This window comes from Nycticebus coucang, chromosome 1, assembly GCF_027406575.1.
Source record: "Nycticebus coucang isolate mNycCou1 chromosome 1, mNycCou1.pri, whole genome shotgun sequence".
Classification (NCBI taxonomy): Eukaryota; Metazoa; Chordata; class Mammalia; order Primates; family Lorisidae; genus Nycticebus; species Nycticebus coucang.
The window spans coordinates 169,632,491-169,776,669 of record NC_069780.1 but is presented as its reverse complement, the minus strand read 5'-3'; the positions used below and the strand labels follow the sequence as shown (position 1 = coordinate 169,776,669).

The window sequence follows — 144,179 nt, the reverse complement described above, 5'->3', positions numbered from 1 at the left end:
AGGATAGAATGCATCAAATGATCTCCCAAGAATTACTGAAGTAACATAAAAACATTTTCTTTTTTTTTTTTTGAGGCAGAGAGTCACTTTGTTCCCCCTTGACAGAGTGCCATGCTATCACAGCTCACAGCGACCTTAATCTCTTGGGGTCAAGCAATCCTTCTGCCTCAGCCTTCTAAGTAGCTGGGTCTACAGGCACCCACCACAATGCCTGGCTAGATTTTCTATTTTTATTTATTCATTTATTTATTTATTTTTATTTTATTTTGGAGACTGAGTCTCACTTTTTCACTCTCAGTAGAATGCCATAGCATCATGGCTCCCAGCAACCTCATACTCTTGGGCCGAAGCGATCCTCTTGCCTTAGCCTCCTGAGTAGCTGGGACTACAGGTGCCCATAATGCCTAGATTTTTTAAGAGACAAAGTCTCACTCTGGCTGAGGCTGGTCCTGAGCTCAAGCAATCTGCCGGCCTCCGCCTCCCAATTGCTGGGATTACAGGTGTGAGCCACCAGGCCCAAGCAGTTTTTCTATTTTTAGTAGAGACGGCATTTTGCTTTTCCTTAGGCTAGCTTCAAACTCCTGGACTTAGGTCATCCACCTGCTTCAGCCTACCAGAGTGCTAGGATAACAGGCACGAGCCACTGTGCCCAGCCTTTTTTTTAACTCTTAAAAGTGATCAAATATTTCCTCTAACCTACTTCAGAGGAAGATAGCTCACTCTTTCTAATGCTTGCAAAGTATTTCACAATACGAACAAAAAAATGTACTCTTTTCACAATAGTATTTAAGTATTTCACAATATGAACAAAAAAATTTTATTCGGTTCTGTAATATTGGACATTTAACTTGTTTCTAAATGTTCACTATACCAACAGTACTGCCATGAACTTCCTTCTGCAAACATCTGTGTGCCGAGTGTTTCTCTGAGATAGAGTCCGTGTCCTAAGTTAAATATGAACTGACGAATAAAGCAGCTCATTTCCTGGTTTCCTCTGACAGCACATGTACTTTCTGACATCCTTTTTTCCTTTAACTGTTAACAAAGACCTAGAATGTGAGAAGAATAATTGGGACATAATTTTATTCTCCCAAGGAGTTTCTTTCTTTCTTTTTTTTTTTTTGAGACAGAGACTCGCTATGTTACTCTCAGTAGAATGCTGTGGCATCATAGCTCACAGCAATCTCAAACTCGTGGGCCTACGCGATTCTTTTGCCTCAGCCTCCCAAGTAGCTGGGACTCCAGGCACCCACTACAACGCCCAGCTATTTTTTTTTTTAGTTGTAGTTGTCATTGTTTGGCAGGCCTGGGTTGGATTCAAACCCACCAGCTTTGGTGTTTGTGGCTGGCGCCCTTAGCCTCTGAGCTACAGGCGCCGAGGCACCCAAGGAGTTTCTTGATAAAGACACCCTTGAAAATAGGTTTGCCTTTCTTGGTAAGCCTACTATTTTTAGTTCTTTGGGCAAAGTTTACACTTTTTTTGAGATGAAATTTCTCATTATGTTGCCCAGGCAGGTCTTGAACTCCTGGTCTCAAGTGACTTTCCTGCTTTAGCCTCCCAAGTCACTGGGATTACAGGCATGAGAGGTTTTGCCTTTTACAAAGGCCAGACCAGTGAGAGGTTACAAAGGCAACATTAAATATAAATAAATTCTTGTTGTCAGATGGGCCTTATGATCTGAATTGTGTTATACCTATTCTGTTCGTAAAACCATGGCAGTTTTTTCAGCCATGTCAAAGACATACCCACAATTCTGAGGTGTGCCTCCATCCTTAACCATAACCCCTAGGGGATGGGGGTGGTGGTGACAATCTCATTCCAATTACTTCTGACATCTCCCCCATGTTCTTCATGACAAGATGGTTTATTTGTTTGTTTATTTATTGATAGGCATCTTTCACATTGTCTAGCTTTTAAAATAAAGGAGAGTTTTCTTCGTTTACAATAGAAAAACAAGCCTATAAAAGCCATTAGAATTTTAACTAAAAGTTGGACCTCTAGGCAGGAGCTCATGATGTGTAATTAAGACCTGGAAACATGAGGTTGAGGAAATCGATTCTTTGTCTGATATGATTTAATGGCTGAAACAAAGAAGATGAAGTATCAGGGGGATCAGCCCCATCATCTCCCCACTGTGCTAAGTATTCCATCAGGAGGAAAGAAAACAGTGACAGGATGATGTGCTGTGACAAGGAGGTCCTGCCATCTTCCCTTTCTGAGCTCATAATCCTCCCCTCCTTCTCTCCTTGTCCTCTTCCAAGGAGCAAGAAAGCTGACACACATGCTCACAGCGCTCCCAGGTTACTCCTTTTATACTTCTCCTCCCCAGATAAATTACTGCCATGGGATATCTCAGTTACATGTGTGTGTCTATGTGGATGTATTTGGAATCAAATAATTCATACCAACCCATGGCTATGACTATGTGCCTTTTTAAACTTTTTACTTTTAATACATAAAAGTTTTAAATGTTTTAAAACATAAAAGAAAGTTGCAAAAATAACAGAAAACTCCCACATGGTCTTTATTCAGAATACCCCATTTTTTTACATTGTGCCACATTTATTTGATTATTCCCGCTTGTTCTCTTCCTCTATAATTGTTTAGTTTTTCTGAACTATTTAAAGTTGCAAAGATTGTCAACAAGTATACTTCCTTTCCTTACATAACCACAACATAGTTATCGAATCAGAAAATTTAACTTTGAGCTATACTTTTATCTACTCTACAATCTATATTATAATTTTATCAGTGATGCCTATCAAGTTCTTTATAACATTTCCCCCGCTATCCAAGCTTCAATCAAGGATCATATCTGCATTAAATTGTAATCTATCCTTAATTTTCTTTAAAACCTGAGCCACCCAGCTATTTTTAGAGATGAGGTCTCACTCTGGCTCAGGCTGGTCTCGAACCTGTGAGCTCAAGCAATCCACCCACTTCTCTCGGCCTCCCAGTGTGCTAGGATCACAGGCATGAGCCACCACGCCCGGCCTAAACTTTTTCCATTTTTAGTTATCTGTCTCTTCTGCTTTTGTAATTGTTTTAACAATCATAGCTAGATTTTATGCTTTATTGTCTGCAGAGAAAATTCTCTTTAGTTTTCTTTCTCCAAATGTTCTTAATACGCTCACATATTTCTTTTCTTCTCTTCTCTTTTTTCTTTTCTTGACAGAGTCTCACTCTGTTGCCCTAGATAGAGTGCTGTGGTGTCATCATAGCTCACAGCAACCTCAAACTCTTGGGCTTGAGCAATCTTCTTGTTTTCAACCTTTGGAGTAGCTGGGATTACAGGGCTAGTTTTTCTATTTTTAGTAGAGATGGGTCTCAAACTCCTGAGCTCAAGCAATCTGCCTCGGGCTCCCAGAGTGCTATGATTACAGACCTGAGCTACAACGCCCAGGCCAATGTATTTCTTTTCTAGTTGAACTCTAGAATTACTTTGTAGAGGCCAAATTTAGAGATTCAATTTTAAGACAAACTTGAGGAAAACTAAGACCTTCTAAGAGCATGTGTATCTCTCCACTTATTCAAGCCTCCCCCTGTATCTGATGGCTTTTATTTTGAGGCTTATTTGACTGTAGAGTTCTTGAAGGTAGACCCCCATCTTTCATTCATTTTTGGATATCCAGTAGGGCATAATACCTAGACATAGCAGGTGCATCAAATGTTGGTTTACTGGCTGAATGAAAGGTTACTTTGAACTCTCAAACTACCCTCCTGTTAAAGATAATCCACCTGCTCTGTCTCCTCTGCTATATTTTAAGATCTATGAGGATGTGGGAAGTGAGAGTGAAGATAAAAATTTTTCCTTGTTAAAAATATGTAAAATAATTCTGCTACTAGGAGTAAAAATGAAATAATTGTCACCCTTATATAAAATTTGAAGAATTAATTTTCACTTGCACACAACTACTGGATTTTGCCCTCCAAGGAACAGCTACATTTATGACTAACATTTTCTATTTATGAATACCAATGTTAGTTTACTCATTCCAGTAAATGAGATCAGTTGTTGGGTGAAAATGTGTGTTTAGAAATGTTGATGATACTTCAGGGAAATATCCACTGACCCAGCCTTGCACCAAATTCACACAAAATGAAAATAGAACTAGTGAAGAAATGTTAATTCGAATTCTTTTAGCCTCTTATAGAATGAAAATGTCATGGTTTTTCAAGCCACATTTCAGCTTTGAATGACTAAGTAAAGGCTGTTGGTTTATTATACAGAATATAAACCTAGGTGTGCAAAAACATGATCTTGATTGTTTATAATGAGATTTAATTTCTATCTAAAGCCTTCATTCTGTCTTTGTCTGAAAAGTTAATCTTAGTCAATTTGAGTGTCACCATCAATTTAATGATTTCAGTTGCTTGGGGTTTTCCCACTTCTCAGAGCTGTACCCAGGCTCCAGAGGGAGATGGTCTTACGATACTAAGATGTGGCCATGGGATGGAAGGTTAAGTAGTGAATTCCTGTCATCTTCTGTTGTCTGAGAATTCATTTTGAATAGAAGTTGGACTTTGCATACCAGAAGCAAGGCTTAATTACCCTCAGCACAGATTCCAGTTCTCTGCCTCCTTCCACTTTTGCCTAATAAACCACTTCCCGGTATGGTGACCACCCTCTCATGGGACAGCTAGATAAACCTACTTGATCTCCCCGCTGACCCCTGCACTCTGCATGTACTGTGTCCTCTCAGTCACAGCGTGACTGCTGCATGCTGTGCACCCACCAACTAGAACCCCTGGCAGGAAACACACCTAGGTAAGACCCTGGACCCACATGTTCCTCTCCCTCACTATTGCTCCCCTCTTGCGGGCCTTCCACCATCTACCCTACCAGCCCTTTCCAGGCACCTGGGGAATTCTATGAAATGTTATTTTCCCTGGGCTACAGATGGGGAGTGAGACACAGGTCCCCTCTACTCACAGATTCCCCAAATCAATGTCATGGGTTGAATGTCCTAACATTCGTCTGGGCATATTCAGGACACATTGTACAGGGCAGGGTGCTATGGCCCTGCACTTGCTCTCTCAGACTCATCTCCCCAGATCCTCTTTAGTCAAGACAGGTGGGGGAAGAGGACACTGAGTCCTTCAGAGGAATAAAAGTGTTAGACACAAAAGAAAACATATCTGTTAACTGTTTAAAGTACTTGCCACCACTTTTTCTCCAATGGTTTGAATCAGATGAAGCTTAGTTTACATCCTGTGTAAACTATTAGGTCTTAGTCTGCCCAGCATTTGGAGGGGAAGCATTAGCTACACCAACTTTCACAGCATGGTGCAGTGTTCCTAGGGTATATACTCCAAACCCCTTCACTCAGTGCCCTCTCTGACCCCCTCCTGGCACGCAAATACGCATAGAACATCACTGTATGTTTCACACTATTCTAATCTCTCTATGCTTATTAATTCATGGCATTCTCATAAAATCCCGATGAGGTACATAACAGTATTATCCCCATTTTATCCCCATTCTCCAAATGGAGAAACTGAGGTAAAGAGAGAATAATTAATTTCCCAAAGTTACAGAGTTAGTAAGTCACAAAGTCAAGATTGGAATCTATATAGTCTAGGTTCAGAGTTTATGCTATTGATCACTATACTGTGCTACAATGGATTAAAAACAAGTGTTAGCAAAAAATGAAGGAATTCCAATTTTTTCTAAACATTTAGTTTAGAAAAATTGGAAGATTTTATGATAACATATTTTTCATAAATATTTTATCTAACAGTTCTGTTGACCAAAAAAAAAATCTGATTTGTTCAATGCATAGTCACTTCTTTAAAAAGAGCCGTGTTTCCAAAACAATCATGTAAAAAAATTAAAATATGTAATATTTTCAGACCAGGCATAGCAGCTCATGTTATAATGCTAGCACTCTGGGAGGCCAAGGTGGGTGAATTGCTTGAGCTCAGGAGTTCGAGACCAGCCTGAACAAGAGCAAGACCCCCATCTCCAAAAATAGCTAGGGTTGTGGCAATCCCCTATAGTCCCATCTACTTGGGAGGCTAAGGCAAGAGAATCACTTGAGCCTAAGAGTTTGAGGTTAGGCACCACAGCACTCAACCCCAGGGCAACTGAGTGAGACTCTGTTTCAAAAAAAAAAAAATAAATAAGTAAACATAAAAATAGAAACATCATCTGGGTGTTGTGGCAGGTGCCTATAATCCTAGCTACTCCAGAGGCTGAGGCAGGAGGAACATTTGAGCCCAGGAGTTTGAGGTTACTGTAAGCTAGGCTGATGCCATGGTATTCTAACATGGGGCAACAGAGTGAGATTGTCTCAAAAAATTTTATGCATACACACACACACACAGCGTGTCTATAAAGTTCATGCGCGGTGCCTGTGGCCCAAAGGAGTAGGGTGCTGGCCCCATATGTTGGAGGTAGTGGGTTCAAATCCAGCTCTGGCCAAAAACTGCAAAAAAAATAAAATAAAATAAAATAAAAGTTATCTATTATAGCTCTATTAAAAAGAACTGCCAGGCTTGGTGCCTGTGGCTCAAGCAGCTAAAGCGCCAGCCATATACACCTGAGCTGGTGGGTTCAAATCCAGCCTGAGCCCACCAAACAACAATGATGGCTGCAACCAAAAAATAGCCAGGTGTTGTGGCAGGCGCCTATAATCCCAGTTACTTGGGAGGCGGAGGCAGAGGCAGGAGAATCACTTGAGCCAGGAGTTGGAGGCTGCTGTAAGCTGTGATGCCACAGCACTCTACCCAGGGTGACAGCTTGAGGTTCTATCTCCAAAAAAAGAAAAAAAGAACTGCCAGCTCTTGCAATATTTTCCCACTTTAAATTTCTCTTTTAGCTTGTCTCTGGTACAACAATAAGTAGCTTTATTTCATGAAATTTATGATTTATCCTCAACATAAGGTACTATATTAGCCAGCTCTTGCTGTGTAACAAATTACCCCCAAATTTCCATTTTTTTCTTTTTTGAGACAGAGTCTCAAGCTGTCGCCCTGGTTAGAGTGCTATGGCATCACAGCTCACAGCAACCTCAAACTCTTGGGCTTAAGTAATTCTCTTGCCTCAGCCTCCCAAGTAGCTGGGACTATAGGCACCTGTCACAATGCCTGGATATTTTTTGGTTGTAGTTGTCATTACTGTTTGGCAGGCCCAGGCTGGATTCGAACCTGCCAGCTGTGGTTTATGTGGCTGGCACCCTAGCTGCTGAGCTGTAGGCACTGGGCCCAAATTTCCTATTTTAATACAGCCAAATGATCTTTATTCTCTCACAGTTTCTGTGTGTCAGGATCTGAGTTTGGTTTAACCAGTTGAGTCTCTTATAAAACTGCAGTCAAGGTTTGGGATGAGCTGTAGACATAGTTTCTGGTGAAACTGCAGTCATCTCACCATTCAGCTAGGGGAGGATCCACTTTTTTCCCCCCGGGGTGGTGGGGGGATCCATTTCTGAGCTCCGTCATGTGGCCTTGGCAGGCCTTAGGTCCTCAGTGGCTTTTAGCTAGAGACATCAGTTTCCTGCCATGTGGATCTCTCCATAAGGCCACTCACAAAATGGTAGCTTGCCTCCCCCAAACCAAGGGCGCCAAACAAGAGAGGGGGTAGTGGAGAGAGAAAGAGAAAGTCACATTCTTACGTAATTTAATCACTTTGCCATGTCCTATTTGTTAGAAGCAAGTCCCTAGGTCTAGCCTATACTTAAGGAGAGAAGATTACCCATGGACATGACCACTAGAAGCCATTCTGAGGCCCCTGCTCTACTGAGTAATTTTCTTCTTCCTGTTTATTACTGTTGTTACTATCCTGTCCTTATAAGAAGGTCCAGCTAATCAACCCAGTCCTGACGGTTCATGCTTTAAGTGCATCCTGTATTATTCCACTAGTATAATGATGTGCTTCTTAAAAATAAATACACAAGGCCGTGTTGGGGGAGGGAGTTTATAGCAGTCTTAACGTTTGGATGTGTTCAGGTGTTCAGGTGTTTGGACTCCCAGACCAACAATCTGTAACAATTGGAGGCATGAAGTTTCCCTGCCTTGGCTCATGCCTACCTCCTGCAGTACATACTTGAGAGCTCTTTGCCCAACCCAAGCTCTATTGAACACCAGTGAGTTAGACCTAACTATGCAGGAAAAATGACTTAAGGTTTCCCATTGAGGGTCCAGGCTAGGAAATGTGGCTCAGCAGAATAGCAATGCCGTGGGAGTGCCGGGTCTGCTGTGCCTCCAAGATTTTATTTTTAATTGCCTTGGGTACTCAAGCTCGGGTGTGAAAAGGGTGTGTGAGGGACGGGAGCTTTGCGTGTGGAAGAAGAAACGCAATTGTGGTCATGATCACAGAACAGCTGCCTGAGATAATGCTGTGCTAACCACTCCCCACCCCCCAGCTTGGCAAGTCACTTCGCCCCACCAGGCTTGAGTTTATCCTCTGTAAAACGACAGGTGTGAAGCAAATATTCTACATCAGGGGTCCTCAAACTACAGCCCCGTGGGCCACATGAGGTGTTGTGATTGTATTTGTTCCCGTTTTGTTTTTTGACTTCAAAATAAGATATGTGCAGTGTGCATAGGAATTTGTTCATAGTTTTTTGTTTTTTTTTAACTGTAGTCTGGCCCTCCAACGGTCTGAGGGACAGTGAATTGGCCCCCTGTTTTAAAAATTTGGAGGACGCCTGCCTACATTTTATGGGTTAATGACCGGTAGGAAGAATTTACGAGATAGCTAATAAAGAATGAATGGGTTTAAGTGTTCAAAATGAGAGGAAGAAATCAGTGCCAATTTATGATGTTACTGCAAACAATTTATGAGATTTTAAAAATAGCATACTTCTTTCTAGTTTCAATAAAGTTGCATGTTGTTGTGAAGATTATTGTTTTACAAATACAGAGTTCCCATCCTTCTGGTTACAACCCCCTGTACTATTCCTCTCTTCAATCCCTCTCCCTCACTTGCATGTACCCCTACATGCTCGTTCATACACGAGCGATCGCCATGCTAGTGTATGGTGATTCTGCCCATCTGCAGCTATCCAGGACGGGATAGTGTACTTGCCCCAGACTCTGGAGATTTGGATCTGAAAACAGAACAAAGTTCAGTCTTTCTTAGAGTCCCAGGACTATAAACTGGGAAGTCAGGGGCTTCCAGGGGCTACATTATCCCTCTAAGAAGAGAGGAAATGAAGTAGACAAACTGAGAGAAGCCACTAAGATGGAGAAAGAAGGCAAGCCCCATTTGCATTTCTGGTTCCAGTAATTGCCAAGGCCTCATTTTCTTGTCGATGAGTCTCTGAGCTAGAACAGGATCTGTATGATAACTTCTCCTCTTTGGTTAAAGCATAACTGATTTGGGTTTCTGTCTTTTGCAACCAAAGGCGGGGCTGGGGAGGTGGGAATAAACAGTAAGTAATGGATAAGTTCCAAGAAAAAAGGACCAATGAAAAAAATATAAAGAACCTCTGGCTGGATGCAGTGGCTCACACCTCTAATCCCAGCTCTCTGGGAGGCCAAGGCGGGTGAATTTCCTGAGCTCAGGAGTCGAAACTGGCCTGAGCAACAGTGAGACCCCGTCTGTAAAACTAGCTGGGTGTTGTAGTGGGCGTCTATAGTCCCAGCTACTTGGGAGGCTGAAGCAAGAGAATCGCTTAAGTGCAAGAGTTTGAGGTTGCTGTGAGCTACAATGCCACGGGCACTGTACCAAGAGTGACAAAGAGAGACTGTGTCTCAAAAAAAAAAAAAACAAAACCCCTAAAATAGGTACTTCTAATATATATTGATAAGACTAAAACATAAAGAAGAAAACCATGGCTCAGCGTCCATAACTCGGTGGTTATGGCACCCACCACATACACTGGGGCTGGCGGTTTCAAACCTGGCCCAGGCCTGCTAAACAACCCTGACAATTCCAACAAAAAAATAGCCAGGCATTGTGGCAGGTGTCTGTAGTTCCAGCTACTTGGGAGGCTGAAGCAAGAGAATCGCTTAAGCACAAGAGTTTGAGATTGCAGTGAGCTGTGATGCTATGGCACTCTAGCAAGGTATAGTAAGACTGTGTCTCAAAAAAAAAAAAAAAGAACAAAACCACAGAAATAACCAATAATTCTACCACTTTAAGATAACTTCTCTTAACATTTTGGAATATTTTTTTCCTGCTACTTTCTATGCATTTACATAAAATAAATTAGAATTTTGACTTTTTTTTTTTTTTTTTGAGACAGTTGCGCCCTCGGGAAAGTGCCATGGCATCACAGCTAACAGCAACCTCAAACTCCTAGGCTCAAGCGATTCTCCTGCCTCAGCCTCCCAAGTAGCTGGGACCACAGGCACCTGCCACAACGCCTAGCTATTTTTTTGTTGCAGTTGTTCAGCTGGCCCGGGCCGGGTTCAAACACGCCACCCTCAGTGTATGTGGTTGGCACCCTAACCACTGTACTACGGGCACCGAGCCATTGACATGATTTTTTAATTTGTGTTTTTTTTTTTTTTTTTTTGTAGAGACAGAGTCTCACTTTCTGGCCCTCGGTAGAGTGCCGTGGCCTCACACAGCTCACAGCAACCTCCAACTCCTGGGCTTAAGCGATTCTCTTGCCTCAGCCTCCCGAGTAGCTGGGACTACAGGCGCCTGCCACAACGCCCGGCTATTTTTTGGTTGCAGTTTGCCCGGGGCCAGGTTTGAACCCGCCACCCTCGGTATATGGGGCCGGCACCTTACCGACTGAGCCACAGGCACTGCCCTTAATTTGTGTTTTTTAATTTAAAGATTATATTGTGAGCATTTTCTTGTATCAATACACATTCTTTTTTTTTTTTTTTTTTTTTTTTTGTAGAGACAGAGTCTCACTTTCTGGCCCTCGGTAGAGTGCCGTGGCCTCACACAGCTCACAGCAACCTCCAACTCCTGGGCTTAAGCCATTCTCTTGCCTCAGCCTCCCGAGTAGCTGGGACTACAGGCGGCCGCCACAACGCCCGGCTATTTTTTGGTTGCAGTTTGGCCGGGGCCGGGTTTGAACCCGCCACCCTCGGTATATGGGGCCGGCGCCCTACCGACTGAGCCACAGGCGCCGCCCAATACACATTCTTCACAACTACAACTTTTATGGGTGGTGCCTGTGGCTCAGAGGAGTAGGGTGCCAGCTCCATATGCCGGAGGTGGCAGGTTCAAACCCAGCCCCTGCCAAAAACTGCTAAAAGTAAAAAAAAAAAAAAAAAATACAACTTTTATGTCTCTGACAATTCATATTTATGAGATTTTATAAATGTACCCATGTAGTGTGAGCGCAAGAAATAATTCAATTTGGGCGGCACCTGTGGCTCAGTGGATAGGGTGCCGGTCCCATATACCGAGGGTGGCGGGTTCAAACCCGGCCCCGGCCAAACTGCAACAAAAAAATAGCCAGGCGTTGTAGCGGGCGCCTGTAGTCCCAGCTACTCAGGAGGCTGAGGCAAGAGAATCGCTTAAGCCCAGGAGTTGGAGGTTGGCTGTGAGCTGTGTGACGCCACGGCACTCTACCAAGGGTGATAAAGTGAGACTCTGTCTCTACAAAAAAAAAAAAAAAAAAGAGTAATTCAATTGGCTTTGATCTATTTCTGAGGACAAGATCTGTGATGTAATTAGCAGGAAAGAAGAAAACTGGTTAATGTGGGTGGGCATGGTGGCGCACATCTGTAGTCCTAGCACTCTGGGAGGCCAAGGCAGGAGAATCCCTTGAGCTCAGGAATTTCAAGATCAGCTTGAGCAAGAGGGAAATCCAGTCTTCACTAAAATAGAAAAAGTAGCCTGGCATTGTGGTAGGCTCCTATAGTCCCAGCTACTTGGAGGTTGAGGCAGGGCGATGGGTTGAACCCGGAAGTTTGAGGCTGCTATGAGCTAGGCTGAAGGCATGACACTCGAGCCTGGGCAACAGAGTGAGACTGTGGAAGGAAGGAAGGAAGGAAGGAAAGGAGGGAGGGAGGGAGGAAAATAATGGTTAATGCAAAGGAGTGGGGAGGCCTTGATTTCTGCTAAATGGGAGAAAGAATAACGCCTTTGCGTAGTGTACTTTCCATGGAAAACTGATCATTGGTAAAAACCACTGTTTTTCCTTCACTGTTTGCCCAAAATAGTACTAGGTAAAAAAAAAATAGTTTCAAGAAAATAATAGTCAACATTTACTGTGCACTCTGTGTAGCAAGCACTGTGCTATGCACCTCAAAGGGATCATGTTTTAAAACATTCAACTATTTATACATAATACCTAGTTAATAGATAGATATTTCAGATTCCCCTGTTGATACTCACTGTAAAAAGACAGATACTAACATAATCCTAGATAGAGTTTTACAATGAATAAAAAGTTTATAATAAAACTAGCACTATCTTAATACAAAAGTTAAGATGAAGTATCAAAGTCAAAGGCAAGACCTGATTAAATTCCCATAGCATGAGGCCAATTTCACACACCTGAAAACAGATTGGTGAATAATGTGCCATAGCTTCTCTCCTCAGGGTCTTTTCTCAAGTTTTCTCATCCTTGTTTTAATCCTGTGAGGCAGGCAGGGGTCAGGTGACAAGGGCTCCTGAAAAGGGGGTTAAGGATTCATACCTTTATCCTCAGTGGCAATTAGAGTGGCATGATCCGCCTGGCGTTTTAGAAAGATGTTGGCTTCAGAGTAGGAATCAGATGGAGAGAAACAGGTGGAGAGAAGCTGATGGAAGAGTCCAGGCTGGCTGGGGCCAGGGGTGACAGTGGGATGGAGAGATGTGGAAGAACTCCAAAGATGAGGGCAGGGGGCTTGATGGGGCTTGGGGTGAATTAGAGCTGAGGGGAGGGAAGCAGCACATCTGGAACAAGCCCCAGACTCCCAGCTTGGACAGCTGAGTTGGTACAGCTTTTTGGTATAGAAAGCTCCGACCAAGAAGCCAGTCTGGAGGGAATAAAATGAGTTTCAACCTGGACCTGTAGTATCTTGGGTGCTTTGTAGGACCATTTACATATATAAGGCAAGGAAAGCCCCAGGAATGGATAGCATCACCCAGGAAGAGGGTTAAGAATGAGCAGGGGCCCGCAGAGGGCAGAGGAAAGAAATCTCCCCAAGAAGCTGAGAAAGCACAGCCAGAGGGATGGAAAGGAAAGCAGGAGGGTGCAATGTGTCCAGGGGGAGAGGGTCTCCCGAGAAGGAGGACGCGGGCCCAGGGCTTGACAGCTGAGGGGGTCACCCAGGCCTGACAGATGCTGACAGAGGCCTGCTGATGTCCACTCTCTCCTCCTTGGCTTGTCATACCCAGGTCTAACTAAAAGGCAAGATGAGAACTGAAAGGCGTCCTTTGGGTTTGGTGACCTGGAGTGGACAGAGAAGTGAGTGTGAAGTGGGATGGTGAAAACCCACGTGAAGGTGTGACTCTTTAAGAAGTTAGGCTGGGGCCAGGCACAGTGGCTCACATCTGTAATCCTAGCACTCTGGGAGGCCGAGGTGGGTGGATTGCCTGAGCTCAGGAGTTCAAGACCAGCCCAAGCAAGAGTGAGACCCCATTTCTACTAAAAATAGAAAACTAGGCTCAGCACTCATATCACAGTGGTTACAGTGTCAGCCACAGACACTAGGGTTGGCAGGTTTGATCCTGGCCCAAGGCCTGCCAAACAACAATGACATCTACAACAAAAAAATAACTGGGCGTTTGGCGGGTGCCCATAGTCCCAGCTACTTGGGAGGCTGAGGCAAGAGAATCACTTAAGTCCAAGAGTTTGAGGTTTCTGTGAGCTGTGACACCATGGCACTCTTCCTAGGGTGACATAGTGAGATTCTGTCTCAAAAAAAATAAATAAATAAAAATAGAAAAGTAGGCTCGGTGCCCATAGCTCAGTGGTTAGGGCACCAGCCACGTACACTGGGGCTGGCAGGTTCAAACCTGGCCTGGGCCTGGTAAACAACAATAACAACTACAACAAAAAAATAGCCGGGCATTGTAGTGGGCGCCTGGAGTCCTAGCTGCTTGGGAGACTGAGGCAAGAGAATCACTTAAGCCTAAGAGTTTGAGGTTGCTGTGAGCTACAATGCCACGGCGGTACTGAGGCAACAAAGTGAAACTCTGTCTAAAAAAAATAAATAAAATATAAAAATAAAAATTCGGAGGGAGGGGGTGGGGCCTTGGTGTGTGTCACACTTCATGGGGGTAAGACATGATTGCAAGAGGGACTTTACCTAACAATTGCAATCAGTGTAACCCGGCTTATTGTACCCTCAATGAATCCCCAACAATAAAAAAAAAAATAAAAAACTGAAAACTAGCCGGGCACAGTGGTGAGTGCTTATAGTTCTTGTTACCCGGGAGGCCGAGGTGAAAGGATTGCTTGAGCCCAAGAGCTGGAAGTTGATGGCTCGGCGCCTGTAGCTCAGGTGGCTAAGGCTCCAGCCACATACCCCAGAGCTGGCAGGTACGAATCCAGCCCAGGCCTGCCAAACAACAATGACAACTACAACCAAAAAATAGCCAGGCGTTGTGACGGGTGCCTGTAGTCCCAGCTACTTGGGAGGCTGAGGCAAGAGAATTGCTTAAGCCCAGAGGTTGCTATGAGCTATGATGCCATAGCACTCCACCCAGGGTGACTGCTTGAGGCTCTGTCTCAAATAAAAAAAAAAAGAAGTTTGGCTGGCCAGGGGGAAGGGGATGCAGGGTGGGGGTGAGGGTAGGCAGCATAGCCTGAGGAGGAAGATAGGATCAAGGCACCTGTCTTGTGTCTTGTTTTACCACAGGCTAGACCAGGTCAGGGTCCTGTAGGACCAGAGACAGAAGGTAAGGGAGCAAATGTTTTTGAGTGGATAACAGGGGAGCAATAGCCAGACACAGGTACAAGGCCTGGGTCTGGATGCAAGGAGGCCAAGTGTTCCACTGAGACCAGAGGATGGCGGCATATGGTGGGATAAGGGCAATGGGAAGTCAGTGCTGACCCAGAGAGTGGACCAGGGGCCACAGCCTCCCAAATAAATCGGCTCAGGCTGATCAGCAGAGCCAGGGAGCGTTTCCCTTCCTATTTTTGTTATTAATAAAATGCCCCCTTTAATCTCTGATGATGCTCTATTCCCAAATATCAAAGGTGCTCTTTTTATAATAATGTAATTAATCTGAGACCTAATGGTTTAAATTCATCTCCTCCAGAATGAGCTTCTTTGACACGTATTTACTGAGTCACAATTAGATAGTGGGGTTCCCAGGCAGGAATTCACCCTTTCTATGCACCACAGGAGGCGTCTAATTAAAATGAAGCTCAATGGCCAGTAGCCGACATGGAAAGACAGGCCCCCAAAAGAAACTCACAGCTGTGGGCAGCTTCCCTCTCCCAGCCCATTCTCTCTGAGACTCAAGAATACTTTCAACCACCTGGTTTAAGCAGAGGGGTACCCCCAAAAATGGGTTGCTGGGGTACAACGACAGAACTGTATCTGTGAACTAAGCAGCTGAAGGGGTCATGCTGGAATTCATGTCTCTGAGTTCTCTTTGTCTTGACAACTTGGCTCCTTTCAACCTGAGTCAGTCCAGAATAAGTTCTCCTTGTGACTAGAACACACTGAGCCCTTATTCCCTGGCGTGTGCTATGTTATTACGAAGAAAACCGGCAAGGTTTGAATCTGCTCACACAGTAGAGCTATACACCAAACTGGTTATGCAAAAGGCAGGAAATGGTATGTGTCATGTTACATTTTTCTTACCACCTACTATAAACAGAGGCTAATTTCTTGGCTTTTAACGCAATTAAAAAAATTACGAAACATTTCTTTCTTGAATAGCGTTCTGTAGCTTGAAGGATTTTGGGGGTGGTGCCACATGTTTGAGATTGTTATTGTGCTTCAAAGGGCTGGCAGGGCTTCTTGAAATCAGATGATGAACACAGAGATACTCTGTATATTAAAAGCATTGTGCAATTTTTTATTTTATTTAATAAAAATTCCAGTTTCACATTAAGGATGGAGTCACATAATTATCTAATTATCTAATTAGTCTGATCATTTCTAGTGAGGTAAGGGAGAGTGCAAGTCAAATCTTCAAGAATTCTGGGAAATCAGCCGGATAAACAGAAACCCTGGGCCAGCATGAAACTCGACGCCCTGGATGAAGTGGGAAAGGCATTTAGAAAAGGCCACCAGGCTCTGGGGATATGTTAATAGAAATAGTACCCCTGTATACACGTAAAGAGGGGAGGCATAGGCAGCCCCACAGCGGGGTTGTGGAGAAATGGGGAGTTTATCCTGAGGTAGGAGAGGGGTGAAAGCATTAGTGAAGCATGGGCTTGTGAAGGGGCTGTTGGGGGCATTGAAATGCCCTTTACAATGCCCTCTGCGTGGCCCTGAAAAGATGCACTAGACCTTTCCCGTCTTAGAGCAATTTCCACATGACACCACTACCCCTCCATCCCCAGATGCAATATGTTTAACTTAATCACAGGAAATTGACATTTTTATTGTAAAGAGTAGTCATACATTGCATGACTGGTTCAAAATGGGAATTGCATATTGGTTCAAAGTGGTTAAATATTGACAACCCTCTATCTTAGTATATTACTGTGGCAGTCTATATGTTTATCTATATGAGTGTGGAGCAAATTATGAAAGGATACAAGGTGAACGTGTGGCAGAGAGGAGAAGGAAAGGGGAAGGCAAGGAACAACAACAACAAAATGGAGACTATACCGGGTGGCGCCTGTGGCTCAGCGAGTAGGGCGCCGGCCCCGGCAAAACTGCAACAAAAAATAGCCGGGCACTGTGGTGGGCGCCTGTAGTCCCAGCTACTCAGGAGGCTGAGGCAAGAGAATCACCTACGCCCAGGAGGTGGAGGTTGCTGTGAGCTGTGATGTCACAGTACTCTATGGAGGGCAACAAAGTGAGACTCTATCTCTAAAAAAAAAAAAAAAAATGAAGACTATACCAAGAAAGAAATATGTATGTGTGTGTATATACTATATATTTAGAGAGAGGAAGAAAGAAAAAGAAACCCAACGTGTATAACATGGTCCTATTATGAAAAATTGTTTGCACACATATATATAAATACACTGTCAAACAATGCTCCAGAGTTGGGGTGTGACCATCACAATAAGCACCTGCCATAACACTTGGCTTTTTTTTTTTTTTGTGGTTTTTGGCCGGGGCTGGGTTTGAACCCACCACCTCCGGCATATGGGACCGGCGCCCTACTCCTTGAGCCACAGGCGCCGCCCCCACTTGGCTATTTTTTAGAAATGGGGTCTTGCTCTTGCTCAGGCTGGTTTCGAACATGTGGGCTCAGGCAATCCACCTGCCTCAGCCTCCCAGAGTGCTAGGATTACAGGCGTGAGCCACCATGCCCACCAGGACGGTGCCTTTTCATACTTTTGTGCCTTGTTCCTGAGGTTCTTCCACGGAACGAACCCTGGACAGTCATTTCCGACATTTTCCCTCTTGCAGGAGATGCTAAAAAGGAGAGCCAGGACATTGTTCCTCCTCCCAGTCCTCACCTTCCTGGTCAGCTAAATCCCTGTGTCCTAAACTTCAAGAGTTAATAGGGTCTTTTTGTTCAGGGCTACCCTACCTAAGCCTAGGATTGGAAACTGTAACTGTGCCAGACTCGGAAACTGTGGAAACAGAAAAGTATAAGTCCCATGCTTTATTTATATTTTATCTTATTTATATTTTATTTATTTTATTATTATTTTTTTTGAGATAGTCTTACTCTGTTACCCTGGCTGGAATGTTTTGGTTTTTATAGCTCACAACAAGCTCAAATTCTTGGGCTCAAAAGTAGGTGGGACTACATGCACCTGCCATGACACCCACTTTTTCTATTTCTAGTAGCGATGGAATCCCACTCTTGCTCAGGCTGATCTTGAACGTGAGCTCAGGTGATCCACTTGCCTTGGTCCTGCAGAGTGTTAGGAATACAGGCATGAGCCACTGTGCCCAGCACAAGTCCCATATTTTAAAATTCTGCCTTGGGGGCGCCACGTGTGGCTCAGTGGGTAGGGCACCCCCAAGGCAGAATTTTAAAACATGGGACTTGTGCTGAGGGACATATACCGAGGATGGCGGGTTCAAACCCGGCCCCAGCCAAACTGCAACAAAAAAACAGACAGGCGTTGTGGCAGGCGCCTGTAGTCCCAGCTTCTCGGGAGGCTGAGGCAAGAGAATTGCCTGAGCCCAAGAGTTGAAGGTTGCTGTTAGCTGTGTGATGCCACAGCACTCTACTGAGGGCAATAAAGTGAGACTCTGTCTCTATGAAAAAAAAAAAATTAAAATTCTGCCTTGGCTAGAGATCACTGTTGAAGGCAGAGGCTATAAGCCTCTGTTAGAATTTGAATTAAGAACCTTAAAAATATGTGAGATTATTGACAGTTGCTATGAAAAGACAAAGCCCTGGGCGACACCTGTGGCTCAGTGGGTAGGGCACCGGCCCCATATACTGAGGGCGGAGGGTTCAAACCTGGCCCCGGACAAACTGCAACAAAAAAATAGCCAGGCATTGTAGCAAGGTGCCTATGGTCCCAACTACTCGGGAGGCTGAAGCAAGAGTATCGCCTAAGCCCAAGAGCTGGAGGTTGCTGTGAGCTGTGACGCCACAGCACTCTACCGAGGGCAATAAAGTGAGACTCTGTCTCTACAAAAAAAAGAAAGAAAAGACAAAGCCCTGAACCAGCCATTATACTTTTTATTTTATTATTTTTTTTGAGACAGAGTCTCACTATGTTGCCCTTGGTAGAGTGCCATTGCATCATAGCTCACAGCAACCTCAAACTCTTGGGCTTAAATGATTCTCTTGCCTCAACCTCCCAAGTAGCTGGGAGGTGTCTGCCACACACCCGTCTATTTTTGTTGTTGTTGTTGTTACAGTTGTCATTGTTGTTTAACTGGCCCGGGCTGGGTTCGAACCTGCCACCCTTGGTGTATGTGGCTGGCAGCATAACCACTGTGGTACGGACACTGAGCCCAGCTATTATACTTTTTAAATAAATGGGTAAGACAAACATTAGTATTTGCATGCCAGTTATCATAAAATCCAGACTAAATCTGTACTTATTTCATATGTTATCGCAGCTGAGTTTCAGTCTAAGTCCACTTACTAAAAAGGGAAAAGCACTTGCCTATAATTCTGAAAGTTCCAGGGAGGGTGTGACTGACCTGTATCCCAGAGATCAAACATGTAGGAATAAATGTAGCAGGGTGTCTCGGCCTCAGCACTGTGGGCATTTGGGGTCAGATCCGTCTTTGTTGTGGGGGGCTGTCCTGTGAACTGTGGGCTTTCGCAGTGCCCCGCCCCCACCCATTAGATGCAGTAGCACTCCTGCCACAAGTTGTGGCAACCAGAAATTTGCCTCCAGATGTTGCCAAAAGTCCCCTGTGGGATGGAGGAGAGAACAAAACCGCCTCTCATAGAGACTGACTGGATTTGTTAGCTTCCTTTGTTAAAATGTTTATTGTAGAGCAGTGCCTGTGGCTCAGTGACTAGGGCGCTGGCCCCATATACTGAGGGTGGCAGGTTCAAACCCGGCCCCAGCCAAACTGTAACAAAAAAATAGCCGGGCTAGGTGGCACCAGTGGCTCAGGGAGTAGGGCACTGGCCCCATATACCGAGGGTGGCGGGTTCAAACCTGGCCCTGGCCAAACTGCAACAAAAAAATAGCCGTGCATTGTGGCAGGTGCCTGTAGTCCCAGCTACTCGGGAGGCTGAGGCAAGAGAATCGCTTAAGCCCAGGAGTTGGAGGTTGCTGTGAGCAGTGTGACACCACAGCACTCTACCAAGGGTGATAAAGTGAAACTCTGTCTCTACAAACAAACAAAAAATGTTTATTGTAGAATGGTTTATTTAAAGTTATAAATTATGTTTGTCATAGTGGTTGATTTTATCCAACAACCTTTTTTTTTTTTTTTTTGTAGAGATAGAGTCTCACTTTATGGCCCTTGGTAGAGTGCCGTGGCATCATACAGCTCACAGCAACCTCCAACTCCTGGGCTTAAGCGATTCTCTTGCCTCAGCCTCCCGAGCAGCTGGAACTACAGGCGCCTGCCACAATGCCCGGCTATTGTTCGGTTGCAGTTCAGCCGGGGCCGGGTTTGAACCCGCCACCCTCGGTATATGGGGCCAGCGCCTTACCGACTGAGCCACAGGTGCCGCCCAACCTTTTTTTTTTTTTTTTAAGACAGAGTCTCAAGCTGTTACCCTGGATAGAGTGCTGTAGTATCACAGCTTACAGCAATCTCCAACTCTTGGGCTCAAGTGATTTTCTTGCTTCGGTTTTTTTTTTCTTCTATTTTTAGTAGAGATGGGGTCTTGCTTTTGCTCAGGCTGGTCTCTAACTCGTGAGCTCAATCTACCTTTCTCAGCCTCCCAGAGCGCTAGGATTACAGCCGGATTACAGCCGTGAGCCACTGCACCAAACCTACCCATCAACTTTTTAATAATTAACTTACTATCTATGACTTGACTATTTTGTAACTTAACTAGCCGATAAATGGCTAACCTTCCTTGTTAGCATCAAGACTTGTGGTCTTAACTTTTTTCTAAGTGTGTTTCTGATGTCAAAAGACAAAACTCAATAAATTTGAGCTTGGGTTTTACTAGCAATTCATGAATCAGGCAGCACACAATCTACAAAATACAGGTGCTCTGTTGGGCACAATAGGACAGTTGGTTTTTCTAAGGTAGATTGAGCAGGAACAAGGGATTAGAATAATACAAGAAGTCGACTGGTTAACATCAGGTTACCTTTCTTATAAGGGTTAAAGCAGAGAGAACACTTCCTTATAATGCCAGATCAGGTGGACTGGGCTGTTTCAGACTGTATGCTATGAATCTCCTGTCTTTAAGAAAAAAAATGGTCTAGGGATTTTCCTACTCTCTTAACATTTCAGTTTAATTACATGGCACTGAGCACGAGTGATTCCATTTTGGTTTGCTCTAGTTAGGGCTTAGAGCAGCTCAGTCCAAATCAGAGCAACTGGGGCTCCTATGAAAGACCTGCTCCCATAAATTTTAACCCCGATAAATCTTATAACTCTAATTATTAAAAAAGAAAAAAATAGAAATGATAGTTTTTCTCCATTGACAGGGAGAGAGGATGTTCCTAACCCACAAGACTCCAGCTGGATTCCTTGGGACTAGAAAAGAGTAGCTAAATATTCTGGCATCACCTCACATTAAGAAGCCTGGCCCCTGGGTGGGGGTGGCTAGACCAAGCCAGCCAGGGGCCCCAGCTCTAAGCTTTAGCAGCTTCTCCTGGAGGGAATGATGTCCATTTTCCAGTGGGCCCTATGGACTGCAGCACTGTGCCCCTCCCATGTTTCTGAAGTCCCTGCATATACCACATATAATCCCAGGAGCAACCTCAATCTGTGGGGAGAGGAGTGGGTATATAGGAACCTCATTCCTCATAGTTCTGAGCAAAGCTCCCATAGGAGCCCCAGTGGCTCACAATAATCACTTGCTCCCTTAATACACTGGTGTTTTTCCTTTCCCATCTCTGCTGTTTCTCCCTTCAGATCAGTTTGGGGATAAGCTGTTCTCAGTCTTCTCCTTGAGGCTACTGCAGCAGCATTCCAAGCAATGGCCTTGGCCCCCAGGGTCAGTTCAGGCATAAAATGTGGTCCATCTGCATTCTTTCCCTACCCAAGAATGGCATGCACTTATGCCCTCTCGGTGCTGGGGTGAATAAGCAAGACATTCACCAGGCCCCTACCAGGCCCCAAACTTCTGAGAAGACAGTTTGAAAAGTACTCCATTTAGAATTTCGTAAAAAGATTCAGGGTCATACAGCCTTTTATAAAACTGGCTAGCAAAACTGGCACACTTTAAAAAAATAAGGCCAAAAAGCTTACTGTGTATACATCCATATGATGATACACGTCAGATCCTTTAATTGCCATTAGTAGACAGTGTAATAGGAGGATTCAGAAAGAACAGAGCCTGGGTCTGAGCAACAAAACCATCTGAGATCTCTGTCTTTAAATAGACAAAACCACCACTCAACAAATTACTTTTCTCTTCAATATATAAATGACATTTAAAACATTTATTTTGGATTACCCATAGCCATAGCTAGTCTGCTTATCAACATACTCAATGTGTAGGTATTTAGACACATTCCTTACCCCGGAACCCTTGGCACAAACCAGTAGAGTGGGTTCCCCATCCTAATATTTTTCAGGGTGATATACGCGTGTGTGTGTGTGTGTGTGTGTGTGTGTGTGTTAGGAAGGTGTATGTGGAAGGTGGGCACAAAAGCCAGGCATCCGGTTCCTGGGCGGGGGATCCAATCTGTCCTACCTCAGTGATGGCTTTATAAATACCCCAGGGCCACAGTGGGACAGGAGCACAACAAGGACTTTTCTTCTGGTGAGCAATTTTGACACTAAGCGCAGGAGGGGCTCAGAACACAGGCTTCAGTCAGGCCCTCTGTACCTCCAATTCCCTCTTAAAGACAGAAAGATGTGACAAAAAGGCACAGGGGCCAGCTCTTAATTGGAGCTAACCCCTGTCCTGTTTCACATGGAATGGAGGAAGTTCCACTACTTACTCTCCCTATGAGTTCCCTATGTCTTCACCTGGATGTCAAGGAACAAGCAAAATTAAGAGGAAGAGACAGTTGAGTCCACCAAAGTCCAAGAGCAAAAGAAACGTGGAGAGGAAAACTAGAAGATGCTGAACTCTAGGCCGGGTCATAACTACTACTTGGGAATTTAATACAAATACCACCAAAAAAAACCCATCTGAAATAAATGTAGGAATGAGAGCTTATTAAATTCAAGGAATATCTCACAGCCAGCTTTCTGGACATAGAAGAGCAGGCCTGGTCAGACAGGAAAGGGTGGCGGGGACAAACAGCAAAGCGGGGGCGCCTTCCCTGCAGTGGGAAAGGCCAAGAAATGGGACTTCTCAGAACACACAGGAGTGAGGTGTCTCGAGCTAATAAGAATTAAACCAAACTAATTAGAAACGAATCCTACTCTCATAAGCCATCTCCCTCTGTGCTAGCTTGCTTATCCTCTCTGGAAGGAAAAACAAATCCTTTTCCTAACTTTCATGGTTTGAATGAACTAAGATCTCTTCTAGCAATCCTTATTCCAGAATAATGGAATTCTTTCTAATCTTGCAGATCCCCATTAAAAGCAGTGAGATAGCAGGGGCTTTAAAAACTCTTTTCTTTTAATAACCCCGTAGGGCCTCTATTTTAAATTTCTTTAGCATTTCACCACCAGCTGAAATTTTAAATATCTAGTTATTGGTTCCCCACCACCAACCAGCCAACACACACACGCGCGCGCACACATTCAAACTCCACTGCTCACTGCTCTGTCTCCTGCGCCCTGTCTGGTAACCAGTACATGCTTAACATTTCTTAAATTCATCTGCTTTACCAATCACACCAAACTCAGTACTGCTTGTAAATTGTGCTTTAATGTCTGCAATCAGATATGACGCAGTGAGATACAAGTATAAACTTTCATTGTGCATCCAGAAAATAAAAGGCATATTTATACAGATTTAGCCCAACAGCTTATTCCCTTATAAAGAAAAAATGGAATTTAATTAAAGCTAGTTTATCTTCAGTGTAAAAACTTGGAGGTATAAACAAACTCAAGGTATTATATACAGTAAATTAATGTACATTTCCAAACTTGCACATTACAGCATTTTAAACAAATTAAATGGTCTCATTTTAGCTTTTACTAATTAAGCATAAGATCCACATCTCAATCTTGGATAAAAATTTCACAATATATAAACTCACTGAGAATTCTGTACACAAATACAAGTTATAGAAATCTGATTTCAAATATAAATACAAAAACTGTCATGACCTTACCATGTTACAACAGCTTACTTATTTTTCTATTTAAAAAAAATCATAGAAAAATATTTCACTGCACATTCAACTGCTATGACAAGGGCCATGACCTTGTGCCTTTAAACCATACTTGTGAGTATAAAGCATCACACCAGGCATTTTTGGAATGAAAATTACTAAGACTGAAGAGGCTACCATATAAATAGGTTATAATATAGTAAAAATATTTAGCTCCATAGTGTACTTGGGAGACAATGGGGCAGAAAAGTGAGTGGAGGTTAGTGCTAACTTAAAAAGGGCCATCGAAGGTACGTGAAGGTAGCTAAGGAACTAGTTAGTGTACTTCAAAAGATCCCTACCGCAAGCCTAACACTGACCTTGCTGTAACTCTTAAGGCAATGAAGACTGAACATGTGTTTGGCCCCACATGCATGAATCCTGCCCTCCCCTCGGCCTTTGTCATCCTAACAGACCACTCTGGCTCTCGAGTTAAAATGGAGTGGGGAGCACAGCAGAACAACCTAGCCTACATACAAAAGACGATTCAGTGCAAACCTAGAAACTCCTCTTCGTCAATAGTAATTTTTTTTTTTTTTTTTTTGTAGAGACAGAGTCTCACTGTACCACCCTCGGGTAGAGTGCCATAACGTCACAGCTCACTGCAACCTCTAACTCTTGGGCTTACATGATTCTCTTGCCTCAGCCTCCCGAGCAACTGGGACTACAGGCGCCCACCACAACGCCTGGCTATTTTTTTGTTGCAGTTTGGCTGGGGCCGAGTTTGAACCCATCACCCTCGGTATATAGGGCTGGCGCCCTACTCACTGAGCCACAGGCGCCGCCCGTCAATAGTAATTTCTTATTGCCATTGAGCAATTGAAAGTTTTGCTAAACAAACAATATTCAAACTGGACATCAAACTGTATGAAAGGCAAACATTCAATCTAAAACATTCTAACATGAGTGTCTTTCCCCTTTCCTTTGTGGGATTTGACAGGGTTCCACTGAGAATGAAAAAACTAATCCTTACAAAATATGCTTTCCTACATTTTAAAAAAGAAAAAAAATATATATATATATATTTCATTTAGACAGTAGATCCAAGAAGGTGACCAGGCATAGTCAAGTTTCTTCTATGGCTTTTTAAATCACTGAGGTATTTATTACATGATAATCACCACTTTTGATATTTATGTTTACCTACTTTCCTATGAAAACCACATTCAAAAGTGACCCCACCAGTCTATAAGGGTTACAGAACGCGAGGAAGCTGGCTGAGGGGCTGCAGAGAAGCACATCACCAAAAAAGGCAAAGCAATTCATTCTAAACAGTGAGAGATTCAGAGGGATGGAAGCTCCTCTGGTCAAAGAGATTCCCCCCAGTTTAACCATCTGGTTTAGCAGCAGGACACTAAGACCATGTGCCCCAAGGTGGCAGTGCGAGGGACAAGAGTGAGTGGTGCAGAGCAGGTGGAGGAAAGACCTGGAGCTATCAGCAGAGGAGAGAAGGTAAGGTGTTGGCTGGCCCACCGCCAGCATGAAAATCGACACAGCTTATGAAGGAGGGAGGATGAAGTGTCAAGATGAGTGACAGTGCTGGAATTTCCCAGTTTTTCTACAGGCAAGAGGACACAGAAAGGAAAAATGCTATGGTTTAAGTAAATGCCATGTATCTTAATACCTCTATTTGAATCATTCAATTTGCCATATAAATATCACATAAAGCTAAATTTGCTCCTAACTGAAGATTACAGAGAAACTTACTATTTCCAAAGACTGGATAAATTTATCTTGGCACAGAAAGGATCTGAAGATGCATCAAGTCCAAGAAAATCTTAGTGAAGCCCTTCCCATTTGTAAACCAGCCAGTGTGGGTTCTAATACTCAGGCATCAGAAAACCGCCACAGTCCTGCTGCTATGGGTCAAGTAATTTAATAACACTTTTAATTGCATAGTCTTTCAGAACCATAAAAAATAACAAGAAACAGCACTTTTCCTGAATGCCCAGATTTACCCCCAACAGAGCGCTGGGCTAATGACTGTCCTACAGCTACTAACTGTAGCGTGACTCCAATCCAGGGATCAGTTGTCCCAATCTCCCATACTCCTCTTTCACAATTACGACAGGTCACACGTCCCCTAGGTCCACAAACTCATCTTCTCGTTTGGCCAAGTCTTCTTCATCTCCCAAAGCTTTCCAGCCGCTGGTAGGTAAAACAGGCTTAGAGGAGTGTCGCTGCAGCAAAGCAAAAGGAAATGAAGAGGACAGGCGGGCAGAGTTCCTCGACAGGCAGGGGGCCTCTGCCTGGGGCACCTCCTGGCTGTGGTGTCTTTCCTCAATTTTCTCTTGTAAGCTCTGCACTTCTTCCATCATTTCCAAGAGTTTGCTCATAGTGGCCACTCTGCCACCACCTAGAATCTGGGCTTCTGGAATCCATCGCATGTAGCGCTGGGCCCACACTCTGATTTCTGGGCCCTCTATGTGGGGCAGCAACAAGCCGTGGTAATCAGTGGGCTTACTGTGCCAGCTGTCATAGAACTCTCGGAAGTTGTCTTGCAGGTCGTCAGAAGAATTAATAAGTTTGCTAATTCTCTTGCCCAGAAGGTTTTTAATTAAATGATCTGTTTCTTCCCTGAAAAATCCTCGTTTGGGAGATGACTTAGATTGGGTGAGTGGCAAAGAAAGCTGTCGTTGATGCTTTGAGAAAAAACACACATAAAAATCTCTGGTTAACATAAGATCCACAGTGAAAGTTGTTACCGTCCAGCATAATCCTGCTTTAACAAGTTTGGAGACATCAGAATGATGTGAATTACTCATTAAAATGAGTAATTGACAGAATGACTCATTAAAATGCTGCCAGGTAAAGACGACCATAGACGTGGCGTCAGAAACAAACGGGGAGACCAGGTGTGTGTGGCAACTGTGTATAGAGGCACACTGGGACACACAAGAGGGTAGCTGTCACATCATACGGATACCAAAGGACACAAGTACTTCTGAAGAGCCACTTAAGATAGGTGAATGATTTAGGGACATTTAGAACATGTCTATTCATCTTTTGAATAAAGCAAAATGTTTCCTCTTTGAGAACTTTAGGGCTGTTAATCACTATAAAATTGTTTTTTTTTTCTGAGATAGAGTCTTACTATGTCACCCTGGGTAAAATACTGTGGTGTCACAGCTCACAGCAACCTCAAAGGGAAACATTGGTGTATGTGTGGCTGGTGCTCTACTCACTGGGCTACAGGCATTGAGCCAATCACTACAAAATTCTCAACACCTGCAAGGAAGCAGGGCTAAACCACCTGAAGATCCTGAAATACTCAGCAGCACATCAAGCATCCAGTAGGAGTTTAAGCCTAAGGCATAAAGATTGTTTGGGGAAAGAAAACAGAGGGACGGCTTGGTACCTGTAGCTCAGCAGCTAGGGCACCAGCCACATACACTGGAGCTGGTGGGTTCAAATCCAGCCCGGGCCTGTCAAACAACAATGACAACCCAAAAATAGCTAGGCATTGTGGCAGGAGCCTCTAGTCCCAGCTACTTGGAAGGCTGAAGCAAGAGAATCGCTTAAGCCCAAGAGTTTGAGGTTGCTATGAGCTAAGACGCTACAGTACTCTAAAGAGGATGAAAAAGTTGAGACTGTCTCAAAAAAAAGAAAAGAAAATGGAGGGAGGCAGGTGGGAACAAAGGAATTTGAGGAACCAGCTTAGCTGGAACCTGCCCAGAATAGAAAGTTTGAGAGCATTTAGGTATTTTTCCTCCTTGGTAATTCTCTCTGAGGCCAAAACAGAGTGTTATTTTGGGTACACTGTGAAACGGTTGTGGAGATGGGTAAAGTGGTCAGAGGATCACAATGTTGCCCAGTGCTCAAAGAAGAAGGTGTAAAAAAAAAAAGTAGGTAGAAACTGTTTCTCTTCAAATCTTTTGCTCCTGAGATGTTGAAAGAATGAACAGATAAAAGATTTACTCTCGGGTGGCGCCTGTGGCTCGGTCGGTAAGGCGCCGGCCCCATATACCGAGGGTGGCGGGTTTAAACCGGCCCTGGCTGAACTGCAACCAAAAAATAGCTGGGCATTGTGGCGGGCGTCTGTAGTCCCAGCTGCTCGGGAGGCTGAGGCAAGAGAATCGCTTAAGCCCAGGAGTTGGAGGTTGCTGTGAGCTGTGTGATGCCATGGCACTCTACCAAGGGCCATAAAGTGAGACTCTGTCTCTACAAAAAAAAAAAAAAAAAAAGATTTACTCTCAGGCTAGCCCTATAACTCTCTAATATGTTTTCTGCAGTAGTTCTTCCTTCTAAAAAATTTTCCTATTATAAATGAAATATTTTCTTGTGGAATATGACATAACAATAAAATTTTAGAAAGGCAAAGCCATTCACAAGAGCACAACTCAGAGATGAGCAAGATTTCTGAGTGCCCACAGGAGAGATGAAGTCCAGGAGTCGGGGGGCCTCTCTTCACAATGGACAAAGTGTGTCAGGCAGAGCAGGTCACTGGAGAGGACAGACAAAGCCTGTCACTGAGTGCTTCGTGCCTACCAGGCTCTGTGCTCAGTGTCTTATGTACGTCGATGGCCCTAATCCTCAAAGTCATTATTACTGCCTCATTTAACAAATGGAGAAACTGAGGCACGGGGAATAAGTAATCTGCCAAAGACACCAGCTACCAAATGCCAAGGCTGTTTTCAAAGACAGTGTGGCTCCAGAGCCTGGGCTTTTCACTGAACTGTACTTGGTCTTGGAAGCCCCTTTCTCAAGCTCCTAAGTGAAAGGTACAGGCCAAGGCGGAGCAGCACAGGCTCAAGACCTGTGGCTGAAGCTGAGAGTGCACAGCTGAGTGGACTCCTGTCTCTGACGTGGCCATTCACGGAGCAGCCCTGCATGTTCGCTGGTAAGCTGCAGCTCCCTTAGGGCCTCTACAGCACTTCCTCAAGGCCACCAGTCCATTCAGCTCAGTGACCCAAACCCTTCAAAGCTCCCTGTTGCCCCAGTGCAGCTCTGCTCTAGTGCAACTGAAATCCTCCACCTGCCAGCTATAACCTCTCCGAGCAGCCTGCTCCTGGGGTCCAGCCTGCCCGCTCCTATCTACCAGGAACTGGGACAATTAGGAAAACTGAGTCTGAGGAAAGAAATGAAGTCCATTCTTAGAAAGGAAAGGCTTCATTTTCTCTCTTGTAAAATAAGAAGTGGGCCTTGCTGTCTCTGAGATCCCTTGTCATCTGGCATGGGGCAGTTCTGTGACCCTGATTGGCTCCCCTGAGATTGTGTGCGCAACCACCAGGGGGCACAACACACTGAAGAAAAGCTGGTCTCTGGCCAAGTCGCTCAGGGCTCAGGGCAGTGCTGGTCAAATCGGTGGCAGAATCGGCTGAACCAGAAAGAGGAAATGCACCTCCGGACCTGAGCAGAGTGCTGAGCATTCAGCAGCTAACACTGTGTCTGACCTCTGGCTTTGGCTCACCGCTAACACTGTGTCTGACCTCTGGCTTTGGCTCACCGAGGTCCCCAATCCCCTTTAGAATGCAATCTACTCCCACACCCGAACTAGCCAGGCTCCTGCAGCCCCCAGACCAGGTGGGATCGGGAAGGCAGTAGAGAGAGCAGGACACACCCTGACTTGCCCTTACTATCACTGCTCTCCATTTTGTGGGGTTCATTGGGGAGAAATTCTGGACCTGGAGACAAAGCTAGGAGATACTGTTTAAATAAAATTACCAAGAACTTTGGGGTTTAGCAATTAGTAAAATCAAGAACAACTATCTGAAAAATAAATCCTTAACATTTGTGGTCCGTAGCATGGGTTAGCAAAGTGGCAGCCTTTGGCTAAATCTGGCCCAGTACTGAATTTTCATGAATACTGGAACACACACCCATGCCCACCTATTTACCTATTGTCTAGGGCCACTTTTGCACTACAACAGCAGAATGGGAAGGTTGCCAGAAACTGATGGCCCTTGATAGAAAAGTTTCCCACCCCCTGGTATATAAGGTACAGCCCATGAAGAAAAGTCTCACTATTAGTACACAAATGGGTATCTGCTGAGTATGATCAATGTTCCTTTCACTCCACTAACCACACACACGGGGGTAAGAGACAGGATCCCATACGCCCAACTACAGCAGCAGCACCTTCGTGACATTCGCAAATGGCCATGTCTCATTAGGGCAAAGGATGATTTGCTAAATGCAAAGGATTGATTCAAAAGGGCACTGACAAATTGCCTAACAACAGAGCTCAAGGCTGCAGGCTGTCTCAGCGGGTGAAACACACGCTGGCAGACAAACACCCTACATCACATTTATCCTCACTCACACGGGTCCTGCAGCAGACATAGGGGTTAGACATTTTGTGCATCTTACTTTGAAACGTGTTCCTTTCCGTTGGCCTTTGTCCAGTTTTGGCTTTTCCACATAGAGAGGGTTTTTGAGTAACATCTGGGCTTTGGGTTCAAACTGTACAGACCAGTCCCAAACGGTGAGCAGACTCAAAGGCTTGCTTTGTGTGTCCTGGCTTTCCCTACCCTGCCAAAACAAGCACAGGTCGCCATGGCATCCAGGAGAGCAGAGGAGGGCAGACACAGAATTCTGAGAACAAACATGGGGAAGGGTACTCCTGCTCTGTCCAGACAATGAATACTCACGGGCATTTCATTCTCAGAGGCTGAGGCTAGCAGTGGTTATTCACTCAAAGCTTGCAGATGGGAAGAGGGTAAGAAGGATGCCAGCCACTGCGATGGGCACTTTTATCCCTCATTAGCTAACTACTATTTTTCCAATTTTATATTTGAGGAAACTGAGACTCAGAAAACTGAAGTGAACTGCCCACAAAGCTGGGCTCTGAAACCAGACCTGTCTGACTCAGAGGCCCAGGTTCTGCTGTTCCCACCCTGCTATGGAATTTGGTAAGCTCCTAGCTCAAGCAAGCCCCAGGCCAACAGAAGGCTGGTCAGCAGCACTGAGATTAGCTGAGAATGTGACACCCTTGGGGCATAACCTCAAGAGGGTCTAAAGGAGTTTAAGCTGGAGAGTAAAAGCCCAGCTTCCCTTTACAGAGCAACTCCAGTCATCAGGCCAATGGAAGAGATGGCCTTTGGTCTGTTTTACAAAGGACAGCTTTTAATTTTGCTTAATCCCCCAGCTCCAACATCACTTCCAGCTCCAATATTTACCATGACCAAGGGTCAGCTACTCATTCATCCTTTCCTCAGCTTCCTCAGGGATAATAATGACATGAGGATCAAATACTAACACCCAGAGAGCACTTACAACAATGCCTGGCACATAGTCAGTGGTAAACAATATCATTTTTAGCATCAATTGTTATTGCACTCTACTTGTGGGACAGAGCTTCTTTAATACACAGGTTCTTAAGAGGGACTCTTACCACATTAGTATCTTTTTGATGAGGTGAATTAAAGAAGAAGGTGCTAAAAATTGGTATGTACAAGCTATCTGACAAAACAGTCAGGTAAGTCTCTGTGAATTCAAACGCTGGGGGATGCTGGTGCACCAGCTGCCAGACACAATCTAGGAAAAGCAGGAACACAGGAACCTATGTGAAAACAAGATACACGTTACTTAGCAGGCACAGAACCCAAGGCATGCTGTCCTGAGCTCAAGGGGTAACAGTCTCAATAGCTGTGGCATAACCACTTCTGAACACTATGTTCTCGGGGAAACACAGTATATATCCATCCCATTCCATGTGTTAATATGCTCAATTGAAATCACATACTTAGGGATTAATGTCAGCATTTGGCAAAACCTTTCAAAGATGAAATATGGATTAGCATTAACAGAGGAGCATTTGCAATAAATTTTGATAATACAGAACACTAACTTAGAACCCGATTAAGCTAAATGTTATCTCCCCCCACTCCCTAAGAATTCTAGTCTTCTCATTAATAATGCTGTATTATAAAAATTGTACTCAGTATGATTAATTTTGTCAATAAATTATGAGGGAAAAAAGTTCCATCTCCCTGCTTGCCCACACAACTATGGTCATAAATTTGTTCTGGAGACCGAAATGAAATGAGAAGCCTCCCTGTACCTCCACAGTGAGTCCCCCAGGGTCGGGAGGGAAGGCAGAGCAGTAAAAATGTATCTTTTAAAATACACAAATGTAAATGAGTGTATTTTAAAAGTCTCCATGAGTCTCCTTTATTAGCTACCCAGAAGTGAGCTCTTGATTAGTGAAGAGAGTAATTTCTAGGGTGCATAATCATTTACAAAGTGCTTATCCTTCTTGATTCACCAGTGATCCTGCCAGGTAGGTCAGAGAAGCTGTTATAGTCTTTCCCTTACAAAGGAGGAAACAGAAAACTAGACATCATCAGAGGCTGGCCCGAAAGTCTTGCCCACAGCTCATAAGAGAAAGGTGAATGAGAATCCAGCTGTTTGCTGTTGTTGTTTTTTTTTTTTTTTTTGCCACAGTTTCACTCTCTTGCACAGGCTATGCCATGACATCAGCCTAGCTCATGGCAACCTCAAATTCCTATATTCAGGCTTGGCGCCCCTAACTCAGTGGTTAGGGCGCTGGCCACATGCACCAGGGCTGGTAGGTTTGAACCTGGCCTGGGCCTGCTACACAACAATGACAATATCAACAAAAAAAGTAGCCGGGAGTTGTGGCGAGTTCCTGTAGTCCCAGCTACTTGGGAGGCTGAGGCAAGAGAATTGCTTAAGCCCAAGAGTTTGAAGTTGCTGTGAGCTGTGATGCGACAGCACTCTACTGAGGGTGACACAGTGAGACTGTGTCCCCCCCAAAATTTTTTTTTCCCAATGTTCAAGGAATCCTCCTGCCTCAGCCTCTGGAGTAGCGGAGATTACGTGCCTGCCACAACACCTGGCTAATTTTTCTATTTTTAGTAGATGGGATCTTGCTCTTGCTCAAGCTGGTCTTGATCTCCTGAGCTCACCCTTGAGCCTTGGCCTCCCAAAGTGCTAGGATTATAGGTGTGAGCCACCACAAATGGCTAGGAATCTACCTCTTGAATTAACATCCACACTGCTGCAGTTATATTACAAATTACCTAGCTAGTTTTCCTTCAAAACTCCAATATGTTGATAATGACATGCTAATAAACATTCATATAGCAACTTTATATCAGACCTCATTTTATGTGCAATATCATTAAATAGAGTGGAAAATATTTAGACCTTGTTGTCAGTATGGGAAATGAGCTTGGACTCTCTTCCCATTACACCTGGTGACTCTATCAGTCTCCTTTTTCTCAAAATAAACACACTCCTCTCCAGAAAGTGTTAGCTCTGCATACCATGTTGTGTGACTCCCATCAACCTTTCAAATTAGTTCCTTCCAAGACTGAAAGATGGTGATTTCTATCCAGCTCAATGGGACACAGATGAGTATAGCTCAGGCCTGAGAGAAGCTACCTGGCTGAGAGAGAGAAGCCTGGGTTACCCCAGGAACCTGCCATGCCCCTAAGGGCAAGAGCCAAGGCTCTCACTGCTGCAACTTGCTGTGTAAGTTGTTCTGAACCACAGACAGACGTGAAGATTATCTAGAGCCACTGGTTCTTAACCATCCTAATGCCGCGACCCTTTAATACAGTTCCTGTGGGTTACTACCCACAGGTTGAGAACTGCTGATCTAGAGAAAGAAAAATCATGAGTCACTCTACTAGCATATGTCAACTCTGCAGTTGATTTGATTAAAGAACGTTTGTTTTCATTTGTTCTTCCACCAATCATCAGTAAGGCAGCCAAGGAGTTTAGATAGCTGCTGCCTAGACAAGCACACCACAATGTGGGGGGCTCATTTTCTGTAGGTGCTAGCTTTCCTGTGCCTGAATTCAGAGGCTAAGACCTGAAGTGATTCACCCAGGAAGAAGCAGCAGAGGCTGGGGGCACAGAGCTGCATATGTTACTGGCAAGGACTCGGTGAGGATGGCTTTAATATAACCCTACGCTCTATTTTGAAAAGGTTGATGTGAAGGAAAATTTATTTCATGTTATCATATACACATTGAGTATCCCTAATCCAAAAATCCAAAATCTGAAACTTCTGACAGCTGACATAACACTCAAAGGAAATTCTGGAATCAAAAAAATCCAAAATCCAAAATACTACTGGTCTGAAGCATTTTGGATAAGGGACACTCAGTCTATATTTTCTGTAAGACACCTGCATCCTCAAGATCCTTTTATTGCGGGCGGCGCCTGTGGCTCAGCGGGTAGGGCGCCGGTCCCATATGCCAGAGGTGGCGGGTTCAAACCCAGCCCCGGCCAAAAAAAAGATCCTTTTATTGCAAAGACTTTGTAGAAACTGTAGGAGTCTGAGTTACTTTATATTTAAGTTTTGCAAATCACTATTACTTCCATCATGACACACACACGCACTCACGCACATACCCTGTACACAGTTTAGAGGAGAAGACTCTGAACACACTTGTTAATATCCTTTTCCTCCAGGAAGAGTTTCATTATTATTTTGTCTAAAGGATCCAAAGTCATCACACAATAAACTGACCCTGGTTTTCCTAACAAACCTGCACTGCGTGTACTTTGCAAGCAGCAGCACTCCATCTGAAGGCGTGTAGCTGAGTAAACCAGAGGCTGAGTAGCTCTCCCTGTGATGGAAGTCCGGCTGCAGGAACTCACCTCTTCTTTGTCACTCTGGCGGAGGTGGTTGCAGCGATCCAAGAAACAGTGACCACCCATGACCCACTCCTTCTGGACAAGGCTCTGGAAACCAATCCTGGTTCTGTAGTGGGGGTCCATCATCACTTGCACCAGAGAGGAAATGAGGCAGCAGAGGTCAGATGCATTCTCCTCTAGGAGGGGCCAGCAGCAGAGCAAAGAGGAAGGAGGGCATAATGTGTTAAAAAGCTGCAGAGTGCTCTCATTTGCATAGTTAAAGAAGTAGCATTCACAGTACTGAGGTCTGCTGTTAAAGGTCACACTCTTAATTCTCCAAAGGCAAGAGTCAACAAAAAACAGGGCAATATTTTCAAAATGAAAGACAAATTGCTTCTAGCCTGTCTAGTATAGGCTCCAACATACGCTGGTACTAAATACGGATTTGCTTACCAAATGAATAAACTTCGCACTACAAACCCACTTTTCAGCACATGCGTGTCTAGTGTGCCACACAGTGGGAGCTGAATCACTCACATGATGACCTGCTGGGCTCTGCAGACCAAGTCTAAAGCCCTTTCCTCCTGGGGCATAGAAGCCTCTGCCCTTGAACTTACTGTTTACAGCTTGGCTGCATCTCAGGCTTATCTCAGAGATCCTCTCCTCCACTCCTAAATCCTTACTAGCTCTGCTTTGGAGAAAGTTTAATATTTCTAGACTGTACTATAATGACTTATTATTGGCTCCAAGGAGCTTTCCTTTTACATTTAAAGGAGCAAAGAGGGGCCTGGTTCTCCTTGCCTAGCCTGGGGGCAAGCCTCAACTGTGGAAGACCTGGGTTTAAAAGAAATAGATTTTTTTTTTTTTTTTTTGAGACAGACTCTCAATCTGTTGCCCTAGTTAGAGTACGATGGCATCACAGCTCACAGCAACCTCAGACTCTTGGGCTTAAGCGATTCTCTTTCCTCAGCCTCCCAAGTAGCTGGGGCTACAGGCATCTGCCACACACCTGGCTATGTTTTGTTGTTGTTGCAGTTGTCATTGTTGTTTTAGCAGGCCCGGGCTGGGTTTGAACCCGCCAGCCCTGATGTGGCTGGCGCCCTACCCACTGAGCTATGGGTGCTGCCCAAAGGAACAGATTTTTAATTTTATCTTCTAGCTATCAGTTTTCAAAACAAGTTTCATTTGTAAGGGAATCTTCCTTCTTTTATCTGAAGGGTCTTGATAACATACCTATAGGTGATGAGAAGAGGGGCTAAAGGATGAGATTCGGAGGAGAAACAACTCAGTAATCCATCCAGGAGTGAGGGACACCACAGTTCCATCAGTCAAAGACTCAGATTTCACTGTATACAATCTGTGCTCAGGGTGGTTTGGCCCTGGTCACTCCCTCTCTGACCTCCAATGATCTCTATCCCTCCACCTTCCTACTAGTCACTCAGTACTTAGACAACGCTCTGTCATTGTTGATTAGTGTCATTTCAATAACACACTAAAGGCAACTCTCCCATTTGGCTGTAAACTTCTAGAAGGCACAAGAGAGCTGTGCACAAGGCAGGTATTCAAACAATGTATTCAAATCTAAGCATCAGCATCAGATGGGCAAAGCCAAAGGAAGACACACTTTCCACTCTGCCCTAGGACCTAAGGCCTGCCAGTTATGAAGAACATCAGAGAAATGAAAAAAGCTTAGGGGTACAAGGCATGAAACAATCTACTTAACATGTAGTGTGAGGTTATATGAACAGTAGGTGATTTTTTAACTCATATCTACCCAGGCACAGCAACAATCGTTTTTGTATGGTGGTTTACACTTGCTTTTGCACATTCTGAATGTGTCATGTACAGCAAGTTAAGCCTACCAAGGAAAAGGAAATCATGGCCCAAGTTTCTATGGTAACCGTAGAAAAGTTGGCAAACAAAAAGACATAAAAATAACAATCAAATCATCTATGAGTCTCTGTATGTAAAAAGGATTACCAAACAATTTCAACTTTAACCAAGCTGAGTTAACATAAAAGAAAATCCAATGCATTAAGAAATGTGAGCTTTGGCTCGGCGCCTGTAGCCCCATACACCAGAGCTGGTGGGTTCAAATCCAGCCAGGGCCTGCCAAACAACAATGACAATTATAACCAAAAAATATCTGGGCGTTATGGAGGGTGCCTATAGTCCCAGCTACTTGGGACGCTGAGGCAAGAGAATCACTTAAGCCCAGGAGTTTGAGGTTGCTGTGAGCTATGACGCTACAGCACGCTACCCAGGGCAACAGCTTGAGGCTCTGTCTAAAAAAAAAAAAAAAAAAAAGGTGAGCTTTGGTAAAGATACCAAACGATTCCTTCTTAGGCTGTGAATAGTTCTGCCAAGTTCCAAGTGAAAGAATTTTATTTTAAACTGCAATGCTGAAATCTAAACCAAAGGAGTCCAAGGATAGAGAGAGAGGAATGGAAAAGATTTTTACACTAGCTTGCTCCATTTATAATATAATTTCACACACATAAAGCTACATATATAAAAACTGAATCTCAAGTGAAGAAAAACAGAAATAATCCTTTGTGCTTTAAATATGTTACCTAAAAGAAGAATGTTCATGTTTTGTGCTTCCACGCATTCTGTAATCTCTATTGCTTTTTTCAGGCAACGTCTAAATAGGAAAGAGACAAGAAAAAGGGGCGTTAGTTCTTGAGCTTGGTAACATAAACAAGTAGTTTAGAATTAGTCTGCATTAATCTTTAGTTTTTCCCTCTCATTTATTTTTTTATGCCAGAAAAGAAACTAATTACTATTTACACTATTCAGACAGTGGGAGATACTCATCTGCCTAAAAACTGAAAATTTTCAGAAGGGAAACCCACAATTGATGTTAAAATGCTCCTAGGTAATTTCTAAACTAGACATTCTCATTGAAAACTCACACCCAAGTCTGCTGGAGGGCCCTAGTAAGACAGATACCCACACCTGGAGAATGAGAGGCACGTACACAATGCTTTGCTCAAGGTGACCGGCTGGATGTCTCAGTGTGGCTAAAAAAACCTAATACGCTCAGAAATCCCTCTGTCTCCCTCTCTCTACACGTGTTATTCCCTTTGAGCCTACTGCCACCATGTGCAGCTTCTCCATGTCCCCATCTTATACCTTATGTCCTTCACACGTGCTACCCCTGCTTGCAGTGGTGCCCTCTCCTGTCCCCAGCAGCCCTCCCTCCCCACACCTGATACTTCATCTGGCTATGGATGTTCACCCTTCCTGGCGCCCCCACCCTGTGATGTTTTTTATTTACAATATTAACCACCGTTTGCCATTTTATATTCAAATTATGGAATACGTAGCAGGATATTCAAAGCAAAGTTAAGTGTCTGGAGGGCTGAGACTCCTTTCCACAGTACTCACAGCAAAACAAAGACAGCGTGTGTGCAAGCAGGAAGAAAGCCTTCCACCCCTTCCGCAAATGTAGCCTTAGGTAGGGCTATTCTTCCTCACCATCATTTGGTTTGGTACCTTACTTTGCCATATTTCATGGCAACATACAGGAGCCAGTCAATACATGTATATGAAGCAGGAAAGGCAATCTAACACTCTTCTCTGGGACTCTCAACCTAACCAAACCAATCATGACTAACTGACATTAACTATAATGTTTTAAAAAAAGAAAAACATTTAAATACGTAATAGATGTATAAGACACAATAAGACACAAAATTCAAAGAGGATTGAGTAAAGGGCCAGTATCTCTCCCATTCTCACCCCAGCTTCCTCCCTAGAGACCAGCACTATAGCCTCGATTATAATTCTGGGTTGCCAAGCCCTCTTCTGTAGTCTTTCAAAGCCTGTCTACACAGTGTATCTCCTTATAAGCAGGTAGCAGGTTTGTAAATTCCCATTAAATGTGCATAGAAGTAAAGAATAAATATAAAATCCTACTGAACCCTGAATAGAACATGTGATCTAAGAAAATTTAACGGTAAAATATCAAACCATTAAATTATATGGCAATTTGCTCTACTACTTTGAATTAGACAGTTATAAAATTCATGAGCAAAATAATGGCTTGAAATACCTGATTATGTCAAGCCAGGTACTGCTTTCCAACAGAGAAAACCATTTTATATCTGTGTCCCAAAATTCAGCACTGTTATCTGAAAAAAGGAAAAGGGAATTAAGATGTCAGGTCATCGTTTGCTCATGTGCCTGTCACAAAAATACCTATGTGACTCGGCTGTACTGTTTGGATTAACAGTTCCAGACTCAAACTGCAGAAGCCAGGCACAAGACTCCGTTTTTTTTTTTGTTGTTGTTGTTGTTTTTTTTTTTTTTGTAGAGACAGAGTCTCACTTTATGGCCCTCGGTAGAGTGCCGTGGCCTCACACAGCTCACAGCAACCTCCAACTCCTGGGCTTAAGCGATTCTCTTGCCTCAGCCTCCCGAGTAGCCGGGACTACAGGCGCCCGCCACAACACCTGGCTATTTTTTTTGGTTGCAGTTTGGCCGGGGCCGGGTTTGAACCCGTCACCCTCGGTATATGGGGCCGGCACCTTACCGACTGAGCCACAGGCGCCGCCCGTTGTTGTTGTTGTTTTTGAGTCAGACTCTCTTTGTCAACCTTGGGGAGGACTGCCATGACGTCATAGCTCACAGCAACCTCAAACTCTTGGGCTCAAGCAATTGTCTTGCCTCAGCCTCCCAAGTAACTGGGACTACAGGTGCCTGCCACTACACCTGGCTATTTTTTTAGAGACAGGGTCTTGCTCTTGCTCAGAATGGTCTCAAACCTGTGAGCTCAAGCAATCCACTCACCTTGGCCTCTCAGTGCTAGGATTAGAGACTGCATTTTAAGAAAAGGGCATTTCAGAACTTTAACTGAGGTTCAGTGCCCATAGCACAGTGGTTACAGCGCCAGCCACATACACTGAGGGTGTCAGGTTCGAGCCAAGCCCAGCCCAGGCCAGCAACAATGACAACTGCAAGAACAACAACAACAACAAATAGCTGGGCGTTGTGGCAGGCACCAGTAGTCTCAGCTAATTGGAAGGCTGAGGCACGAGAATCATTTGTGCCCAAGAGTTTGAAGTTGCTGTGAACTGTGATGCCACAGCACTCTACAAAGGGCAACGTAGTGAGACTGTCTCAAAAAAAAAAAAGAACTTCAACTGAAATGGTTTTTTAACTACAGAACCCCCTAGAAGAGTATAGTAGTCGATGAGATATCTTCATTGCTGAAGTAAGAAGTGCTTACAACATGTGTGCAAAGCCATGGTTCCCTATAATTCAACAAAGAGAGTGCCTTAGGCAGGAATAGTTGATATCCAGGCTGCTATTCCTAGAAGTTCAAGTCAGAAAGTTACCTGTGAGTGTGACAAATCTCATAGAGTGAAGACTCATTCAGGAGTGGAGAGAATCAATAAGTGACTGAGTACGATTGGGCCTGAGTCAAGTTCTAGATTGTTAAGGGTAGGTAGCCTAGGCAAAGAAATAGGAATAGCTGGGATGGGCACATTTCATTTTCTAGTTTGTATATTTCTGATTAATTGAAGTTTTTTATATTGTTAGAAACTGAATATGTCAGCTCAGCGCCTGTAGCTCAGTGGCTAGGGCATCAGCCACATACATGGGAGCCGACAGGTTTGAACCCAGCCCAGGCTTGCCAAACAACAATGACAACTACAACAAAAAAATAGCCGGGTGTTGTATGGGCGCCTGTAGTCCCAGATACCTGGGAGGCTGAGGCAAGAGAATCTCTTAAGCCCAAAAGTTGGAGGTTGCTGTGAGCTATGACACCACAGAACTCTACCAATGGTGACATAGTGAGACTCTGTCTCAAAAAATAAAATTAAATTAAATTAAATTTTAAAAAATAAAAATAAACTGAATATTTCTAATCAGGAAAAAAACAATTAAGGTGTTTCCACTTTGGGAAAAAAAGTCCACTAAAGAAAACACACAGATCATTCACTTTATAAATCACCATAAGTGAGTAAATACAGGTTCAAAAACTTTTAGAGCAGCAGTTCTCAACCTGTGGACAGTGGTTCTCAACCTTCCTAATGCCTCCTAATGCTGCAACCCTTTAATACAGTTCCTCATGTTGTGGTGACCCCCCAACCATAAAATTATTTTCATTGCTACTTCATAACTATAATTTTGCTACTGTTATGAATTATAATGTAAATATCTGATATGCAGGATGTATTTTCATTGTTACAAAGGGGTCCAAACCCACACATTGAGAACCATTGCCTTTGGGGGCCAAACAACCTTTTCTTTTTTTTTTTTTTTGTTTTGTTTTGTTTTTTTTGTAGAGACAGAGTCTCACTTTATGGCCCTCGGTAGAGTGCCGTGGCCTCACACAGCTCACAGCAACCTCCAACTCCTGGGCCCAAGCAATTCTCTTGCCTCAGCCTCCCGAGTAGCTGGGACTACAGGCACCCGCCACAATGCCCGGCTATTTTTTTTTTTTTTTTGGTTGCAATTTGGCCGGGGCCGGGTTTGAACCCGCCACCCTCGGTATATGGGGCTTGCGCCTTACCGACTGAGCCACAGGCACTGCCCCAAACAACCTTTTCATAGGGGTCGCCTAAATACATCCTGTATATCAGATATTTACAATACAATTCATAACAGTAGCAAAATTACAGTTATGAAGTAGTAACAAAAATAATTTTACGGTTGGGAGTCACCACAACATGAGGAATTGTATTAAAGGGCTGCGGCATTAGGAAGGTTGAGAAACACTGTTTTAGAGGCAGAAGTCAAAAATGCTCAACACTGGGCAACTGGTACGGCGGGGAAAGGGGAGAAGAGGAGAGTGGCTGTGTGATCACTGGCAGGACATGGAAGCAGGAGGGAAAACCTGGAGAGAGATGGAGAGGGGGCACGACATGGCCCCTCGGCTCTAGACACTGAGGCTCGGAGCCTCTGCATACTACCATAAGGAATCCAGGAAAAAGGCGCCAAGTTTCACCTGATCCACCTGGCATATCTTTCCCCATTTGACAGAAAGGTTTGGCTCAGTACTCTTTTTTTTTTTTTTTTAAGAGACACAGTCTTACTTTGTCACCCTCGGTAGAGTGCCATGGTGTCTGTCACAGCTCACAGCAACCTCCAACTCTTGGGCTTAAGCAATTCTCTTGCCTCAGCCTCCAGAGTAGCTGGGACTTACAGGCACCCACCACAATGCCCAGCTATTTTTTGTTGCAGTTTGGCTGGAGCAGCCCTACTCACTGAACCACAGGCGCCGCCCAGCATTCTTCTTACCTATGAGAAACAGCTGTTTGAATTTAGAGTATGCAGCCTGGATTTCTTGTAGCGATAAGAAGTTGCTTGACAGGTCTTCAGTTTTAACAATCTCATAGGGTGGCCTGTGGATGGTCTTGTAAATGCTAGATATCAAAAATGAATACAGTATTAGAAAAGCAAATGCAAATTTAAAATAGTTTATTTTTCCTGAGCACTCACTATGTGCCGGTCTGCTAAGGGCTGTATATGTGTCCTCCCATCTAACCCTCATGTAGGAGGTAACTACTGCAGGCCTGCTGTTCCTAGTCAAAGGATGTGGAAACAGAGGTGCCCAGAATAAAGCCACCTGGCTTTTGATGATCAAGTTCATACACTGATAGAACCATAATTTGGAATCTATTCCTTTTCTTGTTTTTAATTCATCTACTTTGGGGTTTTTAAATTTTTATTTTAAAAAAAATCTAGGTGGGCTTGGCGCCCGCAGCTCAGTGAGTAGGACACCAGCCAAATACATGGAGGCTGGTAGGTTTGAGCCTAACCTGGACCTGCTAAACAATGACAACTCCAACCAAAAAAATAGCCCAGCGCTGTGGCAGTGCCTATAGTTCCAGCTACGCGGGAGGCTAAGGCAAGAGAATCGCTTAAGACCAAAGAGTTTGAGGTTGCTGTGAGCTGTGACGCCATGGCACTCTACGAAGGGTGACATAGTGAGACTCTGTCTCGAAAAAAAGAAATAAATAAATAATAAATCTGGGTGGCAAGAAGTATGCCTCTTAGATTTGACTACTGTTAACATTACAGACATCATGCCAATTCCTCCCTAAAAAACTTCAGCGTGCATCTCTAAAAACAATGCAGTTGACATTCTTTTTTTTTTTTGCAGTTTTTGGCCGGGGCTGGGCTTGAACCCACCACCTCTGGCATATGGGACCGGTGCCCCACTTCTTTGAGCCACAGGTGCCAGTTGACATTCTTTTTTTTTGAGACAGAGTCTTAAGCTGGCCCTGGGTAGAGTGCTGTGGCATCACAACTCACAGCAACCTCCAACTCCTGGGCTCAAGCGATTTTCCTGCCTCTGCCTCCCAAGTAGCTGGAACCACAGGCGCCCGCTACAATGCCCTGCTATTTTTTGATTGCAGCCGTCACTGTTGTTTGGCGGGCCCAGGCTAGATTTGAGCCTGCCAGCTGAGGTGTACATGGGTGGCGCCTTAGCCACTTCAGCCACAGGTGCTGAGCCTGCAGTTGACATTCTTAAAGATTATGTTATACCAGCTTCTTTCAAAGTAATTAAAAACAGGCAGGTGGTGCCTGTGGCTCAGTGAGCAGGGCGCCGGCCCCATATGCCGAGGGTGGCGGGTTCAAACCCAGCCCCGGCCAAACTGCAACAAAAAAATAGCCGGGCGTTGTGGCGGGCGCCTGTAGTCCCAGCTGCTCGGGAGGCTGAGGCAAGAGAATCGCGGAAGTCCAAGAGTTAGAGGTTGCTGTGAGCCGTGTGACGCCACGGCACTCTACCTGAGGGCGGTACAGTGAGACTCTGTCTCTACAAAAAAAAATAATAAAAAAAAAAGAACAAAAACAGGCTCAGCACCTGTAGCTGGCGGGTTTGAATCCAGCCTGGGCCTGCCAAACCACAATGACAAATACAACAAAAAAATAGCCAGGCGTTGTGGCTGGTGCCTGTAGTCCCAGCTGCTTGGGAGGCTGATGCAGGAGAATTACTTCAGCCCAAGAGTTGGAGGTTACTGTGAGCTGTAACGCCATGGCACTCTACCCAGGGCAACATAAGACTCTGTCTCAAAAAAAAAAAAAAAACCCAGTAATTAAAAAACAACTGCTATATGCTGTATTTCCCTAGTACTAAGGTACTAGCAGGCAAACAGAAATGGACATACTACTAAGAACTATCCCCTGCTTCTTGGAATAAAAAGGACTGAACTAAACAAGAACAAAACATAAAACTAGTACTGACCCATCCAAGAAGCTCTTCTGGATTTGTAAAATGCCATCATCTTGTTCTCTGGGCAGTGCTGACATTTTCAAAAGGGCACTTCCATTGTGGCAGGACCAACACCATATCTGCAGAGGGGAGTAAAGATGTTCCAGACATAATATATACCCAACCAGGGTCAGGTAAGCTTAGCATTTAAATCCATACAGAGAAATTTCTAACTTCAATATGTAATGGTTGGATAGATTCAACTGTATTAAGCCAGAGAATATTTACTCACAACGAAAAAGACCAAGTCTTAAAAAAACAGGTCTAGGTAGTTGAACTCAGACTATGTTATGGTCTAACATACCTGGCTTCCATGCTGGTAACCTAGATGATAACAACAACATAATTAGAGGATAGTAGCTATCACTGGAGTGCAGCTTACTATAAGTTGGGCATTTTGTGTGAATTAATTAATTTAATTATCATGGTCATTCCCTGTAACAGAGATGATTATTATCCCCATTAGCAGCAAGAAACTGAGGCTCAAAAAAATGGAAGAACTTCCCCCAGTCGTACAGAAAGGAGCAGCAGTCTGACTCCAAAGGCCACGCTCTACCTGAATGGCAAAAAGGAGGCAGCACCATCATTAGAGAAAATTCACAGGAAGAATGGAAAGCTGGTTACTTGACATACAGTAAACACAGACTCATATATTCAAGGCACTGCGCTGGGTTGTGAGAAGGCAAAAAGAGGACTAAAACACTGTTCAGAGATAAAACTCTTTTTTTTTTTTCTTTGAGACAGAGTCTTGCTTTCTTGCCCTCGGTAGAGTGCCGTGGCATCACAGCTCACAGCAACCTCCAAATCTTGTGCTTAAATGATTCTCTTGCCTCAGCCTCCCAAGTATCTGGGACTACAGGTGTCTGCCACAACACCCTGCTATTTTTTATTACAGTTGTCACTGTTGTTTTAGCTGGCCTGGGCTGGGATTCAAACCCACCAACTTCGGTGTATATGGCTGGTGTCTTAACCACTGTGCTACGGGTGCCCAAGCAGAGAGAGATTAAACTCTTAAAAGGGAAATAAGCTTAAAAATATCCTAGAAAGTAGGATGTGGTATACAAAAAGAGGACAAGGAGAAAGAAACCACGTGAGTGACAGGCTAAGTGGGCATTTGGGCTTTTTTCTGCCTAGGTGACAGGTTAAGATGTTTAGACATTTTTCTGGACACAGTGGGAGTTTACATTTGTTCATTTTGCAAGAATGAAAGTAGACTGGAATTGATCTTGTGGCAAATTAATCTGCCAGCAGAGCCTAGACTGGAGGGCAGGAAGGGCTGGGTGGGTACGTGAGTACAGCTATGGACTTTAGGCCCTGCATGAAGGCCAGGCTAAGCATCCCAGAGTGGCTAAGGTCCACCCTTTGCTTTGCTGACCAAGCTATCAGCCTAGGTTCAAAGGTAAATAAACCTGGAAAGAAAAAACACCTTTTGTATGGGTCAGAGCCTGCGGCTCAAACGGCAAAGGCATCGGCCACATACATCTGAGCTGGCGGGTTTGAATCCAGCCCGGGCCCACCAAACAATGACAGCTGCAACCAAAAAATAGCTGGGCGTTGTGGCCGGCGCCTGTAGTCCCAGCTACTTGGGAGGCAGAGGCAGGAGAATAGCTTGAGCCCAGTAGTTGGAAGTTGTGAGCTGTGATGCCACAGCACTCTACCCAGGGCAACAGCTTGAGGCTCTATCTCAAAAAAAAAAAAAAAACAGGGCGGTGCCTGTGGCTCAGTGGGTAGGGTGCCGGCCCCATATACTGAGAGTGGTGGGTTCAAACCCGGCCCAGGCCAATCTGCAACAAAAAATAGCTGGGCGTTGTAGCGGGCACCTGTAGTCCCAGCTACTTGGGAGGCTGAGGCAAGAGAACTGCCTAAGCCCAGGAGTTGGAGGTTGCCATGAGCTGTGATGGCATTGCACTCTACCGAGGGTGACATAATAAGACTTTGTCTCGGGCGGCGCCTGTGGCTCAGTCGGTAGGGCGCCGGCCCCATATGCCGAGGTTGGCAGGTTCAAACCCGGCCCCGGCCAAACTGCAACCAAAAAAATAGCCGGATGTTGTGGCGGGCGCCTGTAGTCCCAGCTGCTCGGGAGGCTGAGGCAAGAGAATCGCTTCAGCCCAGGAGTTGGAGGTTGCTGTGAGTTGTGTGAGGCCACAGCACTCTACCGAGGGCCCTAAAGTGAGACTCTAGTCTCTACAAAAAAAAAAAATAATAAGACTTTGTCTCAAAACAAACAAAAAAAAAACACCTTTTGTAATTCAGCTGCCCAGAGAGGGAAACTTTTTTGTCATTCATTTGCCACATACAAATCACACGCTGCATGAACAAGCAGCAGCCTGAGCCAAGAGTTAGAGATCAAACTAGCCCACACAATGGTCTGCGCTACACTTAGAAAGTCACAAAGAAGAACCGTTTGGGGTTCCTGGGGAAGATGATGGAATTGCATTGGGTATATTGAGTTATGGGACATCCATGTGGAGATATTCAGGAGGCCCTTGAAAATGAGGATCATGACCTTAGGAGAGGAAGGCAGGCCTGGAGCTCTGAACATGGGAGGTAATGACACAAAACTGCTTTAGGAACTCCCTTCTTGGGGTCAAGCTGGACTTTAGGATACATAATGAGGCAGAAGTATTAGAATGCAGACAAATCAAAAGGTCCTCTGCACCCCTTTCTAATGTCAGACTAAGCAATGTGCAAAAACCCCTTTCCCTTACACACCTTTCTAATGTCAGACTAAACAATGTACAAAAACTACCACAGTTGTTAACCCACTCCAAGGGTGGCAGTATTTTGAATGCCCAAGCAGTTGTGCCTCTCACTCAAAGGGTTAGATGCTCCAGCCATGGCTGGATGCATGGCTGGATGATGGATTCTAAGAAAATTAAGAACTCTTGTTTTTTTTTTTTTGTAGAGATAGAGTCTCACTTTATGGCCCTCGGTAGAGTGCCGTGGCCTCACACAGCTCACAGCAACCTCCAACTCCTGGGCTGAAGCGATTCTCTTGCCTCAGCCTCCCGAGTAGCTGGGACTACAGGCGCCCGCCACAACGCCCGGCTATTTTTTGGTTGCAGTTCAGCCGGGGCTGGGTTTGAACCCGCCACCCTCGGTATATGGGGCTGGCGCCCTACCGACTGAGCCACAGGCATCTCCTGAAAATTAAGAATTCTTAACACTTTCTAACTCTTCTCCTGGGGCACGTGTAACTTCCAATCACAACTGTCTCATCTTACTATTCTTTGTCTGAAATAATAAATAGAAACAAACATAATTCTTGCTCAGAGAGAGAATTCTCATACAAATTTAGCAAAAAGTCTTCCATTCTTGCAATAGATTTCTCTCTGGAAAGGACCACAGAGATATCAGTACGAATTACTTAACAATATACAAGAATCACAGTTTGTTGATTCCATTTATTTTAGAAGGGGGGATTACTCACTATTTGGTGCATTTTAAGGTCTCTCTCTTAATAGAGTCAAAAACAGCTTTAGAAGAATATCTATAGTCAGAGGCTGGAAAGTAGTGTAAGTGAGAAAGACAGGATATAAGTCAGTTGAGAGTAAAAGACAAATGCAAAGAGATAATAATCAGTGTCAAAAACTGTAGAGATCTGAGGCTCAATGATTTCTGGGAAGAAAATATCAGACAGTGAGGGGAATACAAGTTTTGTTGGAAAAAAAAAAAATGAGTAAAGACTGGGCCATGGCTTATGCCTATAATCCCAACACGCTGGGAGGTCAAGGCAGGAGGATTGCTTAATGTGAGAAGTTTGAGGTTGAGTTACGATGAGGCCACTGCACGCTAGTCCAGGTGACAGAGCAAGACCCTGCCTTAAAAAAAACAAAAAAAAAAAAGAAAGAAAGAAAAAATGAGTAGGCTGGAACAGTGGCTCACACCTGTAATCCTAGCACTTTGGGAGGCTGAGGCAAGTTGATTGCTTGAGCTCAGGAGTTTTGAGACCAGCCTGATCTGAGACCAGCCAGAGTGAGACCCTGTCTCTACTAGAGATAGAAAAACTAACTGAGCTTGGTAGCGGTGCCTATCGTTCCACCTACTTGGGAGGCTGAGGGAAAAGGATCTCTTGAGCCCAAGAGTTGGAGGTTGCTGTGAGCTAAGATACCAGAGCACTCTACCCAGGGTGACAGAGTGAGACTCTGTCTCAAAACAAAAACGAAACAAGTAGAGAGAATAAATACATACTCTATAAATATGTTTGACAGTACAGAGCAGGAGAACAAGATAATAGCTGGAAACCTAAGGAAGTGTTCAAGAAGAACAGAATATACTGCAGAAAGGTAACCATGAAAGAGGGAAGGCCGACAGAACTGGGATCTAAAGTAATCAGAACCCAGACAGAGGGTCAGATGCCACATGAAGACAACAGGGGCACAGAGAGGAACAACAGGAGGCCAAGAAGATGGAAGCAGAGGGAGCTCTTATCCCTGTCCTGGTTCCCACTGAGGTGGGGGAAGGTCACCACTGAGAGTCAAGAATGATATTCCAAACTTGAAGAGCACAGGATGATACAGGAAGCAAAAGGAGTTAGACGAAAAACTGCTCAGTGGTCTGCAGTTTCGCTTGAATAATCTAAAGCAATGTTCATTAGCCCCAGAGCAAAAAAAGATAAATGCTCAGGGTTGGAGAAGAACAGCCAGTCAAAGAGCACAGAGTTCTCGAGAATGGCAGCAAGGACATGACTGAACTGACAAATTATGTAGTTCTTAGCTGAAAAGGAGTAAGTGAAGGCAGGGAAGAACAGACTGGGTGGAAAGCCAGGGTAAGAAACCGTGGAGATGTGGAAATGTTCTGAGGATATCACAGTAACAGCTGCACAATGTTGTAAATATACTAAATGTCATTAAGGGGAAATTTTATGTTATGTGTATTTTACCACAATCTTTAAAAAGTCTAAGACGCTCCCTAATCTAGCTCTAAGCCACCTCTTCAGTGTCAGCTCCTGCTGCATAGGAACTGTGACTGCTGATCTGAGCTTACACACCAGGTGCCCACACAGGTTAATGGTTCCCAAACCACTTGATGTTCTTAGACTCCTGAAAAATTACTGAGAACCCTGAAGAGCTTGTGTTATGTGAGTTATAGCTATTGGTATTTATTACATTAAAACTGAGAAACTTTAAAAATAATTTATTTTAAAATAATAACCAATTATACATTAATACAAATAACATTCTCTACACACAAAAATATTAGTAAGATAAAAGGCATTGTTTTATTTATTTATTTATTTATTTTTGAGGCATAGTCCCCACTCTGTCATCCTGGATAAAGTATAGTGATGTCGGGGCACTGCCTATGGCTCAAAGAAGTAGGGCGCCGGCCCCATATGCTGGAGGTGGCGGGTTCAAACCCAGCCCCAGCCAAAAACCGCATAAAAAAAAAAAAGTATAGTGATGTCATCAGAGTTCATCGAAACCTCAAACTCCTGGGTTCAAACCAGGACAACAGGCATTTGGTGCAATATCTAATTTTTTTATTTTTAGTAGAGATGGGGTTTCACTCTTGTTCAGGCTGGTCTTGAATTCCTGAACTCAAGTGATCCTCATACCTAGGCCTCCCAGAGTGCTAGGATTACAGATAGGCATGAACCAACTCACCTGGCCTCAACTTGAAATTTTAATAAGGCAAATATCAGTAGATACAACCCACATAAACAAAACCCCTCTGAGATCCTAAATAAGAGTATAAAGAGTCCTGAGACCAAAAAGTTTGAGAATTGCTACTCTATTTTTTATATATACATATATCATTCTCAGGAGCACAGACTCAAGTTGCCCTTGAATATACACTATTGAGAACTGCTACTCTAAATCAAAGGTTGCAAAGTGATGGAATAGTCAATTCCAGCCCAAAGGTATGTTTTTTAAACATCTGAATCAGCTGCATATATTTAAAAATCAGAAAAAAACACATAAAAAAATCTGTATCACTGGCTTCTCCTGAAAAATCAGGACACTTGGCAACACCCAGTCCATGTGGCACACAATGGCTAGTGCTGAAAACTGTTCCTAGACCAGGCAGAGTGCCTCTGGTTCACAACAAGGGTCACACTTATTACCTACCCTGTCTGGACATGTGACCCTTGCTTAACCATCCCTCCACCCACATAGGTGTGACCCTTTTGGTGAACCAGCCATGTGTACAGCACAGCATTTATCAGTAATTCTCATTTGTTACCAAATACCCTGTGGGTTTGCCAATTTCCAACCACCAATTAGAAGCTAGAGCAACTGCCAGAGTCTTGCTTTCTTTGATTAGTGACATGTTAACTATAGATCCCACCCCATTCTATTCTTGAGAACAAAGAAGCACTCCATGTTGTCGCTGGGAGAAAACACAACCATGCTTGCACATTAATAGTGTAGTCCAAAAAGAATCTTGAAGCCTACTACTCTTAGAGTGGTTCAGCTCTGGTTTAAAATGATTTAGGTGTCAAAGAAGGCTTCCTTTCAACACCAGACAGATCTGTGATCCTCTTAAAGCTTTTTAAACATTAAGCAGGCATTGTGGCTCATGCACAATGGGAGTGTAATTCTAGCACTCTGGGAGGCCAAAGTGGGAGGACTGCTTGAGGTCGGGAATTGGAGACCAGCCTGAGTGACAGTTAAGACCCCATCACTACTGAAAATAGAAAAAATTATGTGGGCATGGTAGAGCTGCTGGAAGGCCCAACTACTCAGGAGGCTGAAGCAGGAGGAGCTCTTGAGCCCAGAAGTTTGAGGCTGCTCTAAGCTATGATAATGCCACTGTACTTGAGCCACGTGACAAAGTGAGACTCTGCCTCAAAAGAAAAAACAAAGGCATGCTTTTTAACTGTATCTGCTTAGAACTCAAGAACATTTGAAAACCTTTAGAACTCTGTCCCAGTCATGTTTAAGAGACTCCTCTAGGGAATCCCTAAGATATTTTTGGATCTGTCTTGGACCGAGGACAAACTTTTCAGTGCCGAAGCCAAGAGCATCAAGCAGAACCACTTTGTCAGAATAGGCCACTGAGCAACCCAGACCTCTTAGGGTTTCCAGATGCACTTACTGGTATTCCACGACCCTGAAAGTGTTGCACATCCTCTTCAGAAAGAGGGGTGGGGACAACAAAGTATGCTGGCAACCTAGAAGAAAGAAATGTCATCAAGTTTTAATATTACACTTAATTCACAAAATATAAAGGCTCAACTTCAATGAAAAGAAGCTAAGCAGAGTGTTGCAACAAGAACCATATTCCCTGCTAAGAAGAACCAGCTCAGATGACCTGTTACTCTCAGTTCGGTGCAAATTACTCTGGACAAGTCAATGGGAATCTGAGTTCAAAACCAGACTCTGTCCCCGATTTTGCACAATCCTAGGTAAGTTTTTCTTCCTTTCCAGGTTTTTTTTCTCTTCTATAAAATGAGGGGATTAGAAAAATACAATACCTGGCTCAGCACCCGTAGCACAGTGGTTATGGCACCAGCTGCATACACCAAAGGTGGCAGGTTCAACTGTAACAAAAAAATGGCTGGGCGTTGTGGCAGACACCTGTAGTCCCAGCTACTTGGGAGGCTTAGGCAAGAGAATTGCTGTAGCCCAGGAGTTTCAGGTTGCTGTGAGCTGTGACGCCACAGCACCCTACCAAGGGCAACATGGTAAGACTCTGTCTCAAAAAAAAAGGTGGGGGGGGGCACCTGTGGCTCAAAGGCATAGGGCGCTGGCTTTATATACCAGAGGTGGTGGGTTCAAACCCGGACCTGGCCCAAAACTGCAAAAAAAAAAGACTATGATACCTAAAAGCATATGAATTCCACATTGGGAATGATTATTCCTATCATAGTAAGCATATAAACATCTATATAAAAAAATCAGTAATTATGATGATTGCTGCCTAAACATTTCTTTTTGTTTGTTTGTTTGTAGAGACAGAGTCTCACTTTATTACCCTCTGTAGAGTGCTGTGGTGTCACACAGCTCACGGCAACCTCCATCGCCTGGACTTAGGCGATTCTCTTACCTCAGCCTCCCAAGTAGCTGGGACTACAGGCACCTGCCACAAAGCCTGGCTATTTTTTTGTTGCAGTCTGGCTGCGGCCGAGTTTGAAACCACCACCCTCAGTATATGGGGCTGGTGCCCTGCCCACTGAGCCACAGGCGCATCCCGCTGCCTAAACATTTTATCAAGTGCTCTGAAAACAACATTTAAGTGCGCCTATGTGCCAGACATTGTTCTAATTATTTAACACAAATTATTCATCTTATCCTAACAATCTTATAAGGTATGTACTATTATTAAAGGAATTGAGACATGACACTGCTAAGACCCTTGCTGGTTTAGACAATTAGTAAATGTATGGTGGGGTTGGGACCTGAACTCAAGCAGCATGACCTCAATTTCTACAGGAGAAAATTTAGTCTGTAAAAAGAACAAATCTGTTAAGTAGCAGGACATGGTAGACTTAGGCTTTTTGAGTTGCAAGAATAAAGATACATGGGAACACCACTCTTCTTTTAGTCAGCAGATGTAGATTTCTACTAAAAAGAACCTGTCTAAATTCGGTCACTGTGAATCTATAAACATCTTTCCTCTAAAGAGCTACAGTGGGGTCAGAGACAAGATGGCTGACTGAAGCCAGCTTTCCACAGAGGCTCCTGTCCAGAAGGAGAGTTAAAGGACAGAAATTTAGCAAGTAACCTGGTGGATTAGAGAGAAGGTTGAAGAATGCACATCAACCCCAAGGATACAAATAAAAGGTACAAAATCCATCACCAAGCGGACAGGAGTCCCCTCCCCCATGAGAACGGCTCAGAGTGCCCCACAAACAAACAAGCGGAGTTCAAAGGTCTCCCACTACACTCCACGGGAGAGACCCTCTAAAAACTGGACCTACCTCCCCTACTAGGGTGCCATGGCGTTCTCCTGCCAGGCATAAAACTGTATAGAACTGTATATATTCTCTACCTGCAATTCTGAGCTCCCAGCACTCCCCTCCACTCTCACTCTGAGGTCTGGAGGCCTGTCCCCCAGGAGTCCAGATTCTTGGGTGATTTCTCAAGGGGTGTGGACAGGGCCTAGACTGCAGCTAGTCAGTGCTGATTCTGCGGCATGGCAGTGAGGATAGGACGCTAGGATGAGAGGAAACCACACCAGAGCGGCGGTGCCCTGAGGTGGAGAGCAGCAGCCAATTTTGGAAACAATAGGGCTCACTCCCGGATATTCCGAAGCCACACCCCCTGTCTCCCTGGGCAACCAGAGAATGCCGGGCATCTTCTCAGGTGGCAACCACTGTGGAACAGATCTGGGATGGAAACGCAGGCCCCGAGAGTAAAGGGTTTGCCTGAGGTGGTACCAGCCTGGGTGGAGCGTGGGGACTAGAAAACACGCACAGAGCTGGGAAATTCCCAGGGCAGGGCTGACCCAGAGGACTGCTTTACTGAGCCTAAGACATACCTTGTCCTCAGGGGATCGTCAGCCTATAGATAAAGGAAGGCAGGAGACTAGAACTGACAGCTAACTGAATACAAACCTGCAGGAGCAAAGACAGGGCTGGAGGCGCAGGCTCTGGAAACTCAAAACACCTTCTCTTCTGCAGGGGAATTTAGCAGGGACAGAAACAAATTCCCGCAAAGTTGTTCTGTTCTGTTCTGTCAGTAACATCAATCAGGGGCAGGGCTGGAACTGCGTGAACACCACCCAGCGTCCATCAAGCGCCTGAAGTTGTCAGGCCTCACCACCCCCTGCTGGATAGAGGCAGAGAGAAGTGGCCTGGCTGAGCAGATACAGATTTCCTTATAATTCAGGCAGGTGCAAACCCCTGGAGTATCTGCTCACGGGAGGCAACGGAGTAATAGCCCTGCAGGGCTATCAGTGACTGGGTGTGACAGAGGTGCAAGGTGGGGAAGGAGGCATTAACCTTCCCAGACAACTCTATTTACTGGGTGGGTCCTCCTGACTTCACGGAGCACCGGAGCAAGTCATATTTGAGTTGTCACCAGACCCCTGCGATTCAGTTCCCAGAGACATTTGAAACTCTCACACCTGAGACAGGTGCTGACTGAGACAATTGATTTGGACCTTTTGAACTGAGCCAATCGCCTGAGGACTATTCAAGTGGTGCCCTGGCTGTGTCGTTGTAGGAAGGTTTGATTTTCCTTTTCCAATTGTTGCCTGTGGGCTGTGGGGTGACTTAATTGCTGGTATTTCTTCACAGCTGAGACTTCAACACAGAGTAACTGTTTCACTAGGGTTGAACAGAGACCAGCTGAAAAGAAGACAGAACCACTTAGCCCCACCACACCAAATAGGTCCCCAGTTTCTCAGGCAGTAGCACTGTACTGGTCCTCAACAAAGCTCCAGAGGAAAAGTCAAACGGTGCAAAATAATCATGGGGCGAAATCAGTGGAAAAACTCTGGTAACATGAATAACCAGAATAGATCAACGCCCCCTGCCAAGGAAAGATATGGCAGATGAAACTGAAGATCCCATTCATAAACAGCTGGCCGAGATGTCAGAAATTGACTTCAGAATTTGGATTGCAAACAACACTAATAGAATGGAGAAAAATTTGGAAGTAGAAATTCGAAGAGCAATTTGAAAGTCAAAATTAGAAATTCGAGGAAAAATTCAAAAGTTGTCTCAAGAATATAATGAATTTAAAGACAAAACCACCAAAGATTTTCATGCACTGAAGCAAGAATTTGTAGCCCTCAAAGATCTGAAAAATACAGTAGAATCTCTCAGTAACAGAGTGGAGCAAGCAGAAGAAAGGATTTCTGACATTGAAGACAAAGCCTTTGAAAGCTCCCAAACTCTCAAAGAGGAAGAGAAATGGAGAGCAAAAATGGATCATTCTCTCAGATAGCTGTGGGATAATTCGAAGGCTAATATGGCCTCATTGGAATCCCTGAAAGTGATGAAGTGGCCTTGCAAGGCATAGAGGGCCTTCTTCATGAAATTATGAAAGAGAATTTTGCAGACATGCCAAGAGGTTCTGAAATTCAGATAGCAGACAGTTTCAGAACCCCAGGATGACTCAATCCAAATAGGACATCCCCCAGGCATATCATAATTAACTTCACTAGTGTTAATATGAAAGAGAAAATTCTGAAAGCAGCCAGATGTAAGAAATTCATTACCTACGAAGGGAAGAATATTAGAATGACTGCAGATCTCTCTGCTGAAACTTTTCAAGCTAGAAGAGGATGGTCATTGACTTTTAATCTTCTAAAACAGAATAACTTTCAACCCGGATCCTGTATCCAGCTAAACTGAGTTTCATTTATGATGGAGAAATTAAATACTTTAATGACATTTATATGTTGAAGAAATTTGCCATAACCAAACCAGCTCTTCAGGATATTCTCAGACCTATCCTCCATAATAACCAGCCCAATCCTCTACCACAAAAGTAAACTCACTCAGAAACTTTTGATCAAACTCCAACTTCCACAGTGGCGAAAGGATTAAAAATGTCCACTGGACTTTTGAAAAACTCGATACCCAAAATTTCACCAGATTTATCAATATTCTCCATTAATGTGAACAGCTTAAACTGTCCTCTACAGAGGCATAGCTTAGCTGACTGGATACAAAAACTCAGGCCAGATATTTGTGGCATACAAGAGTCACATCTTAACTTAAAAGACAAATACAGACTCAGGGTGAAAGGATGGTCATCCATATTTCAGGCAAATGGTAATCAGAAAAAAGCAGGTGTTGCGATTTTATTTGCAGATACAATCGGCTTTAAACCAACAAAAGTAAGGAAGAATAAGAATGGTCACTTCATATTTGTTAAGGGTAATACTCAATATGATGAGATTTCAATTATTAATATCTATGCACCCAACCAGAATGCACCTCAATTTATAAAGAGAAACTCTAACACTTATGAGCAACTTGATTTCCTCCAGCTCCATAATAAGTCGGAGATTTCCACACTCCTTTGGCAGTGTTGGATAGATCCTCCAATAAGAAGCTGAGCAAAGAAATTTTAGATTTAAACCTAACCATCCAACATTTGGATTTAGTAGACATCTACAGAACATTTTATCCCAACAAAACTGAATACACATACTTCTCATCAGCCCACAGAACATTCTCCAAAATCGATCACATCTTAGGTCACGAGTCTAACCTCAGTAAATTTAAAGGAATAGAAATTATTCCTTGTATCTTCTCGGACCACCATGGAATAAAAGTTGAACTCAGTAACAACAGGAATCTGCATACTCATATAAAAACGGAAGTTGAATAACTTTATGCTAAATGATAGCCGGGTCAGAGATGAGATTAAGAAGGAAATTGCCAAATTTTTGGAACAAAACGACAATGAAGACACGAATTATCAGAACCTCTGGGATACCGCAAACGCAGTCCTAAAAAGGAAATTTATAGCACTGCAAGCCTTACTCAAGAGAATGGAAAGAGAGGAAGTTAACAACTTAATGGGACCTCTCAAGCACTGGAAAAGGAAGAACATTCCAACCCCAAACCCAGTAGAAGAAAACAAATAACCAAAATTAGAGCAGAATTAAATGAAATTGAAAAAAAAAGAATTATACAACAGATCAATAAATCAAAAAGTTGGTTTTCTGAAAAGGTCGATAAAATAGATAAACCCTTGGCTAACCTAACCAGGAAAAAAAAGAGTAAAATCTCTAATCTCATCAATCAGAAAAACAAAGACGAAATAACAACAGACTCCTTAGAAATTCAAAAAATCCTTAATGAATATTACAAGAAACTTTATTCTCAGAAATATGAAAATTTGAAGGAAATTGACCAATACTTGGAAGCACGTCACCTTCCAAGACTTAGTCAGAATCAAGTGGAAATGTTGAACAGGACAATATCAAGTTCTGAAATAGCATCAACCATTCAAAATCTCCTTAAAAAGAAAAGCCCGGGACCAGATGGCTTCACATCAGAATTCTACCAAACCTTTTAAGAGGAACTAGTACCTGTATTACCCAACCTGTTCCAAAATGTAGAAAAAGAAGGAAGACTACCCAACACGTTCTATGAAGCAAACATCACCCTGATCACCAAACCAGGAAAAGACCCAACAAGAAAAGAAAATTATAGACCAATATCATTAATGAATATTGATGCAAAAATATTCAACAAGATCCTAACAAACAGAATCCAGCAACACATCAAACAAATTATACATCATGACCAAGTCAGTTTTATCCCAGGGTCTCAAGGCTGGTTCAATATACGTAAATCTATAAGTATAATTCAGCACATACACAAATTAAAAAACAAAGACCATATGATTCTCTCAATTGATGCAAAAAAAGCTTTTTATAATATCCAGCATCCCTTCATGATCATAACACTTAAGAAAACTGGCATAGAAGGGACATTTCTTAAACTGATAGAGGCCATCTACAGCAAACTCACAGCCAATATCGTATTAAATGGAGTTAAATTGAAATCATTTCCACTCAGATCAGGAACCGGACAAGGCTGCCCATTGTCTCCACTGCTCTTTAACATTGTAATGGAAGTTTTAGCTATTGCAATTAGGGAAGAAAAGTCAATCAAGGGTATCCATATAGGTTCAGAAGAGATCAAACTTTCACTCTTTGCAGATGATATGATTGTATACCTGGAAAACACTAGGGACTCTACTACAAAACTCTTAGAAGTGATCAAGGAATACAGCAGCATCTCAGGTTACAAAATCAACATTCATAAATTGGTAGCCTTTATATATACCAACAATAGGCAAGCTGAAAAAACAGTTAAAGACTCTATTCCACTCACAGTAGTGCCAAAGAAGATGAAATATTTGGGAGTTTATCTAACAAAGGACGTGAAAGATCTCTATAAAGAGAACTATGAAACTCTAAGAAAAGAAACAGCTGAAAATGTTAACAAATGGAAAAACATACCATGCTCATGGCTGGGAAGAATCGACATTGTTAAAATGTCCATACTATCCAAAGCAATATACAATTTTAATGCAATCCCTATTAAAGCTCCACTGTCATACTTTAAAGATTCTGAAAAAATAATACTTCGTTTTATATGGAATCAGAGAAAAACCTCAAATAGCCAAGATATTACTCAGAAATAAAAATGAAGCAGGAGGAAACACACTACCAGACCTCAGACTATACTATAAATCAATAGTGATCAAAACAGCATGGTACTGGCACAAAATCAGAGAGGTAGATGTATGGAACAGAATAGAGAACCAAGAGATGAACCCAGCTTCTTACCGTTATTTGATCTTTGACAAGCCAATTAAAAACATTCAGTGGGGAAAAGGTTCCCTGTTTAACAAACGGTGCTGGGTGAACTGGCTGGCAACCTGTAGAAGACTGAAACTGGACCCACACCTTTCACCATTAACTAAGATAGACTCTCACCGGATTAAATATTTAAACTTAAGAAATGAAACTATAAAAATACTAGAATAGAGTGCAGGGAAAACCCTTGAAGAAATCAGTCTCAGTGAGTATTTTATGAGTAGGACACCCCCACCCCCCACCCCGGCAATTGAAGCAGCTTCAAAAATACACTACTGGGGCCTGATCAAACTAAAAAGCTTCTGCACAGCCAAGAACACAGTAAGTAAAGCAAGCAAACAGCCCTCAGAATGGGAGAAGATATTTGCAGGTTATGTCTCCAACAAAGGTTTAATAACCAGAATGCACAGAGAACTCAAATGCATAAGCAAGAAAGGAACAAGTGATCCCATCGCAGTCTGGGCAAGGGACTTGAAGAGAAACTTCTCTGAAGAAGACAGGTGCATGACCTACAGACATGAAAAAATGCTCAACATCTTTAATCATTAGAGAAATACAAATCAAAACTACTTTGAGATATTATCTAACTCCAGTAAGATTAGCCCATATCACAAAATCCCAAGAACAGAGATGTTGGCGTGGATGTGGAGAAAAGGGAACACTTCTACACTGCTGGTGGGAATGAAAATTAATACATTCCTTTTGGAAAATGTTTGGAGAACACATAAGAGATCTAAAAGTAGACTGCCATTCAATCCTATAATTCCTCTATTAGGTGTATACCAGAAGACCAAAAATCACATTATGACAAAGATATTTGTACCAGAATGTTTATTGCAGCCCAATTCATAATTGCTAAGTCATGGAAAAAGACCAAGTCCCCATCGATCCATGAATGGATTAATTGTGGTATATGTACACCATGGAATATTATGCAGCCTTAAAGAAAGATGGAGACTTTAACTCTTTCATGTTTACATGGATGGACCTGGAACATATTCTTCTTAGTAAAGTATCTCAAGAATGGAAGAAAAAGTATCCAATCTACTCAGCCCTAGTATGAAACTAATTTATGGCTTTCACATGAAAGCTATAACCCAGTTATTATGTAAGAATAGGAGGAAGGGGAAGAGAGAGGGGAGGGAGGGGGAGGATGGGCGGAGGGAGGGTGATTGGTAGGATTACACCTGCGGTGCATCTTACAAGGGTACATGTGACACTTAGTAAATGTAGAATATAAATGTCTTAACACAATAACTAAGAAATGCCAGGAAGGCTATGTTAACCAGCGTGATGAAAATGTGTCAAATGGTCTATAAAACCACTATATGGTATATGGTGACCCACGATAGCATTAATGTACACAGCTATGATTTAATAATAAAAAAAATAAAGAGCTACAAATAAATCTCATGAGAAAAAAGGTGCTTATTGTGTTAAATAACAACAGAAAATAACTGTATGGTTTTGTAAAAGTGCTGCACATTTGACAGAGATCTGTTAAGTATCGAGTCATGGAAAAGATGGATATTCACAGTTAAACGATCAGAAGTCAAATGTGATCAACCCATGAGACCTAATCAAGTCATTGAAGGTGGAGCAACATGTTAAATATAACCACAGGGCTGTGGCCAACAAAATTCAGACTGTGGGCCCAGGCAAGGTGGCTCATGCGTGTAATTCTGTCACTTTGGGAGGCGGAGGCAGGAGGATGGCTTGAGCTCAGGAGTTTGAGATAAGCCTGGGCAACATAGCAAAACTAACATTTCTAACAAATAAATGTCATATATTATGCTGGATGTAGTGGCACGTGCCTGTATTCCTAGCTACTTGGGAAGCTAAAGTGAGAGGATCCTGTGAGCCTGGGAGTTTGAGGTTGCTATGAGCTGGGATTACACCATTGCTCTCTAGCCTGGGCAACAGAGTAAGATCCTGTCTCAAAAAAAAAAAAGGATCCAGGCTGTGGGAAACTACTAGATAAATGGCCTGGCTTCTTTAACTAATTTTAAGGAAAAAATATGATGGCATAAGAATCTACAAGTTAGGCTCAGCGCCCATAGCTTACTGGTTAGGGTGTTGACCACATACACCAGAGTTGGCAGGTTCAAACCCAGCCCAGGCCTGTTAAACAACAATGACAATTACAACAAAAACTAGCTGGGCATTGTGGTGGGCGACTGTAGCCCAGATACTTGGGAGGCTGAGGCCCAAGAGTTTGAGGTTGCTGTGAGCTGTGACACAACGGCAACATAATGAGACTCAGTCTCAAAAACAAACAAACAAAATAAAAACCTATAGGGCGGCGCCTGTGGCTCAGCGGGTAGGGCACCGGTCCCATATGCTGGAGGTGGCGGGTTCAAACCCAGCCCCAGCCAAAAAAAATAAAATAAAATAAAATAAAAATAAAAAATAAAAACCTATAAGTTACACAATTTAAGAAACTTATCAACTGTCTCCAAAATATCAATCTCATTAAATCTTTATTAATGATAAAACAGAAAACAAAAGAAAGGTATGTACTATTATTTATTCTTGAAATAAAGAAAGAGAAACTGCTGGCTCAGCACCTGTGGCTCAAGTGGCTAAGGCGCCAGTCACATACACCTGAGCTGGCAGTTCAAATCCAGCCCTGGCCCGCCAAACAACGACGGCTGCAACCAAAAAATGGCAGGGCATTGTGGCAGGTGCCTACAGTCCCAGCTACTTGGGAGGTGGAGGCAGGAGAATCGCTTAAACCCAGGAGTTGGAGGTTGCTGTGAGCTGTAATGCCATGGCACTCTACCCAGGGCAACAACTTGAGGCTCTGTCTCAAAAAAAAAAAGAAAAGAAAGAGAAATTGCTATAACAATTCATAAAACACTAGAGAAGATTTGAATCCTAACTGGATATTAAAGAATTAATGTGAAATTCGAAAAGTATGGTAATGGTTTTATGGTTATATATGTTTACTTAATAATAATTAGTCTTTAATTAGACATATATGAAAATATTTATGAATAAAACGTCATGAGCTCTGGGATTTATTTCAAAATAATACAAGGGAGGGGGTAGTCGGCGGTGGTATGAAGCAGGATTACCGACAAGTTAGTAATTGCTGAGTCTGGGTAAAATGTAAAGGGGAATTCATCAAATCCTCTTTTCTTTTACACTACTTGAAATTTTTATAAAAAATCCTTAAAGGTAGTTAAGAAAAAAAAAAAAACTTTCCGGGCGGTGCCTGTGGCTCAGTAGGTAAGGCGCCGGCCCCATATACCGGGGGTGGCGGGTTCAAACCCGGCCCCGGCTGAACTGCAACCAAAAAATAGCTGGGCGTTGTGGCGGGCGCCTGTAGTCCCAGCTGCTCGGGAGGCTGAGGCAAGAGAATCGCTTAAGCCCAGGAGTTGGAGGTTGCTGTGAGCTGTGTGAGGCCACGACACTCTACCGAGGGCCATAAAGTGAGATTCTGTCTCTACAAAAAAAAAAAAAAAAAAAAAACTTTCCACATGACTGTGATGTAAACCCAGTCTGAGAACCACTGGTCAAGGCTAAGATACCTTAATCCATCAAACAGTGAAGAATATTTGGCTCCTAAAGAGCCTGAAGTATCTTCTCACACAACTGCAGGAATGGGGGAGTGCTACGGCACCCCTTCTGCAGGTGTAGTCAGTAAGTAAAACCTCTTCACAGGTCAATGGCTCTAAAATTCAGTCTACTCACTAAAATCAATGAGACCATTAACAAACCACCAATGCCCAGGCGCCAGAACTATTAAATCAAAAGCATAAAAGCGCTTGAATTATTCACCCAGGATGAAAACTGTTGTTCTAGAGCAGCGGTTCCCAACCTTTTTGGTACCAGGGACCAGTGTGTCTTATGGAAGACAATATTTCCATGGATTAGGGGTGAGGAAGGATGGTTTGGGGATGATTCAAGCACATTACATCTCCACCTCAGATCATGAGAGAGCTGGTGTGTGCACTTCTCATGAGGAGTGTGCAAGCTATATCCCTCATATGCACAGATTATAGCAGGGTTCACGTTCCTATAAGAATTTAATGTCAAAGCTGATGTGACAGGAGGCGGAGCTCAGGCGGTGATGTGAGCAGTTGTGGGAGCAGCTATAAATACAGACGCTTTGCCACCTTGCTTGCCCGCTGCTTACTTGTTGCTGTGCAGCCATAGACTGGTACCAGCCCATGACAGCCCTAAGTGTTGGGGACTGTAGTTCTAGAAGACCCTGATACTCAAACTACACCATGGCATGAACTGGAAGCTTATAAGGAGACCAGATTCTTAGCGATTTTCTTGCCTCATCCTCCCAAGTAGCTGGGACTACAGGTGCCTGCCACAATGCCTGGCTATTTTTTGGTTGTATTTGTCATTGTTGTTTTGCAGGTACAGGCTGGATTTGAACCCACCAGCTCCTGTGTATGTGGCTGGCACCCTAGCCGCGGAGCTACAGGTGACGAGCCTCTCCAGTTAATTTTCTATTAGAGTTTTTCACTCAAAAAAGTCAGAAACAGGCTCTGCGCCCGTAGCTCAGTGAGTAGGGTGCCAGCTACATACATCAAGGCTGGCAGGTTCAAACCCGGCCGGGGCCTACTAACGAACAATGCCAACTGCAACCAAAAAATAGCCAGGCGTTTTGGCAGGTGCCTGTAGTCCCAGCTATTTGGGAGATTAAGGCAAGAGAATTACTTAAGCCCTAGAGTTTGAGGTTGCTGTGAGCTGTGACGCCATAGCACTCTACCAAGGGTGACATTATGATACTCTGTCTCAAAAAAAAAAAAAAAAAACCCAAAATGTCAGAAACAGCCAGGATCCATGGCTTATGGCAATAATCCTAGGACTTTGGAAGGTTGATGTAGAAGATCACTTGAGGTCAGGAGTTTGAGACCAGCCTAAGCAGAAGTAAGATACTCGTCTCTGCAAAAATAGAAAAATTAGCCAGCCACAATGGCAGAAACCTATAGAGTCCCAGCTACTCGGGAGGCTGAGGAAGAAACATCACTCAAGCCCAGGAGTTGGAGGGTGCAGTGACCTATGATGATGGCACTTTACTCCAGTCTGTGCAACAGAGCAAGACTCTGTCTGGAGATTGAAAAAAGAAAAGACAGTAAAAAGTTAGAACCCAGTGTATTAGGAAGTGCAGCTTTCCTCACCCAGCAGAAGCAGCTGTACACAGAGGAAGAGCACTGCCTCTGAGGATGTCCTTTCCTACCCACACAGTTCTGTGGAGTTTTTGCTGGGAGACTCCCTGTGGATACAAGCAATTAATCCTCTCTCCTTGCAAAGCCATCATTCTAGTCATTAGGATGAGTTTAGAATACAAAGTAAACAGCCCTCCAAATACAGCATTTTTTTTTTTTTGAGACAGAGTCTCTCTTTGTTGCCCTCGGTAGAGTGCCATGGTTTCATAGCTCACAGCAACCCCAAACCCTTAGATTCAAGCAATTCTTTTGCCTCAGCCTCCCGAGTAGTTGGGACTACAGGTACCTGCTACAACACTGGGCTATTTCTTTTTCTTTTCTTGAGCGATGAGGTCTCGCTCTGGCTCAGACTGGTCTCGAACATGTGAGCTCAGGCAATCCACCCACCTTGGCCTCCCAGAGTGCTAGGATTACAGGCATGAGTCACTGCACCCGGCCACAGCGTGATTTTAATTCATGCAAAATTGTATGATCCACTCAGGCACAAGCCTGGAGCAGCAATGTCTCCCTGTGCCAGCACCATTTCAGAGGTCAACCTCTGTGTTGTACAGACCCTACAGGGATGCATACCTTCCTATGTCTTTACAGGGAGGTGGGATGAGAAAAAGGTGTTTGGGGAGGAGAATAAAAAAAGAAAAGAAATAGGGGCAGCGCCTGTGGCTCAAAGGAGTAGAGCACCGGCCCCATATACCAGAGGTGGGGGGTTCAAACCCAGCCCCAGCCAGAAACTGCAAAAAAAAAGGAAAAACACACACTCAGTTTCTTTTCTTTCTTTTTGAGGCAGAGTCTCAAGCTGTCACCCTGGGTAGAGTGTAATGGTGTCACAGCTCACAGCAACCTCAAACTCTTGGGCTTAAGTGATTCTCTTGTCTCAGCCTCCCAAGTAGCTGGGACTACAGGTGCCCACCATAACGCCTAGCTGTTTTTTGGTTGTAGTTGTCATTGTTGTTTGGCAGGCCTGGGCTGGATTTGAACCAGCGAGCTCTGGTGTTATGTGGCTGGTGCCCTAGCTGCTGAGCTACAGGCGCAGAGCCTTTTTTTTTTTTTTTGTAGAGACAGAGTCTCACTTTATGGCCCTCGGTAGAGTGCCGTGGCCTCACACAGCTCACAGCAACCTCCAACTCCTGGGCTTAAGCGATTCTCTTGCCTCAGCCTCCCGAGTAGCTGGGACTACAGGCGCCCACCACAACGCCCGGCTATTTTTTGGTTGCAGTTTGGCCGGGGCTGGGTTTGAACCCGCCACCCTCGGCATATGGGGCCGGCGCCTTACTGACTGAGCCACAGGCGCCGCCCTGTTTTTTTCTTTTGAGACAGCGTCTTACTCGGTCACCCTGGGAAGAGTGCCGTGGAATCATATAGCTCACAGCAAACCTCAAACTCTTGGGCTCAAGTGATTCTCTTGCCTCAGCCTCCCAAGTAGCTGGAACTACAGGTGCCTGCCAAAACGCCCAGCTATTTTTAGAAATGGCATCTCACTCTCGTTCAGCCTGGTCTCAAGCTTGTGAACTTAAGCGATCCACCCACCTTGGCCTCCCAAAGTGCTGGGATTATAGACGTGTGCCATCGTGCCTGGCCCCAGACACTCAGCTTCTTATTCTTATCCAAACTGATTGCAGCCCCCATCTAACTAATGATGAGACTCTCATTAATTTATTCATTCTTTCTCCTGTTTAGGGAGCACCTCTTAGAAGCCAGGCAATGTGCTTTGTAGTGAGGATAAACAAGGAACAAAAACAGACTTTGTCCTTGATTTCACAGAGCTGGACGTTGCAGAAACATTAACCAAATAATGATACAGATAAAAATAAACTCTTGATTGCAGGAAGTGCTATGAAGAGGGGCATACAGTGCAGTTACAGTACTCACAGGAGACCTGACCTAGTCCTGAGACATCTAAGAGCTGACCAGTGAAATGGAGTTAATTACATTCATGTAGCTAGAAGCAAAAGGCACTTCCAGACAGGAGACTGCTAGGCAAGGCCTGTGGCAGAGAGGTCGGTGTGGCCAGAGGGGTGTGATACAAAGTTGGAGTCATACTGTGAAGCACCTTGGAGTACAAAGGTGTACTTCCTGCTGTGCCAAGAACAGCAGGAAGCCATTGAGGCAGGAGTGAGTATGACAGGATGCATGTGGAGAGGCCCCCCCCAGGGCCTCCTATGTGGAGAACAGAGGTTGGGGGATGGGAGTGCATGGGAGAAGACCATACGGCCAATTATGACAGTGGTCTAAGCCTATCCAGTTGTCACCCCATAGAACAGAAAAGCGTTTTAAGTGGGAAGGAGGAAAGAACCAGGTAGGACTGAGAGTGACAGTGGGGGTGGAAGGTTGGCGTAGGGCTCTGCAGGCCCCTCCCACTGTCACGACAGCTTATGCTATGATGGGGGGAACTAACCCTGTAAATATTTGAGATTGATCAAAATCAAAACTGATCTTAAGAGGCCTCAGAACTGTGAATACAAAGACCTTTGAAAACATATTTTATAACACTGTTAGCAGGGTGCTAGGGAATATGGTCCAAAATGGTAAGATTCAAGTTTCTAAAAATACATAATGTAGGTCAGATCACATCCTGTGCAGGCTCAAGCTCCCCTTGGTTAAAGCCTCTGGGCATCACCAGCCAGTGGCCTCTTCCTCTCCCCACCCTCATCACCTGTTGTTCTTTCTCCAGCTCCCTCCTCCCTGTTCTGGGCCTCTCACCAGCCCATACACAAGCCTCTGCCGGCATGCTCTTTCCTGCAACTCATCCTTCACTGCCTTCAAGACTGTGCTCAAAGGCCACTTAGGCCTTCCTGACCAGCTCTCCCTCCATCTCCTTAGCACTCCCTAACCCCTTGCCTGAGCTGTTTTTCTACACAGCGCTTGCCTTTTAATATATCATAATCTATTTATTCTATTAACGATCTTCCTCCCACTGGAATGAAATCCAGGACAGAGCTTTTTAGGTGCTCTGTTGATAGCTAAGCTATATCTCTAGTAGCTAGGACATTGCCTGGCACATAGCAGGCACTCAAAACTTTTGTTGAATGTCTGGGAGGTCAAGGTAGGTGGATTGCTTGAGCTTGTGAGTTTAAGACTATCCTGAGCAAGAGATCCTGTCTCCAATAAAAAAATGAAATCAACTGAGGCAGAGGGATCTCTGAGCCCCAGAGTTTAAGGTTGCTATGAGCTATGACACCACGGCACTCTACCAAGGGCGACAAAGTGAGGCTCTGTCTCAAAAAAAAATTTTTTTTTGTTGTTGAATGATTAAAGAAATATATAGGATAAAATTCAGAAATGCCTCTATAAGTTTTATATTTAGATTCTATATACAATAATGGTAACAATAACAAAAAAGACACTTTTGAGTATTTTTTTTTTTTTTTGTAGAGACAGAGTCTCACTTTATGGCCCTCGGTAGAGTGCCGTGGCCTCACACAGCTCACAGCAACCTCCAACTCCTGGGCTTAAGCGATTCTCTTGCCTCAGCCTCCCGAGTAGCTGGGACTACAAGCGCCCACAACGCCTGGCTATTTTTTGGTTGCAGTTTGGCGGGGGCCGGGTTTGAACCCGTCACCCTTGGTATATGGGGCCGGCGCCTTATGGACTGAGCCACAGGCGCCGCCCGAGTATTTTTTTTTTTTTTTTGAGACAGATTCTTACTAGGTTGCCCTCAGTGGAGTGCCGAGGAGTCACAGCAACCTCAAAGTCTTGGGCTTGAGCGATTCTCTTGCCTCAGCCTCCCAAGTAACTGGGACTACAGGCACCTGCTACATCGTCTGCCTATTTTCTAGTTGCAGTTGTCATTGTTGTTTAGCAGGCCAAGGCTGGACTTGAACCCACCAGTTTTGGTGCATGTGGCTGGAGCCCTACTCACTGAGCTACAGGCACTGAGCCACACTTTTGAGTATTTAAGAGACACTAAGAATTTTTTTTCTAATATCAGTATTGATATGGAGAATGAAACTCTCACACGCTGCTGGTAGGAATGTAAAATGCTGTAGTCTCTGAGGAAAACAGTCTGGCAGTTCCTCAAAAAGTTAAACACAGAATTAACATACGATTTGGCAATTCTATCCTTACTTTATATACCCAAGAGAAATAGAAACATATTCACACAAGAATTTATATACGAATGTTTGTATTAGTACATTCAAAAGAGCCAAAAAGTGAAAACAGTCCAATTGCCCATCAACTAATGAATGGATAAATAAAATATTATACCATGAAATATAATTTGTCAATAAAAATGAAATTCTGATACATGCTAAAACATGAATTAATTTTGAAAATATTATGCTAAGTGAACAAAGTCAGTCATAAAAGGCCACATATTATATGACTCCATTTATATGAAACGTCTAGAACAGGCAATTCTAGAGACAGAAAGTAGATTAACGGTTGCCAGAGCTTGGGAGGAGGACAAGAGAGGTTTTTGAGGGGGAAATGGGAAGTGATTACTAGTGGGTAGGAAAGGCTTTTTGTTGGGGGGGAATGCTGAAGATATTCTAAAATTGGCTGTGATAGTGACTACACAAGCCTGTGAATACACTAGAAAAGATCATACACTTAAAAGGGTGAACCGTGTGGCACATGCCCCGCATTAAAAGCTTACCTCTCACAGACTTTATAGCCTTCATTGACACTCACTGCTTTGTACTTCATGTTGCCTTTGGTCCGCTCCAGTTCCCAACACCAGTCCTTCAGCGTGTCAAACATTACTGTATGGTTCTTGGGATTAGCAGCTAACAAAACAAAATTTAAAAGATAATCAAATCTTTTCAGGAAGGCTGGAATTTTCATTATGTGAAAGTCCCTCCTAAGGTCCTACTTTCCTCCACTAAGTCTAATTTTTATCTAAGCAAAATAAAGGCTTAAGCCTAACTTTGTTTCATTTCTTGGTTAGTAATCCAAAATTATGACTAAGAGTGTCTTTTTATTCTGTAGGAAATGGATTGTTCTTGTTCCATTCCTTGCAAGAGTAATTTATAGCTCCATTTTCAGTCATCTGACCATGAGATAATTTATATAACACAAAAAGATTGTGTGAAGCATTAAAAGACAGACTTGGCACAAATGCTAAAATGCTGAAATATTTTTAGCCCTACCAATATGTGCATAAGATGACAAACTGATGTCAATAGCATCTCAGATTCTTGAATGTAAATCCTCCTTCAGTTTGATCATGCATTGCCTATAAGAGGATTGGCCAGTGTGACAGCTGGTTACTAAAGGCCACAAACTGATCAGACAGTCATGGTAAAGGTCAGGGCCTGCTAGCCAAGGGCTGCATCAGGGTGATGGGTACTTTTGCCCCTAACCCAGCCCTGCAACTACCCACTAGGATTTGGCCTAGGTTATAGCAGACATGTCCTTGGTCCTCTCCCAAGTCACAACACTGCTTGTGGAGGATAGGGGTGGTGGTGGCATGCACCAAAATAGTCTTGGGTATTTACACAAATTTTCTACCAAAGTATGTTTAAACCTTTGTACATCTAAAAAACTCAAACCTGGCTAGGGCTCCTATAGCTTAGCAGCTAGGGTGCCAGCCACATACGCAGAAGCTGGTGGGTTCGAATCCGGCCCGTGCCTGCCCAACAATGATAATAACTACAACAACAAAATAGCCAGGCGTTGTGGTAGGCACCTATAGTCCCAGCTACTTGGGAGGCTGAGGCAAGAAAACTGCTTAAGCCCAAGAGTTTGGGGTTGCTGTGAGCATGTGATGCCATGGCACTCTACCCAGGGTAACAGCTTGAGACTGTCTCAAAAAACAAACAAAAAAAATCTACACCTTCTGGGAAAAATAGTGATAAAACTAGCCTACCTGCTCCTTTTAATAAAACCAGATCATAGCAAAAATAATAATGATGGTAATAGTTAATGTTTATACAGCACAGTGTACCAGGTAATATTCTGAGCATACTACATATTTTTTTTTTTGAGACAGAGTCTCACTATGTTGTCCTGGTAGAGTGCTGTGGCATCACAGCTCACAGCAACCTCAAACTCTTGGGCTTAAGTGCTTCTCTTGCCTCAGCATCCCAAGTAGCTGGGACTACAGGTGCCTGCCACAATGCCCAGCTATTTTTTTTGTTGTAGTTATTTAGCTTAGTGGGTTCCAACCCACCACCCTCGGTGCATGTGGCTGGCGCTGTAACCACTGTGCTATGGGTGCCGAGCCGCATATTACGTTTTATGAACATAATCCTATAGGGTAGATGATACAATAGGTAATATTATTTCCTTCATTTTATAGATGAGGCACATAAAGGTCAAGTAACTTAGCCAGGTCACAGGGGTAGGCAATCGTGGAACTAGAATTCAAACACAAGCAGATATAAAGGAAATTTCCGTAAAGTGCTAATGCAAAAAATAAAATTTCCCCTTGGACATAAGTAATAACATACTACCATTCAGCACAGTAGGCCATTTTCTTTCTTTCTTTCTTTTTTTTTTTTTGAGACAGAGTCTCACCATGTTGCTCTCGGTAGAGTACCATGGCGTCACAGCTCACAGAAACCTCAAACTCTTGGGCTTAAGCAATTCTCTTTGCCTCAGCCTCCCAGTAGCTGGGACTATAGGTGCCCACCACAATGCCCAGCTATTTTTATTTTTATTTTATTTTTGAGACAGCGTCTCACTATTTTGCCCTTGGTAGAGTGCCATGACATCACAGCTCACAGCAACCTCAAACCCTTGGGCTTAAGCAATTCTCTTGCCTCAGCATCCCAAGTATCTGGGACTACAGGCACCCACCACAATGCCTGGCTATTTTTGTTGTTGTTGTCATTGTTGTTTAGCAGGCCTGGGCTGGGTTTGAACCCACCAGCCCTGGTGTATGTGGCTGGCACCCTGACCACTGCGCTACAGGCGCCCAGTCAGTATGCCATTCTCTTAGCAATAAAGGCAAGTATTTCCCAAAAATGCCATGTAATAAATAAGCATTCAGGACCTCTCAGCTGAAATTTATTTGTGAATTAAGGCAGGGAATAATTAAAGGTATTCGGATTGCAAACCACCCACTTTTACAAACTCCTATTCAATGAAAAGCTAATTCATCAATTACCATCTGTCAGTCATAACCCTTACTTCTCAAAAAAAAAAAACTATATACATATAGATAGATAGATATAGGGGTTGGAAGGAAGAGAGAGTAATGAGGATGGAATTAAAATCGAATAAAAGATGCTACATATATCCTGGGCCTCTGGCACAAAAAGCCACCAGAAGGTAATAAAACTGCCAGGGTCAATCAAGGTAAGAATCTTGGCATGCTGACCAACATGCTGGCAACCTGAGAAAGTGCCCTATGTTAGGTACAGAACAAGAATCAGAATATAAGGAAGAGACAGAATTCCTAAAAATAGATGATGATTTTTCAAATGTGCACTCAGTAAATGTTTATATAAATTATAGTAATCAAAAGAATCATATTTGTGTATCTCATGTTGCCACAGATATAAGTTAGCGCCTAGTTAATCAGCACTTGGATATATAGCTACAGGAAAAAGATCTGTCATTCACAAAGACAAATTTAAGGAACAAATTTTATGTTCAGCCTTTTATGAATACAAGGTATATTTTATGTCAGTGTAATTTTTTGAACATACTCTTCCTGAAAAAAATTCAGTATTACTCTCAAGTAAGTCTCATTTAATGACTGTCCCCCTTATGTCATACATTTAACAATTTATAATCTTCACAGACTCAAGGTCTTGAAGACTTCAAGGTCAGGAGGTACTGGTGTCTTCTAAAATAAGAAAATAGGCTCAGCGCTTGTAGCTCATGCGGCTAAGGCACCAGCCACAGACACTATAGCTAGCAAGTTTGAATCTAGCCTGGGCCTGCCAAACAACAACAATGACAACTACAACCAAAAAAAAAATAGCCAGCATTGTGGTGGGCACCTGTAGTCCCAGCTACTTGGGAGGCTGAGGCAAGAGAATCGCTTAAGCCCAGGAGGTAGAGGTTGCTGTGAGCTGTGACACCACAGCACTCTACCCAGGGTGACAGCTTGAGGCTCTGTCTCACAAAAAAAAAAATAAATAAAATAAAACAAGAAGACAGAGGCACCAAGAATTAAGTGTCATCCCTTGGATCACAAGTGAGAAAGCAGCTGGGCCAAGACTTGAACTCAGATGGGATAGACACCTTTTCTACCGATCTTTTCTACTAATTACTGCAATTCCCCAAATGCAACATGTTCTCTGAGATATCCATTTCCGAACATGCCAATCCTTTTGTCTCAAATACTGCTCTAAGCCTATTGGATACTCTTACTTCCTCCACTACCAGCCAAGGCACAGCCTTCTCCCACTGATAGTCTGCCATTACCCAGAGAGGATGGGCACTTCCATCAGAAGACACATCACTCTGGTGCCTCTCCCATTTGACTTTAAATTCCTTGAGGGCAGGGATTTAGTCCTGTTTGCCTCCATATAAACACAAGGCCTGGCCTACAGCAAGCATTCAATAAATGTTCAGTAAGTGAGCAGATAGCAACAAAACAACCCTGCATGCCAAAAACATTTATTACAAAATTTTGTGCCTTTTAAAAGAAACTGCCACAACTGTCCTGACAAAGAGCATATAAGACTCAGGATCACTAAACATCAACTTCACCTTAAAAGTAATAGGCAGAGCAAGTGAACAGACAGAGAGAGAGAACTAGAGAAAGATGAAACAGCCACCTGTGAAAACATGTCCCATGCTAAGCATGGTTAATGGCTAATTCATATGGCCAGAGTTTCTTACTTAAAAGACTGCTTTCTTTTTCAGCAAAGTGAAGAAAAAAAGATTTGGAACCTTAGGTTTTCTTTTACCAAACTAGTTTTCTGATGTTCTTTTCTTATGTACAACTGCTCCCTTTCCCCCTAAATATTTGCTATAAAGCATGTTCTGGATATTTTAAAGCCTTCTAGAATGCAAGACATTCTCTAGAGTCAAACAAAACAAAATCAAGTATAATTAAGTGGAAAAAGAACACAAGCACAGGCCAGTTATTTTAAACTGGTTTCAGTTTCGTGTCTTTCTAGCAGTGGTTCTCAACCTGTGGGTTGCAATCCCTTTGTAACAACGAAAATACATCACGGCATTAGGAAGGTTGAGAATCACTGCCTACAACAGTCTTACATTCCCAGTTATAATATATTGATTTTATCTTTCATAAGAAGCACCTGAACAAATCCTAACAATAAATTAAAACAAAGATCATAGGGGAAAAAAAAGTAGAAACCTTCTGCATGAATAACTCAAACAAAAGTGATGTAGACCACCAACGGCTAGAGAAAAGAGGCAAAAATCCCAAAACAACCCATGGATGGCTCCCCACACTGGTTTCAGGTGAGAATTGGAAGGGTCTGGCCTACTGTCAAGTTGAAACCCAGAAAAGACTTACCTGTATTGTTTTGTGCAGCAGTTGCATAGGAAAACAGAAACAATCGTTTAAGCAGTTTAGGAGCCTGAGTATGATGAATTATGCCACTGACAATCTAGAAAAGAACCAACCAATGGCTGTAGTTATTCTTTTGACAGATGAACTCTTAAGAGAGGTAAGAGTCAGGTGTCTAGGGCTCTAATGAACAACATGTTAACTCTTACAGAGGTCTGTATCAATAATGTTAGCTCTTGAATAATGCCAAAGCAAGAGAATGCTAGCTGTTTTGTTAGGTTTCTTAAAAACTCTGAATTTCTATGGAAATTTTAAAAACCTAATCTAATTTCTCAAAAGCAAAGTGTTGGCCGGGCACCGTGGCTCACACCTGTAATCCTGGGACACTAGGAGGCTAAGGCTGGTGGATTGCTTGAGCTCAGGAGTTTGAGACCAGCCTGAGCAAGAGTGAGACCCTCTCTCTATTAAAAATAGAAAAAATAGCTGAGTATACAGTTGTAGTCCCAGCTACTGGGACTGAGGCAAAAGGACTCCTCAAGCCCAAGAGTTTGAGGTTGCTTTAAGCTATGAAGCCACAACACTCTACCTAGGGCAACAGAGTGAGACTCTGTCTTAAAAAAAAAAAAAAAGACCAAGTGCTAAAACCCTTAAGCACCATATGAAGTCAGGTACTTGGAAAATTTGGCTTATCAAACACTTGCAGCTGATAATGAGCTTGAGCAACATAATGAATCCTGTCTCTACAAAAAATATAAAAGTTAGCCAGGTGTGGTGGTGCATGCATTTAGTCCAGCGGTTCTTAACCTTTAATACAGACCCACAGGAACTGTATTAAAGGATCGCAGCATTAGGAAGGTTGAGAACCACTGGGAGTCCCAACTACCTGGGAGGCTGAGACAGGAGGATTGCTTGAGGCTAGGAGTTTGAGGTTGCAGCAAGCTATGATGACACCACTGCACTCGAGCCCATGAGACAGAGCAAGATCCTGTCCTCCCATCCCCCGCAAAAAAAAACTTAAAGCTGATCAGCTGATAAGAGATAATAACAAGACACTTAGCAGTTCTGATTGACTTGTGGCTTTTAAGAACTTCTATAAAATGAGGGAAAGAAATCAATCTGTCATACTGTTCATCCATTATCCCCCCAAAAAAATATATTTGGACAGATGACTAAAACCATCATTCAAACTGAAGTTTTTGGCTTTTCAGAGAAATTTCCATATCTACCCTACTCCTGCCCCCTCAGAATAGATACCTGAGTCTTGTTTATTATTCTAACTTAATGATTATACTAAGTAAGCAGTTATCTATAAGTGTCCATAACTCACTGTAGCCAAGACAATATACACGAAATGGCCTTTGACTAGGTTCCCCCTGAAACATTTGCTATGAGAGTAGCCAATTTGAGACCTTCAATATCTTAAGAGAAACCTTGGAAGTTATAACAAATATCAAATAGAATCAGTCACTTTCTGAGTTCACCCAGTTATGTATCTCAACTTGCTGTGGCAACCAGGAGATTAAGTTTACTTAATCCAAGAGCATCTCCAAGAGTGTATCTGATGACTTAGCCTTTTTTGACTGCCTGGTATACCTCCTCTTTCCACGCACAACCACTACCTCCCAGAGGTAAACTCGTTTCTTTAAAGGAGTTGGAAATCACCACTACTACCTTTTGGAAAGGCTGTCAGAGGTGGAGGAAGAGGGATAAACTTTTAGCTGTCCATTATTCCCTTTCCCCAACTGCCTGCTGACCTGGTTTACCCACTCCCACCATTTAGTGACTGTGGGAATAAAAACATCATGAATGGAAAGATTAAATGTACTGTGTGCCAAGATGATATACAGGCATGCTTTCTCAAATTACCCCTCATATTCTAATCAAAGAATATAGGATTCTAACCAATTTCGTCTTCACACAGTGAAAGGTCTCCCTCAACTTTCATGCAATGTAAGCAAACACTGCAACTCATGGGAAAACCTGATGGGAAATACAACCTAGGCAAGTAGTTACCCTTTTGACTTCTTCTTCCTTTGTGTACCTCAGACAGAAATGAAACACTCGCAGGTCTTTGCAGTGGATGATGAGTCTCTCAGGGTACTTCTTCAATTGTCCAAACAGAGTTTTTTTTTTCTCATCAAACACTACGGATCAATGATGAAATCAGGAAGGGAAATTGTTATATGGCAATAAATTAATGCTGAAGAAATAAGGCAGACTATTTTTTTCCCCCTTGGGTTTTTTGTTGTTGTTGTTGTTGTTGTTGTTGTTGAGACAGAGTCCCACCCTATGCCCTTAGCAGAGTACAATGGCATCTTAGCTCACTGCAACCTCAAACTCGAGCTCTGGATATCCTGCTGCCTCAGCCTCAGGAAGCTGCTGGGATTACAGGCACTCACCCCAGCGCCCGGCGGGGGTTTTCCTTTTTTTATGAGTCTCCCTCAGATAAGTCTTGAACTCCTGAGCACAAGCAATTGACCTCAGCTTCCCACAGGGCTGGGATTACACGTGTGAGCCACTGAGGCCAGCATAAGGTAGACTATTAACTTCCAAGGATACAAAAGTAAGAGGAAAGGTACTGTCTGCCTACTGGGCGACTGTCTTCAGCAGGGGCCCTGGCTTCTGAGAGCAGTAAGGGTTATTCATTCCTCTGGAGTAAACACATGGCCAAAGCAAAATGGCCATTGTCAACAGAACTGACTCCACTGACCCTAAAGAAAACTCAGCTCTGAAAACTGAGATTATAAAAGACGGAGGGGATGGGAGGCTGAGGTAGGTGGATTGCCCTGAGCTCAGAGGTTCCAGACCAACCAGACAGAATGAGACCCCGTCTCTTAAAAAAAAAAAGATGGAGGGCAGATTGCTAGGGATCTGCTGTGGTGATAACCTCTGGCTTTATGGCTCCTTTGACACCTCCCTCCCTGTCTCAGAATTTGGACCACTCACTGCCTCCTGGTGTTGAGATCATAAATGGTTACTGAAGGACATGTGAAGATGCCCTGAATACAAAAATAGAGCAGTGGAACAGAGAGAGGCTTGGCAGGAGATGCTTGTTTAGTCAGCAGGAAAGATATCCTAATGCAACACAATAAACCTTTATCAGATCAGCTAAAACTTATACAGCTACCATCGATAGCAACAAGTACAATCAACATCATAATGGCTTTGTGTGGAGTTCCAAGTTCAAGTTCCTCCAACTAAGTGACCCCAAACATGCCACTTCACATCTCAATTTTATCATCCATAAAACTAATTTAAATAAGATAACGTATGTGAAAAAAAATTAGTAAATCACAAAGGGGCCTAAAATTATTATCATCATTATCAGCTATACTTTCAAAGGCTGGTAACACTCCAAGGGAAAACTTACCTCCATAAATTTGATCAACACAGTGAAGTGTAATGTCATTTTCTCCTATAAGCTTATTCTTAAATTGAGTTTCCTAAAAAATTCAAAAGAAAACAACTGTGACTCCTCTCTGTGCACTGTTTTACTTTTACAGGCAGAGCAAATCATTGTTCTCCACTCATGTGTTAAGAAAAGTGAGGGAATGCAGCCATATCCCTAAGGAAAGGGAGCAGTGAGGTGTGTGAGCATTTGCTTTTTAAACTTGACCAAAACATGCTATTTCTGGGCTGCTCCCAGACAAACCCAACATGCCACACACGATCACTTTGAGAAGTGTGGAGAAGGGATGAGCACTTCTCCACACTGTGAAAAGGCAGCTACCTGAAGCCAGCTTTACGACGAAAACCTGGGGAGAAGCACACTTCTGGTAAATGCTGTCTTTGTACAGGACTACGAACCAAGACCAGACAGAGAGGCAGCACCAAGGCTGCTGTTTAAAGAGGAAGGGTGCTAACAGATTTTTGAGAATGGATAAAAAAATTAAAAATAAATAATTAAACGGCAAGGGTGGTCTGGGAAGGCTGGCACACTGGAGCCAGAGAAAAGCCTTAGCAGGGCTTCCACCAACACATGGAGTCTCCTAGGGGTGTGGGTAATTCCCTTACTCGACTGCTCCTTCCTCCTAAGGAGGGGCCAGTCTTACAAGGACACTGCTACTACTTCGTAGGTTAAGATTAAACATACAGTGAACCCAAATTCAATGGCTGCATTCACCATCATTTTAATCATTGAACTCAGTTGCTGAATTTGAGGAAAAGTTCAGTTTAAAAAAGTATATATATAGGGAAATAGTATATTTGGTTCCAATGAGTGATATATACCACACTGAAATACAGTAGAAAATTAAGAAAAAGTTGACAACGTCAATCTGTGAGGTCGAAGCAAGCCAGCACGACATGAAGCACAGATGGGAAATCTCTAAATGGTCCTACCACTTAAGATACTGCAGGACAGACAGCAGGCCAGTGATGAGAGGACTTCTGTCTTTTGTTCGTGTTTATGGTGTGCCCTTCAAAATTATAAAGCTGGGGAAAAGACAAATTCACAACGGCAGCATTGCTCCCAAACTCAGCCAATGCACACAGGACTTCTGTCCTTTGTATTTCTGTGCCAGGGGTAGAGTAATTGAGAAGCTGAGGAAAAGACTAACAGAGCCACAACTGCACTGCTGCCCCCAAGGCAGCCAAACGCATACATACATCATTGTCCAATGTAGATTCATCAGCCCCCAAGAAAGCAATCTTGAAGTCTGTGCAGACCAGTCTCCCGTAGACCCCATGCTGACAGGAATCTTCCTGGACATATTTCAGAACTGTGCTGGCCTCGCAAAGCAGTTGCTCACCTGGGAGAAATCAAAACAAGTCCTCCTTAAAGACCTCAAGAAAGATACAGCACGCAAACACTGAAAGCTCTCCAGCCCCATTTACAAAGGACAGACACAGTACAGCGCAGCACTGCAGAACTTCACCATCTTCAGCCCAGCAGGGGCTACAGAGGTAGGGGAGACTGGGAAGCAGAATAGTTGCTGTCAGCAGGTGAAGTCAAGATGGATGAGGCGCCTCCCTGTGGGGCATTTCCCTGCCTTCTCACTAGGAATAACGGAAGCTTCCAAATAGGTGGTAATAATCTCAGCTGCACTTTCAAGCATAGATGTTATTGTTTGTATTATTCTGACCCACGAAGACATTCCACAGAAGTGATACCATAATAAGCCCTCAGCATGCCCCAGATCAGACCCCGAACCCACCTTCCTATGAGGGGCCGTTTCTAACAAAGTTACTGCTAAGAGACAGCAGGGTGTCTCCCTGGCCCAGGGGCTTCCAGGCCGCTTCCTCAAACACGAGAGGTGCTGTCACCTCCCCAAGTGTGACCACTCTCATTCTGGTTCCATGATGAGAGGAAAAAGGAGGTCAGAGGTTTCTGGGGGAAAAAAATGCTTCCTCTCTTTCTTAGTTGAGAGTATTTCCTCTCAATGTGTCACCTGTCCTGTTCCCTCTGGGCATCCAGCCCACGTGAGAAGCTGTAGTGCCTGGAGACAGAGAACTTGTCTTTAAAGTCAAAAAGATTTAGGATTGGGAGATAGGTAAGTATTCATCTCTTTGTACAGGACTAAGACCAGACAGAGAGGCAGCACCAAGGCTGCTGTTTAAAGAGGAAGGGCACTAACAGATTTTTTTAGAATGGATAAAAAAATTAAAAATAAATAAACAGCAAGGGTGGTCTGGGAAGGCTGGCACACTGGAGCCAGAGAAAAGCCTTGGCTGGGCTTCCACCAAAACACAGGGTCTCCTAGGGGTGTGGGCAAATCTCCTGCTCAACTGCTCCTTTCTGTCTAGGGAGCAGAGAAGCTTGAGGACAAGAAAAAAAGACTACGGGGGAAATGAAAAACTAAGTATAAACACTCTGCAACAACAACAACAAAAAAAATGGCATATTCTTCTCATCCAACAGGTAACCATCTCTGCCCTCAGAATCTCCCTCTGGGTATCTCCTACGAGGTCTTTAAGTTTACTTTTGGTTCAAAATTAATTTACTCTAGCTTTCAATATAAAAATAAGAGTTTTACATACTCAAAAGAAACATGTATTATGGTGCTGGGATTTTTTGTTTGTTTTGCTTTTTTTAATCGTTCAAGGGATTAATTATCTCCAGCTGAAACACTAAGGAAATACAGGAAGATGGCTCAGTCACCAGGTCAACCTCGAGAGAGACCACAGAGTATGAAGAAAACAATGAGGTCAGGGCCTCATCAGAGCTTAAAATAGATCCACCAAAAGTGCCTCAGCCAAGTCGAAGGTGGAAGACACGTGAGCAAGGCTTCCTGTGCTTTCAGCTCTCGACGTCAAACAGCTTTTAATGATGAGGCTCTTCACAAGACCAGGCCGGCCCTCCCATGGTCATGCACCGAGATCCAATACCGTATCAGCATGCACTAGCTAACACAACATTCCTTGTGAAACCCTCTGCAAACACGGCATACTGGGCCATAGTAATCAATGTGTATGTACCAGGTACAGAGTCTGGAATCATGAGAATTGGGAATCGCAAATTATCTTAGTCTAGTTTAGGGAACTGAGGTTCAGAGAAGTTAACTGCAAAACTCACCACTGCACACCCAGAAGAGACCATCAAGTAATCCCGGAGAGAGGAGAATAGACATAACACTAAACTAAAAATGAAAGTTAATTCCAGAATCTATGAGCCAGGCACAGTGGCTTGCGCCTGTAATCCTTGCACTTGGGAAGCTGAGGCAGGCAGATCAACTGAGCCCATGGGTTGGAGACCAGCCTGAGCAAGAGCGAGACCCAGGCGTTGTAACAGGTGCCTGTAGTCCCAGCTACTTCGGAGGCTGAGGCAAGAGCATCAACTGAGCTAAACAGTTTGAGGTTGCTGTGAGCTATGATACCATGGCACTCTACCAAGGATGACAAAGTGAGACTACGTATCCAAAAAAGAGGGCGGTGCCTGTGGCTCAGTGGGTAAGGCGTCAGCCCCCTATACCCAGGGTGGCGGGTTCAAACCTGACCCCAGCCAAACTGCAACAAAAAAATAGCCAGACGTTGTGGTGGGTGCCTGTAGTCCCAGCTAGTTGGGAGGCTGAGGCAAGGTAATCGCCTAAGCCTAGGAGTTGGAGGTTGCTGTGAGCTGTGTGATGCCATGGCACTCTACCATGGGCAATAAAGTGAAACTTTGTCGCTAAAAAAAAAAAAAAAAAGTTGATTCCAGAATCTAGAACCCCAAGAAAAGGGAAAACAACAGATGATGTGAGTTAAGGCTTAGGTCATCATTACAGAAAAAAAAGGCTTTGACTCAAAGAACTCAAATTAGATCTCCCATTTGACCCCTACAATTCCCAAAGTAGGCATCTACCCAGAAAAACGATAGCTCAATTTACAATTGCCAAAATGTGGAAACCACCTAGATCAACCCAGGAATGGATTAACAAACTGTGGTATATGTATACCATAGAATACTATGTTCCCTAAACTAGACTATTCAGCCATAAAAAAAAAAAAAAAATGGTGAATTTAAATCTTTTGTTTTAACCTGTATGAAGTTGAAACCCATTCTTTTTTTTTTTTTTTTTTTTGAGACAGAGTCTCATTATGTCGCCTTCAGTAGAGTGCTGTAGCATCACAGCTCACAGCAACCTCTAATTCTTGGGCTTAAGAGATTCTCTTGCTTCGGTTTCCCAAGAAGCTGGGACTACATGTGCTTGTCACAATGCCCAGCTATTTTTTTGTTGCAGTTTTCATTGTTGTTTAGCAGGCCCGGGCCAGGTTCAATCTGCCTGTCTTGGTGTATGTGGCTGGCACCCTAACTGCTGAGCTACGGTCACCGAGCCATTGAAACCCATTCTTTTTAGTAAAATATCACAGGAATGGAAAAGCAAATATCCAATGTACTAAATATTAATATGAAGCCAGTAGATGATCTAATACACACCCACATAAGAGAAGAACTTAGGAGAACATTAGAGAAAAACTCAGTTCAAGTTGGGGGGAGGGGGTTTGGTGTGCTGTGTGTTTCTACTTAATGAGCACAATGTAAGGGTACATGGCACACCTTTTAGGTGCAGAACACAACTATAAGAGGGATTCTACCTAACAAATGCAAATATTGTAACCTAGTTGTGCCTTCACATTAACCTGAAATAAAAGAAAAAAAAAACTTTCGAAATTTAAAAATATCAAAAAGGTCACAGGAGTCCAATATACTTTACCAGATAAGGTGTATCCGTCAGAAACTTACACAGATTGATATCCCCTCAATAAACTGGAAGAAAATAAAGAATTCCAGAAAGAAGCCTCTATTGTTTTGGGAAAATGTACCTAAAAATCTTACCAAAAAAAAAGTTATTTCAGACTGGGAAAAAAGAAAGAAAAAATTAAATACACAGATCACAGAATATTCCATATGGAAAGGGGATAACATCAAGTTGCTTCTGTTCCTGAACTCAGAAATGGTTAAAACTTAAGCTAAAACTTCCCTCCATCTCAAAAATATTCAGCCAATCCAGGTTACTTCATAATGACTGAAGCTCTAGGTTGGTAAACCCCAATGTCCCTGTACGTGTGCTTAAATGCACAAGCAGAGGTGAGGCCACCCACCAAAGACAGAGCTCAAGACAGAGTCAGAAAGAGAACAGAAGACCTGGGAGGCCAACTCAAGGACAGGAGGAGAGTTTATGGTGCAGGCTCTAGAGGGAACTGACATTTTCCTGACCAACACACTGAATGGGCCCAACTGGGATGATCTAAAAAAGGCTTCATTTGCTTGTGAAAGAGATGAGAATTTCCCAGGCTTATTTTCTTTAGCTTGGGGGAGGAGGAAATTCTTTGCAGATGTTGTAATACTCAGGGCCCAGGTGCGTAGTTACTGAACTAAAGACCTTCATATTTTTGTCCAACTCATTACTGTCACATGCAAGAGAATTAAAACAAAGGAGTTCATATATAGCAAGACTGGGGATGATGTAATTCATCACTGACTTTGAGTCTCATATGGGCTATGATGCTAACATGACAGTTACCTGGCAACAAGTGAAGTGTTACTTCCTTCTCCGTTATTTCCTTTTCATTTGTGTGAATTTCCTAAAAGAGAAAAGCAAAGGGTAATAATTTTCTTTGTTTAAGGGTTCAAAATGAGCAATGTACAGCCATGTTTTCAATATCTACATTAAAGTATCATATATCCTCAGGAGACTTTAATTTGGCAAGCTACTTTTTAAAAAGGTATTTTTAACCTTTTAGCAATTTCAGTAAGTTAGGGCAATTCCATGTATTAAACTAACTATTTAGGATTGACAACAAAGGGATGGGGTGGGCATCCTTTTCAAGGAGTGTCACACATCAAAGCAAGGCAGCTCAAGACAGAGTCAGAAAGAGAACAGAAGACCTGCCATGGTGTGATTCCCCTTCTCCCTCCAGTGAGCATCCAAAAGCAAGAGAAGACTGTGCGTTCCTGAGGAAAGGGACTTTGCGTCAGCACTGAAGGTTAGAGTAGGAAAATGTGAGTGTATCGAGTCAGCACTGATCCCTTTGCTCTACAGCACACCAAGGATTGGTGAAGACAGCTGCCAACATTCTTTGCCCATTCTAAGACAGTGCCAAAGGGGTGCAATTACTTCTAATGGGAAATCCAGGCCAGGTTCTGTGTCACTCTTTATCAATAAAAATATATTCAAGTGTCTCTATTTTGGGTTCAGAATTTATTGGCTATTCAGAGATAATTAACAAACCTTTCAACTCAGCCTTGATAGCATAAAAAAAAACCTTAATGAATTAACAAACCAACATGATGATAAATGGCTATTAACATAAAAAAATGGCAGATGGGCCTCTTAATGATGTCTACCACAACATCTATGAAGTGTTCTTGCCAATTATCTGACCTCAGTCTGCTTGAACTTTCATGCCAATCTACCACTTTATTTGTTTTTAATTAAGACAGAGTCTTTAAGGCGGTGCCTGTGGCTCAAAGGAGTAGAGCGCTTTGAGGTCCCATATGTCAGAGGTAAAGGGTTCAAGCCCAGCTGCAAAAAACAAACAAAAAAAAAGGACAAGAGTCTCACTTTGTCACCCACAGTAGAGTGTTGTAACGTCATAGCTCACAGCAACCTCAAACTCTTGGGCATAAGTGATTCTCTTGCCTCAACCTCCATAGTAGCTGGGACTAAGGCAACCACCACAACACCCAACTATTTTTTTTTTTGTTTTGTTTTGTTTAGCAGGCCTGGGCTGGGTTCGAACCCACCAGCCCTGAAGCATGTGGTCGGCACCTTCACCACTGTGCTACAGGTGCCCCCAATCAACCACTTTAAAAGAAACACTAGAGGCTGGGCTCAGTTGTTCGCGTGTGTAATCCCAGCATTTTGGGGAGGCCAAAGTGGAAAGATTGCTTAAGGCCAGAAGTTTGAGATAAGCCTGGGTAACATAGTTAGATCCTGCCTCTAGAAAAAGTTGTAAAACTTAGCTGGGCATGGTGGCAAATGCCTATAGTCCCAGCTACCCAAGAGGCTGAGGCAAGAGGATCACTTGAGCCAGGAATTCAAGGTTATAACAATGGGCTACGGATGACCATTACCATTGCACTCCAGCCTAGATGATAAAGGTGCAGTGGCTCACACCTGTAATCCCAGCACTTCGGAGGCTGAGGCAGGTGGATTGCCTGAGCTCTCAGGTTCATGACCTGAACCAGAGTGAGACCCTGTCTCTAAAAAATAGCTGGGCATTGTGGCAGGCACCTGTAGTCCCAGCTACTTGGGAGGCTGAGGCAAGAGAATCACTTGAGCCCAAGAGTTTGAGGTTGCTGTGAGCTAAGACGCCACAGCACTCTACCGAGGGTGACCAAGGGAGACAGTCTCAAACAATAATAACAATAATAATAAAGGATATACAGTTTCCATTGTTTTTTTTCTTTTTCTTTTTTGAGATAGAGTCTCACTCTGTTGCCCTGGGTAGAGTGCACAGTTCACAGCAACTTCAAATTGCTGGGTAGCTGGGACTACAGGCAACAACCATAATGCCTGGCTAGTTTTTCTTTTCTTTCTATCTTTAGTAGAGATGGGGTCTCACTCTCGCTCAGGCTATCCATCCGCCTCAGTCTCCCAAAGTGTTAGGATTATAGGTATGAGCCACTGTGCCCAGCCAAGATATTGTTTCAAAAAAAAAGAAAAAGAAAGAAAGAAATACTATATCTGACTATGGAAAATTCTACAAGACACAAACCTTGTTAACAAATAAAACTAGATTTCATTTTTCTATTAAAAAAAGTCTTCTGAATTTGTTAATTCAGACAGAAATATGGCATTAGAAGAAACTTGGGTACAGCTGAGGCAGACAGGGAGACCGGACAGCCCATTGTGAGGCTGAGGGAGAATGGCATGGCTTTTTCAGAGAGCCCATTTTGAGATAGTCTATTTAGAAGGTGATTGCAATTTCCACCCAGGAGAACAAATCAAGTCCCTCTGGGGCAGTGCTTCTCAAAGTTGGGGCACGTCAGATCATCTGGGAAACCTGTTAACTATACACTCTGAGGCTCCCATAAACCTCCTATGGACTCAGAGTGATGGGATACAGGCTAGCCCTTTGGTTTTATAAAATGTTTCCATGATGTTTTGCTCTAGGATTTAGGCAAGAGTGACTCTTCTTGCACAGGTAAATGCTAGCAGTGTTTTTGTGGTTTAGAAATTCTCACTGAGGCTCAGCCCCTGTGGCTCAAGCGGCTAAGGCACCAGCCACATACACCTGAGCTGGCGGGTTCAAATCCAGCCCGGGCCTGCCAAAGAACAATGATGGCAGCAACCAAAAATAGCCAGGTGTTGTGGTGGGTGCCTGTAGTCCCACCTACTTGGGAGGCAGAGGCAGGAGAATCGCTTGAGCCCAGGAGTTGGAGGTTGCTGTGAGCTGTGATGCTACAGCACTCTACCCAGGGCGAAGGCTTGAGGTTCTGTCTCAAAAAAAAAAAAAAGAAAGAAAAGAAAAGAAAAAAGAAATTCTCATTGAGCACCATGATCTGTCATTGGCGAAAAACTAAATTAAAGCACATTTTTTTCTTTTTTTAATTGTTGAGGATTCATTGAGGGTACAAGAAACCAGGTTACACTGATTGCATTTGTTAGGTAAAGTCCCTCTTACAATCGTGTCTTGCCCCAAAAGGTGTGGCACACACCAAGGCTCTACCCTCCCTTCCTTCCCTCTCTATGCTCTTCCTTTCCCCTCCCTCCCTCCTTTCTCTCTCTGCTCTCCCCTTCCCCCACCCCCACCGTGTCCTTAATTGTCCTCGTATCAAAATTGAGTACATAGGATTCATGCTTCTCCATTCTTGTAAAGCACAATTATTTTTGACAGGTTCTATCATTCTTTCTGAGAAGAGAGCAAAGTTATTCAATAAATTTAATCAGTTGTTAGAAAACTATAGCGATCATCTTGACTGGTGCTTGGAATTCAGTCTAAACACAGAGCAAGCCTGGTGAAGACTAGCCCCTTTTTTATGTTAGCAAAATGAAGTTATCCAATCCAAAACTACCTACATTCATTCTTGAAATGGTTAGTGAAATTCTTTCTTTACATTTCTGAAACAAAACAATCAGGAGACATCTTTTAGGATTCCCCCAAACCCCCTTCCCCAGGCTACCTACTGTTCCCTGCTTTCACAATCTCCTGGAGTGAACCTCTTCCTACCCAGTCAACTATATGGGGAAAACTTAACAAGAACAGTGGTGCCACAAACATCCAACTAATCATTTTCTCTCTCCTGTTAATCTGGCTAAAGGCTAGGAGATGCTAATCAAGCTGGCTGCTTAAACTAGAGACTTGCAAATTTGGCCACAAAATACTGGGAAGCAGAGAGAGCTGCTATACAGAGAAAAGACACATGACAAGGATCTGAGAGAACCTTGACTTGGACACACTTAATAATAGCCTGGACTCTCATGACTTTCCAAGCTTTTGTCAGGTCCAACACACCTCTGACCCACAGTTCCATGAGTCATATCTGTATCTATAAAATAGATAGGGTGGGTTTCTATTAATTGTCACCAAAGATATGAACCTAGGTCAAATGCATTAACACAGCACCTGTAGCTCAAGCAGCTAGGGCACCAGCCACATACACCAGAGGTGGCGGGTTCAAATCCAACCCGGGCCTGCCCAACAACAACTGACAACTGCAACAAAACAATGGCCATGCATTGTGGTGGGCACCTGTAGTCCCAGCTACTTGGGAGGCTGAGGCAAGAGAATTGCTTAGGCCCAGGAGGTTGCTGTGAGCTGTGGTGCCACTGCACTCTATCCAGAGTGACAGCTTGAGGCTCTGTCTCAAAAAAACAAACAAAAAAACAGAAACCATAAACGTCACCCAACATGTCAACGTACAATTTACCTAAGGCCACAGGATTAGGAACTAAATCTCAGCCACCACCTAACAAGAAATAGTGGCAGAGAAGAGTCAAATGCCAGAAGGTAGCATCTACTCCCTCAAGTATATGCGTTTTAGGTGGGGTGAGGATATATGAAGCCTTCAAACAGTAAGACCCTCAGAGGATTTGGCCCTTATCCAGTTGATGAAAATGCCTCTGAATGACTTTCCTTGGCTGCTACCACTACATTCCCTGTATAATCTCTCTGAGTGTAAAGGTACATCCCCTACCCCGCCCCTACCAAACACATACAAGGTAAAGAAAAAAGTGACTTAAAAAACTTAAAGCAACAACAATAACAAAAACTCCACAACATTCTTAGCCTTGTCATTTCCAAACTAAGTTATATATGTATATGTTCATAGATACATACACTTTTTAAAAATGTCTTTTAAAGCAGAAGATACTATGCTTCTAAAGACAGCTGAAGTTTACACATGAACAAGGAGAAGCTCATTTACGAGACAAAGATAACTCAAATGAATCCTTACCAAGTGCTAGGTACTGGGCACTAAAGGATAAACAGGAGCCTGCAGTCCAGGAAGGAGGAGAGAGAACGCCAGCACACTTTTAGTCACAATGGAAGCTTAGTAAAGGTAGTGACATGGAGCTACGGGAGCACCTCACTGTAGGGAGACCAACAGAGGGGGAGGAGAAGGGGAACTGTCCAAGCTCCTACAGAATGTGCTTGAGCTAGTGACAAGCAGAGAGAGGAAGAAAAGAGAAGGTGCAAAGTAACAGAGAGGTGAGAATTATGGCTGGGGCTGGGGCACAGCCTATAGGAATGTGTATGCCATTTTGAGGAGTTTGAATTTTATCCGGTGGGGAGCAACTGAGTACTTTAAGGGGAGTGAATTAAGCACATATTATTTCCTATGTTCAGTAAACGTCTTTCAGAATAAAAAAGCACAGGATGAACCTAGCATCCTGGCAAAAACATCAGGAGGATCTTGGGCTGGCCTGGCCTCAATATCCTCATCTGGAAGAAAGGAATTAAGAGATACATTGCCCATCCCATGAGACAATGCATAAGACAATTCTGTGCAAGGTTGAAATTATATGGAAGTGGGTGGCCCCTGTGGCTCAGTGGGTAGGGCACTGGCCCCATAAACCGAGGGTGGTGGGTTCAAACCCAGCCCCGGCCAAACTGCAACAAAAAAATAGCTGGGCATTGTGGCGCGCGCCTGTAGTCCCAGCTGCTCGGGAGGCTGAGGCAGGAGAATCACCCAAGCCCAAGAGCTGGAGGTTGCTGTGAGCTGTGATGCCACGGCACTCTACAGAGGGTGACAAAATAAGACTCTGTCTCTAAAAAAAATAAATAATAAAGAAAGAAATTATATGAAAGTGAGTCTGTGTTCAGAAAGGAGGCAAAGTCCTTGGTGGTTTCCCCTGACTAAAAACTGAAAGGAAGGCTCTAGTAGACCGACCCTCTCTGTTCCAAATTGCTCAGTCAGACCATGTCATCACATATTCAGGGATACATATTAATCCACCAGAGCATTCCCTACAAGAAAAAAGGCTGGGGAGCTTTTCCTGCCCATCTTCATCTTATTCAAACGCCCCAGAAGCTTAGCACACCTTTTTCATCGTCAAAGTACTAATCTCTCTTCCTCCCTGGAATAATGCTAAATATATTTTAGTGTTGGCACCATGCTGATGACCAAAAGTTGATCTGACAGAGAAAAGAGAAAAAAGCAACTAAGTCATCCAGCAGTGGATTCCAAGATTCCTAACAGTGCTCAACTCCCTACTAAAATTGCAGCTATTCATTAGACTTCTTTCAGCGCTGCAGACAAGGAGAGGTCAGAACAACACAGTAAGAGGTAGCACCTAGCCAGGCACGGTGGCTCACACATGTAATCCTAGCACTCTAGGAGGCTGAGGCGGGTACATTGCTTGAGCTCAGGAGTCCAGACAAGCCTGAGCAAGACCAAGACCCCATCTCTACTAAAAATGAAAAATTGAGGCAAGAGGATCACTTGAGCCCAAGAGTTTGAGGTTGCTGTGAGCTATGATGCCATAGCACTTTGTTACCACTCTGTCTCCAGCACCTACAAAAAAGTAATGTAATCATCAACACTATGTGAGCCCCTGCCTCAAATACCATGAAATAAATTATAACAAAACTTACTCAGTCAAAACCTAGATCACACAGCAAACTTTTCTTCTGAACAGTAATAACAGTTGCATCTAAGTTTGTACTTAGGTCAAAGCCCTCCACAGTTTGCTTGACAATTTCACCTTTCACATCGACTATGTGCTTTTAACAAGTTCTCCCCAAAAGTAGCCCCTGAAGTTAACACACATAGGAAAAATGGGAAATTACAGCTAATGTACCTTTATTTATAAAATACTCATTACAAAATGTTATAAAAATATTTACAAAAGATGCTCTACATGTTAGCTACCGCTCTGCAAAGTTTTGTAATGAATAATTGGTAAATAAAGGTATATTTCGGTACAATTTCACATTTTCCCTATCTCTGGCAACTTCAGGGACACCTATGTAATGGTAACAGACAACATTTAGTAAGCTTCCATTATGTACCAGGTAAGTACACTTCATCAGAATCTCGTTAATCCCCACACCTACTTTAGGACAGGCACACCATGTTTTATTGCATTTGCTTTGTTGTGTTTTCCAGGTAGTGTGCTTTTTATAAATGAAGGTTTGTGGCAACAATATCATTTTCCACAGCACGTGCTCATTTTGTGTGTATCTGTGTCATGTTTTGGTAATTTTTGTAGTATTTCAAAATTTTTCGTTATATCTGTTATTGTGATGTAATTTTGTTCCTTTTTTTTGTTTGTTTGTTTTGTTTTTTAGAGACAGGGTCTCACTCTGTCACTCAGGCTGGAGTGTGGTGGTACAATCATAGCTCACTGCAACCGGTAACTCCTGGATTCAAGCCATCCACTCACTTCAGCCTGAGTACTAGGACTACAGGCATGAGCCTACCATGCCAGCTAAATTTTTCTATTTTTAGTAGAAACGGGGTATTGTTCCTGACCTCATACAATCCTCTCACCTCAGCCTCCCAAAGGATTACAGGTGTGAGCTACTATGCCCAGCTGTCACTCCAATTTTGAAAGAAGTTCTACTGGGTAAACACATACTTACTACATTATAATATAGTGTAAATTTAAGTTTAATATGCACTTGGAAAAAATGAGTGTGACTTGCTTTATTATGATACTTTATTGTGGTGGTCTGGAACTGAACCCACAATATCCCCTAGGTATGCTTGTACTAGTACATATTATCCCCATTTCACAGATAAGGAAAACTAAGGCTTAAATAGGTTAAGTAATTTATCTGAGGTGTTATAGGAAACACAAGCTACTAACCAAGGATCAGCCCACTCCTATTTAACTCAGCTCAGAGCCCACACTTTTCACTGCTGTGTATCAGTTCTAACAAACATAGTTTTCACTTTTCCTATTGAAGAAGAGACATTCATTGTAGCATCCACTGTTTCTAAAAGGAAACTCTTACCACAAGCCTTATTAGAACAAATAAGAAAAATTCCCTTAAGACAGCTGTATTTCACGTTCAAGTATCTGCCATACAGTAGAAAAGCATGTGGAAGTTAAAATCAGCTACGGTTCCTGAGGATCTGTTGAGAGGCAGACTGGTCATTTTCACTGACTTGTTCTCAAAAAGTCAATGCTCTAGATTCTTATCAAGTTCACATTCAGAGCACACATCTTTAAAGTGTGATGATGCTGGGTTAACTTAGAAAAGGCAGAAAATGAGAAGGGCCCTGCCAGAAAGAACGTGAAAAGAATGAGGCAGGGGAAGGGGTGTAATGAAGCTCTGCTAGATAAAATGCTTATAAATACTCATATCAACAGCTTTGAGTCAAAACCCGGAACTGTTCTTGGATTAACTTTACTGAGCCAGAAGGGCAAATTCCAAGAAGCAACATCTCTAAAGGTTCCAAAACACAATTTCTTTCCATTGTATTTGGCAACAAAGTGCTAAAAGGACACAACACAGACATTTCCTTTCCTCAAAGTTGCCCTACTTTTTTAGAATGAACATTTAATACTCTTTGTTTGTTCCACTAAATAGAAAATCTGAGGGAGAAAAATGTGTTCCCATACTAGGGGGAATCCATGTGCATCTTAAATTTTTTTTTTCTTTTTCTGAGACAGAGTCTTATAATGTCACCCTCGGTAGAGTGCCATAGCATCACAGCTCACGGCAACCTCAAACTCTTGGGCTTAAGCAATTCTCTTGCCTCAGCCTCCTGAGTAGCTGGGAGCCTGTTGCAGTTGTCACTGTTGTTTAGCAGGCCTGTGCCAGGCTCGAACCCGCCTGCCTCAGTATAGGTGGCTGGCGCCCTACTCACAGAGCTACAGGTGCCAGGCCTTAAAATCTATCTTTTTTTAAAGTAGGAAGTTGGGGCAGCGCCTGTGGCTCAGTGAGCAGGGCACCGGCCCCATATACCGAGGGTGGTGGTTTCAAACCCAACCCCGGCCAAACTGCATCAAAAAAATAGCCGGGTGTTGTGGCGGGCACAGGTAGTCACAGCTGCTCGGAGGCTGAGGCAAGAGCAACCCAAGAGCTGGAGGTTGCTGTGAGCCATGTGATGCCCCGGCACTCTACCACTCTACCAAGGGCAGTAAAGTGAGACTCTGTCTCAAAAAAAAAAGTAGGCAGTTATATTTCATTTTTTTTTTTTTTGAGACAGTCTCATTATGTTGTCCTCAGTAGAGTGCCGTAGCATCAAAGCTCAAGCAACCTCAAACTCTTGGGCTTAAGCGATTTTCTTGCCTCAGCCGCCCACGTAGCTGGGATACAGATACCCACCACAAAGTCCTACTATTTTTTGGTTACAATTATCATTGTAGTTTTAGCTGGCCGGGGCTGCGTTCGAACCCGCCAGCCTGGGTTTATGTGGCCAGCACCCTACCTACTGGGCTATGGGCGCCTCTGACCAGCTAGTTTTTTTTTTGGAACAGAACCTCAAGCTATCACCCTGGGTAGAATGCTGTGACATCACAGCTCACAGCAACCTCCAATTCCTGGACTCAAGCAATTCTCCCGCCTCCACCTTCCAAGTAGCTGTGATTACAGGCGCCTGCCGAAACGCCTGGCTATTTTTTGGTTGCAGCCATCACTATTGTTGGGCGGGTCTGGGCTGGATTAGAACCCGCCAGCTCAGGGTATGTGGCTGGGGCCTTAGCCTCTTGAGCCACAGGCACCGAACCAGGAAGTTGTATTTTTAATATAGCACTGTACTAATAATTTAAGTTTTTGTCTTCCCCCATGTCTCTCCAATTTTCTCTCTGTGCATATACTAAAAACAGAAATAAATCAAGTTTGGAGACCATAGTCCAAATCTGGCACTGGTACCTATAGGCATAACCTAGAGGCATGTTATTTAACATGAATGAGCTTCAGTTTCTTCCTTTTTAGTTTCTTTTTTTTTTTTGTAGAGACAGAGTTTCAATCTATCACCCTTGGTAGAGTGCCGTAGCATCACAGCCCACAGCAACCTCCAGCCCTTGGGCTTAGGCGATTCTCTTGCAACCTCCAGCAACCTCCAGCCCTTGGGCTTAGGCGATTCTCTTGCCTCAGCCTCCCAAGCAGCTGGAACTACAGGCACCCACCACAACACCCAGCTATTTTTTTGTTGCAATTTGGCCCGAGCTGGGCCTGAACCCTCCACCCTCGGTATATGGGGCCAGCATCCTACCCGTTGAGCCACAGGCGCCACCCAGTTTCTTCCTATATAAAATAGAAATAATACTACATAATATGAAGGCTTTAAGAGATATGTATGTAAACACCTGATAAATGTACGCAGTAATAGGACTTGTTATAATTGATGGACATAGCAGTGTCTGTGCTTCTTACTGATTTCCTTTCTTTCACATTCTCCTTCCTTTTCATGAGTAAAAAGAGTTACAATTATTCAAGATTCTGTCGTGTAAGTACAACAAAGTCTACTTCTCTCCCAGTCCTGTTTCCCACATTAAATTTGATTCTACTCAGAAGGCACCTCAATTCTTTTTTCTGTGGATCAGAAACTACTGAAATTAGCAACACTCAAGTTGGCTCCAATGCCATCTAACTTTGATTACACAGGAATATTGGAAGCCATGGAAAAAGAAATGACATTTTTCTATTATTTGTTCTCTAGCAGCCCACTGTGATTTAGGTCATTATGCATCTTACCTTCTGCAATTCAAAGTACTCTGAACCCACTACAAGAAGCAGACAGTAGGCTTGGCGCCTGTGACTCAAATGGCTAAGGCGCCAGCCACATACACCTGAGTTGGTGGGTTGGAATCCAGCCCGGGCCTACCAAACAACAACGACAGCTGCAACCAAAAAATAGCCGGGCATTGTGGTGGGCACCTGTAGTCCCAGGTACTTGGGAGGCGGAGGCAGGAGACTTGCTTGAGCCTAGGAGCTGGAGGTTGCTGTGAGCTGTGATGCTATGGCACTGTACCTAGGGTGACAGCTTGAGACTCTGCCTCAAAAAAAAAAAAAGCAGACAGTAAGGTCAGGTGCAGTGGCTCATGCCTGTAACCCCAGCACTCTGGGAGACCGAGGCAGGTGGATAACCTGAGTTCAGGAGTTCCAGACCAGCCTGAGTAAGAGCAAGACCGTCTCTAAAAATAGCCAAGCATTATGGCAGGCACCTGTAGTCCCAGCTACTTAAAAGCCTGAGGCAAGAAGATCACTTGAGACCAAAAGTTTGAGGTTGCTGTGAGCTATGATGCCATGGCATTCTTCCAAGGGCAACAAAGTGAAACTCTATCTCAAAAAAAAAAAAAAGAACCAAAGAGTAGACTAATGGCTTTTTTTTTTTTTTTTTTGTAGTGTGAGCGCTGGAATTAAGATACTGTTACCCTCGATATCTAATCTATCACCTATCACCAAATTTTATCCATAATACCTGTTAAAGAGATCTAGAACCTATCCATGGTCCTCTCTTCTGCCCCAAAGCTCCACCCAATTATCATTTCTCACCTGGATCACTGCAATAGTTTTCCAACTGGTTACCCTGCATCTTTTTTGTTGTTGTTGTTGTTGCTCTTCGTAGAGTACCATGGCATCGCAGCTCACAGCAACCTCTAGCTCCTGGGCTTAGGCGATTCTCTTGCCTCAGAATCCCGAGTAGCTGGGATTACAGGTGCCTGCCACAACACCCGGCTATTTTGTTGTTGTTGTTACAGTTTGGCTGGGGCTGGGTTTGAACCTGTCAACCTCAGTATATGGGGCCGGTGCCCTATTCACTGAGCCACAGGCGCTGCCCTCCCTGCATCTTTCTAATCCATTCTAGTATCTAATCTTTCTCCAGTCAAGACTTCAAAAAAATTACATATGTACACTATGAAATTCTTATTCAAGTTAAGAATCAACTCAAAAAAATAAGTACAATCATCACCACCATCAACTGCATGAAAACATCCAAAATTGGAATATATACCAGCCAGGCGTGGTGGCTCATGCCTGTAATCCCAGTACTGTGGGAAGCTAAGAAGAGAGAATTGCTTGAGCCAGAGTTCAAGACTTGCCTGACCGAGAGTGAGACCCCCGACTCATAAAAAAATGATAAACCAGCTCACACCTGTAATCCCAGGACTAGAGGAGGCTGAAGTAGGAGAATTGCTTGAGCTCAGGAGTTTGAGACTTGCCTGAGCAAGAGTAAGACCCCAACTCATGAAAAGAATTGAAAAACCCAGCCGGACACAGTGGAAAGCACCTGTAATCCCAGTGGCTTCGGAAGCTGAGGCAGTGGGTGCCCACAGCCTGAGTCTGGGGATGAAGTGAGCTATGACACCATTGCACTCTGTTCAGGGCATAGGATGGAACTTTGTCTCAAAAAAAAAAAAAAGCAAGGTTGGGGCCTTGGTGTGTGTCACACTTTATGGGGGCAAGACATGATTGCAAGAGGAACTTTACCTAACAATTGCAATCAGTGTAACCTGGCTTATTGTACCCTCAATGAATCCCCAACAATAAAAAAAAAAAAAAAAAAAGCAAGGAAATAAAAAGAAAACATTAAAAAGAAATTAAACACAAGGTGAAATATACACCAGTCCCAAGAAGAGAAATAATTTAAAGAATCCAACAAATCAGAGTGTACAAATAGGAACTTCCTTGACCTAATCAAATCAAAAAGTTTCTGCTCAGCCAAGGACACAATCAATAGAGTAAATAGCCCACAGAATGGGAGAAAATATTTGCCTGCAATACATCTGATAGAAGGCTGATAACCAGAATCTACAAAGAACTTGGGCAAATCAGTAAGAAAAAAAATCGGGAGCCATCGGTAGCTGGCCAGACACTGAGGCTGGCAGGTTCAAACCTGGCACAGGCCAGTTAAAATGACGACAACTGCAACAAAAAATTAGCCGGGTGTTGTGGTGGGCACCTGTAGTCCCAGCTACTTGGGAGGCTGAGGCAAGAGAATCACTTAAGCCTAAGAGTTTGGGGTTGCTGTGAGCTGTGATGCAACAGCACTCTACCCAGGGTGATAGTTTAAGACTTTGTCTCAAAAAATAAACAAACCAATAAAACAAATTTAAAAAAATCAAACAACCCTATTAAAAAGAGAGCAAAAGACATGAACAGAAACTTTTCAAAGGAAGACCCAGTCTAACATCCAAAAAAAAAACACATGAAAAAAATGCTTAACATCTCTAATCATTAGAGAAGTGCAAATCAAAACCACAATGAGGTAGCACCTAACTACAGTGAGAATGATTCTCAAAAGAATAAGAGCTGGTATGAAGGCAAAGAGAAAGGAACACTTACACACTGTTGGTGGGATGGCAAACTAGTATAACCTCTGTGGGAAGTTGCATGGAGATACTTCAAAGAACTTAAAGTGGAACTAACCATTTGATTCCGCAATCCCACTGCGGGGTATATACCCAAAGCCAAAGAGGACACCTGACCTCCAATATTTACAGCAGCACAATTCACAATTACAATGATGTAGGAACAACTCAAGTGTCCATCAGTTCATGGATGAATTAATAAAATGTGATATATGCATAACATGGAGTACTACTCAGTCATAAAAACAAATGGTAATAGGAACTGGAAACCATTCTTTTAAATGAACCATCACAAGAACGGAGAAACAAACACATGTGCTCAATACCAAATTAGAACCAACTCATCAATACTTAAATGCACAATAGAAGTAAATCTCAATGAAAATCAAGCTGGGGGGAGGGAGAAGAAGGGAATGGATAATTCACATCTATTGGGTACCGTGCACACTATCTGAGTGAAGGGCACACTTAGAACTTTGACTTAATCTATAAAAAACAATGTAGGCTCATGTCTGTAACCCTAAACACTGGGAGGCTGAGGAGAGTGGATCACCTGAGCTCAGGAGTTGAGACCAGCCTGAGCAAGAGCGAGACCCTGTCTCTACTAAAAACAGAAAAACTAGCCAGGTTTGTGGGAGGCACCTGTAATCCCAGCTACTCAGGAGGCTGAGAAAAAAGGATTGCTTGAGCCCAAGAATTTGAAGTTGCTGGGAGCTATTATGCCACGGCACTCAACCTGAGAGGGTGACTGAGCAAGACTCTGTCTCAAAACAAACAAACAAAAAAGTATATAAACAAAACATTTGTACCCCTAATACTCTAGAAAAAGCAAAAAAGAAATCCTCTCCTCATAAAAATGTTTAATTGATTATTTTCCTTAAGGTGGTTTTCAGAAGTTACCTGTTTGGGTAGTGGAGGGGACAGAAAGAACAGAATGGAGTGTATTCATTGGTAATGTCTGTAGTCTCTTCATCCCTGTATTTCACAATCACTTTTAAACTTTGCCAGAAAAACAAAGAAAGAACTAACAAATACAGAGATATTTCAATGTTTTAAAGAGAAGACAGCTATACCACCATCCTTTGCTTGGTGATCCCAGGAGAATGAACATGGCTGAATGTAGAGGGAAGGTGAATACCAATAAAGGTACAGGAGCACCCACATCTGCATCTCAGAGTGGGTTCCAGGACAAGATGAAATTCCCAAAAGTGCATCCTACTCTGATCTTGCTGTGCTCTGAATGCAGATAAGCTGTTGTCTTCATCAGCAAATTTGGAAACAAGTGATTCAAGACTGTCCAACTTGACCTTTACAAATGAGTAAGTAAATTTACTCTCTTCCTTAGAAATCACAAATGTCCAATCTGAGAATGCCAAAGTCTACTTCCCCTCTTTCCAAAGGGGGTATAGGGGCATACCTTACTGAGGTTGAGAAGTAAATAATGATAAACATTTCTTGAGCCATGCCACCTAGTATTTAAAGAGCTTTAGATTTAATAACTCATTTAATCCTCACAGCAAGCCTTTGCAATAATTATACCCACGATTATCTCCACTTTATAGATGAAGACACCCAGCCAGTACATGGCAGAGATAGAAGTCAAACTCAGGTAAGCTAGCACAGCCTGTCCCATACAGTCTCTTCAGTAGAAAGAAGGAATGAAGGTAAAAAGGAAAAACAAGACAGAACAATCAATGAATTAACTGCCAGACCTACCTGAAACCAGGTCAAAGTAATCATCACAGAAGTACAAAAGAAAGCCTCACAGGGTACTGCAGAGAGACCAAAGGAGGCTAAAAAGAAAAACAACAACACCTATTCCCTATGAGTAGTGGATCTAAATAACATTGGCGAGCTGCATGGGGAAGAACCTTGGTGCTTCTCAACACCAGCTATGTTTCCCTAAGGGATAAGTCTCTGGTTGCCACCCTAACCAATCCTTGAGAGTTCAATGGGAATCTGATTCACCATGTTCCAGGAAAAGCTCTAATCATAACACTACCCTGTACTGCCTGGCCAACTGTGTGTTTCCTGTCAAAAGAATATAGTCTTGAGGTCATCCTAAGAGTCCCACTTTACCCTCAATATCCAATCTGTTGCCAAATTCTATCCATATTACCTATTTAAGAGATCTAGAACCCATCCATGGTCCTCTCTTTTGCACACTAGCTCCACCCTACTATCATCTCTCATCTGGACCATTGCAATAGCTGTCCAGCTGGTTTCCCTGCGTCTTTCTAATCTATTCTCCACCCTAGAGTAGAAGTAATCCTTTCAAAACACAGCCTGCTTTGGCTCAGTTGTGGAATGAAGACAATGCTTTGACAAGGCCTACACAGCCTGGCCTACACCTACCCATCAAATCTGATCTCCCTACCATCCTCTTCATTCTTCTGTGTATTGGCCATATGGGCCTTCTTTCAGCCTCCCATACCTGCCTCACTTCCCTCCCATTGTGGGTTTCTGTCATAGAGAGATCCTCCTCCTTGGAATGTCTTTTCTTCCCCTCTTTGCCCTGTGAATTTTGTGTATCCATTAGATGTCAGGCCAAGGGTTATTTCCTTAGGGAAGCCTTCTGTTACCAGGTTCTTTTTTTTTTTAATGTTTTTTTTTGTTTGTTTGTTTGTTTTTGTAGAGACAGAGTTTCACTTTATGGCCCTCGGTAGAGTGCCGTGGCATCACACAGCTCACAGCAACTTCCAACTCCTGGGCCTAGGCGATTCTCCTGCCTCAGCCTCCCGAGCAGCTGGGACTACAGGCGCTCGCCACAACGCCCGGCTATTTTTTTGTTGCAAGTTGGCCGGGGCCGGGTTTGAACCCACCACCTCGGTATATGGGGCCGGCACCCTGCTCACTGAGCCACAGGCGCCGCCCTGTTACCAGGTTCTTACAGCTCCATGTATCTCTCCCTGCTAATACTTGTTACAACTGCAACCTCATATTTGTTTATCTAATTATTTAAGTTGATCTCTCCATCAATCTATACTATAAACCTTTTGCAGACAGGTCTTTGTCTGGGTTTTTGTCCACCATACGTCCCCAGATTCTAATACAAGCTTTGCACATGGGAAGTACTCAAAAAATTTGTTAAGGGTGGCACCTGGGCTCAACGGAGTAGGGTGCCAGCCCCATATGCCAGAGATGGCGGGTTCAAACCCAGTCCCAACCAAAAACTGCAAAAAAAAAAAAAAAAGATTTGTTAATAATTTAGTAATGTCTTTAAGTAGTAAGAGGTTTTAAAAACACTTAACACTTTTACATCATTTTAAATTTCCTAATCAGCTGATTCTAAAATAAACAGGGAGAAATACAGGGCAGATGAAGACACAGTAATTATGCTTGGGCACTAATATGGATGGCTTTACCAAATGCTCTAATCATATCATAAAGTACTGGAGACAAAAAGCATTTCCCCTGCTCGGTGCCCATAGCTAAGTGGTTAGGGCACCGGCCACAAACACTGGGGCTGGAGGATTTGAACCCAGCCCAGGCCTGCTAACCAACAATGACAACTACAACAAAAAAATAGCCAGGCGTTTGGTGGGTGCCTATAGTCCCTGCTAGTTGGGAGGCTGAGGCAAGAGAATCACTTAAGTTTGAGGTTGCTGTGAGCCACATGTGACGCCACAGCACTCTACCAATGGCGACATATTGAGACTCTGTCTAAAAAAAAAAAGCATTCCCCTAAATCAGTGTTTTTGAACCTTTTTTTTATCTCACAGCACAATTGAACATATAGTTAAACTTCCACAGAACACTTATGTTGATAAAAAAAAAAAGAATATACTTAATGTGCTTCAAACTTTTCAAAAACAATGATCTTTAAAAATTTTCAAGCACACTAGTTGAAAATCACTGCCTTCAAGCCTGCCATGAATGTGGTATTAATAGAAAGACTACTACTCATGAAGCCTGTCTGGAAAGAACTACAGCAAGGCCAGAGTAGTGCAAAGGCCTGGATCTCACAGCCAACTCAACCAGCATCTGAAGACAGCTGCCTTTTTGCTGTCCCTGTTCTTTGGGATGGTGGGAGCATCTTAAACCATCAGCTGGTTTCAGAGAAGGGCCCAGAGGCCCCCCATAAGCCTCTCTTCCTTCAACTCTGACACTTGCTGCCAACTGCCTATCAGCAGATGGCGACAATTCGACTTCTGCAGCTGTGAAATGTGAGAGAAAATTCCTTACTGACTCCATGAACTATCATGTTCAATGTGCAGGGGGAAAAAAGTAGGAACGGTATGATTCTTTAATAATCAGGCAAAACTAGTTTTACTGGTTATGCTGACAAACTTTTCTTGAAAATGAACTCATATGAAAGTTATACAAATTTTCAACAAATGTGTCAGTTAAAACTGGCCTACCTGCTTGGTACAGCCCCTCTTACTACTACATGTGAGTTTGGACAAAGCTTGCTACTATGGCACAAAAGAAAGGTGAATATTGCAGGCACTGGGTGGGATCACAGCATGACCAGGCTTTCAAAACGGGGATATCTCTGTGGTCGGAATGTAATTAGAGTAGAGCCATCACACAAACAGATCAGGGCTGGACTTTGTTTGTTAATTCCTTGTTTCAATGTTTATGCCAATGTTATGGCTACTCTTTTTGTTTGTTTTAATTTTAAAAAAGGATAAAGACATGAAAAGTCTTCCAGTTTTCTCAAGTTTTACCCCACAGATCAAAAGGCGCTCATGACATCTGTTCAGGGTCCCACTGTATCAATAGTTCCCAGAGCCAGCAATTGCCACCACCCCCATATCATTGAGAACTTCTAAAAACCTCACCCATGCTGAGCCAGAAGCACTCCTATTTTGGCAATGTCTAGGCCAGACAAGATATGAGAATTTAAGCATTGCCACTCATTCTTTAGCAGGCTTATGACCCAAAGGAGACACACCTACTGGGACCCACATCATACAGCTGGCTCAGCACTGGAAAAACTGTCAATCTGTTCTCTTCTCAGAACAATGTCTCTGAGAAGGAGTGGCCCCAAATCACAGAGCTCCAATGAGCCTGAGTCAACATTCAAGTTGTGTGTCTGATTACTCAGAGCTGCAAAATGACCCATCTCCAATATGTTTATTTCAATAAACAGCTCCTGAATATTCTAAATTACCAAATACTGGGGATAAAAAAAATACAAACTGACTTTAGCCCCCATGAAATTCAGACAAAAAGTAATTGGAAGGGCAGCGCCTGTGGCTCAAAAGGATGGGGCGCCAGCCCCATATGCCAGAGGTGACGGGTTCAAACCCAGCACTGGCCAAAAACCACCAAAATAATAATAATAATAATAATAACAATAATAATGATAATAATAATTGGAATACTGAGTAATCAGTGCCATAGTACTAAAAGCCTATAAAAGACTCTATCTCTACACATTATCTCATTTAATCCTCACAGCTGTTAACTACCAGTATATTGTTCTCATTTTAAATATGAAGAAAACAAGACTGAGCCAGATTGAGAGAACCAAGACCTCAAGCCTTGATTTACTTAACTAGAGCCATATTTTCAACCCCAATCCAACTTGCCTCTCCCTGCTGACTATGTCCTCCTCCAGGACACAGTCCCCTCCCCTTGAGTTCCCGCACATTCTCATTTACTAAATTGCTCTATTCCAGGTGCACCAAACACACAGCTCCTACCTTCCCAGAGTACATGGGAGTCTGACAAAACTACCAGCATTAATAAAGATGTGTGCTACGTTAGAGGGTGTACGGGCTATAACTCGAACACAGCTGAAACACCTGGCTGCATTTAGAAAGAGTTAAAGAAGACTACTACCCTCAGGAAGTATCATTTATACTAAGATTTGAAAATAAACAGAAATTAGTTCTAGGCAGAATGGCCAACACTCTCTCAGGCTGTTGTTGCTCAAGTTTCCTTCCTGGACCGGGTTCTCTTACCTCCCAAATGTTCTGTATTCCCTGAATAAGTTCTTCCACTAAAGAGATTCAACAGTTTAGGCTAATAACACCCAAATAGCTCTTAATCCCAGATGTGTCTTCAGAGGTCTAGTCCTGGACACCTCAATGGGGTCTTAGCCACCTACACTGGAATGTCCCTCAGATCCTCCAAATTTAGACTTCAGAATCGGCTCATCAACACCCCTTCCTTCCCAAACCCACTCCTCTGGGCTCTGGCTCAGGTCCAACCCTCCAGAAAGCTAGGAGTTATTCTTAACTACTCCCTGCCGTTCACACCCTGTGCTCTTCTTTCTTAGCAGCACCAAATCCCCATCCACATCTGTCCACCCCTGTTGTCCCTCTCTCAGACTTCAGGCCACCATCATCTCCCACCTTGTGTGCTCCTGATTACCAGGTGCACTGCCTCAGTCTGGCCCCCAGTGCATCCACTAGGCATCCCCCGCCCACTGTCTCTGGTCCTTCCATTTAACTCACTGTCCATAAATTCAGATCCTCTGTGAGGCTTTCTCTGATCCAACCCCCCTCTGCTATAACAGTGAGGTGCCCCTTTTCTAGACAGATGCCCAAACCAGTCTGCATATGCCTCCATTACAGCACTCTCCATGCTGTGCTGCAAGTCTCTTACTTTGACTATCTCTCCAACAAATAACACAAACTAAGGGCTGAGGCTATACCGTTACAGATTTTTAGTTTCAGCTCTTAGCATATAATTCCTGACAGATAGTAAATTGTCAATAAGTCTACTGAAAGAATGGATACGTGAAAACCATACAAAGAAACAAATAATTCTTGATGCTGGTCATATTCTTCAATCCTAGGAATAGTTCTTGAGAGATTCAAAGAAATCACTCTGTTGGCTGGGCATGGTGGCTCATGTCTGTGATCCTAGGACTCTGGCAGACTGAGGCAGGAGGATCCCTTGAGCTCAGGATGCCACAGTGCTCTAGCCTAGACAACAGAGTGAGACACTATCTCAAAAAAAAAAAAAAATTAGTCACTCTATTAAAAATTCTTACCTAAGTATATGATTAGTGCCAGGTATTACCGAATTATTGTCACACTCCTTCCTCAGCTGGCTTCCTGAGATACATTCCAGTCTCATCAACAGGGTAGGGGCATATTCAAGCCAGACTTTACATCTGAAGCCTTCTTACTGAGCATACAGACAGAGACTGAATGAATACATCTACTATCCAGTTCTAGTAATCAAAATGGAAGCTAGAAATCAAAATGGCATTTGTTTCCTGAAGCTGATTCCCAGGGGCTGCTGGTTCTCCGCATCTAGCCTGAGGGGCTTGGCTCCTTGAGAGCTGGCCGGACAAGCAGGCTCATTCTGCAATCTCAAAACATGACAAGATGGCAGCTCTGCTGCTGAATTAGCTCTATTCCACTAATTACACACTACCTTTGGCAGTTACAGGCAACAATTACACTGACAATAAACCAAGAGAACAGCATGCAAAGTCAGGGAGGCAGACATGCAGTAAGAGGCTAACCAACAACCTCTGTCTAGTGTCAAGGTAACAGACCATGTACACAGAGGCAGCCAGGCACTTGGGTTTTAAGCGCTCTATTGTTCACTCATTAAGGAAATCAACTCTCAGCCTTAAGAAGTACAGGTCAAGTTTCCTTAACCTGAAACTTGAAAATCCAAACTCCAAAATGCTTCAAAATCCAAAACTTTCTGAGTGCTGATGTGTTGCTCACAGGAAATGTCATTAGAACATTTCAGATTTCAGATTTAGGGATTAGGGTTACATGTACTTGACCTGTATGCATTTCATAGAGCTAGCTGAAATAGCATTTCAGAGTAAGCATCTAATATTCACAAAGATATAGGTCTAACTTAAAAACACAAAAATATAATGTGCTGGAGTTCTTCCTATGTCCACTTTCATAAGTCACATGTCATTTATCTTGACAGCGACTGTAAAGGTGTTTTCTTTTTTTTTTTCCCCCCCCCCCGCAGTTTCTGGCCGGGGCTAGGTTTGAACCCGCCACCTCCAGCATATGGGGCTGGCACCCTACTTCTTTGAGACACAGGCACCGCCCTTTTTTTTTTTTAGAGACAGAGTCTCACTTTATTGCCCTTGGTAGAGTGCTGTGGCATCACAGCTCACAGCAACCTCCAACTCCTGGGCTTAGGCGATTCTCCTGCCTCAGCCTCATGAGTAGCTAGGACTACAGGAGCCCTCCACAATCCCTGGCTATTTTTTGCTGTTGCAGTTTGACTGGGGCCAGGTTTGAACCCGCTACCCTTGGTATATGAGGCCAGCACCCTACCCATTGAGCCATAGGTGCCACCCTGTAAAGGTGTTTTCATCCCCACTTTACAGGTAAGGCCAACGAAGCTCTAAGGGTGCTCAGGTTCACAGAGCTAAATATATGGTGAAGCAGAGCTCATTATCAGGCATTCTGATACCAAGTTCTGATACTTTTAATGATCCTTGAACTTTGTTTAAGTAAAAGCTTTATTAAGATATCATTCAGCTGGTATAGTGGTTCACATCTGTAATCCTAGCACTTTGGGAGGCCAAGGTAGGTGGACTGCTTGAGCTCAAGAATTCGAGACCAGCCTGAGCAAGGATGAAACCCCAGTCTCTATCAAAAATAGAAAAAATTAGCCAGGCATTGTGGTGGGTGCCTGTAGCCCCAACTACTCAGGAGGCTAAAGGAAGATGATCATTTGAGCTCAAGAGTTTGAGGTTCCTATGAGCTATGATGTCACAGTACTCTACCTAGGTGACAGAGTGAGATTCTGTCTCTGAAAAAAGACAAGCCAGGTACAGTGGCTAACGCCTGTAATCCTAGCACTCTGAGAGGCTGAGACAGGTGGATCGTCTGAGCTCAGGAGTTTGAGACCCGCCTGAGCAAGAGCAAGACTCCCATCTCTAAAGTTAGCCAGGCATTATAGCAGCACTTATAGTCCCAGCTACTTGGGAGGCTGAGTCAAGAGGAACTCTTGAGCCCAAGATTTTGAGGTTGCTATGAACTATGATGCCACGGCACTCTACCAGGGTGACAAAGTGAGACTCTGTTTAAAAAAAAAAAAAAAAAGACATCATTCACATGCCATACAATTCACCCAATTAAAGCACTTAATACATATAATGTTCAATAATATAAAGTGATGAAAGGATGTTCAGTATTTCAGAGTTATACAACAATTTTAGAACATTTCCATCACCCCCAAAGGAAAGATTTTAAGGCAGAGTACCTCATGCCAAAGCTGACTTATTAGTCCCTTCTCACTGACCCTTATCCATGCCCACACTGTCCCCAATCCTAGGCACCCACCAGTCTTAAACTTTTTTCCTGTTACAAAGTAATTACCATCAAGTGTTCTGTCAACTATAACAAGTCTCCGGGACAGCCAAACAGGGCAGTGACCTTTGACAGTGCACAGCTCTAACAGCCAAGCAATACTCATTGGTCATTCTAAATCCTTTCACATTTACATTCACTGCTTTTTTCTGGGACTCAGATCCCATCCCACCCCACTCCCCACCCCCAGGAAGGGAGTAACTGCTCTTTAAGAGGCAAGTTAAATTCCTAACTCTGTTTTGACAGTTCATCATTTACTGAAGAGTAGTGAAAGCGTTACTCATTCATGATTCTTCCCTAGGATCACTGTCAACAGGCATTCACCAGGCCTTCAAACAATCCAAACACTGGATTGAATGCTCCCTAATAAAAAAAAAAAAAATTCATGTTAGAGAAGAAATGTGAAGACCCAAATAGCAGAGTAAGCCTCAGACCCCACAGGTCTGACCTCACCAAACAATTAATTGGCTTGGTTGGGCGGCACCTGTGGCTCAGTGAGTAGGGCACTGGCCCCATATACCAAAGGTGGCAGCTTCCAACACAGCCCCCGCCAAACTGCAACAAAAAATAGTTGGGTGTTGTGGTGGGCGCCTGTAGTCCCAGCTACTCAGGAGGCTGAGGCAAGAGAATCACTTGCGCTCAAGAGTTTGAAGTTGCTTGTGAGCTGTGATGCCACAGCACTCTACTGATGGTGACAAAAGTAAAACTCTGTCTCAATAAATAAATAAATAAGACTGAGGGTAAAGTTAGCAATCACACTAAAGGCCTATCATAATTCTCAACCTAAAATATAAATCACACTCACCAAGAGAAATAAAAAAGAGCCTATAAACGACATTCCCACCAGTCACCTTCTAAGGTCCTCTCCTGGAATGGATCTCATGTGTCACCAACTCCAAGGCCATAGTCTATGAAGCACTTACTGAGGCCACACTGACCTCAGAGTTGGCACTACAGCCCTGACCTCAGGGAGCTTACAGTTTTGCTTTTTTTTTTTTTTTGAGACAGAGTCTCTCACTTGTCAGCCCTGGTAGAGTGCCATGGCGTCATAATTCACAACAACCTCAAACTCCTGGGCTCAAGGGATCCTCTTGTCTCAGCCTCCTGAGTGGTTGGGACTATAGGCACACACCACAACACCCAGCTATTTTTTAGAGACAGGGTCTCACTCTCGTTTAGGCTGGTCTCCAACTTCTGAGCTCAAGCAATCCGCCTATCTTGGCCTCCCAGAATGCTAGGATTATAGGCATGAGCCACTGTGCCCAGCCTGGAGCTTATGGTTCTATTGGAAAAACAGGCCCCACAGACATATAGCAATTACACAGAAGGAATAAAGAACAAATACTCAACTGCATCACCAAGAACCCAGAGCTATAGATAATGTACACCATGGACAAAAAAAAGGTGAATGTCAGTTCTGGGGAAGACTTAAGAATACAAAGAACCTAAAAGGGCAAGGGCCCTAGACGTCACCAGGTGTTTTCTTTTATCTCTTTTCCTTTTTTTTTTTTTTGAGAGTCCCACACATAGAGTCCCACTATGTTGCCCTGGGTGGTGTGCTGTGGCGTCATAGCTCACAGCAACCTCAAACTCTTGGGCTCAAGTGATCCTCTTGCCTCAGCCTCCCTAATAGCTGTGACTACAGCCACCCACCACAATGCCCAGCTAGTTTTTCTATTTTTGGTAAGATGGGGTCTCACTCTTGGTCAGGCTGGTCTCAAACTCCTGAACTCAAGCAAGCCAACAGCCTCAGCCTCCCAGAGTGCTGGGATTACAGGCATGAGCCACTGAGCCTAGCCTTCACTGTATGTTTTCAAACTCCACTCCTCACAACCCTTCTTTTCCTTCCTTATTCTAGGGTTTCATATAAAATCTCACTTGAAAGAACAGTTCTCAGCCGGGCGTTGTGGCGGGCGCCTGTAATCCCAGCTGCTTGGGAGGCTGAGGCAGGAGAATCGCGGAAGCCCAAGAGCTAGAGGTTGCTGTGAGTCCTGTGTACATCATGGCACTCTACTGAAGGCGGTAAGGTGAGACTCTGTCTCTACAAAAAATAAAAAAATAAAAAAAAAAAAAAAGAAAGAACAGTTCTCAGCAGGGGATAAGGGGAAGATCACAATTAGCTGAAGATATGAAAGAATGCAGATTCCTACTATAGATGCCCCCCCCAGGACATATCCTAATCTCTAACCAGTTATTTGAATAAAATATGCTTAAAAACACTTACCTAGTCCATTGAAGCTCCTGTAGCTCAGCGGTTAAGGTGCCAGCCACATACACCAGGGCTGGGGGGTTTGAACCCAGCCCAGGCCTGCTAAGCAACAATAACAACAACGACAACTATATATATAGGGCACTGGCCCCATATACCAAAGGTGGCAGCTTCCAACACAGCCCCCGCCAAACTGCAACAAAAAAATAGTTGGGTGTTGTGCCTGTAGTCCCAGCTAACTTGGGAGGCTGAGGCAAGAGAATCACTTAAACCCAAGAGTCTGAGGTTGCTATGAGCTGTGACACCACAACAGTCTACAAAGAGTGACATAGTGAGACTCTGTCTCAAAACAAAACAAAACAAAAGGCTTGGCGCCTATAGCACAGTGGTTACGGTGCCAGCCACATACACCCAGGCTGGCGGGTTCGAACCCAGCTGAGCCAGCTAACCAATGACAATTACAACAAAAAATAACCAGGCGTTGTGGCAGGTGCCTGTAGTCCCCGCTACTTGGGAGCATGAGGCAAGAGAAACGCTTAAGCCCAAGAGTTTGAGGTTGCTGTGAACTGTGATGCCACGGCACTTTACTAAGGGTGACACAGTGAGACTTTGTCTCAAAAACAAACAAAAAAAAAACACCACTTACTTACACTTACCTAGTCCAACCCTTTATCAATTAGGAAATGAGGCCTATCAAGGTAAAGAGGCTCCCTCAAGGGCCCACAGCAAAGAAATGGCCAGACCCCAAGGCCTCCCAAATCCAAGCTAATGCTCTCTTTCAACAAAACAAGAAGAAGGTAAGATCTTGGCTGAGGCTTGAAAGTTCCTTAGGATTTGGATAGGTGGAAGGGGCAGGGGAGTGGAGAGCACTTACGTGGAAGAATACCATCACAAAGCAACAGCAGCAGGAGTTGGCCATGGTACAGATGGGGAGGTGTGGCCATGGAAATGAAGGAGGTGGCCACGGAAAAGAAGACAGATTACCACAGAGGCTCCCACAAAGGGTGCCCTGGGGACTGTGAATGGTTTGGAGCATAGATGACTAGGGTAAGAGGGTGGGACTAACAGAAACTGGAAAGGCTGACTTAAAAGGAAAAGAAAGCCAAGCTGAATTGGAGGTCTCAGTTCTAGACTTAACATGCTGCCCAAATTCTACATCTTCCTAGAAGCCCTTGAGACACAAGAGAAGATACTGGGAGAACAGAAAGGAAATCCATGAGTCGATTCACTGAAAAAGAAAATTGTGCAGGAAGGGAGGCCTTCTGGGTAAATCATGAGGGTACCCATGATGGGTATGGATAGTTCTATGAGAAGGATAGCATCCCTGGCTCCAGACACATGCCTCCAAAAGTACCAAGGAAGAAGGCCAGGTGTGCTAGCTCATGCCTGTACTCCTAGCACTCCGGGAGGCCAAGGCAGATTGACTGCATGAGTTAAAGACCAGCCTGAGCAAAAGTGAGACCCTGTCTCTAAAAAATACCTAGGCATTGTGGTCAGTGCCTACAGTCCCAGCCACTCAGGAGGCTGAAGCAAGAGGATTGCTTGAGCCCAAGAGTTTGAAGTTGCTGTGAGCTATGATAACACAGCACTCTACCCAAGGCAACAGAGTTGAGATTGAGATTCTGTTTTTAAAAAAAAAAAAGAGTACCAAGGAAGAAAATGCTGAAGAGAAGGTCAAATCAAGTGTTGTCACCATCAGGACCTATACTGATGGCCCAAAAAACAAACACACGAGAAAACATATACATACACAGCTACAGCTTCTGGGGTGGTAAGGAATAATAGAAACTACAATAATTAGCTTTAATAAACATTTACTACAGGCCAAGTACTGTCTTAACAGCTTTCCATGGATTGCCTCACTTAAGACTAAGAGCAACCTGTGAGCCAAATATTATTATTATTATTTATTTTTTTATTTTTTTGGAGACAGAGTCTCACTATGTTGCCCTGGGTAGAGTGCCGTAGCGTCACAGCTCACAGCAACCTCAAACTCTTGGGCTTAAGCAATTCTCTTGCCTCAACCTCCCAAGTAGCTGGGACTATAGGTGCCCGCCACAACACTCAGCTATTTTTTGGTTGTAGTTGTCATCAGATACTATTATTATTATCCACATTTCACTTTTTTTTTTTTTTTTTAGAGACAGAGTCTCACTTTATGGCCCTCGGTAGAGTGCCGTGGCCTCACACAGCTCACAGCAACCTCCAACTCCTGGGCTTAAGCGATTCTCTTGCCTCAGCCTCCCGAGTAGCTGGGACTACAGGCGCCTGCCACAACGCCCGGCTATTTTTTGGTTGCCGTTTGGCCGGGGCCGGGTTTGAACCCACCACCCTTGGCATATGGGGCCGGCGCCCTACCAACTGAGCCACAGGCGCCGCCCTATTACCCACATTTCACACATCAGGAAACAGAGGTTCAGAGAAGTTAAATGCCAAGGTCAAATTCACAGTTAGCAAGTAGCAGAGCTCTGCTTAATTCTAAAGCCATGGTCTTAACTACCACATTATATTGAAAGTAAAGATGGTTGTGCTGGGATTCATATAAGTGCCAGTAGAAAGGTGTCAGGTGGCAGTTATGGGGTTGTCATTGTCTTATAATTTAAGCTAACGGATGTGACTAAGAGCAGCTGCAGAGACACATGGCATTGCCATCTGTGTCTCCCCCTCCACCACCTCCTCCAGAACTGTGCTATAAACACTGGGTTAGTTGAAGAGCTGGGAAAGCCCTGGAGCAAGAAGATGACAAAAGGAGCTAGGGGACAAATGAGGAGTTCATGGGCTCACAAAGGGCCAGACTGACATAATGGCAAAGCAGCATGTCACAGAAAGAAAGAATCCTTAAAGGATCCTGGAAATACTCCTGCATGTCTAGCAGTACGGCTTGGATGCCATTCCTCAGGACTACTAGGTCACACACCTGTCCACACACCTTGTATTAGGGATGAGGACAGATGCTTCAACCCCCAGTCCCAACACACCTATGAGCCTTTCAAGTTGTACCTCTTGCCTCCCCCTACATTCTCTCTCCTCCCACACCAAATCCCACATTAATGCCAACATTTCCAAGTATTACACAGCCTTTGCATGAGACCAGATGCTGCCGTGGGTTCTGCAGCGGGCATTCTGGTAATCTGCCATCTCCCCAACAGAATGTGAAACTCCTGAGTACAGACCATTTCTTTGGATTCCTGATTTTAACACTGTGTTTAGCAAATGGTAGATACACAAAAATGTTGCTCAAAGAATCTTCTAGTTCAAGTTATTATTAATAACATGAGTACCTGGCAGATGCTAAGTATCACCACATGTCAGGTCCTGAGCTGGATATACATGGCTATGTCTTCTCAGCCTCAAGCCTACAGGGAAGATGCCTATTTACATGTTACAGATGAGAAGAAGCAATCTCAGAAAGGTAGGGTCACATGTCTAAGCTCATTGTCAAAGGGCTGAGCCAAGATCAGAAACTTCTAGAATCAAAGTCTCTTCCACAAGGTCAGGACACCTTGTTTGCGTTCCCAGACTCCTACTGTGATTAATTTATTTCTCAGCTGTCCCTTTGTTATACCACCAGCAACAGTGACAGCCACACCTACACTACACCAAGGACCTCTCTTCACATACCCCAAAGGGCCCCTAGCCCTTCTCTGTCTGCCACCTGGATTGTATCTGCTTACTTACTGAGCTAATTCAAGTACAACTTATGGGTACAGCAGGGATCCTCCTTGTCATCCTTTTAACACAGATCACCTTTATTTTATTTATTTATTTTTTAGAGACAGAGTCTCACCTGATCGCCCTCAGTATAGTACCATGGAGTCACAGCTCACAGCAACCTCCAACTCCTGGGCTTAGGCAATTCTCCTGCCTCAGCCTCCCGAGTAGCTAGGACTGTAGGCACCCGCCACAACGCCCAGCTATTTTTTGTTGCAGTTTGGCCGGGTTTGAACCTGCCACCCTCAGTATATGGGGCTGGTGCCCTACCCACTGAACCACAGGTGCTACTCACAGATCACCTTCCCTCAGCAAATAGCAGGCAGCAATCATTAAAACAAAAAGGAAAACACTGGCTACTCCTCTTCTCCAGAAAGTAAAGCAACATAAAGGGATTAGTTGGGCAATTGAACATGAAGCTAAACTAAGCAAGATGGGGTGGGGCTGGGCTGGGCTGGGTGGTACAGACAGAAGACAGGTAGGTAGGTATGGGGTGAGAAAAAGAGGGGCTAACAGACCATATTTGGAGCAAAGCAGAAGGCACCAAGCATAAACACAGAGCCCCCAGCCCAGGAGTCCCCAGAAGATAAAAAAAGAGGTATTTGTGATGCCAAACAACTCATCTCCAGGACCAGAGACCCCGACTTTCTTCCTTAACTAACAAGATGTCCTGACTGGCCCACTGAGGAAAGAGCCATTCCTAGTGGTTTGCATAGATAGAGGGCACATATTCATGGGGAGACAGAAGTAAGGGGAATCATTATTTCTCCCAAATACAGAGAACCATTGGGGAGTTGATCTTAAGGGATTTGATTTTACATGTGGAGAAAAGGTAGGAGCAGAGGAAAATTTTGATTTGAAAAACTGGGCTTGGCTGGACACGGTAGCTCATTCCTGGAATAGTTAGCACTGACAGGCCAAGGCAAGTGGATTGCCTGAGCTCAGGAGTTTGAGACCAGTCTGAGTAAGAGCAAGACCCATCTCTAAAAAAATAGCCAGGCATTGTGGTGAGCACGTGTAGTCCCAGCTACTCAGGAGGCTGAAGAAAGAGACTCGCTTGTGCCTAAGAGTTTGAGGTATGACACCACAGCACTCTACCAAGGGTGACAAAGTGAAACTCTGTCTCAAAAAAAAAAAAAAGGAAAGGAAAAACTGGGCTCACCTCTGTAATCCTAGCATTCTGGGAGGCCGAGTTGGGTGGACTGCTTGAGTTCAGGAGTTCAAGACCAGCCTGAGGAAGAGTGGGAGCCCATCTCTACTAAAAATAGAAAAACTAGCTGGGTGTTGTGGTGGGTGCCCATAGTCCCAACTACTCAGGAGGCTAAGGGAAGAGAATCACTTAAGTGTTTGAAGTTGCTGTGAGCTATGGCACTCTACCCAGGGAGACTTAGTGGGACTCTGTCTCAAAAAAAGAAAAAAGAAAAACTGGGCTCATTCACTTCAAGATGTTCTCTGGTATTTTTTTTTTTTTTTTTTTTGTTCGTTTGTTTGTTTTTGTAGAGACAGAGTCTCACTTTATAGCCCTCGGTAGAGTGCCGTGGCATCACACAGCTCACAGCAACCTCCAACTCCTGGGCTTCAGCGATTCTCTTGCCTCAGCCTCCCGAGTAGCTGGGACTACAGGCGCCCACCACAACGCCCGGCTATTTTTTGGTTGCAGTTCAGCAGGGGCCGGGTTTGAACCCGCCACCCTCGGTATATGGGGCCGGCGCCTTACCGACTGAGCCACAGGCGCCGCCCTGTTCTCTGGTATTTTAAAACTGTTAATAAAAACAAAAACATTGTATGAAACAGGTTGACAATCACAACCTTCCCCTTGGTAGTCTTTTTTTTTTTTTTTGAGATAGAGTCTCACTATGTCACCCCAGGTAGAGTGCCATGGCATCACAGCTCATAGCAACCTCAAACTCTTGGGCTCAAGCGATTCTCTTGCCTCAGCCTCCCTTATAGCTGGAACTACAGGCACCTGCCACAATGCCCGGATATTTTTTGTTTGTTTGTTTAGCAGGCTGGGGCCGGGTTCAAATCCACCAGCCCCGTGCATGTGGCCGGCACGCTAACTACTGAGCTACGGGCACCAAGCCTCCCTTGTTAGTCTTAAACATATTTCATCATTTTGGCCAGGCCTTCCCTTGCCCCCACCCATACATAAGCCCTTCCTTTCTTAGGGCTGAAACACCTTCCTTCTCAAAAAGCAAATAAGTGAAAGCTTGGGATGCCACCTCTGAAAGGCTGCCCACCAGAGGGGTCTATAGGAAATGACGAAGGACAGGGCACAAGAGAGAAAAGCAATGACTATTATTGTAGGAAAAACATTTAAATATGAAACCAAAACAGCATGGTCTTACAACTGCCTTTGATATAGATAAACAGAGTTACTACTCCAGAGACAATTCAATTTTACTTTTCCTAGTTACAATTTTACTTGTCTTAAGTGAATCATTGAACAGATGTGAAAATGGACACAATTTAACCTTTGACAGAGAAACTCATTAGAATGAGAAAGAGGGAAAAAGAAAAATAAGTCCACCCGATGAAACTAGCAAAATGTCAATGGCTAAAAGTTAATAGTGAAAACAGGCAATAAGTAAGCATTCTCATTAGGTTGGAGTTTTAAATATAATCAAGTCATTATCAAATGTATAAAGGAACAAAGAAAAGAGGAAAAGAAACTTTCAGAGATAGCGAAAAATATTCTAAGAAAGAGTTACCACACAATAAACTTTCCTTGCATGATAGCATGGCAACAATCACAACAACAAAATATTCCCTTTTTGATAATACCTTAGCAGGGAAAGATTTCTCTAGTCTAGGATTAATAATTAAGCACTTTCTGAAATCATGCAAGTGGCTCTGACCAACAACTTCCAATACACAGAACAACACAGTCTATCTATTGAATGCTATTGAATGCTAACTACGCCAAGTAACTGCCAAGGGCTTTACATGTGTAATTACATTTAACATTCACAAATGTTCATATATACCTATTGTATAAAATCAATATTATTATTCCCATTTTTCAGGTAGAAACAGAGACTTAAAAGAACTGACCTTATTCATACCTAGGTTGAAGAGCTACTGACAAGTTTTTGCTTTCCTTAGAGCTATGAAACACAAGGTATGCAGAAGTGAATGAATAGAGGAAGGGAGAGAGAGGCCCTAGGGATCACTCCATCTGACAGTTTTACCCCCTCCTAGAGTCACTCTCCATTTTTACCTACCCTCTACTTTCTCCCAAAGCAACAGAGGATTCGAGGTTCAAACAATTATTCCAGTTCAATGCTACCTCTCAGCCTATCTGAAGAGGTTTATTTTAAACTATTCATTCTAAAGACTTAGAAGACATTTCTGTACAGCACCCATTCACCATAAAACCTGCTTCATTGAGAGTAAACTTTGGGTACTGAGCTGAGACAACCTTGATTGATCAGTGTTGCTGAACTTGTGTTTGATCAAAACTCCATCTACCCAGAATGTCTACCTCTATTTATTGAACCTCACGTAAGTTCCCAAATTGGGGGCAGTTATTGGGGGCATAATGCTAACAAAGCCATAGTCTCAGTTTGAGCGCTTTTCTGAACCCCATGTTCTCCTGTCAAAGCTGCAAATCCACTGCGCTCCTTGTCATCTCAAAAAAAAAAAAAAACAAAAAAAAAACCCACACACACTCATCAGAAGTCACAAGCATGACTTGATAAGAAACCAAGAGTGGTTTTCTGCTGGAAAAACAACTCAAGGTATATGCTCTATCCACATGGTTTAGTGGTACCATCTTCAAACATGACAATGACATGTAGGTCATACATTTTTATACATATCACAACTGCAATCATATGAGAGACACACCCATGGATAAAGCCTAGACATACTTAAAAATGGGATCATTGCTTTGGTTGGTTAGGCACCACAGTATAGTAAAGTCATTTTACTTTTCTAAATTCCAAATTCTGCAACTTTATCACAAAGTCTTTTTTTTTTTGAGACAGAGTTTCACTATGTCGCCCTTGGTAGAGTGCCATGGAGTCACAGCTCACAGCAACCTCAAACTCTTGGGCTTAAGCAATTCTCTTGCGACGGCCTCCCAAGTAGCTGGGACTGTGGGCACCCGCCAAACGCCTGGCTATTTTTTTTTTTTGTACATGTCATTGTCGTTTGGCAGGCCCTGGGCCGGGTTCAAACCTCCAGCCCTGGTGTATGTGGCTGGTGCCCTAGCTGCCGAGCTACAGGCAGTGAGCCTGTCACATAGTCTTTATCATAATAATAAGGCATATATTTTGCATAGTGATAAAAGATTTTTTTGGCTCCATAAAATAAAATTCTCTAAAGCACACTGTCACATAGGATAGCTTAAAGTGTAAGTATTACAAGAATATTCAGCATCCTTTTGAAGATGTCTGGAAAAAGATTTTGAACTTAAAACTTCTAAATACACAGTCTTACAGTTTAAAATTCTGACAGTAGGGCGGCGCCTGTGGCTCAGTCGGTAAGGCTCCGGCCCCATATACCGAGGGTGGCGGGTTCAAACCCGGCCCCGGCTTAACTGCAACCAAAAAATAGCCAGGCATTGTGGCAGGCGCCTGTAGTCCCAGCTACTTGGGAGGCTGAGGCAAGAGAATCGCTTAAGCCCAGGAGTTGGAGGTTGCTGTGAGCTGTGTGAGGCCACGGCACTCTACCGAGGGCCATAAAGTGAGACTCTGTCTCTACAAAAAAAAAAAAAAAAAAATTCTGACAGTAGACCTGATTTTAAGATTGGAGATGGAGGGCGGCGCCTGTGGCTCAGTTGGTAAGGCGCCGGCCCCATATACCGAGGGTGGCGGGTTCAAACCCGGCCCCGGCCGAACTGCAACCAAAAAATAGCCGGGCGTTGTGGCGGGCGCCTGTAGTCCCAGCTACTTGGGAGGCTGAGGCAAGAGAATCGCTTAAGCCCAGGAGTTGGAGGTTGCTGTGAGCTGTGTGAGGCCACGGCACTCTACCGAGGGCCATAAAGTGAGACTCTGTCTCTACAAAAAAAAAAAAAAAAAAGATTGGAGATGGAAGTAAGGTGCAGAAGAGAATGTGGCTTTAAGACAGTGGCTGTCACGTGGTAGCTGTTTGATCAGGGTGCAGGAAGTGTTGTTTGAAAGGGCCTCATGATGCCTTCTAATGCTTCATCTGCAGAAGTTGTGTGGAGCTGGATATGACCCAGGGGGATGCCACAGGAAGTATAAGGAGGACAGAAAAAGCAGAAGCTTTAGACAGATCATCAGGCTAAAGCCACAGCTAAGAAAGTGATCATTTTAGGAAGAGCTTTTTATGTCTCCTGATGGCCTATTAAATCATTATCAATGACCTTCACACTCAAGGAAAAATTCTACTAAAAAATTATTTGGAGCCAGGCACAGTGGTTCACACCTGTAATTCTAGCACTCTGGGAGGCCCAGGTGAGTGGACTACCTGAGCTCACAAGTTCAAAACCAGCCTGAGCTAGAGCGAGACCCTGTCTCTAATAAAAACATAGCCAGGGGTTGTAGCAGGCAGCTATAGTCCCAGCTACTTGGGAAGCTGAGACAAGAGGATTGTTTGAGCCCAAATGTTTGATGATGCTACGAGCTAAGATGCCACTGTACTCTACCGAGGGGGACCAAGTGAGACCCCGTCTCAAAAAAAAATATTTGGAAATGGAGAAAAAGCTACAAATTCTTAAAGCAATAGATCTAAACTTTGCTTTTAAAAGTATTTTTATTGCTAGGACTGAGGCTAGGAGGTCTGTTTTAGGATATGCCAATCTCTTCTTCCTGTCATCTATCTAGTCACCAAAGTCATCAAAGTTAGTTATCCAACAAAAAAAATCACCTCAATAATTGCATCTGTTTTGTAGACTGAGATATATCCCCACTTAATACCTAGAGTAATACCTGGCATACAGCTGAATAAATATCTGTTGAACTAATTAACTATATCTTTGGAAAACACCACTTCTGAGACTCAAAGAGCCCAGAGGTCTCTGTATCTGCTCAGCAGTCACAGGTTGATAATCTTACAAAAGCTAAGAAGGAAAATGGTACTAGTGAACACCAATGAGAAAGCACTCTAGTGTGCAAAGGCCAGTCATGATACAAGCATACTTCACTAGTAATATTCCTTACATTTGTAAATAGAAGGCTAAGAGAATGAGCCCTGGAGTCAGACTGTCCTAGTTCAAACCCTGGCACTAAACGTTGTTTATCTGTGACCTGGAACAAGTTACTTAATTTCTCTAAGACTGTTTCCTCATCTAAAACAAAAATCAGTAGGTAATAATAGTATTAACTTCACCAGATTGTTGAAAGGATGAAATGAGATACTCATAGTTCCTGAGCCACAGAAGTAGCCTAATCAATATTAGTAATTATTCATTTTTGTTCTGCATTTACCCACAAAAATATGTCCAGAAAAAATACATAAGTGTACTTCTTCCCACCAAAAGAAAAAGTCTTAAATGAGGACTAAATTTTGTCTGGTCACTTATATAGGGCACACGAGCACCCTGAAGCTTTTATTTAAATTTATTCCCTTAGCACAATGGAATAGGCTCTTATTAATTCAGAACTTTCTCTTAAGACCACCTATGGTCCTTTATGTACAAGGTTCAGGGACCAGTCACTGGTCACTAAGCATTTCTAGTCGCTATAAATTATCAAACCAGTTACTTTGATACTTTTAAAGTAACTAAGCATGGAACGGATAGTCTAGAAGAATCAGAATTGTCATTCAACACCAAAGATAACTAAGTAGAAAAACATTTAAAACTCTACTTTCTATGTATTTGTTACCTGACTTCTCATCACAGTATGTTTCTATGGAGGAAAATAAGTCTAACTTAAAATGACATTGTGAGTCGGCTCAGTGCCCGTAGCACAGTGGTTACGGCACCAGCCACATACACTGAAGGAGGTAGGTTTGAACCCGGCCTGGGCCAGCTAACCAACAATGACAACTGCAACAAAGAATAGCCAGGCATTGTGGTGGGTGCCTGTAGTCCCAGCTACTTGGAAGGCTTAGGCAAGAGAATTGCTTGAGCCCAAGAGTTGGAGGTTGCCGTGAGCTATGATGCCACAGTACTCTACCGAGGGCAACATAGTGAAAACTCTGTCTCAAAAAAAAAAAAAAATGAGGGTAGCGCCTGTGGCTCAGTGAGTAGGGTGCCAACCCCATATGCTGAGGGTGGTGGGTTCAAACCCAGCCCCAGCCAAACTGCAACAAAAAATTGCCGGGTGTTGTAGCAGGCGCCTATAGTCCCAGCTACTCGGAAGGCTGAGGCAAGAGAATCGCTTAAGCCCAGAAGTTGGAGGTTGCCGTGAGCTGTGATGCCATGGCACTCTACCAAGGGTGATAAAGTGAGACTATCTCTACAAAATAATAATAATAATAATAAGTAAAATAAAAAAAATTTAAAAATATTAAAAAAAGACACTGTGAGTCAACAATTAACATAGAAACATCTTTACAATATACACTTTTGTGAAAAGAGAAGATTACAAAATATGACTAGCAATTTTAACCCCATTTTGGTAAAAAAAAAATTGAAAACCCATACATACACCCTTACACATATACTGACAGAACACACTTCAAGTTGCTAATAAGTTTTCAAATTTTGGGGGCAGTGCCTGTGGCTCAGTCAATAAGGCGCCAGCCCCATATACCGAGGGTGACGGGTTCAAACCCGGCCCCCGCCAAATTGCAAACAAAAAATAGCCGGGCACTTAGTCCCAGCTACTCGGGAGGCTGAGGCAAGAGAATCGCTTAAGCATAGGAGTTGGAGGTTGCTGTGAGCTGTGTGAGGCCACGGTACTCTACCGAGGGCCATAAAGTGATACTCTGTCTCTACAAAAAAAATAAATAAATAAGTTTTCAAATTTTTCTTTCAAATTTTTTTGCATATCTATATCTTGTTTTTCTATAATGTGTGCTAATGGTTTCTGAAATAATAATTCAAATAGGCATTTCACTTAACAAGAAAGCAGATCTGGGCCCCAAACTATTAATATAACCAGATCCCTCCCTAGAGCAGAGATCAGCATCTCTCACAGAGGCACTGACATCCTTTCTACCATGTGGCTATGGCTGACCAGAGGTGGGGGTGCTGAGATGTTTTTACATACCAGCTATCAGGTACCACCAAGATGGTACCAGATCCCTCCCTTCTGTTAATCTGAACCTTCAGAGCTCTTGGCTTCCCACTGACTAGCTTTGCCAATATGTAATCCTCTGAGCAGTTTACAAAACATGATCAAAGGTACTAAATTCTGGTTCAGGTTTCTAACTGTCATATTCACTATTTTAAGAGAATCTGTGACAATGAGTCTATATTATTCTGGCAGAGATCCAATTATAAAAGTTGCAGTTAACTACCACCCTTCATTTTAGGCTGTCCAATGCCAATCCTTTCCAAACACAAGAAAAAAAAAGAACTCATGTTTTAAAGCAGCATCTTCAAATACAAACACTTCTGTTCTTAACACACAAAGTACCGACTCTTAATAGATTCTTTGGCCTATTAAAGGCCACCATCAATGAACCTTGCAAGATCCATCTAATCAGCAGAAGAACAAGCCTCTCAGCAGGTGCAGGTATCGTTACATTATAAAGCGAAAATGTTTTGGCAGCTCAATCTACCAACAAACAGGTATCTGAGGAACTATGATTTCGCAGATAGTAAAAGCCATACAAAGATATAAATGGTAGCAAGACATAGACTAAAGGTAGTAAAGATGAAGGCAATATGGGGAAAAGCAGAATAGAAACAACAGAGGACAATCTTCAGAAAAGGGTTCTAAAGAACTCTTCCCAAAAGTTGGGGAGCCTCAAGGCTATAAGACCCAGGGCTGTCATGACAAGGCACAAAGCTACACTTCAATGCTACTCACATGCATTTCCCATAATGTGATATCTGGCAAAAGCTGGATACTTAAAAATAAATTACTTTTTCATTCCTTCCTACCCTTACAGTTAAAAAAATCATCCACAGGCTCGGCACCGGTAGCTCAGTGGTTATGCACCAGCCACATACACTGGGCCTGGCGGGTTGAAACCTGGCCCAAGACTGCTAAACGACAATGACAACTACAACAAAAAAATAGCCCAGGTGTTCTGATGGGCGCCTATAGTCCCAGCTACTTGGGAGCGGAGGCAAGAGAACAGCTGAAGCCCAAGAGTTTGAGGTTGCTTGTGAACTGTGATGCCACAGCACTCTATTGAGGGCAACATAGTGAGACTCTATCTCAAAAAAAAAATCCACAATTTTGATCAGAACTTTATCCTCTGTTACATAATATGTTGAGCCAAACTACAACAAAGAAGCATAGTGTGGGGCGGCGCCTGTGGCTCAGTGAGTAGAGCGCCAGCCCCATATGCCAAGGGTGGCGGGTTCAAACCCGGCCCCGGCCAAACTGCAACAAAAAGAAAAAATAGCCGGGCGTTGTGGTGGGTGCCTGTAGTCCCAGCTACTCGGGAGGCTGAGGCAAGAGAATCGCGTAAGCCCAAGAGTTAGAGGTTGCTGTGAGCCGTGAGATGCCACGGCACTCTACCCGAGGGCGGTACAGTGAGACTCTGTCTCTACAAAAAAAAAAAAAAAAGAAGCATAGTGTGTGCACAGCATTATTTTAATGCGCACACACACACACACAAAAAAAAAAAAACCCTGCCAACTATAAGGATCTGAAAAATGTGACCACTTCAGGCTTATTTTGGAGCTGAACCACTCCCTTCTCTAATTATCCCTCAAAGGAAACATATCAGGCACTGTGGGCAAAGTGGGAAAACATGTCTAATTACAACATGTGCACTTGGTGGATGAAAAATTTGAACATTCTTGAACTCCAGACACATTTCAGAAGACTTTCCACTTATACTTTAAACTCGCTGAAAAGGAGTGGTTAAAGATCAGCTGTACTTCAACCTGGACTCTAAAAAAAGACACAAAGAGAAACTGTCCATCTTGCTTACAGGTGATATTGCAAGAAAGGCCTGCTGAAAATTTAAGATAACCCTGACAGAGGAAGTGGTTTATATAGCAGAACCTCCATAGTTGACCACCTTCCTATGTTAATCACCTCCTTAGGTTGACCTAATTTTCACAGATTAGACAGTATAGGAGACCTAATTGTTGACCACCCTTGTATGTTGACCAGTTTGTTTCAGTACTTTCAGTGGTCAACCTACAGTTTCTATTGTATTTTTTAATTAGGACTAAAAATAAGACCCATTTCAAGAATATTCTCACCCAGGCACAATGGCTCATGCCTATAACCCTAGCACTCTGGGAGGTCTGGGTGGGAGTGGGGTGGTCCCTTAAACTCAGGAGTTTGAGACCAGCCTGAGCAAGAGCAAAACTCTGCCTCTACTAAAAATAGAAAAATGGGCTCCACGCCTGTAGCTCAGCGGCTAGGGCACCAGCCACATACGCTGGAGCTGGCAGGTTCAAACCCAGCCTGCATCTGCCAAACAACAATGACAATTACAACAAAAAGGGCACCTATAGTCCCAGCTACTGTAAGGCTGAGGCAAGAGAATCACTTAAGCCAGCGGTTCTCAACGTGTGGGTCACGACCCCTTTGGATGGTGTTAAAGGTTCACAGAATTAGGAAGGTTGAGAACCACTGGCTTAAGTCCAAGAGTTTGAGGTTGCTGTGAGCTGCGGTGTCACCACACTTTATCAAGGGTGACACAGCGAGACTCTGTCTCAAATAAAAGGGAGTGGGAGGGCGTTACAATGGGCCAAGTGCTGTGGCTCACGCCTGTAATTCTAGCACTCTGGGAGGCTGAGGCAGATGGACAGCTTGAACTCATGAGTTCAAGACCAGCCTGAGCAAAAGCGAGACCCCCGTCTCTACTAAAAATAGAAAAAATCTGAGGCAAGAGGAGCACTTGAGCCCAAGTTGGAGGTCACTGTGAGCTATGAAGCCACAGCACTCTACCCAGGGTGACAGCTTAAGACTATCTCAAAATAATACTAATACTACTACTACTAATAATAATAATAAATAAAAATAGAAAAATGAGCTGGGCTTTGTGGCAGGCACTTGTAGTACAGGCTACTGGGGAGCCTGAGGCAAGAGGATCCCTTGAACCCAGGAGTTTGAGGTTGCTGTGAACTAGGCTGATGCTACTGCACTCTAGCCTAGGGCAACAGAGCAAGACTCTGTCTCAAAAAACAAACAAACAAACAAAAAAAACAATATATATATTCCACTGGCGAAAACACATCTTGAATTTAAAGTAACATATGCAAAGGCTTTAGGCCCCAGGAAGACTTACAAAAGCAGTCCCTGATTAAGACCTTTCATCCAGGGCGGCGCCTGTGGCTCAAGGAGTAGGGCGCCGGTCCCATATACCGGAGGTGGCGGGTTCAAACCCAGCCCTGGCCAAAAAACCACAAAAAAAAAAAAAAAAAAAAAAAAGACCTTTCATCCATAGCCAACCTGCTAGGGAAGACATCTGAGACAATGAATTTAGTGGTACTTCTACAGAAGGGGGCAGAAAACACCTTCAGAAAGGTGATAAGGCATGATAAGGCATCTAATTAGGCAGTGGATTAGGAACCTACTGCTTAAGAAGCCCTCAGAGTAGCCTATAGGTTCTGATCTCTCTAACCTCCTCCCCATCACCCAATGGGCCTCTGACACTCTGGCTTTCTTGCCACTCCTCTAACCCTCCACACTCCCACACCAAGGCCTTCACCTGAGGGCTGTTCCCTCTACCTGGACTATTCTTCCATCAGATACCCTATATTTTTAAGACTTGGCTCACAATGCCACCTTCCCAAGAGAAAAAGGTTGCCTCTTCATTCTCATGATGTTTATCACCTAATACAACATACAATTTACTCATGTATTATATCTATGGTTTACCCTTTCTCCTCTTCCCCTCAAACTCCAGGAGAGCAGGGGATCTTTGTTCTGTTCACTTATGTACACCACAAGCGTTTAGAACATTGTCTTGCCAGGGGCATGGAGCTCAAAAGTATTTTCTGAATGAATGAACGAACGAACTTCTTGACAGCAAAATTCCAGGAGAACAAGAAGAAAGGGTGGAAAGGATAATGTTGAGTGGGGTGAAGTGAAAAGGAAAAGAAGCGACAAGGGAGAATTCATAAGGGAGAGGCAGAGGCTGGCTGAGGCCAGGGCCGACCCACAGTTTCTCCTGGCAGCGCTGAAGGGAGGCGGGAATAGGTGCACAGTATCTCGCCAGTGGCATCAAACGGCACTTAGAAGCAGGCAGTTGAGAGAAGCGAGCTCTCTCAAGGCTCACCAAGAAAATCCGAGGGCAAGACAAACATGGGCCTGACCCCCCGCCCTTCTCCTCTCGAAGGTGCCCACCGTGTACCCAGAGTACCCAGGGCCATTCCAGGACCCAGTGGCTTCTGGGCTTAGGCCCCTCCACCGGGTAGCCGGCAAATTGGGCCCCGCGTTCCAACACCTGCCTGCCCTCCAGGGGGTCCCCACCCCGGCCCGGAGCGAAACGCCTGAGAGCCCCAATGGGGAACTGATGGTTCCCCGCACACAGGCAGGAAGCGTCCCGCCGCCCTTCCCGCCGTGAGGAAGGGGCTCCCCTCGCCCCTCTCCCGGGCCGCTCCAGCCAGACGCCCCGCCCGCGCGGCGTCCCCTCACCTCAGGGCGCACGTACGACACGAAGGACGGCTTGGGCGCCTTGGGGCCGCCACCACCACCAACTACCCCTTTCCCCAGCATACCGCCGCCCCGGGAAGCAGCGACGCGAGGGAGCAGAGGCGGCTTGGGCTCCGGCTCCGGCAGCGGCGGCGGCCACCAGCACTAGCGGCTGGGGCTCCGCCCATCCCCAGGGCAGCAGCAGCCGCGGTGCCGCCCGCATCCGGCTTCGCCGCTGACACCGCTCGCCCCGCCCAGACCCGCCGGCCCCGCCCAACCGGCGAGCTTGCGGGCCCGACCTCCCAGCTAGCCGGGACCCGGCGGCTGAAGGCCCCGCCCCTCCCATTGTGGCGGGCGAGTCTGACCCGCCCAGGTTTGCCACCTTCCTGCGGCAAAGCCCGCCCCCTCATACGTTCCCTGATTGGCCAGAGGCGCTGCCGGGCGAGCCCTGCTCCAAGTCTTTTCTTTTATTTCTTTTTTTTTTTTAAGACAGAGTCTCACCCAATTTCCCTGGGTAGAGTTCGTATGGTTATAGCTCACAGCAATCTCAAACTCTGGGGCTCAAGAGATCCTCTCGCCTCAGTCTACCGAGTAGTTGGGACTACAGGACGGCGCCAGCCGCAACGCCCTGTTAGTTTTCTATTTTTAGTTGAGACCCGGGTGATGGGTCTGGCTCTCGCTCAGGCTAGTACAAACTCCTGAATTCAGGCGATCCACCTGCCTCCGCCTCCCACAGTACTAGCATTACAGGTGGGAACCACCGTGTTAGCCCAAGCCTCTTGAATAAACCTGGAGAATTGTTTCCTCTAACCAATCCAGAGAGCGTATTCTCCGGACTTCCCTACGATTGGATAACGAGGATGTCGCCGTGGTCCAATGATCCTGAGGTCACCGAGTTGTCTAGGGCTTTAGCTCACAGCAGTCGTTTTCTTCCCTTTGCTTGTTGCTTAGAAATAAAACGTCCCAAAGTGTGATATATCTAATATCGCCGTATGAGTTCTAAACCTACATCAATGACGTCCTAGATTTATTATTTTAAACGTTGACAAAAATAAGACGAATCAGGTGTTAACAGCTACTAAGGAATAAGTTTGAGTATTGACTTTGTCAACTTCATTTTTCCCATTTCTTTTTCTTTCTTTTTTTTTTTTTTTTTTGTAGAGACAGAGTTTCACTTTATTGCCCTCAGTAGAGTGCTGTGGCGTCACACAGCTCACAGCAACCTCCAACTCCTGGGCTTACGCGATTCTCTTGCCTCAGCCTCCGGAGTAGCTGGGACTACAGGCGCCCGCCACAACGCCCGGCTATTTTTTTGTTGCAGCTTGGCCGGGGCCGGGTTTGAACCTGCCACCCTGGGTGTATGGGGCCGGCGCCCTGCTCACTGAGCCACAGGCGCCGCCCACCCATTTATTTTTCCAACAAATAGAATATCAAAGGCCTTTTAAAGACTTATCTACCCTCCCCCCAGGTTACTGATGAAACCCTCATTTTTAGCCAAGATTACAAAGAAAATTTATATAAATTCCATGTTTGGCGCCAAGCATTGTGGTAGACACAGATAAATATGACAGGACCCAGCTCTAAAGAAATTCAGCCTGTTGGAAAAAAACTTATAAATCTTTTTAGTCTCACCAGTGACTCGTTTTTACTCTTTTTTTTTTTTTACAGAGACAGAGTCTCACTTTATGGCCCTCGGTAGAGTGCCATGGCATCACACAGCTCACAGCAACCTCCAACTCCTGGGCTTAAGCGATTCTCTTGCCTCAGCCTCCCGAGTAGCTGGGACTACAGGCGCCCGCCACAACGCCCGGCTATGTTTTGGTTGTAGTTAAGCGGGGGCCGGGTTTGAACCCGCCACCCTCGGTATATGGGGCCGACGCCTTACCGATGAGCCACAGGCGCCGCCCCTGTTTTTACTCTTTTTTTTTTTTTTTTTAATTTGGCCGGGGCTGGGTTTGAACCCGCCACCTCCGGCATATGGGACCGGCGCCCTACCCGCTGAGCCACAGGCGCCGCCCTGTTTTTACTCTTTCAACCCGATGTGCTCCCTCTTCCTAAACCTACTCCAAGTAAATATAAAATCTAAGTGAAAACAGACGTGTTGATTTTGCAAACAGTTTCAAGACAAGTGCTGCAGCCCCATTTCCAATCAGATTGCCATGGTTAAGTCTACAGGGTATAGCAGCGCTGGAGCCACCACTGAGTTTCCTTATCCCCATTTTCAGACAAGAAAATTTAGGTGTAAGTAATTTGTTCAGATATCTTCAGCTAGTCACTGATGGAGCTGGGATTCCAATCCAAATTTGTCCGATCCCAAAGCCCAAATTCTCAACATTATGATTATATAAATTAAGCAGAGGTGTAATCCCAGCTACTGGGGAGGCTGAGGCAAAGGGCTGCTCGATTGCCAGGAGTTCCTGGGCAACATAGCGAGACCTCGGTAGAGTGCCATGGCAACACAGCTCACAGCAACCTCCAGCTCTTGGGGTTATGCGATTCTCTTGCCTCAGCCTCCCGAGTAGGTGGGACTACAGACGCCCGCCACAACGCCTGGCTATTTTTTTTTTTTTTTTGCAGTTTGGCCAGGGCCAAATTCGCCACCCTCTATATATGGGGCTGGAGCCCTACTCCCTGAGCCACAGATGCCGCCTGATTTTTTTTTTTTTTTTTTTGCAGTTTTTGGCCAGGGCTGGGTTTGAACCCGCCACCTCCGGCACATGGGGCCGACGCCCTACTCCTTTGAGCCACAGGCGCCGCCTGATAATTAGTTTTTTTTTTTAAGAAGCTCTCAAAGACCAGGAGCGTGGCTCACACCTGTAATCTCAGCACTCTAGGAGCCGAAGAGGGTGGATTGCCTGAGCTCAGGAGTTTGAGACCAGCCTGCGCAAAGCGAGACCCCGTCTCTTATTAAAAATAGAAAAACTAGGCTCGGCTCCTGTAAGCACAGTGGTGACGGTCGTCAGCCACATACACTGAACCTGGCGGGTTCGAACCCGGGTCTGCTAAACAACAATGACTACAACATCAACAACAACAAAAATAGCCGGGCTTGGCACCTGTGGCTCAAGCGGCTAAGGCGCCAGCCACGTACACATGAGCTGGCGGGTTCGAATCCAGCCCGGGCCCACCAAACAACAATGACTGTAACCAAAAAATAGCTTGGCATTGTGGCGGGTGCCTGTAGTCCCAGCTTACTTGGAGGCAGAGGCAGGAGAATCGCTTGAGCCCGGGAGTTGGAGGTTGCTGTGAGCTGTGATGCCATAGCACTCTACCCAGGGTGACAGCGTAAGGCTCTAACTCAAAAAAAAAAAAAAAAAAAAAGCCGGGCTTCGTGGGGGACGCCTATAGTCTCAGTTACTTGGGAGGCTGAGGCAAGAGAATTGCTTGAAACCAAAAGTTTGAGGTTGCTGTGAGTTGTGACGCTATGGCACTCTACCAAGGACAACATAGTGAGACTCTGTCTAAAAAAAAAAAAAAAAGAAGGAAAGGAAAAGGGAAAAGGAAGAAAAGAAAAAGAAAAACTAGATGGGGTTCAGTACCTGTAGCTCAAACGGCTAAGGCGCCAGCCACGTACAACAGAGCTGGCAGGTTCGAATTCAGCCCAGGCCTGCCAAACAACAATGACAACTACAACCAAAAAATAGCCAGGCGTTGTGACGGGCGCCTTTAGTCCCAGCTACTTGGGAGGCCAAGGCAAGAGAATCGCTTAAGCCCAGGAGTTGGAGGTTGCTGTGAGCTGTGATGTCTACCCAGGGTGACATAGTGAGACTCTCTCAAAGAAAAAAAAAAGAAAGAAAGAAAAGGAAAGATACTCGTTAAAAGGGTATTGAAAAATGAATTTATTTGTCAAAACTAATAATATCACCTTCTATTTCACAGTAGTTTACACTTTCCAAAGTAGAATGGCAGGGCAGACTTAAGCATTCTAAGCTTTCTCGCTTTTCAAAAGTATACTTGGAATTTTCATGATCTCCACCAGTCACTATGCATATGAGAGTACCTATAGCCCGGGCTGGCTTCTTGGACACGCACCTAGTACAGTCACATAAGACTTTGTACTTATGAGGAGTTAAGGTTCAACGCTCGGCGGTTTTATTAATAAAGTTAACTTTGCGTTCTTTAAGTAAAGCTTGCTGGGAGAGGGGAGCATGCGCAGGAGTCTTGGCGCCTCTGCCCATGCGCAGTCCCACCTCCCACTACTCCCCGCCTCCTTTCGGCTGCCGAGTACTGTTTGGGACGTTTGCCTTTTCCTGCCAACTTCACAACTGCTGTCCACCTTTGTCAGTGGCAGCAACTGGGTCTCATTGCCCGAGGGTGTTGGTAGGGGGATTCTCTTGTGCGCCGCAGGCAGTGGTCATCCACCCGCTCGGTGGGTGCCTGGGCACTGCCCGAAGAGAATTAGGGTCAGGAACAGCTCCCAGCCCCACGCCCCACCCCGCGCCGTGTCTCTGGGTGGGGTAAGACAGCTGCTGTCCCTGCCCTAGGCTGGCAGCGCCACGGAGACCGGCAAAGCCTTTCACCTACTCCGATCCAGGTACCGAATGTCGCCAAAGGCTGCAATCCCTTGGAGTCTCCCAACCACTGTGAAAAGGGAAGCTGGCTCCCCACCTGCCTTCCCGGTCAGGGCCCCACATTCTCATTTTGCTCTGGCCCTGCAAGTTATGCAGCTGGCCCAGACTATGCCTTTTATTATCTCTGTGTCCTTAGACAAGGTACTTTCTCTGTGCCTCTATTTCCTCAAAGTGAGAATGATAATAATAACTCCAAGATGGTTAGGGGATTGTCATGAAGATTAAACGAGTCGATTCAGGTGAGGCCTGGGAAACAGCAAGAACTAAATAGGTGGGTAGGGATGTGGTTTAATCCTGTCTGTAATCCCAGCACTCTGGAAGCGGAGGTGGTTGGCTTGCTTGAGCTCAGGAGTTCTGAGACCAGCCTGAGTGAGAGTGAGACCTCGTCTCTACTATAAATAGAAAAAACTAGCTGGGCATTGTGATGGGCCCTGTAGTCCCAGCTAACTCAGGTGGCTGAGGCAAGAGAATCTTTTTTTTTTCTTTTAGAGACAGAGTCTCACTTTATGGCCCTCGGTAGAGTGCCATGGCATCACACAGCTCACAGCAACCTCCAACTCCTGGGCTTAAGCGATTCTCTTGCCTCAGCCTCCCAAGTAGCTGGGACTACAGGCGCCCGCCACAACGCCTGGCTATTTTTTGGTTGCAGTTCAGCCGGGGCCGGGTTTGAACCCGCCACCCTTGGTATATGGGGCCCGCGCCTTATCGACCGAGCCACAGGCCCTGCCTGGAATTTAGTTGTTAATGTGATAGTACTAAGAGGTGGGGCCTTTAGGAGATGATTAGTTGTATAGATAGAGCCCTCAGGAATGGGATTAGTGCCCTTTTAAAAGAGGCCCCAGAGAGCTACCTGACTGTCCTTCAATTTAGGACACAGCAAAAAGGCACCACCTTCGAGGCAGATCAGCCCTCATCAGATGCTTAATCTGCTATTGCTTGGTTGCCTTGATCTTGGACTTCTAGTCTTCAGAACTGTGAGAAGTAAATTTCTATTACTGATAAATTACCCATTCTAAGCCATTTTGTTATAGTGTCAGGAATGGACTAAGGCATACTTCCAGAGTCAGTTTTGACTCAGTGATAAAAACCCACACTTTCTTTAAAAAGCAAAAAGGAATAGGCTCCACACCTGTAGCTCAAGCGGCTAATGTGCCAGCCACATACACCAGAGCTGGTGGGTTCAAAGCCCGGGCCAGCCAAACAACTACGACAACTACAACCAAAAAAAAAAAAAAAAATAGCCAGGTGTTGTAGCGGGTTACTGTAGTCCCAGCTACTTGGGAGGCTGAGGCAAGAGAATGGCTTAAGCCCAGGAATTGGAGGTTGCTGTGAGCTGTGATGCTATGGCACTCTACCCAGTGCTACAGCTTAAGGCTCTGTCTCAAAGAAAAAAAAAAGCAAAAGGGAATGAAGACAGAGAACAAGCCGAAGTCTGTTTCCATCTTGCTCTTCAGGCTCTGCAGAGATCAGCATATTTTTACTTGACCTTTAGGGTGTGTGGAGATCTCCTTGGGAGAAGCTTTCCCAACTGACTAAAAATTTCATGTTATGCTGAGGTCAAATAATTCTCCATCTGTTCATAAACACAGATGTTAGCCCCTACACTTTGAAATATTTTACTTTAGACAAAATTTATGATCACTCTTTTCTCCTAAGGGTGTCCTAAGTTTTCTTGGAGAATTATATAGTTTTCTTTCTTTTTTTTTTTTTTTTTGAGACAGAACCTCAAGCTGTCACCCTGGGTAGAGTTCCATGGCATCACAGCTCATAGCAACCTCTAACTCCTGGGCTCAAGTGATTCTCCTGCCTCTGTCTCCCAAGTAGCTGGGACCACAGGTGCCCGCCACAACGCCCAGCTATTTTTTGGTTGCAGCCATCATTGTTGTTTGGCAGGCAGGGCTGGATTCAAACCCGCCAACGCAGGTATATGTGGTTGGCACCTTAGCTGCTTGAGCCACAGGTGCCAAGCCACTTCTTTGAGAATTATAAATAGGCTACTTGGGAGGCTGAGGCAAGAGAATCGCTTAAGCCCAGGAGTTGGAGGTTGCTGTGAGCTGTGTGAGGCCGCGGCACTCTACCGAGGGCCATAAAGTGAGACTCTGTCTCTACAAAAAAAAAAAAAAAAAGAGAATTATAAATAGGAACAGATCTTAGCTCACATAGATGTCCATGCCAGACCAATGGCAGCCCAATTTCTTCCCACAGGCAACTGAAAGTGAGAGGCCGCAGCATATTCCCAGATGGGGGAAAATTTGGAGCAGTGTTTTTCAACTTTTTTACTTCGCATATTTGAACCTATAGTTAAACTTCTGCAGGACACTTAAATTATGTTGAGTGAAAGAAAAGAGTAAAATACCACTTACTGTGCTTTGAACTTCTTTTGAAAATTATTTAATGATCTTTAAAATTTTTCTTTTTTTTTTTGGTAGAGACAGAGTCTCACTTTATGGCCCTCGGTAGAATGCTGTGGCCTCACACAGCTCACAGCAACCTCCAACTCCTGGGCTTAGGCGATTCTCTTGCCTCAGCCTCCCGAGTAGCTGGGACTACAGGCGCCCGCCACAACACCCAGCTATTTTTTTGGTTGCAGTTTGGCTGGGGACGGGTTTGGACCCGCCACCCTCGGTATATGGGGCTGGCACCTTACTGACTGAGCCACAGGTGCCGCCCAGATCTTTAAAAATTTTCAAGGCACACCAGTGTGGCACCCCAGTTGAAAATCACTGCTCTGGAGGATAGCTGAAGCCTTGCCAGTTGAATTTCCTCCTCTTGGGAGTCACTTAAATTAGACTATTTTTGTGTCTTATTCTATATCTAACAGGGGCCTAACTCACAGTAGGAATTTAATAAATATTTGCAACTACGTTAATGAAATGCTATAAGATGAAAAAGAGAGGGCAGTGATTGATTGAGAAAGAAAGATTTCAGGCTCTAGCATCCTGTACTTTTTTTAGAGCCTGTACTTTTTTGTCACTTGGATACAAACTAAGATCTCTATGTGTGCACTTGTGGGTGTATTCAAGGACTAAAATGCATGTTTTATTTTAGTGACCACTTGCTAAATTTCAAGTTTACTAAACAGTCTGGTGTCTGAAGACTGCCATCTTTATTCAATGGAAATGGGAAATTCCTCAGCCTCTTGGTGCAGCAAAGGGTCTTTCAACCCTCCTCTGAAGATGGTGAAAAATCACCTGGATTAAGAGGCATTTGGGGAGCACAGCCATTTTGAATCTTCTATACTGTTTGCTCTGCAGGCTTAAATAAAGCCCTTTCTCATATTAAAAATAAATAAATAAATAAGAGGCATTTAGGGCTCATCGCCCATAGCTCAGCAGTTAGGGCACTGGCCACATGCATTGAGGCAGGTGGGTTCGAATTTGGCACTGGCCTGCAAAACAACAATGACAACTACAACAACAACAAATATGTAGCTGAGCATTGTGGTGGGAGCCTGTAGTCCCAACTACTGGGGGTGGGGTGGGGAGGGAGGAGGGCTAAGGCAAGAGAATCGCTTAAGCCCAGGAGTTTGAGGTTGTGAGCTGTGATGTCATAGCACTCTACTAAGACTCTGTCTCAAAAAAAAAAAAAAAAAGCATTTGCACTGTTCTTAATCTTTTTTTGTTATTATTTTCGTGAGACAGAGCCTCACTGTGTCACCCTGGGTAGAGTGCTATGGTGTCACAGCTCACAGCAACCTCTAACTCTTGGGCTTAAGCGATTCTCTTGCCTCAGCCTGTATTGTTCTTAATCTATTTTTTTATTATTAAATCCTAGCTGTGTACATTAATGCGATCATGGGGGACCATACACTGGTTTTATAGACAGTTTGACACATTTTCATCACATTGGTTAACATAGCCTTCCTGGCATTTTCTTAGTATTGTCCTTAATCTTATGGTGTTTTGGTTTGAGGGCCTGCTGGGAAGAATTTGTGGTTGATTGATTTGTTTATTTATTTTTTGCTATTTTGCAAAATATATAACCCAAGCTGGTCATAGAGAGGGAGACTTGATGAGCCTACTCTGTGATCTCTATTTGGCCTTTTTCAAAACACAAGTTAATAGTTTGTTTGATTTATTCATTAAATAAAGGTTTACCAAGTGTCCACTGTGAGTCACCTCCTAGCCTCTCCCAGTAAAACTGGAACTTCTCAAAAGCAGGAATGAGGCTGGATAAGGGGGCTCACACCTGTAATCCTAGCACTCTGGGAGGCCAAGTGGGTGTATGGCCTGAGCTCACAGGTTCGAGACCAGCTCTGAGCCAGAGTAAGACCCTGTTGTTGGACTTCTAGCCTTCATAACTATGAGAAATAAATTTCTATTGCTGATCTGATAAATTACCCAGCTAAACAACAATGACAAGTGCAATACAAAATAAACCGGTGTTGTGGCAGATGACTGTAGTCCCAGCTATCTGGGAGGCTGATGCAAGAGAATTGCTTTGAGCCCAAGAGTTTGAGGTTGCTGTGAGCTATGATATCATAGCACTCTACTCAAGGTGACAAAGTGAGACTCTGTCTCCAAAAAAAAAAATTAGCTAAGCATTGTGGTGGAAGCCTGTCATCTACTTGGGAGGCCGAGGCAAGACATCTCTTTAGCCCAAGAGTTTGAAGTTGCTGAGTTAGATGCCACAGCACTCTACCCAAGGTGACAGAGTGAGACTGTCTCAAAAAAAAAAAAACATGGTTAGGATTATAATGGCAATTACCTCACAGGATTGTTTTTTTTTTTGTGTGTGTGTGTGTGTGTGTGTGTGTGTTTTTTGGCCGGGACTGGGTTTGAACCTGCCACCTCCGGCATATGGGACTGGCGCCCTACTCCTTGAGCCACAGGCGCCACCCCACCTCACAGGATTGTTGATTAAATGAACTAATATATATAAAATGGTGGCTGGACACAGTGGCTCACACCTGTGATCCAAGTACTTTCGGAAGAGCAGGTGGGACTTTAAGCTTTTTTTTTTTTTTTCAGTTTTTGGCCCGGGCTGTGTTTGAACCCACCACCTCCGGCACATGGGGCCGATGCCCTACTCCTTTGAGCCACAGGCACCGCCCTTTTTTTTTTTTTAGAGACAGAGTCTCACTTTATTGCCCTCAGTAGAGTGCCGTGGTGTCACAGCTGACAGCAATTTCCAGCTCCTGGGCTTAGGCGATTCTCTTGCCTCAGCCTCCCAAATAGCTGGGACTACAGGCGCCTGCCACAACACCTGGCTATTTTTTTGTTGCAGTTGTCATTATTATTTAGCTGGCTCCCTACTCCTTTGAGCCACAGGCACCGCCCGAGCAGGTGGGACTTTAAGACCAGCCTGAGCAACATAGCAAGACCCTGTCTCTACAATAATATTAAAATATTAGTTGGGTGGCTTAGTGCCTGTAGTTCAGTGGTTAGGGTGCCGGCCACATACACCAGGGCTGACGAGTTTGAATCCAGCCCATGCCTGTCAAACAACAATGACAACTATAACTAAAAAATAGCCAGGTGTTGTGGCGGGTGCCTGTAGTCCCAGCTACTTGGGAGGCTGAGGCAGGAGAATAGCTTGACCTCAGGAGTTTGAGGTTGCTGTGAGCTGTAACACCATGGCACTCTACCGAGGGTAACATAATAAGACTCTCAAAAAAAAAAAAAAAAAGGTGGTGCCTATGGCTCAAGTGGCTAATACACCAGAGCTGGCAAATTCGAATCCAGCCAGGGCCTGCCAAACAATGACAACTACAACCAAAAAATAGCCAGGCTTTGTGGTGGGCACCTGTAGTCCCAGCTACTTGGGAGGCTGAGGCAAGGAGGATCCCTTGAGCCCAGGAATTCTAGGCTATAGGTTATATCATAGCTTGCTATAACAAGCTTGGCACCATCATAAGACCGACTCTATGATGAGTTAGACCAAGTCTCTAAAAAAATAAAGTGTTTAAGCAGGGGTGGGAGACATGAGGCAGTGGCGGTCACGTGTGGCCTACTGAAAGTGGGCTTTCCACTGAAGTCAAATTTTATAGAACAAATCCTTGGCACATGTAGTATGAGAGCCAAGATATGGTTAGTGATTAAAGCAAACTGCAGAATAGCATGCATAATAGAGTAGTTTGCACTTATATTTATTTATTTTTATTATTATTTTTTTGAGACAGAGTCTCACCTTGTCGCCCTTGGTAGAGTGCCTGTGGCGTCACAGCTCACAGCAACCTCCAGCTCTTGGGCTTAGGGGATTCTCTGGCCTCCGACTCCCGAGTTGCACTTATATTTTAAAAAGTGCTCATTTACGGGTGCGGTGGCTCATGCCTGTAATCCTAGCACTCTGGGAGGCCAAGGTGGGTGGATTACCTGAGCTCACACGTTTGAGACCAGCCTGAGCAAGAGCGAGACCCTGTCTCTAAAAATAGCTGGGCATTGTGGCCAGGTGTGAACCCATCAGCCCTGGAGCATGTGGCTGGTTCCCTAACCACTGGGCTACAGGAACCCAGCTAATTACCTGAATTTTAATTTTAGATTACCTCTTTCGACATCTTCCTTAGAAGATGGAAATAATCTGTACCTTTTCTGAACTTAGCATCTTGAATCTGTTTGCTGTCTTCGCCTGTCTACTTGAATATGCCTCAGAATCTTGGCATAAGTGGAACAGGTCCACATCTTTGTCTTCTTCCTCAGAGCTACTGGGAGCTCCTCAAGGTCAGAGGCCCTCCTGTGATTCTTGATATTCCTTATCCCCAAAATACTGTCATCAGTGCTTTGAACCAATTATATGGATAGGAAAGCTTCCAGGGCTTGACTGAAGCATGGAAGAATTCTGGGACAAGGAAACTGTGCCCTCTACAGGACTATTGAAAAAGTTCTCCCATGCAGCTACTTAGTAAAAAGAAGGATGTTGGGGGCGGCGCCTGTGGCTCAGTCGGTAAGGCGCCGGCCCCATATACCGAGGGTGGCGGGTTCAAGCCCGGCCCTGGCCAAACTGCAACCAAAAAATAGCCGTGCGTTGTGGCGGGCGCCTATAGTTCCAGCTACTTGGGAGGCTGAGGCAAGAGAAACGCTTAAGCCCAGGAGTTGGAGGTTGCTGTGAGCTGTGTGAGGCCACGGCACTCTACCGAGGGCCATAAAGCAAAACTCTGTCTCTACAAAAATAAATAAATAAATAAATAAAATAAAATAAAAGAGGGATGTTGGGCTGTTCTTTCCCTATCCCCTGTCACCAGGCCCTCTCTAAGCACACTTGTTGACCCACAATCTCAAGAAGCATGAAGAAGAAACTCAGCTTAAGCCAGCTTGAGGGCCGTGGAAAGCTTGGGAGACACAGAAGCAAGCTCTGTAGCACCTGGACAGCCATGGCTCCATTTCATCTGCTCTATATCTTGAATGTGTGTGCGTGTGTGTGTGGGAGGGGGTGTCACCAGGGCCACCGCACTCCGAAATTTCTATACAGAAGTGCCATATTTGGACTGCCCTTCTCTCAGGTCCCTCAAATGTTAGGGAAACCATGAAGCAGGCAGTAAGTGCACAGGCTCTGCCTGCTCATCACTCTGCCCCCCCCGTAGAGCTGGCTCTGTGCCCAGCCCAGAGCCCTCATGGTGTGTGTGTGTGGGGGGGGGGTTGGGAGGGAGGGGAGTGGGGGAGAGGAGTCAGAAAAACCTGTTATCTTGGTTGGCTCCCAATTTGCATTTCTCTTGACTCATTCCAGGGTAACCAAGTTGAGGTTTGGCATCTAATTCAGGGATGATCCCCAGGAGGGAGAAATAAAAAAGCTCATTGATGTCTCAAAAATTATTATGACTGACACAATTCAATGCTTTATGTGTCATCCAACCCTATCAAGGCTGTGCCTCACAAAATAAAAGTAATATATTCCTTCTTAAGATTTATCTGTGACCAAAGCTTTCCGTTTAGATCTTAGGGTTTCTGGTACTGCTGAGTTGATCGGGGATAAGAGAGGGCCCTGGTATCCAGGCTCTCTAGTCTGTAATTTGAAGGAAGGTGGCACCGAGAGAATCTTCTCTCCCTTCCGAATTCTGCCCGAGGCTAAATATGGTTTGAAAATCTGGAAGACAGTGGGATCCTCTCTTCCACGGAGGAGGAGCGCTAGTGTTTGGAGCCTAACAATCCTCTTTTTATTTGTGTATTTATTTTTTGAGACAGTTTTAATTTGTTATCACCCTGGGTAAAGTGGGATCCTCTCTTACACAGGGGGCGCTAGTGTTTGGAGCCTAACAATCTTTTTTTTGAGACAGAGTCAATTTGTTGTCACCCTGGGTAGAATGCCGTGATGTCATAGCTCACAGCAACCTCAAACTCTTGGGCTCAAGTAATCTTCTTGCCACCACAATGCCTGGTTATATATTTTTTCAGAGACCAGGTCTTACTCTGGCTCAGAGCTGGTCTCGAACTCTTGAGCTCAAGCAATCCACCCACCTCAGCCTCCCAGATGCTAGGATTACAGATCTGAGCCACGGTGCCCAGCCAGGAGCCTAACAATCTTAGAAAGAAGAAAGCTGTTGCTGACTTAAGAGCCAGTAGAACTTTCTCAAATAAAAACAGGCCAGGGCCAGGCCAGGTGGCTCACGCCTGTAATCCTAGCACTCTGAGAAGCTGAGGTGGGTGGACTGCTTGAGCTCACGAGTTCAAGACCAGCCTGAGCAAAAGTAAGACCCCTGTCTCTACTAAAAATAGAAAAAAAAACAAAAAACTAAGGCAAGAGCATCACTTGAGCCTGAGTGGTAAATTGCTGTGAGTTATGACACCACAGCACTCTGCCCAGGGTGACAGCTTGAGACTTGGTCTCAAAAACAAACAAACAACAACAACAAAAAAAAACTAAGCCAGGCATGGCTTCCCACTGGAATATTTGATCCTTGCTGAAAGTGTAGTTAGGCCTGTTTTGAGCTTGGCTAACCATTCCTACTCACTGAAAACCTGAAAGGTTTATTGTTCAGGTGGCTATAAAAGAACATGGAGGTTGTGAAAGGCCCACTGTTCTATGTTTGAAATAGTCATCCATCCCAAGGTTAAAATGAAATCAAAAAAATTTTTTTAAAAATATTTTTTCTGTGCAGTGGCAAAACAAAAAGAGAACATAAGCATTAGAAATCACTGTGCTGTAAAGACACAACTTCATATTTTTTACCAAGTAACTTTTCTGCTTGAGCACTGTTAATCATCAGCCCTTTCCCTGCTGGAACACTGGAGTGTATTCACCATTCATTCACCTGTTCTCTGAAATGGGTCCTGAGGGCAGCCAAGCCAAGCACCAAACAAGGCAATCTCAGACTCTGCAAATACCTTACGAGGTTTCAGTAGTCTGAAAGGAAGTTTTATGGCTCCGCTGAACCGGGGACCTAGAAAGAAAGGGAAAACAAGTCAGTTCATTTTCTTACCTCGTGTGAAACTAACATCAAATGAAGAGAAAATACCAAAAAAAACTCAGTTTGAAACCACATTAGGTCAGAAAAGTAATACATTCATTTTTAGAAAAAAATCTGTCTGCTTTACTTTTTTCTGGTCTCCTGTCACCTTTCCCTATTCTAAGTCACCCTTGGTCAGAAAAGGAGCACCTCACAGAGGCCTGTGAGGCAGAATTCAGCAAGATAGCAGGATGTGCAAATATAGTATATGGAGAGGCCGAGCAAGGACTTTGCTCTGGAGGTTACTGTAGGTATAATGCGACGGTGGGCGCTGGAAGACAAGAGTGGAAAGACAGCTTAGGGATACAGTTTGTGAGTCCTTGAATGCATGCTAAGGATTTTGTAATTAATCCTGAATCACGGCAATTTATCCTTAGGAGCAATTTTTATACTTTTTTAAAAAAGGAACTATTAAGTAGTAATTACTTCAGAAATTATTAAGTAATTTACTATTAAGTAGGAATAATTATTATAGACCTTAGAAACTGAAGATTAGCAATTCTAGTCAAATGAAAATAAAAACACAAAACAGAACACTCTATATCATACAACGTTCTTTGGGGAAGAATGTATATGTATATCTATTAAAACAAAAAGGGATATTTTGCCCATGGTTTTATAATCAGATTTTTTTAATTGAACATTATGAAGTAGATCTCTTCATGTGTTATTCTCCTACATAGTTATGTAGTATTTCAATTTTTCCTCACCTAACATTCCTGAGGAAGCTGACACCCTCTCATGAGTAATTAAATTAGGAGTGATTTTTTTTTTTTTTTTTTTTGTAGAGACAGAGTCTCAGTTTATCACCCTCGGTAGAGTGCCATGGCCTCACACAGCTCACAGCAACCTCCAACTCCTGGGCTTAAGCAATCCTCTTGCCTCAGCCTCCCGAGCAGCTGGGACTACAGGCGCCCGCCACAACGCCCGGCTATTTTTCGGTTGCAGTTCAGCCCGGGCTGGGTTTGAACCTGCCACCCTCGGTATATGGGGCCAGCGCCTTACCGACTGAGTCACAGGCGCCGCCCCAATTAGGAGTGATTTTTAAGGATGGGTCACTCCATTTTGGAATCATTGGTCTATAATATCACTTATGTTATAGGGATAACACTTATGTTATAATGATATTATAGGTTATAATTCATTAAACTCCTTTGGACAATTCTAGTTGTTTTTAATCGTACACATTTGCCAATAATGCCTCAGTAAATGCATAGAATTTATCTTTTTTTTTTTTTAAAGAGACAGAGTCTCACTTTGTTGCCCTTGGTAGAGTGCTATGGCGTCAAAGCTCACAGCAACCTCCAGCTCTTGGGCTCAGGTGATTCTCTTACCTCAGCCTCCCGAGTAGCTGGGACTACAGGTGCCCGCCACAATGCCCAGCTATTTTTTTGTTGCAATTTGGCCAGGCCTGGGTTCAAACCCTCCACCCTCCATATATGGGGCCAGCGCCCTACTCACTAAGCCATAGGTGCCGCCCCTATAATTTATAATTTTGTACACTTTTTTTTTTTGAGACAGACTCTTACTGTGTTGCCCTTGGTAAAGTACTGTGACGTCACAGCTCACAGCAACCTCCAGCTCTTGGGCTTAAACGATTCTCTTGCCTCAGCCTCCCAAGTAGCTGGGACTACAAGCATCCATCACAGCGCCTGGCTGTTTTTTGGTTGTAGTTGTCAGGCCCGAGCTGGGTTCAAACCTACCAGCCTCAGTGTATGTGGCCAGTGCCCTAACCACTGTGCTAGGAGCACCAAGCCAATTTTGTACACTTACAAAATCCTTTACAAAAATTCTTTGAAGTGCAGTTGCTGGGTCAAAGGCTTTCTATATATATGTGTGTATGCATTTAAAAAAAAATAGATAATTCGGGTGGCACCTGTGGCTCAGTGGGTAGGGCGCAGGCCCCATATACCGAGGGTGGCGGGTTCAAACCCGGCCCCAGCCAAACTGCAACAACAAAAAATAATAGCTGGGTGTTGTGGCGGGTGCCTGTGGTCCCAGCTACTTGGGAGGCTGAGGCAAGAGAATTGCCTAAGCCCAGGAATTGGAGGTTGCTGTGAGCTGTGTGATTCCACAGTACTCTACCTAGGGTGATAAAGTGAAACGCTGTCTCTAAAAAAAAATATATATATATATATAGATAGATAGATAGATATAGCTATACATAGATATAGATATAGATAATTCAAGGCCAGGGATGGCAGCTCATGCCTGAAATCTGATCACTATGGTTGGCTGAGGGGGGAGGATTGCTTGAGCCCAGGAGTCACAAGTTGCATGATAACCACTGCGCATTAGCTTAGGCAACAGACCATGACCCTGTCTCTAAAAAAAAGAAAAAAAACTTCAAGACTAGCCCTGAGCAAAAGTGAGACCCTGAGTCTCTACTAGAAATAGAAAAAACTGAGGCAGAGGATCACTTGAGCCCAAGAGGTTGCTGTGAGGTATGATGCCATGGCACTCTACCCAGGTGGACAGCTTGAGATTGCGTCTCAAAAAAAAGAACAAATAAAGAAAAAGAGGCGGCGCCTGTAGCTCAGTGAGTAGGGTGCTGGCCCCATATACCTAGGGTGTTGGGTTCAAACCCTGCCCTGGACAAACTGCAACAAAAAAATAGCTGGTCATTTGTAGTGGGCACCTGTAGTCTCAGCTACTTGGGAGGCTGAGCATGAGAATCGTCTAAGCCCAGGAGTTGGAGGTTGGGATGAGCTGTGATGCCATGACACTTTGCTGAGGACGATAAAGTGAGACTCTATCTCTACAAAAAAATAAAATAAAATAAAATAAAAAATATATAAAGAAAAGAAAAAGCTAATTCTGGCTTGGCGCCCAAGTAGCACAGTGGTTATGGTGCCAGGCACATACACCGAAGTTGGCAGGTTCGAACCTAGCCTGGGCCAGCTAAAACAACGACAACTGCAACAAAAATTAGCCAGGCGTTGTGGTGGGTTCCTGTAGTCACAGCTACGTGGGAGGCTGAAGCAAGATAATTGCTTAGGCTCAAAAGTTGGAGGTTGCTGTGAACTGTGACACACTACCGAGGGTGACATAGTAAGATTCTGTCTCCAAAAATAAAAATAGCCAGGTGTGGCAGGTGCCTACAGTCCAAGCTATGTGGGAGGCTGAGGCAAGAGAATCACTTGAGCCCAAGTGTTAGAGGTTGCAGTGAGCTATGATGCTAGGGCATTCTACCAAGAGCCACAAAAAGTGAAACTCTGTCTCAAAAAAAAAAAAGTTAATTCTAATGTCACTTCAGTTGGTGCTTCTTGCCTTTGAGATCTTGGTATTACTAGCTGACAAAGTCTATTACATTCAAAATATGTTGTACTTATTTCATTACTAGTAAGCCTAAAAATTTGTTTTCATATGGCTATCAGCCATTTATATTTCTGTTGAAAATACGTTTCTTTTTTTTTTTTTTTGTAGAGACAGAGTCTCACTGTACCGCCCTCGGGTAGAGTGCCGTGGCGTCACATGGCTCACAGCAACCTCTAACTCTTGGGCTTACGCGATTCTCTTGCCTCAGCCTCCCGAGTAGCTGGGACTACAGGCGCCCGCCACAACGCCTGGCTATTTTTTTGTTGCAGTTTGGCCGGGGCTGGGTTTGAACCCACCACCCTCGGCATATGGGGCCGGCGCCCTACTCACTGAGCCACAGGCACCGCCCGAAAATATGTTTTTTTGAGAACTATCTGTATATATGTACATTGCACATTTACCTTATTATTAATTTTTTTTTTGAGACAGTCTCACTCTGTTGCCCTGGATAGAGTACCGTTGCAACATAGTTCACAGCAATCTTAAATTCTTGGGCTGGAGCAATCCTCTTGCCTCCACCTCCCAAGTAGCTGAGACTACAGGCACCCACCAGAATGCCTAGCTAGTTTTTCTATTTTTAGTAGAAATGGGGTCTCACTCTTGCTTGGTCTGGTCTCAAACTCCTGAGCTCAGGCAATCCACCTGCCTCAGCCTCCCAGAGTGCTAGGATTACAGGTCTGAGCCACCATGCCCGAACCAAATTTCTCTTTTTTTTTTTTTTGAGACAGAGTCTCACTATGTTCCCCTTGGTAGAGTGCTGTAGCGTTACAGCTCACAGGAACCTCAAACTCTTGGGCTTAAGCAATTCTCTTGCCTCAACCTCCCAAGTATCTGGGACTACAGGCACTCGCCACAACGCCTGGCTATTTTTTTTGTTGCAGTTATCATTGTTTAGCTGGCCTGGGCTGGGATCGAACCCACCAGCCTTGCTTGGTACATGTGACTGGCGCCATAATCACAGTGCTATGGTGCCGCGCAAACTCACAACCACTTCAAACTCTTGGGCTCTTGGGCTCAAGAGATCCTCTTAGGCCAGGCTCGGTGGCTCATGCCTGTAATCCAAGCACTCTGGGAGGCTGAGGCAGGATGATCACCTAAGTTCACGAGTTTGAGACCAGCCTGAGCTAGAGTGAGACCCTGTCTCTAAAAATAGCCAGGCATTGTGGTGGGCACCTGTAGTCCCTGCTACCCGGGAGGCTTAGGCAAGAGAAGTGCTTGAGCCCAAGAGTCTGAGGTTACTGTGAGCTATGACACCCCGGCACTCTACCAGGGGAAACAAAGTGAGACCCTGTCTCAAAAAAAAAGAGAGAGATCCTCTTGCCTCAGTCTCCCAAATAGCTGGGACTATAGATGTCCGCCACAATACCCAGCTAGTTTTTCTTCTTTTTTTTCTTTTTGCAGTTTTTGGCCTGGGCTGGGTTTGGTATATGGGACGGGCGCCCCACTCCTTTGAGCCACAGGCACCACCCTAGTTTTTCTTTCTTTTTTTTTTTTTTGTCCATTGAGGCATTTTATTTTTCAGTATGTATTACATCCCTAGAAAAAGAATCCCAGGATTTTCCCTCCTGTGTGTTTTCCTCTTGCTTCTTCGTGGTCCATGATGCCCACTAAAGTTGTCAGTACAATGAAACCAAACTGGTGGGATGAGAGCAGATCATTCTGCCATTTTTCTAGATCTTTGAGTTGCACATCAAACCTTGGGCTGATCACTCCACACTTGTTTAACCTGCCTATGAGGTTCACAACAATTTTCCCAGCTCTGTGATCATCGATGATTTCAAATTCGCCAATGTAACCCTGCTTCATCATCACAGTTAGAAACCAGACAATGACTTTGGAGCATGGCCTTATAAGAACCTGGCGTTTGCCTCTCTTTTCGGCATTGTTGATGCTCTTAAGAGCATCAGCCAGGACGTTCATGCGCACCATTATGGCAGCACGGAAAGAGGGCGGAAAAAAGCAGTTTTTCTATTTTTAATAGAGACAGGGTTTCATTCTTGCTCAGGCTGGTCTCAAAGCCCTGAGGTCAGATGATCCACTTGCCTCGGCTTCCCAGAGTGTAAGGAGCCCCCATGCCCATCCTTACATTTTTTAAATGGTTTTACTTACATCAGTTGTGAACGTACATTATTTATGAACATCTCAGCATGCCAATAAATACATAGCTACATCATTATTTGTAATGATCCACTATATGGATGTCACACAATTTTCTATTTTTTTTTTTTTGAGACAGTCTCATACTAAGAGTAGAGTTGCCCATGCTAGAGTAGAGTGCTGTGGTGTAAGCCTAACTCACAGCAACCTCAAACTCCTGGGTTCAAGCAACCTTCGTGCCTCAGCTTCTCAAGTAGCTGGGACAGCAGGCACCCATCGTGGTGCCCAGCTAATTTTTCTATTTTTAATAGATAAGGAACCTCATCCTTGCTCAGATCTTGAGCTCCTATGCTTAAGAGATCCTCCTATCTCGGCCTCCCAGAGTGCTATGATTACATGCATGAGCTATCAAGCCTGGCAAATTTTCTTTTTTTTTGTGGTTTTTTTTTTTTTGGCCAGGGCTGGGTTTGAACCCGCCACCTCCGGCATATGGGACCAGCGCCCTACTCCTTGAGCCACAGGTGCTGCCCATGCCTGGAAAATTTTCTAATTCTTGACTATTTATCAACTATCTTGATTCTTGACTATCAAGCCCGGTAAATTTTCTATTCTTGATTATTTAGGTAATAAGCCTTTATGCTTGTGTCCAACTCTTTTTTTCGTAGAATCAGATTCAAATGACTTGAACATCGTTAGTAATATCGACTCTTGGGTGTACTATGTTAAAATGGCTTCCCCCGTTGTTCTTTTAATTTTACTTATTTTAGGATGCAGCTTTTATATTTTTAGTAGCAAAATTCATATATTGATTCAAATATGGAACCAGCCTTGCATTCCGAAATTAAACTCGGTTGTGGTGTATTATTATTTGCATGTACACATTTGTGGATTTGCTTTGATAAAGAATCTATTATTCTTGTGTAATTTCATGAGGTGTATTAGACCAAGTTTTCTTTAAATTGTTTTTATCTGGTTTTTATATCAGGGTAATTTTGGCCTCAGAAAATAAAGTGGGGATGGGTCCCAGAGCTCTTAAGTAACCGTAGGCTCTTACTTACCCTAGTTTCTCCCTCTCCCCAATCTGCTCAGTGTGTTCATTTCCTGGGGCTTTAGTTTCACCCTCTGCTGTACCTTTGTATGGCTGTACTTATGCCCAAGGCTACAAAGTGGAAGCCTGACTCTAGGGGGAAATCCAGCAAATTGTTGGTTTGGTGACAATTTAGTTCTAGTCTTAGCCAAATATGCCTGCTTCTAATTACATTTCAGAGTCCGCACATTGCTGTGCTACATATTGTGTAGCTGCGTTGAATGACAGAGTGCTTCCTCCATCTTACTGGACCTAGACTCACAAATTTGGTTTCGATTAATAACTGTTTATTTATTTATTTTCTGAGACCAAGTTTCACTTTGTTGCCCTCGGTAAGAGTGCCGTGGTTTCACAGCGTACAGCAACCTCAAACTCTAGGGTTGAAGTGATCCTCTTGCCTCACCCTCCCAAGTAGCTGAGACTACAGGCACCCACTGCAATGCCCAGCTATTTTTTAGAGAGAGAGTCTTGCTTTTGCTCAGCCTGGTTTTGAACTCCTGAGCTCAGGCAATCCACCCGCCTTGGCCTCCCTAGTGCTATGGTGCCTGGCTCTATTTAGTTTTAGCTCCCCTTCCCCTTTACTATACGTACATTGTACTAACCCCTCTCCTTTCACTTCTTTTGATGTATGCTGAGATTTCATAAAAGAAAAAATTTAAAACTCGGGGGGCACCTATGGCTCAAAGGAGTAGGGCACTGGCCCCATATACTGGAGGTGGCAGGTTCAAACCTGGCCCAAGCCAAAAACTGCAAAAAAAAAAAAAAAAAAACAACAGGGCGGCGCCTGTGGCTCAGTGAGTAGGGCGCCGGCCCCATATGCCGAGGGTGGCGGGTTCGGACCCAGCCCCGGCCAAACTGCAACAGAAAAATAGCCGGGCGTTGTGGCGGGCGCCTGTAGTCCCAGCTGCTCGGGAGGCTGAGGCAAGAGAATCACGTAAGCCCAAGAGTTAGAGGTTGCTGTGAGCCGTGTGACGCCACGGCACTCTACCAGAGGGCGGTACAGTGAGACTCTGTCTCCACAAAAAAAAAAAAAAAAAAACAAAAATAAAAACTCAGATAATTAAGAATTTTGCCATCTAGAAAATCTTTCTTTTCTTTTTTTTTTTGAGACAGAGCCTCATTATGTCAGCCTTGGTAGAGTGCCATGGTGTGCCACCTCATAGGAACCTCAAACTCTTGGGCTCAGGCAATTCTCTTCCCTCAGCCTCTCAAGTAGCTGGAACTACAGGCACCCACCATAGTACCTGCCTATTTTTTTTGTTGCAGTTGTCATTTTAGCTGCCCGGGCCGGGTTCAAACCCACCAGCCTTGGTGTTATGTGGCGGGCACCCTACCCACTGAGCCACAGGTGCTGCCCATCTAGAAAATCTTATTTTTCAGCTGGGCAC

At 44.0% G+C, this 144,179-nt stretch overlaps 2 protein-coding genes across 2 annotated transcripts; both read right to left on the bottom strand.

Annotated features, from left to right (window-relative positions):
* Window positions 1-23,350: 23,350 nt before the first annotated feature.
* MTMR12 (myotubularin related protein 12) lies at window positions 23,351-122,590 on the bottom strand. The gene is made up of 16 exons (XM_053592610.1): window positions 122,343-122,590; window positions 81,340-81,400; window positions 77,006-77,148; window positions 75,768-75,840; window positions 74,411-74,541; window positions 72,404-72,497; window positions 67,619-67,748; window positions 50,639-50,714; window positions 43,571-43,677; window positions 41,620-41,744; window positions 38,426-38,504; window positions 36,942-37,012; window positions 34,393-34,565; window positions 31,151-31,318; window positions 30,127-30,288; window positions 23,351-26,459 (listed from the first exon to the last, which is right to left on the bottom strand). The coding sequence occupies exons 1-16, from the start codon at window positions 122,421-122,423 to the stop codon at window positions 25,890-25,892; spliced, it is 2,244 nt and encodes a 747-aa protein (XP_053448585.1). The 5' UTR covers window positions 122,424-122,590; the 3' UTR covers window positions 23,351-25,889.
* An 18,539-nt stretch (window positions 122,591-141,129) lies between these two features.
* Window positions 141,130-141,539, bottom strand: LOC128586639 (40S ribosomal protein S15a-like). Its single transcript, XM_053592641.1, has one exon. The coding sequence runs from the start codon at window positions 141,534-141,536 to the stop codon at window positions 141,144-141,146; it is 393 nt and encodes a 130-aa protein (XP_053448616.1). The 5' UTR covers window positions 141,537-141,539; the 3' UTR covers window positions 141,130-141,143.
* Window positions 141,540-144,179: the final 2,640 nt, after the last annotated feature.

Coding starts and splice junctions, on each gene's coding strand:
- MTMR12 (XM_053592610.1), bottom strand. CDS start 122,423: ATGCTGGGGAAAGGGGTAGTTGGTGGTGGTGGCGGCCCCAAGGCGCCC. Junction 81,401..122,342: donor TGTCGTACGTGCGCCCTGAG/GTGAGGGGACGC, acceptor TTTCTCTTTTAG/GAAATTCACACAAATGAAAA. Junction 34,566..36,941: donor CATGAACATTCTTCTTTTAG/GTAACATATTTA, acceptor GGCCCCTCCTAG/AGGAGAATGCATCTGACCTC.
- LOC128586639 (XM_053592641.1), bottom strand. CDS start 141,536: ATGGTGCGCATGAACGTCCTGGCTGATGCTCTTAAGAGCATCAACAAT.